Source organism: Alexandromys fortis, unplaced genomic scaffold, assembly GCF_014885135.2.
Source record: "Alexandromys fortis isolate MF-2015 unplaced genomic scaffold, M_Fortis_MF-2015_v1.1 scaffold_64, whole genome shotgun sequence".
Classification (NCBI taxonomy): Eukaryota; Metazoa; Chordata; class Mammalia; order Rodentia; family Cricetidae; genus Alexandromys; species Alexandromys fortis.
In genome coordinates this window covers 2,978,298-3,122,476 of record NW_026067976.1, presented here as the reverse complement: position 1 = coordinate 3,122,476, position 144,179 = coordinate 2,978,298, and the positions used below count along the sequence as shown (strand labels likewise).

Genomic DNA, 144,179 nt, shown 5'->3' with positions numbered 1-144,179 from the left:
AGCCCAGAAAGATCATCCTATCTCTTCCTTAATGTCAAGAGACCTAGAGTTCTGTCCTGGCTCTCTGCCTACAGTCATGAGTTGATTTTATCCAGAAAACTTTAAAAGCTTTGGCTTTGTTTTGAAACCATAACAACAGAGACAGTGCGATCGTTGCAAAGATCTTGAGCTGAAAGAACCTTGAAGAGAGTTTTGGTAACTAGTCTTGTTATTTATTGAGCAGAACTCTGGTTTTTTGGCAAACTATTTATTATTTGGTGTGTGTGTGTGTGTGTGTGTGTGTGTGTGTGTGTGTGTATGCCTGCATGAGTTTCTGTTCACCACAACGCACATGCCAGCTGTGGCCAGGGGCCATTGGATTGCCTGGAAATACAGTTATGGACAATGATGAGTCACCTGACTTGGTATTAACCCTAACCTGGGTCCTCTGGAAGAGCAGTGGGTGCTCTTAACCACCGAGCCATCGCTCCACTCTCTTTGGCAGAGCTGTAATGGAAACAAAAATTTAAGAAAACGAAAGCCAGAGCTGAAGAGATGGCTCAGCAGTTGAGCACTTTCAGAAGACTTGGGTTGGGTTCCCAGAATCCACATTAGGAGTCAACTCCAGTTCTAGAGCATCCGATGCCCTCTGCATCCAAATGGTGTCCACAAACACATTCAGGCGCACAAACACTAAATAAATAATTAAATCCTTTTCTTTCTTTCTTTCTTTCTTTCTTTCTTTCTTTCTTTCTTTCTCTCTCTCTCTCTCTCTCTCTCTCTCTCTCTCTCTCTTTCTTTCTTTCTTTCTTTCTTTAAAAAAAAAGGTCTCTTCTATGTAGCCCTGCCTGTCCTGAAACTCCCTCTATGGACTAGTGTGGCCTCAGACTCAGAGATCCACCTGCCTCTGCCTCCCAAGTGCTGGGATTAAAGGTGTGCAACACCAGGCAAAATGAATTTTAAACAAAATAAGGAAAGGAAATGAGAAGTGCCCAGCTTCCCTTAAAGGAGGGCATGTGTTTAGCCTGACTGGCATACCTCTCATCCTGTTCCTGCACTCCTCTGGGGAACGCTCTGGCTCTGCGGTGTTTCACTGACTTGTTCCAATCTTCTCAGCTCACAGAGTAGTCAAACTGAGAACTGGACCTGTGTCAGAGGCCTGTAATTCTAGCGTCTCAGGCAGAAGGATTGTGTGTTCCAATCCAGATTAGGTAATTCAGTAAAACTCTGCCACGTTGAGAGGAGCTGGGGAGAGGAAAGGAATGAGGGCAGCCGATGACTGACTTGTAGCTCTCGGTTTACCAGCACAGCATGCATGGGGTCCCTTTGTCTGATCCAGCGCAACACAACAGTGAACACTCAGAGATGGCTCAGCAGTTAAGAGCACAGGCTGCTCTTCCAGAGGAAGTGGCAGCTTACAACCACTGTAACTCTATGCCTAAGGCTCCCCAACACCCTCTCCTGGCCTCTGCGGGCACTAACCATACACAAGGTGCATTGACATACAAGCAGGCAAAACACTCATATACATAAAATAATAATAAAATAAAAACAGCGAAAGAGAAAGCTAATAGTCAATTCAGAACCCTTCATCATTTCTTTAAAGCTACCGTGTATTTCCCAGATGACTTCTCTGGGCTAAACTGGGCTCTCTGTTTCACTTGCTTTTTCTCATTTCTTCCTGGCAATACCCCTTGGAGGGGTAGGAAATAGTGAGATCAACTCGAGAGATTAAAAAAGTAAGGAGATAAGAAAATTGCTCAAGGCTGCACAGTCCCAGGGTGGCCTTTTTGCTCAGCGGCTTCCTCTGTCAGCAGTCGCGGGTGAGATCATTTCTAAGGCACATGATAGTGCGCACTGATAAAATTTCCACGCTGTAAGACTGGTTCTTCCACCATGACCGTTTCTGTAGAATCAGGCACACTCCTCTGCAATGGCTTACTGTGAGACATACAGAGGGACATTGGAAAATGTAATTTTTCAAGCTGCCAATCAAGCAAGTTTAATAACCCACTTGAGGGCCAGGCGTGATGGTACTCGGAGGAAAAGGCTGGCAGATTTTTGTGACTTTGGGGAGAATGCGGTCTGCATAGTAAGTTCTAGGCCAGACAGGACTACGGAGTGAGACCCTGCCTCACGTCTCAAGCAGAAACAAACAAAACCACTTGAGAGCAAGAGCGATCATTGGCCCAGTTGCTTGTTGACGCAGTAAGTTGCATCACAGGGGGGGGGCGGGAATTTGCCCCTCTAAATTTGCTATTCTGGAATATGCTCACGCCTTTTATACCAGCACTTGGGAGGTAGAGGCAGGCAATCTCTGTGAGTTCGAGGCCAGCCTGGTCTGCATTGAGTTTCAGAAAAACCAAAGCTACATAATAGAGACCCTTTCTCAAAAAAAAAAAAAAAAAGTTTGCATTTGTAAAAGTGTCTCTCTCTCATCCTAGAAAAGGAGAGAAACTCTTAAGTACTTTAAACTTTTACCAGCCCAAATGCGTTTCCAAACAGAGGAGTCATAATAACAAACCTTACAGAAATGACCCTTCTCTTCTATGAGGCTATTCCCCGTGTGTTTATTTCCCACAATCCGCTGCCACAGGAGTCTGAAGTGGCCTCCTTTGTCCGTCATTTCCCTGAAACTGAATTGCTTTCATGAAGATGCTGTTTAAATCTTAAGTTTAGCTGCCCCTTGCACATGCGAGTAAATTCTATTTTTCTCTTATTAATCTTTGGTCTGTATTTTCAGGTCCAGATAGAGAACTTAGGAGGGCAAAAAGGGTTTGGTTTCATTTTCTCTTTTTCCGCTTTCTTCTGATGGGACCACAGAGTTTTGGTCTGGGTCCTTGTGTTCAGCAAACAGTGAGTAGGTGTGGGGAGAAGATCATTTAGGGGATGAGAAACAGCAAACGAGGGTCCCAAGAAAGTGGAACAGAAGAGCAGACATGCTAGTTCACACTAGCAACGCTGACACTGGGTACACAGAGACGAGGCCGTCAGTGCAAGGCCACTCCTGGCTATACAAGAACTTCAAGGCCTGGACTACATAATACCCTGACTCAAAACAAAAAATAAACAAAACAAAAAAGTGAAGCAGGCAGGTAGCACCAACAGCAAGTACCTATTGTGATATCGTAATAACAGTAAATGTGGGGCCTTCTCTTTTCCTTCCTTCCTTCCTTCCTTCCTTCCTTCCTTCCTTCCTTCCTTCCTTCCTTCCTTCCTTTTCCCCTTCTTTCCTCCTCCTCCTCCTTTTCTTTTCCCTTTTTCAAACACAGGGTCTTGCTATTTACTTTGGCTGGCCTGGAACTCTTCCTGTAGAGGATGCTGGCCTCCAACTCACAGAGGTCTGCCTATCTTTGTCTCATCCTACTTGGCTCAAAGTTCTTAAGTAAATGGGCACAAACACATTTCCAATTTAAAAAGTTGCTTTTAGGCAGGTATAATGCCACACATCTGTAACCTTAGCATCTAAGAGGCTGGGCCAGGAGGACAGCAATCTAGAGGTAGCTCCGCAAAACAGCAAGACCTTGCTGCAGATTGTCTGTAATGAGACCGGATAAAAAGGTAACTTCTGGCATGCAAACGTAAACCTAGGACCCCAATAATTTAAGAGCTCCTGTGAGGAACTTTCAACAGGAGCAGAGTCAGTAAGGTGGCTCAGAGGGTAAAGGTGCTTGGTACCAAGGCTGATGGCCTGAGTCTGATCCCTTACAGTCACTCTGTACAGGAGAGAACTGACTCTCAGAAGTTGTCCTCTGTCAATCAAAACAGTAAAAACAAACAAATAAATAAAAGGTTGTCCTCTGGCCTCCACATTTACTCTGGCATATGAGGGTTGAGCATGTGACACACACACACACACACACACACACACACACACTGTAATAAATAAATGTGATAAAACTTTTAAAATGAGAGCAGTGTTTCTATAAAGATAACCAGTTCTTGCACTTTGGTCAAAGTATTACACAGAGAAATGATTACATCTGACATCAAAGCAGCATGGCTCTTTCTTCTTCCTCATTTTATTGTTGCAAATAACACTTCAACTCTGGACAGTTCTCTGGCTCCCTTGATTTGATTTCCTGAGCACAGAGTTTGATTTCATACTTCTCTGTATACGGCAAGCTTAAGAAACATTTTTCACTGAAAGAACTGAACTACAAAGATGTTAAAAAACTGGCATTAAGCCAGGCGATGGTGGCGCACGCCTTTAATCCCAGCACTCGGGAGGCAGAGGCAGGTGGATCTCTGGGAGTTCGAGACCAGCCTGGTCTACAGCGCTAGTTCCAGGACCGGCTCCAAAGCCACAGAGAAACCCTGTCTTGAAAAAAAAAAAGACAAAAACAAAAACAAACAAACAAACAAACAAAAAAACTGGCATTAAAGCTGGGGAGTGGTCCTCGCTTGTGATCCCAGCATTGAGTCAGTAGAGGCAGAGGGATCAGGTTTTCCAGATCACTGTCTGTCACAGGGAGTTGGAAGCCAGCCTGGGTTACTTGAGATCCTGTCTCACAAAACAATGACAAACAAAATCTCCTCACATTAAAGGGTGTAGCTGAAGGGCCAAGCACTTGCTAAGCAAGTTCAAAGAGTGGGCTTCAACCCCAACCACCCCAAAACAGAACAAACTGACCTTGCAGTTCTGATGCCCACTGGTTTCTCCCCTTTCCCGTGTCTCCCTCTCCCATTCACACCTATCTTATGCTCTAGTATTATTTTTTTTATGGAAGAGTGAATGAAGGCATATTAAAAACAAGTGATAAAAACTCCCGAGATAGGAAAGGGTTCCAAGGAGGAATAACTATGTAATTTCTTCTTAAAAATTGCATGTGTGCACCTGTTTGAGACAGTCTTGTGTAGCCCCTTAAATTGAATATGCGAAGGCGAAATTGAATCCCTAACCCTGCTCGGTGCTATAATCCCTCAGTGCTGGATTTACAGATGTGCACCACTATGCCTGGTTTTACACCCTTCTGGGGGGACAAGCACAACACCTTGTGCTTGCTAGACAAGCTAAATGACCAGCCCCACAGGGTGAGTGAGACAAGCATCTAGTGTCTCTGTGTGGACAGCCACTCTTCTCCAGCAGTTCTTGTCAGTTGCTATAGGTCATCATTACATCATTACATCCCATGGCATCATATGCTTTCTCCCCAGAACAATCTCCTTCCTTCCCGTCCTCTTCCATACTCCTGCTTAGCTCTCTTGTTCACTCTCTAAGACCACATTCAAGTAACTCTTTCTTTCTTTCTTTCTTTCTTTCTTTCTTTCTTTCTTTCTTTCTTTCTTTCCTTTTCTTTTTTCTTTCTCTTTCTTTCCTTCCTTTCTTTCTTTCTTCCTTGCTTGTTTTCTTTATCTCTCTCTTGGCTGTTTTTTTTTTTTTTTTTTGTCTTCAAAACAGTGTCTTGCTGTGTAGTCCTGGATTGTCTGGTACTCAATATGTATCCAAGCTGACCTCAAATTGCTAGAACTATAGGCATTCACCAATGCAATGCAACCGATACCTTTGTCATTGTTTGTTTTGGCTTTTTTTTTTCTTGTGTGATTAAAGTCTCACACAGTGACTCAGGCTGCACCTTTATTCACTGGCCTTGAACTCTAGATAAGGCCTCAGCCTCTGCTGAGTGCTGGGATTATAGGCTTGAGCTACCACACTTTTTTAACCTATTTGATCCTTATCATTGTTTACCTACAACCAAAGTCACTGTGTGGTTGCCTTGTGTGACTGACATACTTAGAGAGGAAAGGAAACTTTGACAAAATTCCTGTTCTTCAGAAGATTTTCCAGTTCATGCAGGACACTAACACTTAACACTACAAAGCAGCTTCAAAGTATTGTGTGTCTTCATCTTAAACAACTGACCAAAAGCCAGGTGTGGCGTGACCTAACGCTCGGGAGGTAGAGACAGGAAGATTAGGTGTTAAAGATCACCCTTGGCTACATTAAGACCCTGTCTCAAAAATAAAAATAATAAACGGCAAAAATTTAGGTAAAATTTATGGCTTGGTTGGGTAGCTAATCTTAACATGGAGGAGTTAGAGGTTGGGGATCACTACAGTTTCTAGGCTAGCCAGTCCAAATAGCAAGTTCCAGACTAGCCAGGGCTACACAGGAAGCCTCTGTTAAGAAAGAAAGAAAGAAAGAAAGAAAGAAAGAAAGAAAGGAAGGAAGGAAGGAAGGAAGGAAGGAAGGAAGGAAGGAAGGAAGGAAGGAAGAAAAGACTGAGGATGTAATTCCATGCTTGTCTGGATGCATGAAACCCTTGGTTTGGTCCCCAGAATTGAGTAAACTGGTATTGAGCAACCTTGAGGGCAGCCTGGGCTACAGCATCAGACTCTCTGAAAGAACAAAAGCAGCTGAATGTGGTGGGCTGCGCCAGGAATCCCAGGATTTGTGGAAGGTGAGGTGGGATAATTGCAGAAAATTTACAGCCAGTCTGGGGTATATAGCAAAACTCTAAACAAACTCCAAGAAACAAAAATAAAATAAAATAAAAAAATATACAAAGCAAATATCTGATAATGGTGGTTTTTATACATTCTAGATATTTGCCAAGAATGTCAATGAAATTGAAAATCTTTTTTTTTTAAATATTTATTATTTAGTATGTATACAATATTCAGTCTGTGTGTATGACTGCAGGCCAGAAGAGGGCACCAGACTTCATTACAGATGGTTGTGAGCCACCATGTGGTTGCTGGGAATTGAACTCAGGACCTTTGGAAGAGCAGGCAATGCTCTTAACCTCTGAGCCATCTCTCCAGCCCCTGAAAATCTTTTTTAAATATGTATTTATTTAGTGTGTGTGTGTGTGTGTGTGTGTTATGTTGGGCCACAGCATGTGTGTGGAGATCAGAATACAACTTGTGGGGATCTGTTCTCCTATCACGTGGGACCTAGAGATTACACTCAGGTTGCCAGGCTTGGTGGCAAGCACCCTTACTCACTGTCTTAGTTAGGGTTTCTATTGCTGTGAAGAGACACCATGACCATGGCAACTCTTATAAAAGATAGCATTTAGTTGATGTTGGCTTACAGTTTCAGAGGTTTAATTCATTAATGTCACATTGGGAAGCAGGCAGATGTGGAGACACACTGGCCAGGCTTGAGCATCTGAGATGGCAAAGCCCCTCCAGGTGACACACTTTTTCCAATAAAGCCACACCTACTCCGACAAGACCACACCTCCCAAGAGTGCTACTCCCTGTGAGCCAATGGGGGGCATTTTCTTTCAAACCACCACACCTGACAAGCCATCTCTCTTGCCCCCAAATCCGGGCTCATTTGCACTGCCGCTACTGTGTAATGTGGTACTACCTCCGGAAGAGTTTCGCGGTTCTCTCAGGAACACAGAGATAATCTAGTACAGAGGCACACATCTGTAATCCTCAGGATATGGAGGCAGGAGAGTGAGAAATCGAAAGTTCAAGGGTAGCTTGAGTTGCAGCAGACTAGGACTCAAAACATAAGTAATAAATAAAAGCATAGAATTAGCCCTAACCGCTCGGTGGGAAGTTCACATGTAATCCCAGCACCGTGCAGTGTAAGCAAGAGAACTGAGAGTTAGAGGCTAGTCTTGGCTTTTTAGGGAGCCTTCAATATTTTTCCTTTTAGAGCAGTTTAAAGGATATGGGTAACTCACCATACCAGAATGGTTCCGTGTAGTCTTTGGCAAGATCCAGAAACTCACTGGACCTGTTTCCTATCGGTCAGATAAAGAGGTTGAACTAAATAAAACTCCTTGAAGCCCCTTAGTACTGTCAAAAAACTACAATTCTGGGAGTCTCGGTAGACGCTAAAGAAAGGCTAGCAGCCAATAGCTTATAAAATGTTTACCGGCCATCCCAGAGTTGAAGACATTGTATCAAAGATCAAACAAGCCCTGGCCTCTCTCCACTTTTCCCTACCTACAAAACAAACAGCAAACTTGGGGAGAAAGTGCAGAGTAAGCTAAGGTTTACATCAAAGCGAAACGAGCTGAACAAAGGCCAGCTGGCTGCACTTAGCCGTCTTATCTCCTAGATAAACGGCTATTAATGAGCCATAAACACAGCGCGTCTAGTTGGAACCCAGAAACAGACGAGCTCCCTGGGAGCTACGGAGAAGTGCACCACTGGGCACTCTGTACTGAAGAGAGACCAGCTGGACCACTGGGATGGCGTGGGAGAGGTGTAGCCCTGCTCTCTTGGTCAGACCAGGGTGCTAGTGAGGTGAGGGGAGCCTGATGCCCTAAGGAGGCCTGAAGCAGGCAGCCTTCACAGAGGAACACCTGAGAAGGAGACGGGTGAGTTGCCTTCTCCGCTAAAGGCATTTTATTTTAGCAGGCGCCATTCTGAAGACACGGTTGAAAGTCAGGCCAGGAGGTTTTGAGTTCACTGGAAAGGCAGACTCTCAGGTTCAAGCAAATCTAACAAATAGAGATCTGCGTATTGGGACAGCATAGGAAATCTGCATCCTTACAAGATCCTCGCAATTGTCTGCTTGCAGGAAAGCTTGGGTCTGACAAGAATGCTAGCTAGCTCCACAGATTTCAGCCATCAATCATGTGAGCTCAACTGATGATGGGAGAAATCCCTGAGCACTCAAGCCATTGCAGATGAAAGTTCCACCCCAAAATCTTAAACAAGAGATCAACTCTTACAAAAATAATTTCATTTAAAGAAAGGAAGGAAGGAAGAAAGAAAAAAAGAAAGAAAGAAAGAAAGAAAGAAAGAAAGAAAGAAAAAGATAGCCTTATTTTTAATCCTGGGAGAAGTCCATATAAGTATAGATTGATTCTAATCAATCTTGGTACATTTCAAGTGAAGATAGCACCAGGTTAGCCCATGGAGATGAAGAAGCTCAGTTCGTCATTCCACTGTCCATAGTAGAGACTGAACCAGAGCACAGGAAACCTCACCCGGCCCAGACATGAACAGGCTTGACAGATTGACAGTTCCTTCTCGATACTGAGCAACCTTCCCAGTACAAGAAGCCGAAATCTAACATTCTTGCTGTGTGATAAATCTCATCCGTAACATTCACTAAGATTGGCTCCATGTCTATTTCATTTATGTAATACAGTGGATTACATATAATCAATACTTGATAAATAGGTGGGGATAGAGAACACAGGCTTAGTATGTTCAAGGCCCTGGGTTTCATCTTTAACACTATAAAAATAAATACATAAAATAAAATAGATTCAAGTCTTCCTTCCTTCTTTCCTTCCTTCCTTCCTTCCTTCCTTCCTTCCTTCCTTCCTTCCTTCCTTCCTTCCTTCCTCACTTCCTTTCTTTGGAAGTATCTAATGTAACATACAACTTGCTATGTTATGGAGCCTGGTCTTGAACTCCTGGTCCTCCTACGTCCATCTCTTGAGTGCTGGGATTACAAGCATACATCATTGAGCCCAACTGGCATGTGAATGGTGCCATTGATTTGTTTGTTTGGATTTTTGGGACAGAGTTTCTTTGTGTAGGCTCGAACTGTCCTGAAGTGTTGAACTCACAGAGATTCTCCTACCTCTGCTTCCTGAGTGTTGGGATTAAAGTCGTGCACCACCACTGCCTATTGATATCTTTTATTTTTAAATCTATTTCTTTCTTCTTCCTTAATTTTTTTTTTTTTTGAGACAGGGTTTCTCTGTGGCTTTGGAGCCTGTTCTGGAACTAGCTCTTGTAGACTAGGCTGGCCTCGAACTCACAGAGATCCACCTGCCTCTGCCTCCTGAGTACTGGAACTAAAGGTGTGTGCCACCACCGCCCGGCTCATCCTGTGTCTTTCACTTCTCTGCATATTCAGTCATTTGCTGTGGGGTGGGATGGGCACATGCTCCTTTGTCATTAGACAAGTTTCTGGAGTTGGATCCAGGGTATGGAATTCAAGTCATCAGCCTTGGAAGCAAATGCCTTTACATGCTAAGAGACCTCAACAGCTCACTGTCTGCCTTTATTACTGTAAAGATAGCAAAACAATTGGCAAGAGGAAAATGCCATATTATGCTAGGTTGTGAGCAACTTCTGGGCCAAGACTACCTCACGTTTAGTTTATTATCAAAATATCCCTTGTGCTTTTGTCAGTGTTCTGTTGCTGTGAAGAGACACCAGGACCACAGCAACTCATACAAAGAGAGCACTTAACTGGGGCTTCTGTACAAATTCAAAGGTTTAGTTCGTTATCATCATGGTGGGAAGCATGGCGGCACACAGGCAAGTCTAGTGCTGGAGAAATAGCTGAGAGTTCTGCATCTGGATATGCAGGCAGCAGGAAGTGAGAGTCTCTGGACTTGGCATGGGCTTTTGAAACCTCAAAGTCCACCCCCCCCCCACACTTCCTCCAGCAAAGTCATACCTCCTAACCCTTTCAAATAGTGTCACTCCCTGGTGACCAAGCATTAAAACTATGAGCCTATGGGGGCCATTCTCATTCAAACCACCACACCCTGATGCTTGCTATGTGGCTCTAGGGATTGACTTTACTGGGGCAGGAAAGGAATGAAGAGAAAATATGGACAAAGAAAAACTGGAATTGACTGGACTAGGGCATCTGATGGAGGACCATAGCATCCCAGAAGCTTAGTGCATTTATTATATGTGTTTGAACAGGATGGCAGGTTACTGCATACAGGTAAATCAAGGAGACAGATTTAGCTAATATCAGCAGGAGTGATTTTTGTAGGGGAACAGTCTTCAGGCTGTAAACATCTGGGGAGGGGGAGAGAAAGCTACAATGGACATTATCTGCACACACTATCAATATCCATACATGAACCAGAGGAAGGCTTTGCCATCGTCTGAGCTTCATTCTGGGAAGGCTATGCCACTTCCATGGGACTGAGGCTCTGTGGGGGTGGGGTAGCTGGCATGGACATGCTCATGTCAACAGCATACTTTCACCGAGGAATTCACTCACTCCCTACAATCCCCAGTTCAAATTTAACAGACACTTAGCATATGGTGTTGGACCCTGAAGAGACCACTCTCACACCGCAGTTGATGTAAAAGCAAGAGGATTTAATTCTGTCGCGACAGGTCTTTCAGCATTCGAGAAGCCAAAAGACCCCGAATGACTGTCACAAGCTACTTTTAAAGTAAAAAGCCATAGAAACAAGGGTGGAGTCTGGGGGTTCTTTTTTCCAACTATTAGGATTGGCTGATTCAAAGGGCTACTAGCAATGATTGGTCTGAGCCACGGCGAGAGAATGGTTGCTAGATCAGGCAGGGTAAGGAGGAAACATCTGTGAGTCATCCTAACTGTACCCGAGGAACTGAGTCAATATCCCCTGACCAAGGCCGAGGAACTGAGTCAACATCTAAGGGTTATCTTGCCCCAATTTCAATAACCGAGTTCTATTTGGAGAACATTCACAAGGACTCAGGGAGATGGAAAATCCCCAACATTCCAGTACGTGCATATGTAGTTGTTAGATCCTTGGTTCCCAGGGGAGGGGAGATCACTACTGCTGAGAGGCCTCAGAAATGGCCTCAGAGTTGTCCTAGAGTTTTTCCATGGCTGGAGGAATGTGTGACATATGATTAGGGGAATATTTAAGTAATGAATGGATTCATAAGCAGTTGAAAGGCAGGTAGTTTTCTATGATCATATTGATAATGGCATGGAGATTGGCTATGAACCTGCCATTCTTTAATCCCTAAATTCTCATGAGCAGAAGGGCAAATTTACTTAACATTAAAATGGAACATAGCTGGATAGAATGTGACAGACTTTAACCTCAGCATTCGGGAGGCAGAGGCTATATTTTGAACTAACTAACACCATGAAACATGATAGTTTTACTGTAACTGAAGGGACTCTACCCAGCCCTTCAGCTGTAGCCCTGCCCTTCCCTCCCATTTTCTCTGCCTTTGCGCTAAAAACAGTTAGATTGCATTCCTAGAGCTAGCACCAAGGTCTATTCCCTTATTTGGCCACTTCTTACTCCTGAGACTGACTATCAAGGTCTGGCTATCAAAGTATTGAAGTCCAGCAATCAATAGCCCCATTGGGCCGGGTGGTGGTGGCACACGCCTTTAATCCCAGCACTCGGGAGGCAGAGGCAGGTGGATGGATCTCTGTGAGTTTGAGGCCAGCCTGGTCTACAAGAGCTAGTTCCAGGACAGTCTCCGAAGCCTGCCTCAAAAAAACAAAACAACAACAATAGCAACAACAACAACAAAGATTAAACATCTCATCCTAACACAGGGGTTTTCCTCCTTTGCCTTCATAAACCACCATTTGCCTATAGGCCACTCTGTCCAGAGGCAGTCTCCTCTATTTTCCTCCCTCGCCCCTGGACAAATACCCCTTCTCCTTTCCCCTTGCCCCCTTTCTCCCCTCTCCATTCCTCCCTTCCCTCTCCCTCTTCATCTATCTCCTGCTTTGGTCTTTATCCCTGCCCTCTGTTCCTCTGGGGCAAATCTCCTTTGTACTGAGAACCTGGTTTTGGGTGGGCATCTTGAGTCAACTTTGAGGTTCCCTACAATTTCCGCTGTTGTCTTGAGATAGGGTCTCTATGTGTAGTCCAGGCTGCCTTCAAACTCACTGTGTAACTCCTACTGGCCTTAAATGCCTGACCATCCTCCGCATCAGCCTCTTCAATGCTGGAATTACAGGCATGAGCCTCCAAGCCCAGCCATTATTAGCTGCTCTGAGTTCTTTGAAGATAGAAAGCTTGGGGTATGAGAGATGGTTCAAAGGCTCAGAGCACTGGCTGCTCCTGTGAGGACTGGAGTTCAGCTCCCAGCACCCATACTGGGCTGGCTCACAAACGCCTGTAGCTCCAGTTCCAGAGGGATCCAACACAGGTACATACACACACATGTACACACACATGCACAAAATTTAAAATCATAAAAATAACTGGGTGTGGTGACCTGCCATACATTTTTAATCACGACACTCAGGAAGTAGAAGCAGGCAGATCTTTGTGAGTTTGAGGCCGGTCTGGTCTACACCGTGAGACCTAGGCCTGCCAGGACTACGCAGTGAAAGCCTGTATCAAATGACAAGTGGGCAGGGAGATAAGTCAGCAGTGTGGAGGACATGCTGCTCTTGCAGAAGACCCAGGTTTCACTCCTAGAACCCACGTGGCTACCTGCAACCATCTCTAACTCTAGTTCTAGAATATCTGACACCCTCTTCTGACCTCCATGGGCATGAGACATGCATGTGGCTTACATATATACACGCAGGGAAAAAAAATATATATATAAAATAAATAAACCTAAAATAATAATAATCTTAAAAATTAAAAAAAAAGAAAATATATGAACCTCCCATGGCAGGAATTTCAGACATCTAGGCAGGCTGTTGCTACATTTAGGATTAAGTCTGTCTCTATTTGCAAGGTTTCTATTTTCCAACAGAAGGCATTAAACTGATGATGCATTAAATTTCTGATTCCCAGAAATTAAGAGGCTCCAACACCTCCACACCACGGCGAGTGTTCACAATTTAACAATATAACGAGAACAAATAGGTACCAAACTCATAGAGTAGATTTGGCCAAATTCATACTAAGCCTGCTCCCGCTGCTCTTGGCGTCCAAACCCTCCTTTGGAAGCCTGTATCTGGACTGACGGGTAGCGACAACATTGGGAAACCTTGGCTCTTGCTACTACACCATTCCTGATCGAGACGAAGCTGTTGAGGCAAGTGAGCCTGCACCTGGTAAGCAAATATGAGGGTGAGTGATAATTGAAAAACAGGTTTCAACTGGGAATCCCATGGATCTTTTCTCAACTCAGCAGTGACAAGTCTAACAGGTTCTTGGTGTCCCTCCGGTGGGGAAAGCCTGTGCAAACCGGTAACTCTTACACAATGACTTTTTAATTTTTTAAAAACTTTCCTGTGTGTGTAGATGTGTGTTTTGGGGCACAGCTGTACCACAGCCCTGTGTGGAGGTTAAAAGACAGCTTTCGGAAGTGGGGTTCTCTCCTTCGCCTGTGGGCTATGGGGATGGAGCCAGGCTATCAGGCTCATGTGACAAGTACCTTGGAGATGAGCCATCTCGCCAGCCTCTCAATGGCTTTTCCATAAATATGTTTAGGGTTTGGTGGTGGTGATTTAAAAAAAAATTGGACTTCCTTATTTTTATTTAACTTGTATGAGTGTTTTGCCTGTGTGTGTGTGTGTGTGTGTGTGTGTGTGTGTGTGTGTAGGTGTGTGTGTATCTCCTGTGTACCTTGTGCCTATGGAGGCCAGAAGAGGGTGTCTGATGGCCTGAAACTGCAGGTGCAGACGGTTGTAAGCAGCTCTGTGGGTGCTGGGGACTGAACCTGGATACTGTGGACGAGCAAGCAAGTGCTTTTGACTCCTGGCCATCTCCAGCCCTGAATTTTAGGGTTTTGTTAAGATGTTCACCTGACCTCCCGCGTGGCTGTGACCCAGGAAAGCGACACCACATCTGCTCCAGACTTAGGATGCTGCAGAACATTTCACCTAGTAAAAGATCTTAGCTGTTTTGTTTGTTTGCTTATTGTTTGGGGGGCACACAGTGAGCTTGTGGAAATTGGAGGACAGCTTGTATGAGAGTTGCTTCTCTTTCTTCACCATGTGGGTCCCAGGGTTCTAATTCAGGTTTTCAGGCTTTGTTGGCAAAATGTCTTTATCACCTGAGCTACCTGGATGGCCCAAAGATCTTACGCAGATATAAAGAATGAAGCTTTAGCCATGGTGGTGATGGCACACTCTTTTGATCTCAGCACCCAGAAGATAGAGGCAGGCAGATTTCTGCGTTTGAGTCCAGACTGGGTCGACAGAGTGAGTTTCAGGACAGTCAGGGCTATGCAAAGAAACCCTGTCTTGAAACAAACAAACAAACACTAAACAAACAAAAAGAATGAAACTTTTCTAGCTATTGATATTTCCTCTATGGTATTAGGCTCTAGATTCGAGTTTAAAAACTATGTAGTGGGGGCGGTGATGGTGTTGGAGTTCGGGCATGTCAAACGCAGGATTTAGTAGTAGATACAAGCCCTGGATGGAACAAAAGTAGAAAAGCATTCCACAAGTAGGTTCTAAAACATGAGGAAACTAATAGATAAACCAGGATCCAAGCCAAAACTCACAAATCAGCAATAAAGCAGGGAAAGTAAAAGATAAGATTCAGAATACGAAGGGAATATGGGAAGGCAGGGGTCAAGTTGTAAAGCTTCTGTATGCTGAGAGAACCAAAAACCATAAACTGCTGCCATATGAATGGTTCTGACAGGCTGGCCGTGAGCTGAGAGCACTGTATCCCTCACTAGACCAGGGGTGTGTGTCTGATACCTGACTGCACTGAGTGCGTGTTAAATCAGCCCATATAGGCATTTAGCCAACAATAGCGAGTAAATAAATTAGTATGCCTTATGGCTGTTTGCACTGTTATATTTAAGAAGAATTTCTGAGAATTAATTTTCAGTTATGAGGTTTGCAGTTAAAAAACACTATGCTGTTTCGTGGAAACATCATCATATACAAATTATCAGATAAAAAAAATCACCATTTGTGGGCTGGAGAGACAGCAAGTTTAAGAGCACTTGCTGGTTTTTTTCTTTCTTTCTTTCTTTTTTTTTTTTTTTTTTTTTTTTTTTTTGAGACAGAGTTTTCTCTGTGTAGCCCTGGCTGTCCTGGAACTCACTTATAGACTAGGCTGGCCTGGAACTCACAGAGATTCACCTGCCTCTGTCTCCTGAGGGCTGGGATTAAAGGCGAGTGCCACCACACCCAGCTGCACTTGCTGTCTTGCAGAGGATCAGGGTTCAGTTTCCAGCACCCACATGTTGTTTCTTTTTTTTGTTTTGTTTTGTTTTGTTTTTGGTTTTTCGAGACAGAGTTTCTCTGTGGCTTTGGAGCCTGTCCTGGAACTAGCTCTTGTAGACCATGCTGGTCTCGAACTCACAGAGATCCTCCTGCCTCTGCCTCCTGAGTGCTGGGATTAAAGGTGTGCGCCACCACCGCCCGGCCCACATATTGTTTCATAACCATCAGTTACTCTGGTTTCAGGGGCTCGGATGCTCTTCTCTGGTCTCCACAGATAGAGTGTGGTACACAGGCATACACACAGATAAAACACTCATATACATAAAATAAAATATATTTTTGAAATTATTATTTGTATGCTACAGAAAGCTATTGCCAAAATCATTTTTGAAATTGAAATTGCAAGCTCCAAAAAGCTATTGCCAAAATCTAACAAGTAGGGCCGGTCACGTAGCTCGGTGGGGAGAAGCATTTATTGAGCAGGACTGACATCCTGAGTCTGATCCCAGGAACCCATGGTGAAAAGAGACCCAGCTTCCCAAAACTGTCGTCCTTTGACTCCCACATAGCTCTGTGGCCCACAAGAGCCCCTGTTGTGGGATGTTTGTGCACTGTGTGAAAATGTATCACTGTGATTGGTGTCATAAAAAGCTGAATAGTCAATAACTAATCAGGAGATATAGGCAGGACTTCTGGGCACAGAGAGGAAGTAGGAGGAGGTAATTGAGGTTCAGGGAAATGATGACAAGACATGGAGGGAGTCAGACACACAGAATGAAAGAAAGGTAAAAGGTCATGAGGCAAAACATAGATGAATAGAAATGGGTTAAGCTGAGCTTTCATGATCAATAATAAGTCATCATTTGGGAACCAATTGGTGGGGCAGAGAAAGACTCCTTACAACACCCCCACATCACATCCATACAGACCCCCATGGGCAGGTACACACACACACACACACACACACACACACACACACGCACGCACACACATAATAATAATAAACTTAAAAATCAGGGTAAAACACCTAATGATAATGATTCCACTTACAAAAGTCACTTGGTCGTTTCCTCTGTGCTTAGCAGTTTTGCTGATTTGAGTTGGTTGTAGCTTTAGACTCCAAGTTCATTCAGGGTTCTGGCGATCCTTTATTCCCTTGAGTTTATAAGTTGTGTTTACTGTTAATAGGACTACATGGTTCAAACAGCTTTACTTTAGGAGTACTAACTTGTTGGTCAAGACCAAGATCCAAACATTCGTGCCTTCCTCTTCTTTCTCTTATGAAAACAGAGGGTGATTGCTTATGACCATTTTATATGGTACTGTAGTCAATGTTCATTGTTGTGAAGAGACACCAAAACCACGGCAACTCTTAGGAAAGGAAAGCATTTAACTGGGGCTGGCTTACAGTTCAGAGGTTTAGTCCCTTATCATCATGGCAGGAAGCATGGCAGCAGGCAGGCAGACGTGGTGCCGGAGAAGGAGCTGAGAGTTCTTCCTCTAGACCTGTAGGCAGCAGGAAGAGAGAGAAAGCGACTCTGGGTCTTGATGTAGGCTTTTAAAACCTCAAAGGACACTTCCTCCAGCAAGGCCACACCTCTTAATCCTTCTAAGTAGTGCCACTCCCTGCCAACTAAGCCTTCAAAAGAAGAGTCTATGGGGGGCATTCTTATTCAAACTACCACACACATGGTGTTTCTACCAGTCTCAATTAGGGCTTCTATCTCTGTGATAACAGCAATTTGAGGGGGAAAGGGTTTATTTCACCTCATAGTTTATGTTCCTCCTCCAGGGAAATGAGGGCAGGAATTCAAGGTCCCCCTCTCCTGAGGTCTGCAACAAACAAACAAAAAACCCGAAAAACTATAAACATAAAAAATATCCCTTTGGTAAGAGGAGCAAAATGAAGTTTTCCTTTCGTCTTAATAAGATTAGACTGTTTTCTGGTTATACACAACTACATCAAGAATTAATTCAGAGCCAGGTGGGAGAGGCAGGCAGATCTCTGTGAGTTCGAGACCAGCCTGATCTACAAGACCTAGTTCCAGGACAGGCTCCAAAGCCACAGAGAAACCCTGTCTTGAAAAACCAAAAAAAAAAAAAAAAAAAAAAAAAAAAAAAAAAGAATTAATTCAGGTTTTGAATTTTTAGTTGACTCCCCAAACAGCTGGGATCCTTGTCAGCTTCTTCTGGCTGCTTTGCTCTTTCCACTTGGCATAAGAATAAAGATATTGTAGTCACAAAATACATCTATGTTGGCAGAGAAAGCTTTGCATTCACAACCTTGTCTTTTCTCCAAAAAAAAAAAAAAAGAAAGAAAAAAAAACCATAAACCTTCCTTATCAACAAACACTAGGCCATCTCTGTTTCTTCCTTGCCTTCAGCCTATTTCTTATAAGCTTCTCCAAAAGGCAGAGTTGGAGTTTATTGAAGGGTGTTTTGAATATGGATTTTAAGGATGAGAATTAAGAAGGGCATTCTGGAAGAAACCGAGACATGCGTGAGAACATAGGTGTGGGATCCTGGAGGGACTTACTTGTTTTTTATTCATTTATTTTTGAGACAGGGTCTTCCCTGTAGTTCAGGTTGGTCAGAAACTCACTAAAGTGACCTTGAACTTGAGGCAGTATTCTTGCTTTAGCCTCAAAAGTGGTAGGGTTACAGGCCAGTGACACCTTGCCCAGCTGATTTATCGTTCTTCTATTTTGGGGCTAGAGACAGGATCTCACTCTGCAGCCCAGACTGACCTGGAACTCACTGTGTCTCCCATGCTGGCTTCCAACTCACAGAACATCTCCTTAGCTTCCTAGGATTGCAGGTGTGAGCCATCACTTCTAGCTTATTCTTCCTTATAGCAGAATAATACTCCATTGATCATATAAACCATATCTCTTCCATCCATTCATCCAGTAACAAGCACTTAAGCTGACTCCATAGCTTGGCCACTGTGAATAGTTCAGCTTTGAGAAACATGGGTGTGCAGAGATTTGTATACTGACTTAGGTTTCTTTGGGTAAATATCAAGGAATGGTAAAATTAGATCATATTTAGTTTTTTTTTTTTTTAAAAAATTGCCCAATGGTGGTGGTGTAATGGTCTGCTCTGTCCCTTTAAGAGACAAGCCATGCCCATTCCCACTCCCTCCCCACCCAAGGGCTAAGTCCTTTCCTTTTTCCTCTCTCTCTCTCTCTCTCTCTCTCTCTCTCTCTCTCTCTCTCTCTCTCTCAGAGGCAGCTTCTGTCTCTCCCTTCTCCCCACTTCTCTCCTTTCCCCCTCTCTGTCTCTCTCTCTCTGCCTCTCTCTACTCTTTCCCCCTTCTACCCTTACCCTCCTCCCCTTCCCTTTCATAACCCACTACATAAATAGCCAACCTCACTCTGCATGGCGTGCCTATCCATGTCTCTGTCTCTCTCCCGCTGCGTGCCTGGGACCAGTCAGTTTCGGAGACCAGTGGCATGGTCTCATGGTGTGCCCATCAGTCTGTCTCTCCTCGTGGGACTCGCTGCCTGCTGCAACCACTCAGGAACCTGCAGCATTTTACTTTTACCATTACACATTGTATTATTTGTTCTTTTGGTGACTGTCACGCACATGTGTGGAGGTCACAGACAGCTTGCTGAAGTCAGATCTCTCCTTCCACTTTGTGGGTCCTGAGGATCAGACTCTGATCCTTAGCATTCATAGCAGGGGCTTTTAGCTATTGAGCTATCTCAAACTCACCCAGTAGCCAAGGATGACCCTGAAGTTCTGAACCTCTTGCCTCCACTTTCCAAGTGTTCTGATAATAGGCACAAACCTTCATGTCTGCCTTGGAAGCCAGGTTGCTCACTCCTTTAATCCCAGCACTCGGGAGGCAGAGGCAGGCAGATCTCTGAATTCGAGGCCAACCTGGTCTGCTGGAGCTAGTTCAAGGACAGGCTCCAAAGCTACAGAGGAACCCTGTCGAGAGAGAGAGAGAGAGAGAGAGAGAGAGAGAGAGAGAGAGAGAGAGAGTTGGGCTTGGTGTTTTAATTTCTGAGTTCATTATACACTCTGGCTATTAATCTCCTGTGGCAGATCAATGTCTTCTCCTGAGGTTTCTCTTCACTGTGTTGATCCTTTGCTGTATAGAAGTTTCACTTCATATACTCTCGTTTGTAAACTCTGGCTGTTATGACCTAAGCAGTTGGAATCCTATTTAGAAAGTCATAGTCCATTTCTGTTTCTTGCAGCATTTTCCCACAGTAGTTTCAAAACCAGATCTTGAAAATCAATTACTCTGCTTTCTTCATTTGCACCAGTGCACAGGTGGAGGTGTGAGGCCAGCTTTCAGGAATTAGTTCTCCTCCCATGTGGACACCAGGGGTAGGCCTGAAGCCATCAGGCTCAACAGCAGATACCTGGACCCACGGAGCCACCTCATTGACCTGAGAGGAGCAAATGAAGTCCTGACTGCATGTATACTGTTGGCGTGGGCACAACCAATGCCTCAGATCCATGAGAATGGCAAGTCCTTCCCCAAATCAGGCTCAGGGGAATAGCAAGTCCTTGCCCAAATCCGGCTCAGGGGGAATGGCAAGTTGAGTCCCCTGGTCTGAGTATTGAATGCTAACAGTGTGTATATAAAGAATCAACCACAGCTTCCTCCTCTTGGATGACTGCAGCCTGAGACTGCAGCCCTGTAGAGACTCCAGCTAAGATCAGCTAAACCCGCAAACCCGCATCCTTGTTCAGATACATACCATAAACCCACCGCCTTGTTCAACTGTCTATAATGAACACACTTCCTTGTTCAGCAGTATATAATCAACTTGCTGGGTTTCCAGGTTGCTGGTGTGTCTCCACCTAGATCCCAGCTTTTCTGTATGTGTGTCTGTCATTTTTTATCCCCTGTTTCTCCCAACCCCCCAGTTAGCCAATTTCACACCAAGCATGTTGTAGCACTGGTCCAAAAATTTCAGACTTTTTGTCCATTTTGAGTTGATCTTTCTACAGGGTGAGATATAGGGATATAGTCTCATTCTTTAACATGAAGATATCCAGTTTGTCCAGTACTACTCGCTAAAGAGGCTACTTTTTCTTCAATGTGTACCTGACCATCTGTACCTGTTGAGAATGAGATGGCTGTCACTGTGTGGGCTGTTTCTGGGTCCTCTATTCCTTTATCTATCTATCTATCTATCTATCTATCTATCTATCTATCTATCTATCTATTTATTTAATTTTCGAGACAGGGTTTCTCCATAGCTTTTTGGTTCCTGTCCTGGAACTAGCTCTTGTAGACCAGGCTGGCCTCGAACTCACAGAGATCCGCCTGCCTCTGCCTCCCAAGTGCTGGGATTAGAGGCGTGCGCCACCACCGCCTGGCTCCTTTATTTTATTATTATTTATTTATTTATTAAAGATTTCTGTCTCTTCCCCGCCAAGGCCTCCCATATCCCTCCCCCTCCCCCAACAACTCCCTCTCATCAGCCCGAAGAGCAGACCAGGTTCCCTGCCCTGTGGGGAGTCCAAGGACCTCCCACCTCCTTCCAGGTCTAGTAAGGTGGACATCCAAACAGCCTAGGCTCCCACAAAGCCAGTACGTGCAGTAGGATCAAAACCCAGTGCCATTGTTCTTGACTTCTCAGCAGTCCTCATTGTCCACTATATTCAACGAGACCGGTTTTATCCCAGGCTTTTTCAGACCCAGGCCAGCTGGCCTTGGTGAGTTCCCGAAAAACATCCCCATTGTCTCAGTGTGTGGGTGCACCCCTCATGGTCCTGAGTTCCTTGCTCGTGTTCTCTCTCCTTCTGCTCCTGATTTGGACCTTGGGGTTGTTGTCCGGTGCTCCAATGTGGGTCTCTGTCTCTGTCTCTGTCTCTGTCTCCTTTCATCGCCTGATGAAAGTTAATATCCAGGAGGATGACTATATGTTTTTCTTTGGGTTCACCTTCTTATTTAGCTTCTCTAAGATCACGAATTATAGGCTCAATGTCCTTTATTTATGGCTAGAAACCAAATATGAGTGAGTACATCCCATGTTCCTCTTTTTGGGTCTGGCTTACCTCACTTAGGATAGTGTTTTCTATTTCCATCCATTTGCCTGAAAAATTCAAGAAGTCATTGTTTTTTGCTGCTGAGTAGTAGTCTAATATGATTATAATTCCATACTTTCTTCATCCATTCTTCCATTGAAGGGCATCTAGGTTGTTTCCAGGTTTTGAATTAGTTAAATGGCTTATGCAGGATAAGAAAACAGGGACTCACAAATATTGAGTAACTACTCCAACAATAACTAAAAACTACCAAGAGATTCAAAAGCTCATTATATTTGTTCCATAAGCAGTAATATTTGTTGTATTGAACTGTAGAAAAAGCCAGTATAAATGAGTAAATACCACAATATACAGATCTGAAGTTTAGGGCCAGAATGGGTTTAGAATGTCTGCAGAAGCTTGTCTTCTTTTAGTTTCTTGGCTAATGTTTTTTTTTAGCTAAATGAGTGTTTAAAATAGCAATTGAATTTGGTGACTAAACAGAAATACAATTTTTCCTTTGACAAGCTCAAAAAATATCCTAATAATACTTAATGTAGGTGGCAAGCAAGAGTCTATAAAAACCACAGAGTTGAAATTGGACAACACTGATTAATTGAACATTAACTGAACAACATTGAAGTTTGATAAGACAGAATTCAGCCACTTATTCTTTTTTAGGTCCTTGTGGTGATTGTCAGCATACAAATGTTCACAGCCGCATTCAATGCTGTGGGGGCCAACTCAAAGAACCTTCAGCCTTTTTTTTTTTTTCTTTTTGGACAGAGGTTCATTTAGCACAAGCTGTTCTCAAACTCACGATGCAGCAAAGACAGGCCTTGAACTTGTGATCCTCCTGCCTCAGTCTCCTGAGTTCTGGGGTTACAGCTATGAACCTCCATGCTGATAAGAACATTCTCCAAGGGGCTGGAGAGATGGCTTAGTGGTTAAGAGCACTGACTGTTCTTCCAGACGACCCGGGTTCAATTCCCAGCACCCACATGGCAGCTCACAACTGTCTCAAGATCCAGTTGCAGGGGATCTGACACCTTCATACCAATGCACATAAAATAAAGTTAAATAAACCATAAAAATATTAAAAAAAGAACATTCTCCAATAGAGAAGAAACTGCTTGGAAGAAATATGGAAATAAGAGACCCAGAGTGAACTAATAGCCAAAGGCAGAGACGGCCACATGCCAGGTCGCCTGCATGAAATACGAGCTGACGCCAGGAATGAACAATGATAAAACATCTGGATCTCCTCCATCCTCCTCCTCCGGCAGCTGCTGAGGTTCTACAGCTTGTCTGTCCTGGGGATCTTCTAATGGAATTGTTCTTGAGCTTAACAAAAAAAAAAAAAAAAAAAAAAAAAGAATGACAGAAATCCGGACGCTAAGTATTTATGGGAATAACAGACCCCTAGAAGTCCCTCTGATTTACTCATTGATGTGATGCAACACTCAATTATTTATTTGTCTGCTTGTTTATTTATTTATTGTATATTTGAGACACGTTCCCAGGATACAGATCATATTGTATTCTAACTTGCAGCAAATTGCCTCTGCCTCCCCAGTGCTGGGGTTAAAGGCTTGTGCTACCACATCCAGCTTGCCTCTGCTTTCTGCATGGGATTACAGGCATACACCACCATATCCAGTTTGGCTTACTTATTTTTAGTTAATCAATTTTGAGACAGACTCTCAACATATAGCCCTGGATGTAAAGTATGAGATCAGACAAGAGAGGCAGTTGGACAATTGACCCTATCGTTGAAGGAAATTTGTAGTTTGAGAAATTCACTTATGAGTGAACAATTCATGGACAGAATTGATACTATTGAGATGAACTCACTCACTCAAAGGTGAAGAAGTTGAGCCTACAACAATAATGAGAGGTTAAAGTGGGCCCTGACAAGATGACTCATTGAGTAAAACTACTTGTTACCAAGATACATGACCTAGTTCAATCCCTGGGATCCATATGGTGGAAGGAGAGAGCTAACTCAGGTAATCAGGCTAGCCCATCTTACCTTCTCTCTCTCTCTCTCTCTCTCTCTCTCTCTCTCTCTCTCTCTCTCTCTCTCTCTCTTCCTCCCTCTCTCGCTCAACTGAAGATGATCTTAAATTTCTTTCTGATCTTCCTGCCTTCTGTTCCTAGGGATTCTGCACATGGTGGGTAAGCATTCTACTCAACTATATTCTGTTGACTGTTCATCCCTAGTCACAGTAGTTCTTTTTTCTACTGACCCATTATATTTAATTTCATTTAATTTTCTTTTAGAAATTCAAGACAGGGTCTCACTGTGTAGACCAGGCTGGCCTCGAACTCACAGAGATCCGCCTGCCTCTGCCTCCTGAGTGCTGGGATTTAAGGCATGTGCTTTCAAGCACGTCAACAGTCATTGTCTTTTAGAGAGACACTGAGATGCTTATGCAGGGAATGATAGGTTATTTGCTTCAAAATACTCAGGAAAGGATGGGAAGTGGGTAGAGACGAACAGAATAATAAGATTAACGTTAGTTAACTGATAAAGCTGGACAGTGGATGCAGAAACTCTTTTATTTCTAGTGCAGGACATCAGGTCAGGGCCTTGTACACACTACACAAGTGTTCCATCACTTCTATCTCTAGAAGATTTCACTGTACAATCTACTTGTACTGCTTGTCCAGTCTAAACTAGTTTTGAACTTGTAACTCCCCTGTCTCTGGTTCCCAAGTGCAAGGGTTATACCACATCTGACTTTTCCCTTACTCTTTAGATTTTATTTTTATTTATGTCTGTGTGTCTGTGTGAGTGTATGACACATGCATATAGGTGCCCAAGGAAGACAATGGGGGGCACCCGATGATACCCTGGAACTGGAGTTACAGAAGGTTGTGAGCCATTCATTGTGGGTTCTAGAAACTGAACTCAGTTCTTTGCAAGAGCAGCAAGTGCTCTTAACCACTGAGTCGTCTCTCTAGCCCTTCCCTTTACTCTTAGTGATGTTAGCACACTATTCTCTGGATCACTTCCTCTCATTTATGCCTAGCCAAACTTGCTGGAGAGGCCTCACACAGGAGGCTGAATAGAGAATGTACTGAGTAACCCCCAGATTCTCACATGAGCCTATCCTGATAATGCAGGGACAGAGTCTGTGCAGATAAGGTGTGGGACGAGAGACGTGGAGCCTGCCAGCCCTCTGGGTCACTTAGGTATTGATGTAGAATATTAGTGAAAGATATTTTACATTCTTTTATGCTGTGGCACATATGTTTAATGATGCAAAGAAGTGTTGCATTCTTTTATGTTGCATTTATTTAACTCTGTGAAGCTGTGTTACTTTGCCTGTCTAAAACACCTGATTGGTCTAATAAAGAGCTTAATGCCCAATAACTAGGCAGGAGAGGGATAGGTGGGGCTGCCAGTCAGAGAGAATAACCAGAAGGAGAAAAAAAAAAAACAAAACAGAAGAGAGTGATGTAGGTGGGTCTTCTTTCTATGTGTTGATTTCATTGGTTAATTAATAAAGAAACTACTTGGCCTGATAGGTCAGAACATAGGTGGGTAGAGTAGACAGAACAGAATGCTGGGAAGAAGGCAGTGAGGCAGTCGCCATGCCTCTCCTCTCTGAGATGGACACAGATTAAGATCTTTCCTGGTAAGCCACCACCTTGTGGTGCTACACAGATGATTAGAAATGGGTTAATCAAGATGTGAGAATTAGCCACACACTCACACAATGTCTGGTTTGGTGGGATGTCTGTTATCCCAGTACTTGGGAGGAGGAGACAGGAAGAATTCAAAGCCATTCTTGGCTCCATAGCAGATCAATGGCCAGCTATACTATCTGAGATGCTGTTTTAAACAGACAAATAGAAAAAAGAGAGAGAAACAGATAGACAGAGAGAGAGAGAGAGAGAGAGAGAGAGAGAGAGAGAGAGAGAGTCTGGCTATAGAAAACCTAATTACTTCATTTTCCAAATAAATTTGTTAGAATATGTATTCTCTAAACATCCCCTTAAGCATTAAACTTAAGGCTCCATGAAATAAGGAAAATATGTTTTTTTTTCAATCATGGAAGACTTTTTTAAGTACTAAAAAAGAATTCTCAAGTACCAACAAAACCACTTCAACACCTTTTTCTTATTTGTTTGTTTTTGGAGACAAAAATCTTTCTAAATTGCCCTGGCTGTCCTCTGTTGAGCAGGTGATCTTGAACTCCAGAGATTCACCTGTCTCTGCCTTCAGTACTTTTTTAAAAATGTGTATGTGTGTGTATATATGTGCAGGTACCTGCAGAAGCCAGAATAATACTCTATGTAACAAGTGCTACCATCAATGTGCTCTTGCTACCTTCCATGCACTGCTGAATTAGATTAGTCAGCTATTGCTGTGTAACAACTGCTTCCAAATTTTGGCCTAGAAAGAAGAAACATTATCTCTGTGAGTAAAACATTCTGGAATGACACAGTTGGGGTTCTTACTCAGGAGCTATGGTAAGGATTCAGGGGGATGAATTCACATAGTAGCTGTTTTTCTTCTCAAGAGCAAGCAACAATTCCAGAAGTTGAGTGTGTCAGTAGAGTTTTCTTCTTTTTATTTTGGGTTTTTGAGATAGGATCTTGCTATGTAGCCCTGGATGACTTGGTACTCACTGTGTAGCCAGGCTGCCTTCAAACCTTTTGGCAATCTTCTTCCTCAGTTTCTTGAGTTCTTGGGGTTATAGGCATGTGTCATCACACCAGACTGAAATTAATTAATTAGTTTGTGATGTGGGAGTGTCATATCAATCTGTTGATTTCATTGGCTGAGCAATAAAGAAACTGCTTGGCTAGCCCTGATAGGTTAAAGCATAGGTAGGAGGAGAAAACAGAATAGGATGCTGGGCGGAAGAGGAAGTGAGGTCAGACCATGCTCAGCTCTCCCGGGTAGACCCAACAGCTCTGCTCTCTGGAGCAGAGACACCAGGATGGATGGAGGCTAGACTCTTCCCGGTAAGCGCACCTTGGGGTGCTTACAAACAATCATTAGAAATGGGCTAGTCCAGGTGCGAGAATTAGCCTGTAAGGGTTAGAGTTCATGGGCCAAGCAGTTCTTAAATGAATACAGTTTGTGTGTTGTTATTTCGGGCATGAGCTAGCCAAGCGGCCGGGGTGTTGGGGACGCAGCCCCGCCGCTTCATATTTCAACAAGTTTGTTAATTAATGAGACTGACGATTGAACCTCTTATATGCTAGGCAAGTGTTCCAGCACTGAGTTACATCCTAGCCCTCAGTCATCTTTTCAGAATATCCCCAAGTACTGTGCCTATCTGAGTACTAAGCCTTCAGCATTGACCTCTTGTATTTAAGCTGTAACACTGAGAAATACAGCCTAAGAGCAAATGCTTTTCCCTAACTTCAGTCTTTTCTCTCTTTCCTCTTCCCTCTTGAAATAGGGTCTCATGAAGCATGCTCCAAACTCGCTATGCAGACCAGGCTGCCCTCACACTTGCTGTGATCCTCCTGCCTCTGGAGTCCTGCATTTTCACGTATGCACCACCTCACCTGGTACATCTCTTTGATTTTTAACATAGTGTCTGTCAAAGCCAGATGGGCTACCATGTGCTTTGTGGTCCTGGGGCTCAGGAGGCTTGCTGCAAGCTTGGACTCAGACTGATCTATATAATGAGTTCCAGGCCAGGCCAGCCAGGACTATACAAGAGTGTCCAAAAAATAAAAAAAAAAAAAAGTTGGCTCAGGCTCAGCTCTTGGGAAACAGAGGCAGAAAAATTAATTCAAGACTATCCTTAGCTACAGAGCAAGTTGGAGAATAGCGTGGGCTACACAAAACCCTGTTTTGAAACAAATCTTTTTCTGTCCCATCAGCCAGCTCCCAAATAATGACACAGAGGCTTATTGTTAATTATGAAAGCTTGTCCCACTAGCTCTTATAACTTAAATCAATCCATTTATCACATTTTGCTTCGTGGCTTTTTATTCTTTGCTTCTGTATGTACAACTCCCTCTGTGTCTTATTGACGTCTCTGCCTTTCTTTTTCCCAGAGTCCTTCTGTGCCCGGGAGTCCCATCTAACCTCTTCCTGCCTAGCTATTTGCCATTTGGCTCTTTATTAAACCGACCACAGTGCCACATCTTCACACAGTGTACAAATATCCCACAACACTGTCTCAAAAAAACATAATATGGGTGGCAGGACAGCTTAGTGGGTAACAGTATTCACCATCAAACTTGCCTTTAATCTCTGGCACTACGTGGTGAAGAGACAGAAACAACTGTGGAAAGTTATTCTCTGATCTCTAACCCCCACTCCCACAAAGTAAGTAAATAAACAAATGTTAAAAAACACCCAAAACCCAAACAAAACAAACAACAAACAAACAAACACTCACAAAAAAAAGTATGGCTGCAACCCTGGAAGCTCCAGTGATCACTAGTATTGATTCAGTGATCACTAGTATTGATTCAGTGATCACTGGTATTGATTCAGCTGATCTGGCTGGCGAGGTGGGCAAGTTCTTCTTCCCTTGCTGTTTCATCTGTGTCCCTCCGGAAGCCGTGCCCTTAACCTTGCTGGATTGATGGGCTCTGTCCTTCTATCAAAGGTATGCAGAGTGACTTTGCTCTCCCGCTAAAACTTGCCAACAGCCTCTCAAGTTCCACTTGTAGGAGGGAGGATATAGGGTTGTCAAGTTAGTCAGGCTTCCAAGACTCCAAACATAGCCGCAGAAGACACTGCTCCAGCCCATGGCCGCAGTCCTGCTCTGCTTCCTCTCCTCCCTGTCCCTGTTACCTCCCTTCCCCTCGCTTTCTCTTCCCTCCGCTCTCTTCTTTTCCATTCTCTTTCCTGAGACAGGGTCTCATGAATCCAAGGCTGGCCTAGAACAAGGTATGTAGCAAAGGTCGTCTTTGAGTTTCTGATCCTTCTGCCTTTACCTCTGAGCACTGGAGGTGTATGCACCACCATCCTGACAGTGTGTGCATTCTTTTAAAAGAAAAAAAAAAACCAAGAAGCCAACCAGTAATTCTACCCTACACACAAAGGCAAGGAACTACCTGGAAGGCAGGGCCTGTTGGAGAGAAGAGAGCCTGCTTGTATACATCTGCATAGAGTTTACCCAGCTGGTCCTCGGCCTCTGCATCAGCCCCAGCCTCCAGGCTCCTGTCCTGTTTGAGTTCCTGTTTCGGCTTCCTTCAGTGAACAGCAATGTGGAAGAGTAAGTCAAACCAACCCTTTCCTCACCAGCTTTTTAGTTATGGTGTTTCATCAGAGCAATAGAAACCCTAACTAAGACAATATTACAAATTAATATATTATTTTATTTCATTAGGAAAACCATTCTGCTCACTTAATGGGTGAGGAAAAGTTAAGCGAATAGTCCACAGAGGGAGAGAATGTGAGGGAAGCATAGGCTTACTTGTGTAAGTCATTCATCAATGTTTTTCTTTTTCCTTCTCAACCTCCATCTATCCTTTTTACACTCCCCTCTCCTTCCTTCTTTTCTGTTTTTGCTGTGTTTGTGGCCCTGGGGAGTGAACCCCGGGCTAAGGCATTCCTCTTTACCTCGAAACTACATCCTCACCCCTCATCCACATTCGCTAGTTTTTAAGACTGCTATCCCTGGGCTACTATGATAAGCTCTGTGCACCTGGGAAAGAAAACGGTCAGAGGAGCACCATGTGACCTTGTCCCCACAAGGCAGAGGCTCAGAAGATTTTGAAGAGAATAAGTAGAATGAGGAAAATGACACCTTTGAGATGTAGCAGTAAAGAGGGCCACCGAAACCTCCTGCCCACTTGAAGAGAAGAAGGAACATTTCCTTTGCATTGCAAATCCACAGGAATGCACAATGGCCATGATCACATAGAGTGAGAAGGAGCTTTCTGCTGGAAAGTCATTTCCCTTTGCAAATGGTTGGCCTGATTGTTCCTATGCATTCCTGCCCCTCCTGTTTTAGGAAAGTTGGGTATGATCACACCTGGCTTCTCACACATGCGAGGCTAGAGGCAGCTGATATACACTCTTATCCATGATGTATGCATTTATTGAAAGACAGAGTCGTACTATGTAGTCCTGGCTGGCCTGGAACCCACGGTGATCCACCTGCCTCTGCCTCCAGAGTGCTTAAATGCATATGCCTCCACACACGGCCTGTATGTATTCTTGTATCTATAAGCTCAGATGAAACTGGGGTGCTACAGAGATCACAGCAGTTAAGTGGTTGCTGGGCCCTCCAGGCCTCTTTCAGCTTTTTAGACGGATTATTGATTTTGTAAAGATTTATTGAATTTTATGTGTATGTTTGCATGCATTTGAGCATATACTATGTTTGTGTAGGTGATGCCAGATGCCAGAAGAGGGTATTGGGTCCCCCAGAACTGGAGTTGCAGGTGGTTGTGAGACACCTGATGTAGGTGCTGGGAACTGGACTCAGGCTTTCTGTAAGAAAGTATTTAATAAGTACTCTTAATCTTGGACCCATTTGTTCAGCCCTCTTTATTTGTTTGCTTGTTTGTTTGTTTATTTTGGTTTTTCAAGACAGGGTTTCTGCTGTGTGTAACTTTGGAGACTGTCCTGGCACTCACTCTGTAGACCCTTGAACTCCCAGAGATCCACCTGCCTTTGCCTACCAAGTGCTGGAATTAAAGGTGTACCATCACTGCCTGCTATTTTTTTTTTAAATTGAGGTTAAATTTTAACTTTATTATTGAGAGTGTCATACATGTACACAATGACATATGATCCTATCTACCCCTCATCCCTTCTCACTCTGGCCATATCCCCTCCCCAACTTCATGATCATTATTATTTATTTATATGCATATATTTAATAACCCTTTAAATCCAGATAGTGCTTCCCATATGGCCATGGGTGAGGGACCATCCACTACAGCATGGGACTCCTACAAGAAGCCAGATCATCAAAACAGATTTCTCATTCCCTGAGCAACTATTAGCTGCAAATAGTTCCTCGGTCAAGGTAGACAGACATTTCCGTATTAAACATCAAAGTGAATTTATTTATTCTGGATGTGCAAGAGTGATCAAGAACACACAAAGTAAAGAATGGCTGGCTTGGATGAAAAGTTAGACTTGCGAGTTCATTCTGGGAGACACTGTGCAGGAAACGGAGACGAAAATTTTATGGTAAAACTTTGGCATGAAGAAAATAATAAAAATTACAGATTTTCTCAAGTCTTGTAATCCATTGCATGGAGAAATATAGGGGCATTTCATTTGTATTTAATAAATAAAACTTGCCTGAAACTCAGAGGGGGAAAACAGCTCTACTGGTCAGCCTTAGAGACCAGGCAGTCTTAACACCTTTAATCCCAGTAGTCACACTAGTTGCTATAGAAATTGAGTGATGTATGCCTTTAATCCCAGACCTAGAGAGAATTATAAAACGGGAGGAGACAGCTCTCAGACAGTCTCATTCTGAGATTCCTGGAGGCAGGATCGCCATTTCTCAGACTGAGGTGGAAGTAAGAGCCAGTGACTGGCTGCTTTGCTTTTTGGGTCTTCAGGTTGAACCTCAAGTTTTCTCTCTGGGTTTTTATTAATATGCCTCAGAAAAATTTGGCTTTTCCAATTTTCATATTTTTTTAAAGTAGGAAATGCTTTTGGCATTTTTTACTATTTTAGTTAAGGTCACTATTGCTGTGATGAAACACTATGACCAAAAGCAAACCGGGTAGGTAGGGGTTTATTTGGCTTACACTTCTACATCACTGGTGGTCACTGGAGGAAGTCAAGACAGGAACTCAAGCAGGGAAGGAACCTGAGGCAGGAACTGATGCAGAGGCAATGGAGGAATGGCTTGCTCCTCATGGCTTGCTCAGCCTGTGTGCTGGCTAGTTTCAGGTCACCCTGACACAAGCTAGAGTCATCAGAGAGGAGAGAGCCTCAGTTGAGAACATGTATCTATAAGACTGAGCTGTAGGCAGGTCTGTAGGGCATTTTCTTAATCAATGATTGAGTGGGAGGACTCAGCCCATTGTGGGTAGTGCCATCCCTGGGCTGGTGGTCCTGGGTTCTATAAGAAAAGAAGCCGAGCCGGGCGGTGGTGGCGCACGCCTTTAATCCCAGCACTTGGGAGGCAGAGGTAGGCGGATCTCTATGAGTTCGAGACCAGCCTGGTCTAGAAGAGCTAGTTCCAGGATAGGCTCCAAAGCCATAGAAAAACCCTGTCTCGAAAAACCAAAAAAAAAAAAAAAAAAAAAAAAAGAAGCCTAACAAGCCATGTTAGCAAGCTAGTAAGCAGTACCCCTCCTTGGCTTCTGCATCAGCTCTGCCTCCAGGTTCTTGCCCTGTTTGAGTTTCTGTCCTGACTTCCTTCAATGATGAACAGTGATGTGGAAGTGTTAGTCAAATAAACCCTTTTCTCCTCAAGATGGCGTCTCATCACAGCGATAACTCTAAGGCAGCCTGCTTTCTAGAACGGAGGACCACCAGCCTTGGGGTGGCCCTACCTCCATTGGCTGAGCCCTCCCCTATCAATCCCTATTTAAGAAAATTTTCCACAGGCATTTTGCAGACAGCTGGATCTTTTGGAGGCATTTTCTCAATTGAAACTCTCTCTTTGCGTGTTCTTGCTCGTGTCAAGTGGACATAAAACTAGCTAGCACACTGACTTTATTGCTTTTTGATGGTTTCTTAGTTTATAACTTTTGTTTTATTTTTAAGTATAGTGTGTTTCTGTGTGAGTATAAACATGTACATATGGGTAACATTGGGGGGCCAGGAGAGGGTATTGGATCCCCTGAAACTGGAGTTGTAGGTGGTTGTGAGTCTCTGAACAGGGTGCTGGGAATTAATTCTGGTCCTTTAGAAGAGCAGCAAGTACTGTTAAATACAGAGACATCTCTCCAGTACACTTTGTTTCCTCCCATTCTTGCGAGTAGCAAAGAACAGGATTGGGAAAGAAGGGGAGGCCCTTGCTGTGCCTAAGGGCTAATGATGTGTACCCAGAAACATTTTTTTTCAGAGCTAGAGATCCAACCTAGGGCCTCATGTGGGCTAAATAAGTTCTCTCCTGTTAAGTTAAACCCATAACGCCATTGAAATATTTTGAAAATATAAATTTTCACATTTGTAAGGAAGGACAAGAAGTCCACAAGCTAGGTTTTAAAAAATGATCGTGTCCTTAGAATTTCTGCTGTCTGGATTGTAAGTGTTAGGGTGTTTCCAGGGCCCCAGACTAACGCCTAACTATTGTTAATGGAGCCGTATTTATATTGCTAAGTGTTTCTTCTTGAATCAATTTCGACTAATAATGTGCTTAGGAAAACAATGTCTGCTACCGAAGTCAAAACCAAAAAAATTTCAAACCTGCAGTAAACCTCAGAGATAAATTGACAACCAGGCCAATCAGACTTAATATTCCACTTGTTAGCAAGAATAGTGAACAAGGAGTAATTGGCGGAAAAATGATCATTATGAATCCGAGTACTCACCAGATGTGTACAAATCTTTAAAATAATTTAGTGAATTTTTAACTGCATACAAAGAAACCGGTTTCCTTAAGGCGTGTCCACACACGTCATTTATTATGCGCTGTCTCCCTTTCCCTCCAAAATCCTATCAGTTGTAATTTCAATCAACTGCGGGGTCACTGGCCAAACCTGTTTTGCCAGGAGGAAATAAGTTGTAACTTATTTTAAGCCATTTGTTCCTTGAAAAGTCTATACCTTAAATTGTTGTTACCGAGTGGTGGCGCACGTCTTCAATTCCAGCCACGGTGGCTCTCTGAGTGTTAAAAGGCCAGCCTGGTCTACAAACAGACTTGCAGGACAGCCAGGGCTAGACAGTGGAACCCTGCCCCCGCGCTCCCCCCACCTCGCGCGCTTCAACAAAACAAGTTAGAAACATTTTGCCAAAATTGTGTTACAAGAAAGACTCAGAAGGCGTACCTGAAAATCTAGGCTACCTTTGGGAGGCAGTAGGGTACTGATTGTTTTTATAAAGAGTTCTACGCGAAATTCTGCGCAGCTAAAGTCTCTCTAGATGTCTGTGGCCCGCTTGGAAAGGAACAGCCCTCCAGTGTCACTCGGACTTTGAAGTTACCCAGTTATGAATGCCACTTCCAGCCTCTACTAACTGCGCGCCTCGCTCTCTTTTCATTGACCTTGAACTATTCAGAGTCGCTGTTCCAGTCTCGGAAAGCCCCAGCTGGGAGAGGGAGCGGTCACCTGCTCCAGGCCACCACAATAAACATAGAGCGTATAGGAAGGCTGCAAGCAGCGCCCGGAACGCTAGTCATCTCTCGCTTCGGGGTCTCCGAGGCCAGCGTCAGGACTCTTAGAGTGCGCCCAGAGGTCGGCCAGGATGGGTCCCTCTGCCTGGAGGAGGAATAGGGCACCCAAACCCGGCCGGCGCAGCCAGGGAGCTCGTCTCCGGGCTCTGCACAGGCTGCAGGGGCGTGGCCTGAGCGCAAGGCTTGGTTCAAGTCTGGGGGCGTGGGTCAGCCACTGGGCGGAGCCTAACCATAGGGGCGTGGCTCTAGCGGGGCGGGACCGCCCTCAGACCCCGCCCTCCCCGCGCCCTTTCCACCGCCCCCGCAGAAGGAAAGGGAGAGGGAAGAAGGGAGGGAAAGTGGTGTTCTGTGGAAAGGGGCGGAAGGAGGGGAAGGCAAAAAGAAAAGGGAACAGAAACATGGCGGTCTGCGGTCGGGACGGGCTCGTCGCGGGCAGCGCCTAGACATCGGTCCTCCCGCAGCGCCCGCGGCCCGCGAGCCCCTCGGCCGGCAGTTGCCCTCGCTGCAGGCGGTGCCCCTCGAGACCCGGCCGCGCGGAGGCGCAGGCGCAGAGGGGCCGCCGGAGTCCCGGCCCTGCCTGCTGAGGGTGCCCAGGCCGCGTCGCCGGCGCCTTCTCGCCCCAGGAAGCCGCTTGTAGTGTCGGGCCGTCGCTGACGGGACTGGCGCAGGTGAGTCCGCACCGCCGCCCTGCCTACTTCTCCCGCGCCGCCGGGCCGCGCAGGTAGCGTGCGGGACCGGAGTCTGAGGTGGGGAGCGGCGGGCTGGCCGGCCTAGGCGCTCAGCGGGCGGGAGGTCCCCGGAGCCTGCTGGCTGCGGCCGGAGGGCCTCGTGAGGATCGCGTCGGTGCTGGGCCAGGGCCTGGCCTCTGCCGCCGGGGTGGGGCGGGAGCCGGACTCCGGGGCCCTTGGCCCGGCCGGCGGGTCGCTGCTGGTGGCGGTGCCTCCAGGGAGCCGGGGTCGTGTGACGCCGCGGAGGTGGAGGCAGCCCGGGCGCAGGCAGGTGCCGCAGGTGAATTCAGGACATTTCCTCCTCTGCCGGACGGTGGCCGATGCCTAGGGGTGCTTTGTTGGGGATAACTTATAGGAAGACTCCTTTCAGTCCGGAGTGACTAAACGCAAATAAAGCCAACTAATGAGCCCCTAGTGCCGACTCTTGGAAGAACTGTATAACTTTAAAGCGTTGGAGATGCTGTCACGTCTTCCCCCTCCCCTTTCTGTGCTTCGAAGGCCGTTTCCCTCCCGAAGAATGCGCTGGGAGAGAACAAATAAGGAATGACCCAGTTTTTAAAATGTCCCTCTCCCTTTCTTCCCCCACATTTTGTGGGTTTCACACGGGAAAATTTACGGCAGTTACCGTAGTTACTTGAGCAAATGCGAGGGAAGGTGTCATCCCCCGTACTGAAAGCTCAACTTGGGCGATTGTGCTTAGCTGAGGTTGTCATGCACCGTAGCCTGACGAGTTGACCAACTGAGTCGGCTTAATTGTGTGCAACTGGAGTTAAGATGTTCTCACACTCCAGCTAACCCTAGGAGTAGGTCTTCCATTTCTGTCTCTGTTTCCAAGGAGAAGTAAGATAGAAGAGATCCTTAGGTGTAATGTGCTGTTGCCAAGTTTTCAGTAAACATTTGATTTGAGGAAACCATGTATATTACCTCAAATCTGGAACGCTTTCTGTGACTTTTTGTAAGAAAAAAAATTGCGAAAGGAAAATCTTTTTTTTCTGTCTCATTATAACCATAAAAACCTGCTGTATTTTCTTCTCTGTCCTTCATATTAATGTTAAAAAGTTGGCAAGCTGCCTTCTTGACGTACGACTGGGAACGCAAAAATCTCAGAAATAAACTTAGATTTGTGTTCCTGACATGACCTGCCTCTTACTGGATTGCGTTCAAACGTTTTTTTAGTTACTGCTATTCAGTCCACTTCCTACCACACGGTGGGTGACTCCTTTGACTATTTATAAAGTAATTGATTGAGATTAAGGGGTCTAATCGTCTCTATTACCTGTTTTAGTGAAGTAATCCAGTGTCATTTGATTTTTGGCTCATGATACTTTGCCTGAGGTATAATTATTTGGCTTTTTGAATAATAGAAAAGATGTGTTAGAAATGTTGATTTTTTTTATTTTAATACTTTACTCCTGTGTAATTTGTAAATGCGTTCTGGGAATAAGTACAGATTTTCATAGTATAAACTTTGGCTTGTAGTTGAAGAAATTGGTGGAAAAGTTGTAGGCGGAGACTGTTCTTAAAAGCAAATGTTTGAAGTTACAAGGAACTGCCGTGTTGTGCAGGCTATAACAATTCACGGGGCCAGGTTCGGGTGGTTATTTGGGCAGGTTAGCTTTCTAAAGGAGCACATGTTAGGCGTCTGTAGTGAAATGCAGTGTGTAACTTATGCATGGAGGATTTTGCATGGTGAATAATGACAAGGCACCCTTGCTTTTGTCTATCTGCCTGCCAAGACTGAAGCATCTCCTATTTTCATTGGTGCTTCCTGCCAAGACAAATACCATAATGGCTTTGCTGCTCACGTTAAAGTGGTGTTTTCGTCTTGTTCTTGCACCTCGAGTGCAGGTTGTAAGGTGAAAAAGAAAGCAGCTGAGTCAGTGGCAGGTTGTCTCGGCTGGCTGTTGTGATTTGAAAACGGAATGTCTGTTACAGTTACGACACAAGTTTTCATAGTACACGAATTTGAATGCCACCTTTTTGGGGGATGGTGCCTCACAAATGGTACCTTCTTTCAGGCTGTCAGTCTTATAGACAGGAGCAACGGGACGGGACGTCTTAGTGGAATGGGAAGTTGTGCGGTTTGGGAAGCCAGGGGTAGTGATGCACAGCTCTAATGCTCTCCACTTGGAAGGTGGAGGAGGCAGGAGGATTGTGTGAGGCCAGCTCCACGACTCAGCAAACAAGTTTCATGCCAGCTTGGGTTGAATGGTGAGACCGTGTTTAGGAAAAACAAAACAGAGCACCAAAAAAATAGTTGAAAATTGAGAAAAGAATGTTGTATTATAGCATAGTAAAAGAAGTTTTTTTTAGCATCATCGTGTAAGGAATTCCAAACTTAGATACTTTATTATTTGAAATTGATGATAGTATTTGTGGGAGTTTTTTATAATTGTCTTTTTTTTTTTTTTATTACAAGTCCTGCTGTAAGTATAGTCTAGGCATGCCTGGAACTTGCTGTGCCTTCCTGCCTGGGCCTCTTAAATCCTGGGAAAGGTAAACGTACACAGCTGAGGACACCCTTAAACGCTCCTGCCTCCTCAGGTGCAGGGATTGCAGGTCTTCATCACTGCTCAGACTCACACTTGACTTCCAGTTGCTCTTGGATGTCTTTTTTCTTTATTTCCCCGTCACATTCGTAGTGTTTGCTAAGAAAGCTGGTAATACTTCCTCCTTTCAGATTGGTATGGCTTTTTCCTACTGCTGGTTAGATCATTGCTGTGGAGGAAATAAGTATAATTCTCATGCATGGCTTATTTGTGCTACTGTGGTTTTTAGGTGGAACCAGAAACTTAGGCATACTGAACACTTCCTCTACCACCAAATCACACCTCCAGCTCACATACGTAGTTTAGACATTTTTGTGGCCCTACAGTAAAGCATGTAACAATAAAGGGGGTGATGGCACATGCTTGTAATCCCAGTAGTAGGGAGATGGAAGCAGGAGGATCAAGAGTAGCCTCAGTTTCAGAATGAGGTTGCAGACAGCCTGGCTATTCAAGATCCTGTCTCACCACACAATCAGGGCCAGTGAGATGGCCGAGAAAGTAAGGCACTTGTCACCTGACCCAGGTTTGATCCCTAGGCCCCACTTGATAGAAGAGCAAAGTGACTCCTGCAAGTTCTCCGATCTTTATGCATGTGCGGAACTACGCACATCTACCCACATTCACAAAGAAGTCAATAAAAATTAGACAAATACCAAAAAAAATTAGAGAAATGGAAAAAAAAAAGTCAAAACCTCAGTAATGGCAAAAAAGCTGGGCATGCCAGTAATCCTAGTATTTGGGAGACTGAAGTGGGAGGATTATGAGTTCAAAGCCAGCCTGGGCTATGAGACCCAGTATCAAAAAAGCAGTAAGGAAAAGAAAAAAATAACAATTGGGGGAGGGGGAAGGCAAAGCATAGAACAATTTTAAGGCACTAAAATTAAATGTGAAGCTATAGTAGTAGATGTATACACTATTCATTTGTTCAAAGCCGTAGACTATTTACCACCCAAAGGGGGCCCTAATATAAACTAGAGCCTCTAGGCGATGACTGTGTGTGAATGCAGCAGATTGATCAGTTATGAATTAATACAAATGTGCTCTGAAGGGGCTGTTGACAGTGGAGGTGGCCATGCACGCCATGCACTGGTGAGATTAGGTGGGGCTATAGTGTGTATGGCTGTGCTCATTATTATCAGTCTAGTCTGGGATTTGAGGTCTTCCTGCCTCTGACTCCAGAGTTGTAGGATTACAGGTGTGTGCCACCATATTGGCTCTTGATTTTTTATTGATCTAGATTGTTCTCTGTTGCAAGTGCTTATATATTTAGTAGTGCATGGGAGGTTGAAAGATGAGACCTCCTTAAGCTGTAATCACCAATGGTTGTAACTGAAGGATGTGATGCTGGAAACTGAACTTGGGTCCTTTGGAAAGTGGCACGTTTTAACTGCTGAGCCACCTCTCCAGCCTCTTTAGGTCACTTCCTTTCCTGCTTCCTAATGGTTAAACTTGCTTTTCTTTTCTTTTTTTTAAAGATTTATTGTGCTGGGCAGTGATGGCACACACCTTTAATCCCAGCACTCGGGAGGCAGAGGCAGGTGGATCTCTGTGAGTTTGAGACCAGCCTGGTCTACAGAGCTAGTTCCAGGACAGGCTCCAGGCTCCAAAGCCACAAAGAAACCCTGTCTCGAAAAACAAAAAAAAAAGATTTATTATTTGTTTTTTTTTCTTTTTTTTTTTGAGACAGGATTTTTCTGTGTAACAGCTCTGACTGACTGTCCTGGAACTTGCTTTGTAGACCAGGCTGACCTCAAATTTGTGGAGATCCACCTGCCTCTGCTTCCAAGTGCTGGGATTATAGTTGTGTGCCACCACTGCCTGGATGTTTTTATTATTTTTGATCATGTATATGTGTGCCTGTGTGTAGGTATGTGCATGTGAGTGCAGGTACCTGCAGAGGCCAGAGGAGTGTCCTCCTCCCTAATCAGTCCTCACACTCATGTCCTAGCTGTCCTGCTTGTGATTCCCAAGTGATGGATCTGTATGCCTCTTATTCCTAACATCGTGAACAAAGTTTGCCAGTAAGCTTCTTTATCTGCGGCATCGCCTCCTCATGCCCCTGTGCTGTGCTTTAAAGTAGTTCTGAGGCTTGGGAAGTAGCTCAGCAGATAAGAACACTTGTTGTTCTTGCAAAGGACCTGAGTTCAACTCCCGTACCCATATGGTGGTTCACAGACATCTGTAACTCTAGTCCAGCTCTTCTGACTTCTCTGACCTCCACAGGCATTGAATGCCTGTGGTACCTGTACATATACACATTACATAAAGGAAAGCTTTAAAAAAGTAACTAGGTACAAAAAAATCTCCATTTGCCTCTCTCTAAAACCTTTTGTTCTTGTTATTCGTTTATTGAATGAGATTTTTATCCCAAGCTGGCTTGCAATTCACAGTATGACATGGATGGGCCTCAAACTCAGGCAATTCTCTTTCTTTAGCCTTTTGAGTGCCATGATTGCATGAAGTATGTATTACATGAGTACATGAAGTGTGTCCCACTATGCAAGCCCTACTTTCCACTGGAAACTTAGATGCCTGAAAGAATAAACTTGAAAAGGTTTTTTGTTTGTTTGTTTTTGGTATTTTGGGGGGGGTAAGAGTGAAGAGAGGGAATTTAGATCAAACATAGACCCATGACAATTAACTGGATGTTGCTTGGGAATTGGCTAATGGAACAAAACAGAAGGTAGACCCCCCCCCCCAAGATTATATGTGATTTTTTTTGTTTTAAAGGGTGCTGTACATTGAATTTTGGAGCCAGCTTTTACATGATAATCATGTATTTCAGCATTTAGCTAGATTCCCAGCTCTATGTAGGAGATTTTAATATACAGAAAGGTGAATTATTCAGAGGCTGGTTAGATGGCTCAGTGGATAAAGTTACTTGCTGCCAAGCCTGCCAACCTGCCTTTGATCCCTGGTTCCCTCATGGTAGGAGAGATCATCTGAAAAGTTGTCATCTGACCTCCACATGGATGCTGCGGCAAGCTTGTGCTTCCCTTCCCAAACAAAATAAATAAGTGCTAATTTTTTAAAAAGAATTATTCAGTAATTTAGTCTTTCTATAATTAATGGAATGACATGGTTGCACTCTTTATTTATTTATTTATTTATTTATTTATTTATTTATTTGATTTTCTCCGTAACTTTTGGTTCCTGTCCTGGAACTAGCTCTTCTAGACCAGGCTGGCCTCGAACTTACAGGGATTCGCCTGCCTCTGCATCCCGAATGCTGGGATTAAAGGTGTGCGCCACCACCGCCCGGCTGGTTGCACTCTTTATTCAGTAGACTATAACACAGTGGTAACCGTAAGTCATATTTGAGGTGTGTGGGGCTCTTTTCAGGCAGAGACTTAGTTATCTTGGTCTTAGACTTTATTTTCTTTTCTCTTTTTGGTTTTTCAAGACAGGATTTCTCTGTAGCTTTGGAGCCTGTCCTGGAACTAGCTCTTGTAGACCAGGCTGGCCTCGAACTCACAGAGATCCGCCTGCCTCTGCCTCCCGAGTGCTGGGATTAAAGCCATGCGCCACCACCACCCTGCGGCTTTCTTTTCTTATTATATGACCTTTTTTTTTTTTTTGTCCTGAAAGACTATATTCTCACCTATAATCCTCAGCATTTTCTTTAATTTTTTTTAATTTTATGTGCATGGGTCTTTTGCCTGAATGTATATTTCCTGAGCTGTAATTACAGGTGGTTGTGAGCTGCCATGTGGTACTGGGAATTGAACACAGGTCCTCTGGAAGAGCAGTTGGTGCTCTTAAACTTTTAAGCACAGAGCCCTCTCTTCAGTTCCTATGTTTTTCTTTTCTTTTTGAAACAGGGTCTTGCTTTGAAATCTAGACTAGTCTTAAACTTGCAAAAATCCCCCTGCCTTAGCCAGATACCTGACTATCATTTATTTGGAGATTTCCTTCTTCCCTCAGACAGGGTCTCACTCTAGATCTGACTAGGTGGGAACTCAATAGACCAGGCTGTCCTTGAATTTATTTATAGAGATCAATATCATATATCCCCCCCCCCCCCCCCCGCTTTGGAGGGCTGAGATTAAAGATATATACCACCAAGCCTGACTCTTTTTTTGTTTGTTTTGTTTTATTTATTGATGTCGTTATTTTAAAATAATGGGGGGGGGGTATGTGTTTACTTGTGTGTAGCACATGTGTGTACAGGTGTGAGTTCAAGTGTGTGAGTGAGTGTGAATATAGAGGGCTGAGGCTGATATTTGGGATCTTCCTCGGTCACTCTTCCACAGCTAGTCTCAGTAGCCAGCTTACTGTGGGGATCCCATCTCTGCCTTCAGAAGTTGGAATTACAGGAAAACTGCCAAGCCTACTCAGAATTTACATGGGCTCTGGGGATCAGACTCTTGCCTGTGGGATAAGAACTTTATTAATCACTGACCCCCCCTTTTCTTTCCCCTAACATTTTAACATTTTAGAGAAAGGTGTGTGTGTGTGTGTGTGTGTATGTGTGTGTGTGTGTGATTGTCAGAAGACAACTTGCCAGAATTAGTTCTCTCTTTAGACCACCTGAGAACTGGAGACCTTGCTTGTAGGGTATCCTGATAAGTGCCGTTATCTGCTGAGCCATCTCACTGGCCCATCGGTTTTGATTTTTGAGACCTGATCTTTCTTTATAATCCAGCAGTTTGGCCTGGAGCTCCATATCTAGTCCAAGCCAGCCTCAAACTCAAGATCCTCCTGTCTCAGCATTTTGAGTTCCAGGTGCAGCTAGGAGGTCCAAAAGAGAAGGGGTCAAAATAGCTGGATTATATAGGGAACGGCAATTGGGGTAAGGGAGTCCCAGGGTTGGAGAAGTTTAGGGTAGCGGGTGAGGTATGCCAGCCAGGAGGACCCTGTAACAGGTAGGGACGGAGAAAAACATAGTTATTTTCTACTATTCCTTCTTCTCAAAGTATCTGTTGTCATTCTTTTGTAAAAGTTTTCTTGCCCTTCATTTTGTAGGACCAGAATGCACTCAAGGCTCAAAATTATATTGTATATATTGAGAAGTAGCTCAGCAGATAAGAACACTTGTTCTTGCAAAGGACCTGAGTTCAACTCCCAGCACCCACATGGTGGTTCACAGACATCTGTAACTCTAGTCCAGCTCTTCTGACTTCTCTGACCTCCACAGGCACTGAATGCCTGTGGTACATGTACATATTAAATTGTATTATAATCCGTTGCTACCATTCTGTCTTTTTGTATGCTCAGCATGCATTTTACTCTGGAGTCATATTCCCAGTTCCTGCTACTTGTTATGACTATGACTTAGAGCTCACCCACAGTTTGACCTATGGGGGACTCTTTAAGCTAGTCCCTGTGACTGTTAATCTTAGACGTGCCTTTTGTCCTTTGCACATGGCATTCTAGGTGTAGCGTATATTTTTCTTGATTCACTTCAGCCTCATCATTTCTCCAGGGGACCCTGCTCTGGTGTGTTACTGAAGGGGTGGATTAGGTATTGTTTGTTGTTTTGGTGACACTGCTTCTGGATGTGTTTTTAAGCAATCAGAACTAGGAGGGAAACCCATATCATTTTTTTATTTCTTTTTTCTTATGTGTACCTGCATTTGGTTATGTGGGTGAATGCAGGTACCCACAGAGGCCATGAGAGGATGTTGGATCCCTTGGAGCTGGAGTTACAAATGGTTGTGAATCTCCCCATGAGGGCTCTGGAAATTGGGTTCAGTTCTCAGGAAGAGTTGATAGCACTTTGAACTGCTGAGCCATCTCTAGCACAGCGTTCCTAATGCTGCAACGCTTTAATACAGTTCCTCATGTTGTGCTGACCCCAACCATAAAATTATTTTTGCTACTTCATAGCTAATTTTGAATACAGTTATGAATCATAATGTAAATACCTGGGTTTTCTGATGTTCTCAAGAGACCCCCATGAAAGAGCCAGTTGACCCCAGTGGTCTCGACCCACATGTTATAACCCCTGCTCTAGCACCTGTTATTTGGAGACAGGATCTCTTTTTACCCAGGCTGGCCTCTACATCTCCAACCATCCTCTCTTTTTCTCTCTTCTCTGTGCTCCCAGGCCTGGCTCTTGTGGAAGCATTTTGAACAGGAACCTCCTGTCCATTAGCAGTCCTTCTGCAGTTTTCTTGAATCCTTGCCTGCCTGAGTCTGCTGTTTATCTTCTCCTGTTTCTCTAGATTTGCTGTTCTGAGCATTTTAATGAAGTGGAACCGATCTGCATATGGTGTCTGTGACTAGCTTCTTCCATTTAGTGAAGTGTTTTCAAGGTTCATCTTTGTGGTACCAATGTGTTGGTACTTCATTTCTTTTTTATTGTTGAGTGACACTCCATTGTATAAATAATTATGTGTAGGTACCACTTTTTGACTGTCCATCAATTGATGGACACGTGTGTTGTTTCCTTGACTTGCTTTTTTATATTACTGCTGTCAGTTTTGTTGACTTGCATATATAATAAATTAATAAAATTTACATATGCTTAAATTATTGGGACAGGGAAAACCTTAAAGTTGTTAAAGTTTACAGTTGTTAAAGTATTTGCTGTACAAATAAGAGGACGTGAGTACCTAGTACCCAGTACCCAGTACCCAGATTAATAAGCCAGGTGTGGCATTGTGCTCCCATAACCCCCAAACTGAGAAAGAAGGTAAATCAGGAGGATCCCTGTGGGGTCTTGCTGCCAGTCTACTCAGTTGGTGAGCTCTACGTTCAGTGACCGATCTTTTCTCAAGAATAAGGCAAAAAACACTTGAGGAAGAAACCCAAGATCCACCTCTGGTCTCCACAAACGTGTTTACATTCTCACGGACACTCTTTCCTGCATTAAAGAATAAAATCAAGCTCTAGTGATGCTGTAGATTGAACTCAGGACTTCTCTCATGCTAGGGAAGTGATCTTTCATTGAGATATGTTTCCACCCTTAAAATGTTAATTTCTGAATAATTTTAGATTTATCAAAGTTGAAAAGATAGTGTTTCTCTCCTTCCTGTTACCATTTTATGTTTCGAGTTGGGCATAGTAGCTCCCAGCACTCATGAGGCTGAGGCAGGAGGATTGCCGTGCTTTCCATACCAGATTGGGCAACATAGTAAATTAAAAAATGAGACCCTGTCTCAAAAAAGTCACATAATTCCAAAATAAAACATTTTATATTACTATGGCATAATTGTCCTACTAATGACATTGGCATTTACCAAAGCCCGGACTTTGGTTTTACATGAATACGCATTTATTTATTTGGTTTTAATGTTTTTATTGACATATATTATTTATACATAATATGTTTCATTATGACATCCTCATATCTGTATATAGTGTATTATAATCCTATTCAACCCCATTACTTTCTCGTTCCCCTACTATTCCCATGATCTTCTTCTTCCTCCTAGTTCTGCATCTGCTCCTATCTGTTTAGTGACCTAATGAGTTTACTTAGGGTTGTTTACAGGAACATAGGTGCTACAGGTTAATTTAGGAACAACACTGAAGAAAATGTCTTTCCCCAGCAACTGTCTATAGCTCCCATAGAGTGTGTTGGCCCTTCATACAGGATGAAGGTCATCCCTTCTTACAGGTTGTTGGTAGGTCTGCTATTCTGGGAATCCCATCTTCTGAGGCTTCAGGCATAACTGGGTGATAGCCTTCACAACATCCCACCCCAATGCTGCCTCACAGTGTCTTTCTGCCCCCTCTTTCCTGGTTCCTAGCCAGGGAGTGGTTGGTGTAGGTAGCCTGTTTCTAAATGCCTGAGCACTCTGCAGTTGCTTTATTTTGACTTGCTTGGATTTCTTGAGCCAAAACCTGGCTGCTTAACTCAGGCTGGCCTGGAGTTGGAAATCCCCCTGCCTCAGCTTCCTGAGTGCTGGGATTACAGGCTAGACTAGTGCCACCACATCTAGTTTAATATGCTTTTCCTGTTCTAGGAGTCGCTGAAGGGCACAGAATTGCCTTAGCATACATGTGCTAAGGTTATGTATTCACACCGATGCTTCTAATTCCATTCTAGTACACTGACTCTTTTCTTCACATTCTCCAGATTTGTATCTATTTTCTTACAGCAGGAATTCTGACTTCCAGCAATTGTTCACTTACAGAGTAGGTACAGATAAATGCAAAATTGTTATACCAAGACCACCATGAAAAATCCTTCTAAAAACAAAACAAGGGTCAAAATTTCTTTTTTAGTTCTTTTTTTCAAAATACTATGTTTAAATGCTAGTGGAATTCAGTCATTTTTTAAAAGAATAAGCTTTTTATATATTAAAAAACTTGCAAATAAAAAAAATCATACACCAAAATTAAGCAGACCCAGAGTTGTCCCTTTTAAAATTCCCAGACATGTTATATTATCAATTTGATACATAGGTCCATTGCCTTATAAATCTTGGTGGTAAAGCTAATTGCCTCCCTCTCTTTTACCCCTTTTCCCTTGCCTTGATGGGGTCTCCTGAAGCCCTAGTTGGCCTCTGAATCCCTCTGTGAGATTGGCCATGAACTCCTCATCTTTCTGCTGCTACCTCCTAAATTCTGGATTTACAGGTAGTGCCACCAAGCTCAGGCTCCCTGCCCCCTTCTTTCTTTGAGACAAGATCTCACTAAGCAGTCCTGGATGATTTAGAACTCACTGTGTAGACCAGGCCAACCTCAGACTCCTGGTGCTCCTTCTGCCCTTGCCACCACACCTGGCCATCTTAACTTTGCATAACATTCAAAAAGGGAAGTTCTAGTTTTTCCAAGGGGATTTGGTGGATAACAACTGGATTTATTTAATTAGTAGTGGCTGCTGCATTCTCTACTTTCCAGGGCTCTTTTATCCTGTCTGTCTGTCTGTCTGTCTGTCTGTCTGTCTGTCTGTCTGTCTTTCTTTCTTTCTTTCTTTCTTTCTTTCTTTCTTTCTTTCTTTCTTTCTTTCTTTCTTTCTTTCTTTTNTTCTTTCTTTCTTTCTTTCTTTCTTTCTTTCTTTCTTTCTTTCTTTCTTTCTTTCTTTCTTTCTTTCTTTTCCCTCCCTCCCTCCCTCCCTCCCTGTTTCTCTCCTCCTCCCTCTAGCTCTTTTGAGATAGGACCTCAGCTTTTAGCCTTGGCTGACCTGGATGAAACTCACAATCTAGCCCAAGCCCTCTCTTTACATTACTTTTGTATAAAACTCGGAGCCACAAATACAACAGTGGAGAATATCATTGTTTTGTCAGCTGATTTTATTTGAAAGGACTTCAGTTTTATAGTTCTCTGACATAGGAGGCATAACTGGTCTTGATAGAGCTGTCTGAAGAAAACCACTAAGTCCCTGTTTTACGTTGCTTAAATGTAGCCAATAACTGATAAAATAGTCTTTCCTTGTTTTCTTTGATTTAGAAAACTTATCATTCATTTTGCATGGTGTGGGAACATACAGATAAATTTTGAAACTCTGGAAGAAACCTTTTTATTTCAGTGAGAAAAATTGTGTGGATGATATTTAGTTGTGTAGGTTGAAGCTAATGGTGTTTTGTTTACATTAATGAATGTTTTGGGCACGTGCGGTGGTACCTGCCTTTAATTCCATCACTAGGATGGCTAAAGCACAGGAGGGTCTCTGATTTCAAGGCCAAAGGGAGTTTCAGGACAGCCAGGGCAACACAGGGGGGGGGGATGCTAGTCAGTAAGAAGTATGAAATTAAGTTATAAAAGGTTATCATTGTTGTATTGGAGAATGAATATTAAGCCTTATAAATTGATTTTTGCACTTTTTAAAAAAGCTTTGTTAAACTGAGTGGTGGTGGCGCACACCTTTAATCCCAGCACTCCGGGAGGCAGAGACAGGCAGATCTCTGTGATTTGGAGGTTATCCTGGACTACAGAGAAACCCTCCCCCAAAATAAAGCTTTGTTGAAGCTAAGTGGCATGGGAGGCTGAAGCAGGAGGATGAATTTGAGGCTTGCCTGGGCCACAGTGAGTTCTAGATAACCTGGGTTTCAGAGTGAGACCCTGTCTCTTAAAACCAATCAGAAAAGCTTTGCTACACAGCCGTAGCAGGGTTAAAGCAAAGGGAATCAACACTATCTACAAACGTGGGAGATTACTAAAAAATTATGTTAAAAATAGAATCACTGTATGGACTGGCAATCAAACTGGTAGTTATTTAGCCAGAATTGCTCTCTTGAGGCCATACCTGGACCCACTCCACACCCCAGGCTCATTTTAGCATTATGATAGCAGGAGGATGTGGAGACAACTCAGTGTCCTTAAGTAGATGAAGGAATAAAAATGTGAGGTGCACATACAGAGAAATAATGTTCAACTGGAAAGTAGGAGTAGTCTGAAGTGGCCGTGGTAGAGAGAGTTAAGTGTCTAGTATTTGGGCTTTTCAGAGGACCAGGCAAAGGATAAAAGGACTCCTGTGACTGAGTCCCACTCCTCAACACAAAACAAAACCAAAAATATATAAAAATAAAGTATAGACCTGGAGAGGTGGCTCAGCAGTTAAGAGCACTGATGGTACTTCAGAAGACCTGAGTTCAATTCCCAGCACCCACACCAGGCATCTCAAAACAGCCCATAACTCCAGCTCCAGGGGAATCCAAATACCTGGGTATTTGGCTTTTCATGTGCACATATCCATACACACACACACACACACACACACACACACACACACACACACATAATGTGATTTTTAAATTTTTACTTATTTTCATATGTATGGATAATACGCCTGCTTGTATATTTGTGCTCTACATACATGCAGTGCCTCTGGAGGCCAGAAGAAGATGTCAGATTTTTTTTTTTTTTTGAACTCTACGTTTTTCTCTGCTCCCCTTGCTGCCTCTCCCCTCCCCTTCAGCCCTCTCCCATGGTCCCCATGCTTCCAATTTACTCAGGAGTTCTTGTCCTTTTCTATTTCCCATGTAGATTAGATTCATGTATTAAGGTCCTCACTGTTGTCTAGGTCCTCTGGGATTGTGATTTGTACGCTGGTTTTCTTTGCTTTATGTTTAATAACCATTTATGACTGAGTACATATGATAATTGTCTTTCTGGGTCTGGGTTACCTCACTCAATATGATGTTTTCTAGATCCATCCATTTTCTTGCAAATTTCAAGATTATTTTTTTCTGCTGTGTAGTACTCCATTGTGTAAATGAACCACATATTCCTTATCCATTCTTCGGTCAAGGGGCATTTAGGTTGTTTCCAGGTTCTGGCCATGCTACTTTGAACAGAGTTGAGCACATGTCCTTGTGGCACGATTGAACATCCTTTGGATATATACCCAAAAGTGGTATTACTGGGTCTTGACGAAGGTTGTTTCCTAATTTTCTGAGAAATCACCACACTGACATCCAAAGGGACTGTACCAGTTTGCACTCCCACCAGCAATGCAGGGGTATTCCCTTTACCCCATAACCTCTCCAGCATAAGTTGTAATCAGTGTTTTTGATCTTAGCCATTCTTACAGGTGTAAGATAGAATCTCAGGGTTGTTTTGATTTGCTTTCTCTGATGACTATGGATGTTGAACATTTCCTTAAGTGTCTTTCAGCCATTTTAGGTTCCTCTGTTGAGAGTTCTCTATTTAGGTCTGTACTTTTTTTTTTTAAATTGGATTATGTGATCTTTTGGTGTCGAATTTCTTGAGTTCTTTGTATATTTTGGAGATGAAACCTCTGTCTGATGTGGGGTTAGTGAAGATCTTTTCCCATTCTGTAGACTGCCGTTTTGTCTTGTTGACTGTGTCCTTTGCTTTACAGAAGCTTTTCAGTTTCAGGAGGTCCCATTTATTGTGTCTCTCAGTATCTGTGATACTGGGGTTATATTTAGGAAGTGGTCTCCTGTGCCAATGCATTCAAGTGTACTTCCCACTTTTCTTCTGTGAGGCTCATTGTGGTTGGTTTTATGTTGAGGTCTTTGATCCATTTGGATTTGAGTTTTGTGCAGGTGATAAATATGGATCTATTTTCATTCTTTTACATGTTGATATCCAGTTATGCCAGCACCATTTGTTAAATATGCTTTCTTTTTTCCATTTGATATTTTCTTTCTTCTTTATCAAAGATCAGGTGTTCAAAGATGTGTGGATTGATAACTGGGTCTTCTATTTGGTTCCATTGGTCTTCCTGTCTGTTCTTATGCCAATACCAGGCTGTTTTCAGTACTGTAGCTCTGTAGTAGAGTTTGAAGTCAGGAATTGTGATGCCTCCAGAAGTTCTTTTATTGTTCAGGATTGTTTTGGCTATCCTAGGTTTTTTGCTTTTCCATATGAAGTTGAGTACCATTCTTTTGAGGTCTTTGAAGAATTTTGCTGGGATTTTGATGGGCATTGTGTTGATTGCTTTTGGTAAGATTGCCATTTTTACTATGTTAATTCTGCCTACCCAGGAGCATGGGAGATCTCCCCACTTTCTGGTGTCTTCAATTTCTTTCTTCAAACATTTAAAGTTCTTGTTATACAAGTCTTCCACTTGTTTGGTTAGATGCTATTTGTGGCTATTGTGAAGGGTGTTGATTCTCTCTGATTTCTTCCCCAGCCCTTTTAATCATGTGTGTACAGGAGGGCTACTGATTTTTCTGAGTTAATCTTGTATCTTGCTACATTACTGAAGGTGTTTATGAGTTATAGAAGTTCCTTGGTAGAATTTTTGGGGTCGCTTATGTAAACTATCATATCATCAGTGATCAGTGAGAGTTTGACTTTTTCTTTTTCGATTTGTATCCCCTTGATCTCCTTTTGTTGTCTTATTACTCTAGCTAGAACCTCAAGAATTATATTGAACAGATATGGAAAGAGTGGACAGGCTTGTCTTGTTCCTGATTTCAGTGGGATCACTGGAAGTTTCCATTTAGTTTGATGTTGGCTGTTGGCTTGCTCTTTATTGCTTTTATTATGTTTAGATATGTTCCTTGTATCCCTGCTCTCTCCAAGATCTTTATCATGAAGGGATGTTGTATTTTGTCGAAAACATTTTTGGCATCTAATGAGATGATCATGTGGTTTTTAATTTTTCAGTTTGTTTATATATGGTGGATTACGTTGACAGATTTTTGTATGTTGAACCATCCCTGCATCTCTGGGATGAAGCTGACTTGATCATGGTGGATGATGGTTCTGATGTGTTCTTGGATTCGATTTGCCAGTATTTTATTTACTATTTTTGCATCAATGTTCATGAGTGCGATTGATCTGTAATTCTCTTTTTTAGTAATGTCTTTATGTGGTTTGGGTATCAGGGTAATTGTAGCCTCATAAAAAGAATTTGAAAATGTTCCTTCTGTTTCTATTGTGTGGAGCTATTTGAGGAGTATTGGTATTAGTTCTTCCTTGAAAATCTTATAGAATTCTGAGCTGAAACCATCTGGTTTTGGGCTGTTTTTGGTTGGGAGACTTTTGGTGACTGTTTCTATTTTTTTTTTTTAGCAATTATAGCTCTGTTTAATTTGTTATCTGGTCTTGATTTAATTTTGGTAAGTGATATTTATCCAAAAAGTTGTCCATTTCTTTAAAGTTTTCTAATTTTGTGAAGTACAGGTTTTTCAAATATGACCTGATGATCTCTCGATTTTCTCTGTATCTGTTGTTATATTCTCCTTTTCATTTCTGATTTTGATTTTGTTAATGTGGATATTCTCTCTCTGCCTTTTGGTTAGTTTGGATAGAGGTTTGTCTTGGTTGTTGATTTTTTTTTTCTCAGAAGAACCAACTCTTTGTCTCATTGATTTTTTTTTTTTGGTATTGTTTTCTTTGTTTCTATTTTGTTGATTTCAGCTCTCACTTTATTTCCTGCCATCTAGTTCTCTTAGGTGAGTTTGCTTCTTTTTGTTCTAAGTTTTCAAATGTTCTGTTAATTCACCAGTGTGGAATTTTTTCAGCTTCTTTATGTAGGCATTTAGTGCTATGAACTTTCCTAAGAGGAAAGTTTTTTCATTGTGCCCCATAAATTTGGGTATGTTGTGTGGTCATTTTCATTGAAGTTTAGGAATTCTTTAATTTCTCCCTTGCCCCATTGATGATTCAGGTGAGTATGTCAGATTTTTTTTTTTTTTTTTTTGATTTTCGAGACAGAGCTTCTCTGTAGCTTTTGGTTCCTGTCCTGGAACTAGCTCTTGTAGACCAGGCTGGCCTCGAACTCCCAGAGATCCGCCTGCCTCTGCCTCCCAAGTGCTGGGATTAAAGGAATGCGCCATCACCGCCCAGCCGTATGTCAGATTTTTTGAAGCTGGAACTACAGACAGTTCTAAGTTGCCCTGTGTATGCTAGGAATGAACCCAGGTCCTCTGCAAGAGCAGCCAGTGCTCTTAACCTCTGAGCTATCACACCAGCCCCCCAATAAATCTTTAAAAAATAAAAGAGGCAGAGGCAAGTCAACCTCCAGCTAGTCAGCTTGGTCTGCTACAAAGTTCTGTGCAGCTAGGGTTACATAATAGCACTCTGTTTCAAACAACAACAACACAACTTCTTTAACCTTTCATTTTCCTCTCCTGTCTCCCTCCCACTCCTACTGATCCCTTTTGTTTATTGCTCTAGTTGGCAGGTGAACCTGGGAGAGAGGGCCTAAAATGGGGCTGACTCAAGTCTCTTGCAATAGCCAGCTTTATTCAGAGCATCAGACAATTTATGCTCAGAGAGTTAAGAAGAATCACCCGAATAAAGCATATAATCAGAAGGACAAGCTGTATATGTTTTTCAGGAGAGGCATATGAATAGTAACAGGTGAAGTAAACTCACTCCTATCCCTCATACTTGGGAGGAACACGAAAACACATTCCAAGAATAATTCTGTGTTTTAAAGAAATTGAGATCACAAGACTCTTGTCTTGTTTTTTTTTTTTTTTTTTTTGGACTTTTCTCACAAGTGCTCAGAATTCTCACATGACTCTATTCTTGGACTGTGTTCTGACACCCTTCTTCCAAATTAGCAACTCTTTTATTTTGTCTTTTTGTTTGTTTTTGTTTTTCAAGACAGAGTTTCCCTTTGTAGCTTTGGAGCCTGTTCTGGAACTAGCTCTTGTAGACCAGACTGGCCTCAAACTCACAGAGATCCACCTGAGTGCTGGGATTAAAGACAGGTGCTATCACCTCCAGTCTTATTTTGTCTTTCTTAAAGACCTATTTATTTTGTGTATTTGAGTGCCTGTATTAATATGCACCATATGTGTGCCTGGTCCCTGCAGAGGTCAGAAGGTATCAGGTCTCCTGGAACTGGGAACCAAATCCTGGTCCTTGGTAAGAACAGTAAGTGCTCTTAACCACTGAGCTATTGTTCCAACCGCCCCTGCTCCTTATGCTGCTGTCATGCTAAAGTGATCCCTTGGGGTTTAGGGCAATCATCACAAGATAGCAGTCTTACTCTGGCTAGTTGATTAGGAGTAGAACTTGTTATTTTTAATATGTTATTATATGTTTGGTATTGAATGCAAAATATTTGTAATTTGAAGAAATTCCATTATGCAAGAATATTTGTCTTAAAATAAATTGGACATAAAAGTGAGATGGCATATATAAAAGACGTACATGATTAGAAATAAGGAATTTTTAAACAAAGTGGGGTTCATTGTGAGGATCAAAAAGTAATTTAGAAGACATTTGGGATAGTCCAAAAATGAAGATAAAACATGATAGACTCTAAATGCACGTAAAACAGCAGAGAAATGGAGTATCTGTCATTAAATTACTCCATTAAAAAGTTCTGTACCCTTATGCCCAGCAAGGTGTTTTGAATATAATCAAAATATGCTATACACATGTATGAAAATGTCATAATGAAACCTATTTTGTGAATAATTGATACATGCTAATTAAAACTTAGAAAAGACAATAATACAGATGAAATGTACAGCTCCTACTTAAAATGTATAAATCTTGGAGGGGGACAGGGGCTCAAGAGTCCTTACCCTTAACTGAGTAGCTATTGACAACTGATGACCACTGGCGGACAGAGAGTTAATTTTCTTCTAAGGGTTGTAGCTCCTGGCCTCACATCCCTGAGTATGTGGGCAGCGCAAATTGGAGAAGACACCAAGTCAGGTGGTGGGAAGGAAATTCAGGGTAGATCTGGGAGGAGTCAAATCAACAGCTGGGATTAAATATTGTGAGTGTGGAGACCAGAGGACAGCTTGCAGGGGAGTTGACTTTCTCCCGCTGTGGATTTCAGGTATCCAGCTGAGGTCGTTAGGATTTTGAGGCAGATGTTTTACTTCTTGAGCCATCTCGATGGCGCCTTTTCCGGGTTTTGGAACAGGGTCTTATTGTGTAGTGCTAGCCTTAAAGTCCTCCTGCTTTAGCCTTCCAAGTGCTAGTATTACAGATTGAGCCACCACACCTAGCTTTTGTAGTAAATAAGAGCTATAGGTGCATAAAATGACTGTAGTTGTTTTGCCAATGTACCAGACCTACTTTTTTTTTTTAATTTAGGTAAAAGCTGATAAGATGATAAAAACTTTACAGATTGAAGTTTGATTGTAAATCTCACTGAGAAGTATGGTAGTTGGTTATTCCTAATTTAAGGATGCCTTAGTTTTGATCAGTATAAAGTATTTCCAACCATTGATATCATTTCTTTTCTGTTTTAGGAGACAGACAGCAGTCATGATAGAAGACAAAGGACCAAGAGTGACAGACTACTTTGTTGTGGCAGGTCTCACGGATACATCAACTCTTCTAGATCAAGAAGTAAACCGTATAGATACTAAATCAACTGGCCCTAAAGCTCCAATCACAGACATTGCAGTTATTATCAAGTCAGCTGGGGAAGCTGTACCCGAAGGGTACACCTGTGTTGAAGCCACTCCGTCAGCACTCCAAGCAAACTTGAACTATGGAAGTCTGAAAAGCCCAGAGCTTTTCCTGTGTTATAAGAGAGGGAGAGATAAACCTCCCCTTACAGATATTGGGTATGATCACTTTCTTTTGCAATGGTAAAGGGAACTAAATTTGTTTAAAAATAAGAAGGTATATAGTAGTAGAAATTTGAACTTTCTGGTAGTTTTGTTATTTTTTATTTCAAGATTAAGTTCAAGGATATATTGCATGTCTATACTACTCTTGATTAGATATAGAAATGTGAAGTGCTATGATAAAAGACACTGTATATATATTTGGAAGTCAAGTGTGGTGACCTGTACATGTACTCCAAAGCACTTAGAAGGTAGAGACAAGATTAGAAATCGGAGTCCATCCTTGTCTGTATACTAGGTTCAAGGCCAGTCTGGGCTACAAGAGATCCTGTCTCAAATATTGCTGTTAGGGAAACTCATTTCTCCTCTCTTCCTTTCTAAATTGGGAACTGGAGATGGGCCTGGTTTGCCCAATGCATATGAGTTTGTAGGTTCAAGTCTCAGGACTGCTTTAAAAGAAAGAAAGAAAAAAGTGAAAAAATGGTCCCCTCCCTCAAAGCTATTAGGGGGCTGGAGAGAGAGCTCTACTCTTCCAGAGGTCCTGGCTTATACCCAGCACTCACATGGCCACTCACACCTGTCAGTAACAGGGGATTCTGATACCCTCATACAGACATAAGTAAAAATAAATACATCACAGTTGTGAAGTATTTTGTCAATGAAGTCAGTGAAGATTTCTTTGTTACTTTTACTGCTAAAAAGACTTTATTTCAGAAATTTGTGTTGATACTTTCCTATGAAAATTATGCTGCTTTATAATTCCCTAGTGATTTATCATGTGTGGGTATTATATTGAAGTGTTGTGTTTATTATAAAACTACCCCTAGTAAAAACTGATGGTAGAGCCAGGTGGCCTTAGAGGTACTCGCGTGTGATTCTGGTAGGCACAGGACTCATGGCTACATATCTGGTTTGATGGATTACATGAAGGCCTGTCTCAGAACCACCCCCCACCCCCAACACCATACATAAAAGGATTATAGATATTTAGCTATTTGAGAGCACCCTGACAAGTATTTTTAGGTTCAGTTTGTCTCTTATACAAAACATGCAATTTTCACGGAGATATACATTAAACAGTTTTAGGGCACATATGTAAGTAGTGTACTCCTCCGCTTCTGTGGGTTGGTTCATTAGCCTTCTGCTTGTTTGGGCTTTGTTAATGCTTTATTGGAAAATACAAGGTGATGTCACCTGGAAATGTACATAGTTTCACCTTCCTGTACAGTTTGGATAGTTTTATTTCTTGTTCAGTCGCTGTGGCTAGACCTTCTGCTGCAGTGCTGCGCAGCACTAGTCATAGTAGCCATTTGGTCTCAATCCTGATTCTAAGGGAAAAGTTTTAAGGTTTTATCATTGAAAATATTAACTCTAAGTTTTTCACAAATGCCATTTTGGTCTTTTTGTTTGCATTTATGACATTTCTATGCTTGTATATAGTGTACTTGGCTCATTTGCCTCTGTACCCCTCCCCAGTGATCCTGCTGTTATTCACAAATAGTCTGTCTTCTTTCATGTCATTGTTCTGTTCTGTCCTAGTGTATCCAAGGTGTGTATGTGTGTGTGCGCGCGCGCACGAGTGCACGCGCATGCATGTGTTTTATGTGTGTGTTAACATACATGGTGTGCACGTGGGGTCATGATGGGGTCATGGAGCAACTTCTTCCACCATTGTAGGTTCCAGGGATCAAACTCAAGTTGTTGGACTTGCTAGCAGATATACATATCACTGGCTCTCATGATTCTCCTGCTCCTCCCCCCAAGTCAGGATTTCAGTATGATTGGCCTGGAATATGGTTTATAGACCAGGCTGACCTCAAACTCATAAAGATTTGCTGCCTCTGCCTCCTGAGCTCTGGGATGTACTACTATATGCCATTTTGTTTTGTATTATGTGTTTGTTCATTTTGTGTGCATGTACATACACACAGAAGTAAAAAAATAACGAGAGAGTCAGCTTTCTCTTTCTGTCATGACTTAATGATTGAACTCAGTTTGTTAGGATTAATGGCAGGGGTCTCTACCTGCTGAGACTTAAGTTTTGAGACAGGATCTTGTGTATACCAGGCTGACTTCAAACTTGCTGTATAGCTGAAGATGGTCTTACACGCGATCCTTTTGCCTCCACCTTCCCAGTGTTAAGAATGAACTTGTGTGTGACTTGCACACACACACTTCTGCATATAAATTTAGATTATGCATGTGTGAGAAAATGAGTGACATTTGTTTTTCTGATTCTGGCTCCAATTCTGGTAGATAATGGCCACTTGTATGCAATACTCTACAAATGAGATAATTTCATTCATCATGGCAGAATAAAATTGCATTGTGTTTCTGTACTGCATTTTTTTCGTTTTATCCATGCATCTGTTGATGGGCACCTAGCCTTTTGTCACCTGTTGTGAGTAGTGCTGTGATAAGCACGAGTATGCAGCGTGTCGCTGTAGTATGCCTGCTTTGATTCCTTTGGGTGTACACCCAAGAGGGGGCTAACTAGGTAGTGTACTAGTTCTGTTTTTAATTTTTTGAGCAACTTCCATATTGATTTCCATGGTGGCAGGAATAACTTATATTACCACTAACAGCTTAAGAAGATTTCTTTCCCCCTTATTCTTTCATTATTTAAGTTTTCTTGACTATAGTCATTTTTACTGGCGTGAAATGGAAACTTTAAAAAAGATTATTAGATTTTACTTGTGTTTGTGTATGTGTGTTGGGGGGGTGCCACAGTGTACACGCAGAGGTGAGAGGATGTGTGTAAGTCAGTTCTCTTCTTCCATGTAGATCCTGGCTATCAAGCTTAGGTCATCAGGCGTGGTGGCATGTACTGGGCCATTAATTGACTCTTGGTTCATTACACCAAGCATTTTCTTTGTTATATCGCTTTTAATTTCATGCAGTCATGGTTGTCAATTCTTACTATTATTTCTTGAGCTATTGGGTCTTACTGAGAAGATCATTAACTGTGTGTCCCCAAGTGGTTTCATTTAGTACTTTCAGTGTTTAATATCTTATATTTTAACATGTAATATATTTTAAATTGACTTTTGCACAGGGTAAGAAATTTCGTTCCTCTGTGTATGGTTTTGAGTTTTATTGGTAGCATTTATTGAAGAAGTTTTCTTTTTTCCTGGTGTGTGTTTTTGACATCTTTGTCAGGCATCAGGGAGTTGAAGCTGCATGGGTTCATTTCTAGGTCCTGTATTTTCTTTTCTTAAATTACTTATTTTTATGTTCATTGGTATTTTGCCTGTGCAAGGGTGTTGGGAACTGTAGTTAGAGACAGTTGTGAATTTTCATGAGGGTGCTGGAAATTGAGCTTGGGTTCGCTGGAAGAACTGTCAGTGCTCCTAACTGCTGAGCCATCTCTCCATCCCTGTATTCCACTATTCTAGTATCTGCTTTTGTGGCAAAGTATAAGCACAGATCATATGGTCTGCAAATAGGGGTAATTTGAATTCTTTCTTTTCTATTTGTATCCCTTTTATTTACATTATTTTCTTACATTATTGCTTTGGGTAATAATAAGTTTAGCACTTAACTGTATGATTGAGAAAAAAGTTGACATTCATATCCATTGTCTGGTGTTGTAATAGGAGCGGCGGGGCTGCGTCCTCAGCACCCCGGCCGCCTGGCTAGCTTATGCCCCAAAATAACAACACACAAACTGTATCTTTTAAACACTGCTTGGCCCATTTCTATCTAGCCTCTTCTAGGCTAATTCTCACATATTAATTTAGCCCATTTCTAATCATCTGTGTAGCACTGCTAGGTGCGCTTACCGGGAAGATTCTAGCCTACGTCCTTCCTGGGTCGGAGCTGCCTGGGAGAGAGGAGCCTGGCATCTCTGCTCCAGAGAGCAGAGCTGTCAAGTCTGAGCTCACTTCCTCTTCCTCCCAGCATTTTGTTCTGTTTACTCCACCCACCTATGTTCTAACCAATCAGGGCCGAGGCAGTTTCTTTATTTGATCAATGACCTTCCTCCATCAGTTTGGCTTTACAGGAAAGTCTTCTCGTATTTTTCCCCAATGTAATATTAGCTTTTGGTTTATATAAAGAGTACCTGCTATTATTTATTCTTAGATTTTTGCTATTACAATTTTTTCTTTTTATTTCTTTCATTAATTTATTAATCCATCCACCCATTTATTTGTTTATTTTTTGAGATAGGGTCTTACTAGGTTACCTTGTCTGACCTGGAATTCACAATGATCCACTTGCCTCTGCTTCAGGAGTGCTAGAATTAAAGGAGCATGTCACTATGCCCAGCTTCTTCAGGGCTTTTATTATGAAGGGATGTTGAGTTTTTTTTTTTAATCCATTGTGATGATCATTTGATTTTGTGCTTTATTTATGTCCTACATCATGTTTATTGACTTGCATATGTTGAATCATCCATTCCTTTCTGTAATGAAATCAAGTTGATTGTGTTTTTTTGTTGTTGTTACTTTTGTGTGTATATTGTATGCTTGTCCATATGCAAGCACTGCTCATGTGCTGCAGTGAGCTTGTGGGTGGCCACACAACATTCCAGAGTTGGTCCTCTCCTTCCACCATGGATTACAGAGATTCAACTGGTTTTAATTGGTAGCTCAGGTTTGAAACCCACTCTGTGGCCCAGGTTGGCCTTGAACTCATGATACTGCTTCTGACATTTAAAATTGTGATTACAGTGTGCACCACCATATCTGTCTTATTCTTGCTTATCTAAGACTGGGGCGTACCATTTATTTGAGATCTTGCTCTGACTCTGGTTTTTAACTTCATCCATACGTCCATCTGTCTGTCTGTCCATCTGTCCATCTATCCAGTGCTGTGTATATGTGTGTGTGAGAGAGTGGACACATATTAGTGGTATGTGAGTGAAAAAAAGAAATAAAAAGGAAAGGGCATGACTGCTCCTAGGAGTGGTGGAGGAGAAAGTTTATTACAGATATGTGGGAGAGCACAGTCAGAGGCAGGGATACCTGGGGGAGTCTGGAATGGACATGACCAGACTGAGCTGGGCCATGTGAGGAGAGGGAGGGGAACCAGGTGCAGCAGCCAGGAGGCCAAAGGTACAAAAAGGGGCAGGAAACCAAAATGTCCGGATTATATAGGGAAGAGCCTCTGGGCTGGAGAAGTTCAGGGTAGAGGCTGGGGTATCCTCCCATCTATACCCTGTAACAGGTAGGGACTGATGGCTGCTGGGAGAAGCTGACTGCCAGGTCCGCCTTGATATGTTAAATAAGCACCCTAGTCATTTGTTCTGGGTTTGAAACTTAACAATGTGCATCTGGAGATCACTGAACTATGTTGCTATGTTGCTACCCTTGATTTGTTTTATTATTATTTTTCTTTTAGACCTACCTTTGCTATATTCCAAAGGTCTGGTAAATTATATGTACTACTTCCTACCCCCATCCCCACACAAGACTTACATTAATTATAAACTGTTGGTCTATTAGCTCAATCTTATTATTAACTAGCTCTTAGAATTTAAATTAACCCATAATTCTTGTCTATGTTTAACCACGTGACTTGGTACCTTTTTTCAGTCAGGCATTCTCATCTTGCTTCCTCTGTGTCTGGCTGGTAACTGACTCTCCACCTTTCCTCTTCCCAGAATTTGCTTAGTCTGATTGCCCCCGCTTATACTTCCTGCTTATCTACTGGCCAATCTGTGTTTTATTAAGTCAGTATGAGTGACAAATCTTTACAGTGTACAAGAGCATTATCCCTTTGTTTGTAGTTTATATTGCTATTGATATTTCCTTTTTGCTTCATTTTCTGGGTTGCTGAGGATTAAATCCAAAGCAATATACATGATGACATGTGCTCTAATACTGAGTGAGCAACATATACAGCCCCTGTTCTTTTGAGACAGGGCCTCACTATGTAGATCAAGCTGGTCTGGAACTTGCTGTGATGACCCAATCCCTCTTACTTTGGCCTCCTGAATTCTTGAATTACTGCCAGTCTATTGGTATTAATTTTTCCCTTTTTTTTTCTGGTATAGTCTGATAATATACTAGAAAATTATTTCAATTTTTGTTTTGTTAAAACTTGGCTAAAAAAATAAAATTAGGTATTGTGGTGCATGCCTGTAGGTGGACTTTTCTGTCCCACTTGCCAACTCCCAAATAACTACACGGTGTAGTCGGAGACTGCTCTTTTGTTTCCCAGCTGCCCAGACCCAAAATAACCATACAGAAACTGTATTAATTAAAACATATTTCTAGCTTATGCATATTTCTAGCTAACACTTACATCTTAAATTAACCCATTTCTATTAATCTGTATATTTCCACATGGTTGTGGCCTACCAGTAAGGTTCCATCTGGCATCTGCCTACTGTGGAGGCTAAATGGCTTCTCCTGACTCCGCCTACTCTGTCCTCTATCTGCTTGGAATTCCCGCCTTGCCCTATTCTGTGCTGCAGTAGGTCCAAAGTAGCTTCTTTATTAACCAGTGGCATTCACTGCATATAGAGGGGAATCCCACATCAACGTGGAGACTTCTTATTTATTAATTATGAAAGCTTGACTGACAGCTTAGGCTTGTTTTTAACTAGCTCTTATAACTTAAATTAACTTATTTCTATTAATTTGCTTTCTGCCTCGTGGTTTTATTATCTTTATGCTGTACTATCCATGCTGCTTCCTCCATGCCTGACTGGCAGCTCTGCCCTCTTTCCGGTGTTCTCTCTGCTCCGAAAACCCTGCCTAGCTGTTGACAACTTATTAAACCAGTCTGGATGACACATATTCACAGTGTATAAAAAGATTATTCCACAACATATGCCTTTAATCCCACTTGCAGAGGCAGGTGAAGGGTGGATTTCTGTGAGTCTGAGGCCAGCCTGGTCTACAGAGTAAGTTTCAGGGCAGCCAGAGATACATAATAGAGACAAAGTTCACAGGATGCTGAGGTGAATATTATACAGCTGTTAGATGACATTCTACAGAATTTTTCTGTTTGATTTATGGCACAGTTTAAATCTGAAGTTTGTTGATTTGGTGTATCTGCTGATGAAAGAACAGTATTTCAGTACCCCATATTATCGTATCTGGTCTTATCTATCCCTTGTGTTCAGTAGTGTTTGGGTATTTATGACTATTTCATTTATTCGTTTTTCTGTTTCTCTCTGTGTGTACAATGTGTCTGTGTTTGTTGGATACTTGTGTGCTCTTGTTCACATAATGGAGGCCAGAATGGGGTGTAGGGTAACTTACTCAGTTTCCTCCGATTCCTTTGAGAAGCAGGGTCTCTCCCTGAACCTGGAACTTGTGTTTTCTCAGCTGGATGGACCCAGGAAGCCCTGATGATCTTTCATTCTATCTACCTCTGGCTCTTGCATTGATACTGGGATCGGAACTCTAGTCCTCAGGATTGTTATGGAGGAAGCACTCTTAGCCACTATGCTGTCTCTCCAGCCCCCAACTGTAATTGTAATTTGGTAGCTTGTTCTTTCTGATAGCATGTAAGGACTTGATATTTTCTAAATAATTTCGACTTGAAGTCTGAATGAATATAGGTAGTCCTGCTTGCTTTCAGATTCTCTTTTCTTGGAGTATTGCTTTATATCATTCCACGTTCCATCTGTGTGTTTTTGAGTGTTCTGCATACAACAAACAGTTGACTCTTATTTTTAATGCCCTCAGCCATTGTAGACCAGTATGGCCTTGAACGCAGAGATCTGCCTGCCTCCCAAGTTCTGGAAGTAAAGACATGCACCATCACTACCTGGCTGTTTTCTTAATTCTCATGTTTTTTTTTTTTTTTTTTTTTTTTTTTTTTTTTTTTTTGCTTAAGGCCTTGTGAATGCAGGAATAGTGAATTAATTGCCTTACTCTGAACAGCTGTTTGTAACTCCAGTCCCAAGGGATCTGATGCCCTCTTCTGGCTTCCGAGGGTACCGAATATGCATGGTGCACAGACATACTTGCAGGCAAAACATTCATCCACATAAAGTGAAAATAAGTAAATCAGAAAAATGGGTAGACTTACAGCCCTACACGGCTGTGATCCATAAGCTTCTGCATACTTATTTTGAGTTTTAAATTTAAGGCTTATCTTTTTTAATCTGTCTGCGTCTGCCATGTGCATGTAGGTGCCTGACGGGGCTAGAAGAAAGTGTTGGAAATCCTGGAGTTGGGTTTCAGGTGGTTGTGATCTGATGTAGATCTGGGAACCTAATGGGTCCTATGAAAGAGCAGTACATGCTTTAACCTCTGAGCCTGCTCTCCAGCCCCTCATTGTTGTTTCTGTTCACTTAGTTGCTGATAGAGTCTTGATTTAAATTGCTAGGCCTTTAGAATAGATGTTAAAATTTGGTTGACCTTTTAAGAGCTTTGTGTAACTAATGTTGACAGATTACTCACACATTTACTCAGTTTTTTTAAGTCACTATAATCCATTTTAGAATATTTTTATCTCCCCCAAAAGAAACCCTGTACCTAATTGGCAGGCACTTGCTAATGTTCTGGTTCCCATCTACTCTTAGGAAGTTACTATTCTGCTTTCTGTCTCTGAACACCTGCCTCTTCTGGGCACATCGTATAAATGCAGTCCTACTAGGCATGCTTTTCTAAATTGCCTTCCTTCACTTGACAAGGGTGGAATTTTCCATATAGTCCATTGTTTTAATTGCTGGACAGTAGTAGTTTCTTGTGAATGTTCATATTTTGTCTTCAATAGTTAGTGGGCATTTGATTTCCCCCTCCACATTTTGGCTACTGTAATGATTTTATGAGCATTTGTGTTTTTATTTGTCTTGGTTGTATACCCATAGTAGACTGCTTGCTTCTTTGGAAGTTTTTGAAGATGCATCAAACTGTTTTCTAAATCAAGTACTTTTCATCAGTAGTATATGAGGATTCATTTTTTTCTACATCCTCACCAATACTTATTTGTCTTTAAAAAAATGTGTATTTCTCTCTCTCTCTCTCTCTCTCTCTCTCTCTCTCTCTCTCTCTCTCTCTCTCTCTCTGTGTGTGTGTGTATGTATGTATATTTATATATATACATACACACACATATCTGTATGTGTTCTGATGCTCTTGGGGGCCAGGAGGAGGCATCAGATCTGGAGCTTGAGTTTTAGTGGCAGTGAATTATCTGACATGATTGCTGGGATCTGAGTAGCAAGTACTCTTACCTGCAGAGCATCTCTCTAGCCCTCTTATTTGTCTTTCTGTTTTGTTCTTGAGACAGACTCTCTCTGTTCCTGGCTGTCTAGGACTTACTGTGTAAATCAGATTGGCCCAAATTCACAAGACTCTACCTGCCCCTGCCTCCTGAGTGCTGTGACAAAAGGCGAGTGCTACCATACCCTGACCTCTTACCTTTCTGATGATTTTCTTCTCATAGAACATGAAATAATAGCTCATCATTTCTATTTTTGCTATCTGACATACTCAGCAACTTCATGTGTTTTGGCCACTTGCATGTTTTTGCCTACTTGAAAAAAATAGGGACATTTCATTTTAAGCATTTTAAAAAAATAGTGTTTGTTTCTGGAGACATGGCCTAGCTGCACAGTCCGGTCTGATCTAGAGCTTTTAGTTCTGCCTAGTTGTTCCAAGTCCTGGCAAAAAAGTTTAGTTTAAAATAGTTTTAACCTGACTCAGAAACTATAAGGGTAACAGAGTTCTCATACACCCTTCACCTATCTTTGTGCCATTTTGTTTATATGTTTTATTTAAAATTTTACTTATTTTTTCTTCTTATTTGTGTGTTTGTTTATTTTATGTGTGGGGTGCTTTGTGTCATGTGTGTCTGGGCACTATATATGTGCTTAGTGCCCTTTGAGACCAGAAGAGGGCATCAGATCTCCCAGAGCTAGAGTTACAGGTGATTGTGATCCACCTTGTAGGTGCTCTATTGGAAGAGTAGCAGAGCTCTAACCACTGACCCAATCTCTCCGGCCCCACTTACTTTTTTTTTTTTTTTTTTTGAGACAGGGTCTCACTATGTAGCTTTGACTGGCCTGGAATTCATGTACATTACTTAGAGATCTGTTTGCCTCTGCTCCCTTAGTGCTGGGATTAAAGGTATGCATCACCACACCTGCCCCATTTTATTTTCCTGAGAAAGTCTAATTATCTATTTCTGTGACCTCAGCCTTATAAATGCTGGGAATAAAAAGTGTGTGCCTCTGTGTCCTGTTGTGTGATCATTTAAAAATTGTGTTATCTTATGTGACTTGCAGTTTTTTTCACATTTCATATATACTTTTTACTTCTTTTGAAATTATATTTTAAAAAATATTTTGTGTATGTGTGCACACGCGCGCAAATATGTGTGTGTGGGTACATGTGGAGTTCATCCTACAGGACTCAGTTTCCACCATGTGGGTCTCTCAGCGATGAGAGCTGAGGTTGAGCTTGACAGTAAGTGCTCTTGCCCACTGGGCCACCTCTCAAGCTAGAGTGTTTTGGTTTTTTGAGATAGGATCTTGCTTTGTTACCCAGGCAGTGTGTCCGAGGCAGGTCTTTGACTTTGTCAGTCTTGTGCATCAGTGGGAATACTTGGCACATTTTACATACTTGATGGTAGGAATCATTTATGAATGGATGGATTTGTGACTTGCTTTATTTCCCTGGCCTGGAACTAGCTCTGTAGAACAGACTGACTTTGAACTCACAGAGGTCCTCCTGCCTCTGCCTCCCTAGTGAGTGGGACTCACTTGGTCTCAGGACTTTTAAAAATAAAAGTTTGACAGGAATTGGGAAGGACATTTTTCAGAAACCATCTGGATTGAGAACTCCATAGAATTTCTGAAGCCTGACCAGAGGATGTCTGTGGTGTTCCATTGTCTTGCTTAGGTTTCTTGTCATAAAAAATTGAATTGCTCAGTCCAGTTTTGTTTCTTAAATCGTGTTCTAGCTTTTGAAAAACAATCCAGGATTTATAATTCCTAAAGTAGTAATTTTAGTTTTCGTTTCTGGTTGAAGTTTGGAGAGGGACAGGAATGACCAAAGTTTTCTTTGCTCATTTCAAGAAGAAAACAGCATTAATCTTAAACCCTTTCTCTCCCTTTCCCCCTGCCATGCAGAGTGCTATACGAAGGGAAAGAAAGGCTTATTCCAGGATGTGAAGTGATCCAAGCCACGCCCTATGGTCGCTGTGCCAACGTCAACAATAGTTCAACTACTTCACAGAGAATTTTTATCACCTATCGCAGGGCTCCCCCAGCTCGGTCCCAGAATTCCTTGGCTGTAACTGACATCTGTGTTATAATCACCAGTAAAGGGGAAACCCCTCCTCATACTTTCTGCAAAGTCGATAAGAATTTAAACTGTGGCATGGTAAGACAGAGTTGCTTCCTTTTCAAACTTCTGTTTGGGAATAATCCAAAAATGTTAATATTGGTTCTATAGTTTATTTTCACATTTTTATGATTCTTGATTATGTTTTTCTCTATTTCTTTAATTTGAAAAAGACCTGTGATTCTGGTGATCAAGCCAGGGGTTTGTGCATGCTAGACTAACTCCTTTGTTAAGGAGTCCTAGCTGTTTCTTCCTAATGTGCATAAATCATCATTTTTAATATTCTGATACACATAGACAAAGTGTAATTTATGCTTGGAATTTTATGTATGTCTGTGTATATCTTAATATTGTCTGTTATATCAACACAGAGATTTAACTTCTGGATTTCAATAGTAGCGCTAAAGACAGTTGCAGATAGATTGGGTGGAAACTCTCCTTAGAGTTATTTATTTTACCTAATGTGGTTTTATATGCTTACTTTTTGAAAGGGTTAATAAAACTCAGTCATGACTGTAATCCCAGGACTCAGGAGTTCAAAACCAATTTTGGCTGAATAGGGTTTTCCCAGGCCAGTATAAGCCACAAATCAGACCCTTCTTCAAATAAGCACACAGAGTTGTGGAGAAGGAAATTGGGCATACACATTTGGTTTATAGTTTTATAAGACTAACGCTTATTTTTGGGTCAGGTTTATCTTGAAGATAGGCAGAGATGTATGTATTTGTAACTGTTGGTGGGAGTGATGGCTTCATTGTCTCCTGGAGACTCAGCCTTTCCTGCTTTGGGCCCCAATATTTGTTCTTTCAAACACTAGTAGTATCTGAATGACCACAGAACTGTAAGCTTTTGAAAACCATATTTTACTGTGTGCGTGCATGAGTATGCAGCCATCCATTTGTGCACACATGGAAGACAGAAGATCACTTTTGGGAATTAAGTCTCTTTTCAACATGAGGATCCCAATGATTGAACTCAGTTTGTCAGGATTAACAGTGAGCATCTTTGCCTGCTGAGCCATCATCCCACTGGCCTCATCAACTCTAAAGTTTTTGAAACTGTCTTAAAAAAACAAAAACAGACTTGTTTCTTTTCTTTTTCTCTTTTCTTTTTTTGTTTTTGTTTTTCGAGACGGTTTTTCTGTAGCTTTGGAGCCTGTCCAAGAACTAGCTCTTGTAGACCAGGCTGGCTTCGAACTTACAGAGATCCATTTGCCTCTACCTCCTGAGTGTTGGGATTAAAGTTGTGCATCACCACTGCCCGGCTTTGTTTCTTTTTTCTTTTTCTTTTTTTTTTTTTTTTTTTGCGTTGTCAACTGTATTTTTACTTTATTCCATAGCAACTCTTTAACAGAGTGTTTTGATTTTCTTATGGGTACTGGAATTGGACTCTACCACTGAGATACATTCCTACCCTTATAAATATAGAGACAGGGTCTCATGTATCCATTCCAGTCTGGTCTGGAAATGGCTGTGTAGGTGACCTTGAACTACAATGTCCTGACTTCTCCCTAGTGCCAAGTTAACAGTGTGCACCACCTTGCCTAGTTTTATGTGGCACTGGGGATCATGCCCAGGTTTCACAAATACCAGACAGGTACTAACTAAGACACCTAGCTCTTTTTGTTTTTAAAGACATGGTTTTGTAACCCAGAGTGGCTTCAGATTCACTACCCTCTGCTTCCTCATCCTGAATGTGGCAGATATTACAACTCCTGGCTAACTCGGAGTTTTAAATGACTTGTTTGGATAAATAGTCTCTAGATTACATTCAAAATCATCAGTTTCTTCTTTTCACTTTGTTTTTGAAAACTCAATTTATCTTTTACAGTGGGGTTCCAATGTGTTTCTGTGTTATAAGAAGTCTGTGCCTGCTTCAAATGCAATAGCATATAAGGCTGGTAAGTGAAGTGAAGATCTGTCCCAGTTGACAAACTAGTGGATGCTATCATTGGGCTGGCTAGAAAAGACAATATGTGTTCCCTTATATATTTGTGGAATTGGTTTATTTGTTAATTATTTATAAGTTTTAGCATGTAAAGGCTAAAGTTTTCTTAAATGCATTATATGCTGTAAGATTTACTAAAACCACCCTCTATATGTTATTAAATTTAAATTTTTGTCCAAGCAAGCATATGAGGCATAAGCCTCCGAGCTTTGGTTTACACTAATAAAATAGATTTAATAATTCAATGGAAATTTCTTTCTTTGATCTTTGTGTTTGGACAATCATAAAGGTGTCAAACTGCATCTTTACTTCTTATATTTCCTTCTCTTATCTTTGTGTGTCTGATTTGAACCACATGTTACTTGCCATGAAAGGTGGACTTGCTTCCTTTCTCTCTTGTTGCAAAGAATCAGCTATGTGGAGGAGAGGAGGGCCTGAGAAACTTTTCTGCCATGAAGTTTTTGGGAAATCTCTCGCCATACTCTAACTGCACACTAAAGTGTCAAGGGCTGTAAAGATTTAAGTGTGACTTCTTCATCCCACTGGTATGGTGGGATAAAATCTGGCAATACAGGTATGCTCCAGCTGTAAATAAAAGATACTGGAATGCTTCTTTGTGAAGAGAAGCAGTGCCAATTACTTTTTGCTTATGCAGTTTTCGAATTCAAATTTTATTTTAGGGAAATTAGGCAAATGCATATCTGAAAACTCTTTGATTGCCCTCATAAAACCACTCATACTAATGAATTAAACCATTTACTTTATATAAAACAAAGCAACAACTAATAAGAGATTCCGAATTATTTTAGAATATGACATTGCTGTAATATGTCCTTAATACAGAATACAAGTCTTTTCTTTGGAAGGGAGAAGGAATGGACAAAAAGTGCTCAAACTTAAAACATTTGCAGAAAGATTGCTAAAGTATTTATTTATTTAATTTTTTTTTTTTGCTAAAGTATTTAAATCTAAATTTTAGATTCTTATGAGATATTTTAGAATGCAGTGCTTTGGAGACTGAACTTGATTAAAATCTTACTTTCAAGTTCTTAGCTTGGAAGTGGGCTGTATATTGGTGACAGTACAGGCTAATTAATTGATGGTGTACAGCTCCTTTGTTCTGAAGGGCTCCATCAGGGCCCTCAGTGCTGCTGTCTGCCCCTCCTTCCTGGGTCTCACATATTCTGTCTTGGGCTCACGTTGAGTGCCGTTTACACTGCAGCTTTCAGCATTGGTATAGGGACTAGGATCACTTCTCTTGTCTTGCACTTTTAAATAACATTTATCACTTCTCTGAATTTTTTTCTAAAGACTAACTGAAATAATTAGTAAATTTTCCTTCTAACTTTCTTACCATTCTTCACAAGGTGCTAGGGTGATGACATATGTAGGTTAAAAAAATGTGTTGATTGGTGATCAAGATTGGCTGACTTCAGTCTTTACTAATATTCTTAATACATTTTCATGTTATAATTAAATATAAGTTCAGGGATAACATATAAAGGATAGATTGGGGATCTCAGTTTCTGTAAAATAAAACTAATTTTGAAATTTTACACATATTTCTAAGCAATTTGATATTATAATGTGCTATTAAGTATGTATTATGAATAATTTATATAAAATTTTTTTAAATGAACCTTATCCTTTTTCTGAAAGGTTTGATTTTTCGATATCCAGAAGAAGATTATGAGTCTTTTCCGCTCTCAGAATCTGTGCCTCTCTTCTGCCTTCCTATGGGAGCCACTATTGAATGCTGGGATCCTCAAACCAAATACCCACTTCCTGTTTTCTCAACATTTGTCTTGACAGGTTCTTCAGCTGAAAAGGTATATTTTGTACCTTATTGATGAAGCCTGTTTTGTCCATATTTTAATGTTGTAAAGTGGTTACTCTATGTTTTATTTGAATGCTAGGATAATTTGGATAAAAGACATTTCCATTCATACTATAACACCCATCATAAGAAGTGAGAAGTAACCAGACCCAAAGTCTGTACAACTCAGTGAACTTCTGTACAGTTAGAATTGGCAGACTTTGGGTCTGGTTAATTTTAGTATGTGTTTTTTATTTATTTCCAAGTTTTTTTTTTTTTTTTAAGATTTATTTATTTATTATGGATGCAATATTCTGTCTGTGTGTATGCCTGAAGGCCAGAAGAGGGCACCAGACCTCATTACAGATGGTTGTGAGCCACCATGTGGTTGCTGGGAATTGATCTCAGGACCTCTGGAAGAGCAGTCAGTGCTCTTAACCTCTGAGCCATCTCTCCAGCCCCATATTTCCAAGTTTTTTAAAACAATAAATAATGCATAAAAATTTTCAAAGTCAACATGATACTTGCAATTATATAATATGCTGATATTCCTGAGTGTTTTGAGAGAGCTATCTCCAAACACAGGTCTCAAAATAAGATTATGGTAATGATTTAAAGATATAGGTTTGGGAAGAGTCAGGATTTCATAAAACAACTGGATAACAAGACATTGAAATGATTGAAGGAAAATATTAAAGCCATTATGAATTAAATATGTAATTTAGCTGGGCCTCTTATCCCAGCACTTGGGAGGCTAGAGAGGCAAGCTGAGAGAGATCTGTGAGTTTGAGGCCAGCCTGGTCTACCTAGTGACTTCCAGGATATTCAGAGCTACATAGAGAGATCTTATCTCAAAAGAAACAAAGCAAATAGATAAAAATTTCAGATGACTAGAAATTAGAAATATGATCTTTAAAGTTAAATTATATAAATAAATACAATTAAAATTCCGTGACTTTGTTTGTTTTCTTGGAGATAGGGACTCTCTATGTGACCCAGGCTGATCTCATTTGCATGAATCTTCTTGCTTCAGCCTCTTGTGTTGAATTATAGGCATGTTCCACATGCCCAGCCTTCAACGAATGGTTTCAACAACACATAAGTCAATACCCAAAGGAAGAATTAATGAAGAGAAAGGTAGATTTTCTAAATTGTAGCACAGAAAAGGATAAAACGTGAAATTTTAAAATATAGCAAATAGCTGAGCATGGTGGCGCGAACTTTTTAATTCCTGTACTTGGGAGGTAGGTGGATCTCTGGGTTTAACTGAGGCCAGTCTGGTTCTAGTCCATCCAGTGAGACCCTATTTTAAACAGAGAAACAAACAAAAAACAGCAGATAAAAATATAACACATTTAGTAAATGAATTCCTAAAGGGCAGACTAGCAAAAACAGAAGGCCATGTTTTTAATGCCCAGTACTTACTTGGGTGCTGGGGATCTGAGCTTGGTTCCTCATGCTGTGGGACAAGTGCTTAACTCGCTGAGCCATCCCTCAGTTTCTATTTACCTTTGAAAGTAATGGCTTATGATGTCTATCTAGACAGAGATGTTGCCAAGTCATCTGGAAATAGGAATTGAGTTCTGGGAAGAGGTCACATAAAGATTGGTGTTCTGCTATTGAGATGATTATAGTTCAAACATTAGAGAATAAAATTTTCCCAATTGAATTAGACAAGAAGCTTTAGAAATGGCAGTATTTAAATGATGGTCAGAATTGGATCTTGTGTGGGAAAGAAAGAAGTTATCAGAATAAAGACAAGTGTTTACTGTCAAACATACCAAAGGAATAAAGATTTTGAAGCTAAAAGAAGATAGGATTATCAGTTGTATTTTTGTTACCCAGAGAAAAAAGGAATTAAGCCCTGAAAGTATTTCAACTAGATTATTATTGGTAGTCTTTTGTTGTTGTTTTGTTTTTTGTTAATGTTTTTTGAGACAATATTTGAGTTAATGTTGCTCTGTATAACAGCCTTAGCTGGTCCTGGAACTCACATTGTAGACTAGGCTGGTCTCAAGCTCACAGAGATCCACCTGCTTCTTCTGCCTCCCTAGTGTTGGGATTGAAGGCGTGCGCCACCATGCCCAGCTATTAACTTGTAATCTTGATTTTAGAATTGTTGTAATGGATTGAGGTGAAAAATAGTTACCTAATGTGAGCAAGGCTTTTAGCTTGCTACAGGTGCTTCACTAGGAGGACGAGGAATAGCAGATAACTTAGGCCACATAGTGACCCATAACTGCAAATAACTGGAGAGAAAAGGACACTAGAGAGTTTAGATGTGAACCAGATGGTGATGACACACACCTTTAATCCCAGCACTCTAGAGGCAGAGGCAAGTAGATCTCTGTGAGTTTGAGGCCAGCCTGGTCTACAAAGCAAGTTCCAGGACAGCCAAGACTGTTCGTTATACAATGAAACTCTGTCTCAAACAAAATAAAACAAACACACAAAGCAAAGAAGAAAAAAGAATTTAGATGTGAAAATCAGCTATACTTCAGTGATGTAGAGTTTGCTGTGCACAGCCTTGTGTTGTATTCCCACCACCAGACAAACAATAACCACATAATAAACTCAGATTCAGCCTCAGGCTTAAGGGCTGAAAATTCCTCTTAGAGGACTGACCAGACAGCTCAGCAGGTAAAGGCACTTGCTTCATGACCCCTGAGGCCCAGATAAAGGTAGATGGAGAGAGCCGACTCCATGGATGTGTCCTCTGATCTCCTGTGGTCATAGCATTTGGAAAACTCGCATCTCAGGTTTGAAGCTAGCCAGGGCTCCATGAGACCATCTCAAAACAAACAAACAAAAAACCCCAACAATTTAAGAGAGTGAAAGATACAAATGACAAGAAGGGAAAATATATTTGCAAAATAAATATCTTAAAAGATTTTTATTTTTCCTAATGGGGGTTGAAATTAGACCTTTGTATGATAGGCAAAGTGTTCTGTTTAAATCTATTTATACTCCTCACTCATAAGTGCTTATATATAGATCCTTCTCCAGTAGTGCTATTCCCTGATGACTAAGTATTCAGATCTTTGAGCCTATAGGGCCATTCTTATTCAAACCACCACATAGACTTAAGTAGACATTTCTCTAAAGACATATAAATGACCAGCTAGCTTGTAAAAGATGCTCAGCTTCATGTAGTTTGGAGATACAAAGTTATGGTAAGGTAGCATTTCACATTTATTAAGTTGACTACTAAGTAACAGCAAAAATCAGAAAGTCAATATTATTAAGGATATAGAGAAAGTAGAACCCTTTAACCCTGCTTCTGTGGACAACAGATTGGCAGCTTCTTCAAAAGGAAAACAGAAGCAGTTTCATTCTGAGATCTGTACCCAGAGAACTGAACTTACGGACTCTGTTGAAAAGAACTTGGATGGCAGTATGCTTGTAGTATTACCAGACATCCCAGGTATCCACTGGAGAGTGAGAGGAAAGTGGAATTTGGTGTGTATACACTATAGAACATTACTCAGCTTTAAAAAATATAAAATTCAAATACATTCTGTAACATGGATGAACTTTGAAAACATGCTAAGTAAAATAAGCAAGACACAAAAAGAATAAATGCTGATTCTATATGTAGTAAGTATCATTAGAATAGGCAACTTCATTGAGACAGAAAGTAGAATTAAAAACTACCCTATCTGAAGGTAGGCCCAGTGCATAAAGTGCTTACCGTGCAGGCGTGAGGACCTAAGTTTGACTCACTAGAACCCATGTAAAAGTCAGATAAGGGAGCATGTGCCAGTAACTCTCTTGTCCAGTGGCAAGATGGGTAGCAGAGACGGCAGAGTCCCTGAAGCTCACAGGCCAGCTAGCTTGGCACATGGAGTGCAAAAAACAGAGACCCAGTCAAGTGGAAGGTGAGGGTTGATATGTGTGCACATGTACTTTCTCATGGATATACATACAAAAATGACAGATGGGATCAATGTTATGTTTCTGTATATTCCATGTTCTAAAAAATGTCGTTCAAGCAAGTACAAGTTGAGTGAGGTTATTAGAGTACTCAACAGAGTAGGTAAAAAATACACTGGATAAAAGTGAGAACAAGTAAAAAAAAAATCGTTCCCCCTTTTTAAAATGCATGTGTGAGTGTAGGAACACATGTGTTGCACGTTTAAAGAGGTCAGAGGACAGCTTTTAGGAGACAGTTCTCTCCTACTGTGGAATCTGTAATTTGGACTCGGATTGTCAGGCATGCAAGGTTAAATGCTTTGCCTATTAAATCACCCCAGCTGCATGAAGTTGCCCTTTTTCTTTTCTCTCCTTCTCTCTCTCTCTCTCTCCCTCCCTCCCTCCCTCCCTCCCTCCCTCCCTCCCTCCCTCCCTCCCTCCCTTCCATTCTTTTATTATTTTTTTAAATAAATGCTTACATGTATAATCACAATGTGTGTGGGGATCTAGATGGATTTGCATCAACATCTGGTTGAGTTTGAGGTGAGATATTTCATTTATCTGTTTGGTATGTAGTCACAGAATATTTGTTTAAAGAGAAAAAGAACATTGGGCATATAGATATCCTGGTAGAATGCTTGCCTAGGATGCTTGAGGTTTGGATTTTAATATCTAGCATGAAATGTAAATCTCACAACAATTCTTTGACTGTAGGTCTATGGAGCTGCCATCCAGTTTTATGAGCCTTACCCTCGAGAACGTCTAACAGAGAAGCAACTTATGCAGCTGGGCCTGTTGACCCCCGTGGAGAGAAAAGTGGTCTCCAAACCCATCAATTCAAACAAGTGCATTTGTTTGCTTTCACACTGGCCTTTTTTTGATGCTTTTAAGAAATTTCTTATGTTTATCTACAAAGTTTCTGTGTCTGGACCACATCCTCTTCCCATTGAAAAGTATGTATAATGATGCGGTGTCGTGTCTGTGGAAATAAGATACATAATGGTCATTTCACTGTCATCTAACTTAGCCACAGAATTGGAAGGGAAGGAGAATCATAGTCACCATATTTTTACTTGTTCCCTCTCCACTGAGTCATTGATTGTGAACTTGAAATTGGAGTCTTGGTAAACATGGCCTTATGATTGTTTTGATAATTCAGATTAGACAATAACTTGTATAGATGTATGTGTTCTTCTTCCTATTTATTCTTCAGAAACCAAGACAGTGAATGTATACACATACTTTGTGTAAGTGGCCAGTACAAGAATTAGGTATAATGAATATTCATCTGTAAACTAATATGGAAATTACAAAAGTAAATTAACTGATGTTAACTGTGTGATTTTGGTTTTAGCACGAGGCAGAATGTTCCATATTTCTTTTTGTCATGGAAATGTTTTATAATCAAGAAAAATAGATGTAGAGCCATGAATGAAGTCTTTGTGCTGTATTTTATTTTGTTTTGTTTTTCAGACAGGGTTCCTAGACTAGTAGCCTAGACTTAGACTGACTGCAAACTCCTGAGCCTCTTAGTTTTTGAACAGGAACTTTATAGGTATTTACAGCCTCCATCCTGTCATTTTAAGCTTATTTATTGGGGCTGGAGGAATGGCTTGTCAGGTAAAAGCAGAAGACTTGGGTTCGATTTCCAGCATCCTCATGACAGCTAGCTCTAGATCCAGGGTAGCCAGTACCATCTGACCTTCACATGTCGAGTACTAATATACACACAACACAACACTCAGAATACATAGAAAGTAAGTAAATCAAAGTTAATGAATAAATAAAGCTTGCTGTCTGTGTGCATTTCTGTATGTGCACAAATCCTTGTACACACATACCACCAAGGCACACGAGTAGAGGTCAGAGGATAACTTGTGGGAGTCAGTTCTCTCCTTACACCATGTGTGCTCTGGGTGATCAAACTCAGGTTGTTAGGCTTACTCAGTGAGCCATCTCTCTGGCCCCAAGCCTGCCATTTATAAACTGTTTTGATTTATAGTGGGACATGGCTTTTGTTTGTTATTGTGTATAATACTCGACTTTAGTAACAAAACAAGAAGGGTAGAAGGGTCAAGAACTTTGTAAAGTCTTCACAGTATCAGCATTCGGTGTAAAATGTAGGGTTTTCACTTTGTTCCCAGAATGCAAGTTGGTGGTTTATAGTTTTACATTTGAGTTTCAGTTGTCAGATTAACTAAATTGAGGTAAAATTTAACTGATGTCAAGTTAGCAAGTTTGTGGGCAATTGAGATTCTATGATTTGTGCAGTAGACTCAAGATCAATGATGCAATCATTGTTCTTCTGTTACGGTAAATTGTACATTTTATCTCTCCCAAGAACATAAAACTCTGGAGAAACTTGAAAAAACATTATTTCTAAGTAGAGAAACAGCATTTAGGTTGTTTGTCTAGAGTTCTAGTAATAAATCTAGGTTTAAATTCCTTATTTATACTTCCTTATAATGTCACTGATAACCAAGGTTGTAAAAATTGTTTGTTTTTTCCTTTTTTTTCCTTCTGAGGCCCTGGCTGTCCTGGAACTAGCTCTCTAAACAGGACTGGCCTTGAACTCACAGAGATTCTTCCGCCTCTGCCTCCTGAGTACTTGGATTAAAGGTGTGCACCATCACTGTCTGACACAAATAGCTTTAAAAAAAGATTTATTTTTGTGTGTGTGCTTGTGCATACATGTGTGTACCACATGTGTGTGGTTGCTGTGGAGGTCAGACGCTGTACATTGAACCTCCTGGAGCTAGCTAGAATTCCAGGTGTTTGTGAGCCACCAGGTGGCTATGAACTGAACTTGGGCTCTCTGAGGAGTGGTAGCCATTCTTAGCTGCTGAGCAATCTCTGTAGTCCCTAAATTAGCTTGTTTACTTTATGAGAGCTGTTTTTATGTTACTGATTTCCTGATGAAAATAGTGGTTTTTGTTCTATTAGACATGGACTCACTCTGTAGTGCAAGCTGGCCTAGAACTCACTCTGTAGCCCAGGGTAGTTTTCAACTTGTAGTAATCCTTCTGCTTCAACCTTTTAAATACCAGAATTATAAGAATGCACCACCATGCTTGGCAGATGTTTATTTCTTTAGCTCAGTTTTAATAAATACTTTTTCCATTGGGTTCTATATAGTAGAATGAAAAGGCTTGTTAAAATCTATGATGCATTAAAGAAAGTAACTGTGGGTATTCATCTCGCCATCTTTTATAGACACATCTCACATTTTATGCAAAACATCCCTTTTCCTTCACCACAAAGACCAAGAATCCTTGTACAGGTAACGAAAAAGAAGTCTTCTCATGTTAGTTTGTGCCAGGTTCTTTGAGTTTGAAATGAAGCAGTATGTCTTATGAAATTCTGACTATCTCATTATTTAGTAGCTTTACTGAACATTTCTTTCCTAATTGGGTTTTAGATTCCAGGTGAATTAGAACTGGAGTATTACTTATCATTCATGGCATCATAAATTACAATTTTTCATTGGTCCATGTATGGTCTTTGCACAGCTAAATTTAATAATGTAAACTTCAAAATTATGTTGTGGCCATGTTCTTAGTTTCAGAGTAACTGATAATATTTAGTATTTTAATATTTAAATGCTGAGTATTTGGGGGGACAATGCTTTCAGACTGTGCTGAACAACCTGCTTCTTTCCCAGGCCTAGGTAGTGACAGGCCTTGGTAGGAATACAGCTTATGACATTTCCTGTGTAGAATCAGTAAAAACAAGATTGCACAGATTGACTGCTTGACTACAGGAACGAGAGTAGGTTGTTACCAAAGTTGCTGAATATTTAGCTTTCTATTTATGTACTGTCTCTTCCTGAATCATAACAGTTTACAGACTGACACTGAGTAGCACTAGTTAATGGAGTGATCCATTTAATATTTCTTCTAAGACGTTATTAACATTATATAACAGGATTAAGCCAGACACTGTTGGTCTTGAATGTATTCAGTTCAGCAAGTATTAATTTGTACTAAACAATTACAAATGCTTAACTAGTGTGGTGAGTAAATAAATTTGAGGTTCTTATAAAAAATTATTCCAGATTTTTATGTACTTGCATTTAATCCACTAACTAGGTCAAAATTCAGCAATTTAAGAGCTAATACAAATATCTCTGAGTGGTTGTAGCTATCATTTATATCTCAATGTGATTAAAATTATATACCTTTCTGCATATTAAGTAATTTTCAATTTTACCCTTATCTAAATATTGAGACTAAAAAATTGGTTTGACTAATTTATGCTTTTGTTTGTTTTAAGCTATCAGTCCACGATGCGTTAATATTATCACAACCAGTTTCCACACCTTTACCATTAAGGTAATGATGCTTTGCTTATTTGCTTGCTTTGTTTGCTTGTTGTTTGTTTGTTGTGGATAGAAACCAAGACCTTATGTATGTTGGACCTTACAAGCCACACCCCCATTTGATAGTATTTTTTTTAAGATTTTTTTTTTATTTATTATGTATACAGTGTTCTACCTGCATGTGTGCTAGGACACCAGATCTTGTTATAGATGGTTGTGAACCACCATGTGGTTGCTGGGAATTCAACTCAAGACCTCTGGAAGAGCAACCAGTGCTATTAATCTCTGAGCCATCTCTCCAGCCCCATTGATAGTATTTTAAATGCTATATTTATTTGCTTAAAACAGAATACTTTAAAATACTTCTCTGAGCCAGGCATGGTGGCATAAGCTTATAATCCTAGCACCTTGGTGAGACCTGTCTTAAAATAAAAAGCTATGAGTACCTGTATAGCTTGGTGGTAGAGCACTTGCTTAGCTTACACAAGCCCTGAGTTCAGTCTCCAGTAAAGAAAAAATGCAAAAGGGATAGAGTACTTTAGAGGCAGGATGACCAACTAGGTAAGGATAGGGCATCCCTTTGTCTTGCCATCCTTGGTACCTGGGTGGGTAATGCAGCACTTGAGAGAATTGCAAGACCCGGAAATGACTCAGTATGTGAAACACTTGGCATGCAAGCGTGAGGATATGAATTTTGGTCCACAGAACCCACATGGAAAGCATGCATGAAAGATAAGTGAATTTTAGAAGCTTGCTGACCAGCCAGGTAGCCCACTTGGTGAAGTTCTAGGCCAAGGATAGACCTTTTTGCAAAGAAAAGATGGAAGGTACTGAGGACTAGCGCCTGAGGCTGTCTTCTGACCACTGCATGCATCCCTACGTACTGCATGTGCCCAGGTGCATGTACACACATTCTACAAAACCAGAATTATCCTTCCTTCCCATGTGCAGTCAGTAATGTTCATGGTGAGCTGGTGCTATCTTCTATTCTATTTGCGTCTTTTCATCTGTGTCGCTAGTCCAGGGTACTATCTGGACTATTTCATTAGTAGCCTCTTAATTAATCCTTGCTCTTCTTCCTCCAGTTTCTTTTTCAATCTACCCTGCAGCCAGTGCATCCACTTATGAATACAAGTATAAATGAGTCAGTCATTCCTCTTTAGCCTAACCTCTTGTCATTTTTCCCATGCTCGCTTGTTTGCAGTTCTTGGATTATGGCGTTAGCTTTTTCCTGAGTCTTCACATATGCTGTCTCCCAGCCCCATCACACCCTTGCCTCTGTTCCTTTGAACTCAGCTCAAATGTCTGGGCTTCAGAAAATCTTTCTTAATACGTGTTCATTTGAATCTCACCATATACTACCTCATTGTTTAGCTACATTTTATTTCTCATTGCTAAATTATAAATTGAAATTAACATTCGATTAGTATCCTGTTTAGTAAGCAAATCTTGATGATAATATTTTAGCAAAGTAGTTTGTAAACCTTTCTTTTTCTGTTTTCTAGTGGAGCCAACTTTAGTACCTTACTGATGAATTTGGGTCCTGAGAATTGTGCAACATTGCTGCTGCTGGTTCTACTTGAGAGTAAGATTCTGCTGCATTCTCTTAGGCCAGCTGTCCTGACTGGGGTAGCTGAAGCTGTTGTTGCTGTGAGTATAAACTTTTTCTTTTAGAACAAAATTGCTACTAGAGGATTTGTATTCTTCTTTAAAGAAAGCAGCTTTTAAATTGCAGCCCAGTCAGTTTAATATGAATATAATTTGTATGTATGAAGAAAACAAAAGTGACTTTTGTTTGAGGGAAAAAAAGTCAGTTTCTAATTTTTCGTATTTTAGTGTTCTCCACAGAGTAAATATTTATTATATTATGTAACATTAAAACATATAAGTGGAGTCTGGTGCTATCTACCTATAGTCCCATGCTTCCTGGGGAAACACAAATAAAGGTCTTGTCGTTCTAGGAGGGAACCAAGAAGACACTAAAGTAACGAACCTACCAAAGTCCAACTTGGAAAGCCAGTCAGGTTATTGGGACTACTCAGAGGAGTGTGGGTGAGAGGTTACTCACAGGAGCAGGGACAGTTCAAATGTAGCTGCATTGTGGAAATCCCATAGCCTAAATGACAGCTCATGAATCAGGCTGGAATCCTAGCCATCTTCAGGACTAGCAGGCACTGCAGAAGAATCTCTTCAGATTACAGGGCTGGTGCAGTTGTTTACTGTTCCTGTGACCTAGGAGAGGGAGAGTTCTTGTGAGGCTGAGCAGGTTTTCCAGGCCTGTTAATCTTTTGACTCTGCTTTCTCAAGGGGGATTGTTTCAATTCAAAGAAAGTTGCTATACAGTATAGTGGCACTTGGGAGGCTGAGACAGAAATACTTATATATCAAAACCTTGCCTCAAATAAAGAATAAAGCAGAACACCAAAGAAACTCTAGTTGATTTTGCTTTAAATTTTGCAAATTTATTACATGGTTAATTTCTTATTTTAATTGTTAACTGTTTTCTCTAATTATACATATGGCTTTATTTTGAATAGGATAATATAAAACACTAAGCTCTTGGGTACATCACAAATAAAGTTAAGTTCTACTTAAAACACCGTCATGAAGTCAGCTTTCTTACTGCATTTAGAAATCAGATTGTGCTGAATTTTTTGTTGCTGTGTGTGCATGCACATGCGCATTCATGAAATACCAGACTTACTGTGTAGTTGCTGGGATTTGAACTACAAATCTCATGATTGTACAAGTGCTCTAACTGCTGAGCTGTCTTTCTAGTTCTTGTTTATTTTATTGTACTATTTTTAATTTTGTGGTGTGTGTGTGTGTGTGTGTGTGTGTGTCCACACATATGAGTGTGGGTGCCTGGGGAGGCCAGAAGAGGGCATTGGATCCCCTGGAGCTGGAGTTACAGGTGGTTGTGAGCCATTTCATATGGGTGCTTGAAACCAAACTCAGGTTGTCTGCAAGAAGATACTCACTCTTAAATGCCAAGCCTTCCTTCCCACTGGTCTTGCTTTTTTTAAAAGACAGGCTCACACTCAGCTGAAGTTGACCTGGAATGTACCAGGCTGATGACCTTACTTTAGCAGTTCTCCTGCCTCAGCCTCCTGTGTTGGAATTAGAATTTAGAGCTGCCATGCCCAGCCACCCTGCTTTCTTGCTTTATTCTGGAACACGTAGGTTTGTGTTTCAAGTAGCTGTCTTTTTCATATTGAGGCTCATCTGTACTAGTATAACCTTCTCTGAACTCTTAACCATGTTCATGAGGGTCCTTTTCTTTTTCCATAGTATTACTCACTTTCTACTAGAGTAAATATTGAATTATATCTTCTTTTTATTTTCTATCTCTTTCTGTCAGAGTAGGTATCAACAGACTGGGCAAGTTTGACCTGCCAGTTTATGTCTACCAGGAATTATGCGAATAATAAAGTTTTATTGAAACATAGGCTACCTATTGGCTAACGACCCGTTACTGTTTTCTTGTACAATAGCAGAATTAAGTAGTTGTTACAAAGGTTGTGAGGCCTAAATTACTCTGCATTTTATAGAAAAAAGTAGACTTAATATTCTAGACTGAAGATAGGGTCTGTTTTCTTGATACGGTGTTCTCATTGTCTAAGAGTGCTTGGCATCTAATAAATACTCATGTATCTGTTAAGTGTATGATTCTTGAGTACAGAAACCCCAGTCTTGAATCTGTAATGTCTGGCAGGGGTGGCGGTATAGCATTTTTTTTTGGGATGGGTGAAGGTGAAAATTGAACCAGGCATAGATGAGTCTTGCCTTGGAGTAAAAGCTCATCACGTTACAGTGTTATTGAGCATTCAGGTGGCAGAGGCAGGAAGACTAGAAATTCATGGTCATTCTCCACAAAGTAGTGAGTTTGAAGTCAGCAAACTGTGCAGTGCTCTGTCCCATAGAAAAGTATGTTTTTGAATGAGTCCCTGTAGTCCCTGCAGTACAGTTTGTTGTTTTATGTGTTTGTGTCTATGTATATATGTATGTATGTGTGTCTATGTATATATGTATATATGGACTCATGAAGGCCAGAGGAGGGTGTCAGATCCCCTGGAGCTGGAGTTACAGAAGGTTGTGAGCCTCTCAGTATAGGTTCTAGGAACTGAACCCAGGTATTCTGCAAGAGCAGCAGATGCTCTTAGGCATCGAGCCATCTCTCCAGACCCTAAGCCTGTTTTTTCAACCTATCAGAAGCTGTTCTTAAAAACAGAAACAAATGAATTGGAGTAGGTGTTTAAAAAAAAAACAAACCAGAAACGAAACAAACAAAACCCCAACACACACATACCAATTAAGGTAGCAGTTTGTAAATTAAAACTCCTATTAATTTTTTGTGTGTGCATATGTTTGTGTGTGTTCATGTGTTTATGAGGATGAGGGTGTGTGTATGTATGGAGATCAGAGACTTCGTATATTCCACATTCCACTTTTTTTTTTAAATATTTATTTATTTATTTTGCCTACAATATTCTGTCTGTGTATATGCCTGCAGGCCGGAAGAGGGCACCAGACCTCATTACAGATGGTTGTGAGCCACCATGTGGTTGCTGGGAATTGAACTCAGGACCTTTGGAAGAGCAGGCAGTGCTCTTAACCTCTGAGCCATCTCTCCAGCCCCCCATTCCACTTTTTTTCTTTTTTTTTTTTTTTGAGATTGATTTTTCTCACTGGCTATGCTGGATGGCTAGCTAGTCATACAGATCTACCTGCATCTGCTCTGGAATTAAACAAGTTCATTATGCCTGGCTCTTTATTTGTTTGAGATTCTCAGAATGTTTTATATCTTCTTTATTTTAAAGAGGTCAAGCTTCACTGAAGTTGAATTATTTTAAATGTTTATTTGAAGTGTAGAAAATGTTTTGTTAGATCTTGAAGTGATTCTCAAGAGATTTCTTAATTTTTAATTATTTGTTATACTTAAAATTTTAGTGTGGTGCTTGAACTCTAACCCAAGGATGCTAAGTATGCTAAGCAAACACTCTACCGCCAAGTTTAAGCCTAGCCCCATGTTAGTTTGTCTCTCCCAGACTCTACCCACCTTCTTGTGCGCTGAGTTTGATTTTGGTCAGAGCTCATTAGTGGGTAAAATGCCTAAGTTTATTGTATGATTTGGGAGGCAGTTTCATCTCTTTGCTTCGGTTCTCCATAAAATATGCATGTGGGATTTGTCTAGATAATCAGAATTAACTTGCAGAGAGCTGTTAGGATTTTAAGTGTGCCGTGATCATTATTATTCTTGAATTTTAATCCAGTAGTATTTGTAGCCACTTTATTTTGGAATAAAATTTAAAATTAAAACATAGATTTATTGTTTTTCAGTGGTCCCTTTTGATAATAGTTAATTGTGTAATTGTCATTGCAAATTTGAATTTGGTTAATTTTTAAAAAACTTTTCCCCTAGATGATCTTTCCATTTCAGTGGCAGTGCCCATATATTCCCCTTTGTCCTCTTTCACTGGCTGGAGTGCTTAGTGCACCTTTACCATTTATAGTTGGAGTGGACTCAAGGTACTTTGATCTTCATGACCCACCACAAGATGTTGTTTGCATTGACTTGGATACGAATATGATATATGTGTAAGTGATCCATCTTTATTATCTCACATGTGTAGTTTCCACCATATATAATTAGAGCTATTTAGAAACATCTAGAAATAAGATGTATTGGCAGGAAATGGTATAGATAAAAAAAATTGGGGGCTGGGGATGTAGGTTGGTTGATAGAGGGCTTGCTTAGCATTCTTGAAGCCCTGTTTTCCATCTCTAGTACTGAATACATGCTACAGTGGCATATCCCTGTATTCTCTGCACTTGAGTGGCAGAGGTAGCAGGATCAGAAATTCATAGACCCTCTACTGTATGGTCTGTTTGGAGCCAGCCTATGCTATTTGAGACCCTTTCTCTCCAGGCCATCATGGTCACTGCAGTGCATCTGTTTGAGAAGATACCTGCATGTGAACTGAAAGAATAGTTGATGAAAGGAAGGAAGAAAACATTTGCTTAGAAAATAATACTGAAGCTAAGTAGGGTAGCTTATGCTTGTAAACTTACTTGGGAGATTAAAGAGAAAGATCACCGGGAGTTGGGGAAGACCCTGGGCTACATGATAAGATCCAGATCAGCCTTAGCTACAGAGTGAGACATTGCCTCAAATAACCCCACAAAAATTTAAGTTAAAATGTGCTGAAATGGATACACTACTGTATTTTAAAACTGTATAGCTATGGTGGCTCATTATTGTGTATATCTAGATTTGTAGACAACTTGGAAGTAATGAATCACTTCATGAATTTACACTTCCCTCCCTCATTTCCTACACTTCTTCCCTCCTTTCCTGGGAACTGAACCCAGGGTCTGGTGTGAGTTAGGCCTGATCTCTACCACTCGGTCTCATAGGTAGCTCTAAAATTTTGTTTGTAAAAGTATCACATATCCCAGACTGGCCCTTGAATTTGAGCTAGCTGTGGTAGCCAAGGGTGCTCTTGAACTGATCTTTGTGCCTTCCTCAAGTGCTAGGGTTATGGATGTGTGCCATACATTCAACCCAGCAGACTTTCTTTTTCTCTCTCTCTCTCGGTTTTTCAAGACAGGATTTCTTTGTGTAGCTTTGGAGCCTGCTGGAACTCACTCTCTAAACCAGGCTGGCCTCAAACTCATAGAGATCTGCCTGTTTCTGTCTCCTAAGTGCTGGAATTAAAGGCATGCGCCACCGCCACCCAGTGCTTCATATCACTTATGACTATAAAAGTAAAAGTTTTATAGTTGATGATCCCTTGGATTAGACAGAATATAGAATGTGAACATGTGGCAATTTCTGTACATTAGGTATATTATCATTGTCATTTTAGAAGAAATTTGAGTAACAGACTTTCAAAATGACTTTGTTTCCAAAGTCTGATAGTAAATGTTAGAACCAGATTACAAACTGGTAATAGTAATCCAAATAGGCATGACAGTGTGGATTTGGGGATTTAAAAGGTAGCGTTATAGGTACTATGTGATTACATCAAGTAAAAATACTTGATCAGAGTTAAATGTGACATGCTGTTAGTTTTAAAAACATGACAATTTCATAGTTGATTTGACATTTTATCTACTTATTTATAAGAAAGATCTTGCACAGGTTGGTAATGGCACATGCCTTTAGACTCAGCACCCAGGAGGCAAAGGCGGGCAGATCTCTGTGAGTTTGAGGCCAACCTGGTCTACAAAACAACTTCCAGGATGGCCAGGACTGTTAACACAGAGAAACCGTGTCTCAAAAAACAAAACAAAAAAAGGAAGCCCTTGTTTTGTGTCCCTGACCGGCCTGGAACTTGCTATAGAGCAGGCTATCCTTACCAAACTGGGGCGGTTCTCCTTGCTTTGTTCCCTGCTGCCATCATGCTCAGCTAAAGTAGGTGTCTTCTAGCAATCCTGGAGCATGGGATTGCTACCGTGCCTTCAGTCAATTATCTTTGCAGGGAGGACACGATATTTGCCTCTGTGCTGGTGGTATTACCACCCAGGGAGTATTAGAAGTTAATTTCTACTTGGAGATTCTTGGACCATGCTGGTAATACTTGGTTGGACCTGTAGTAATTGAAGGGGAAACACCTTCTTTCCATTGAGATCTAAGCTCAGCCAACACTAGTGAGTCTTAGTTTTCACACCCTACTTGGTTGTGATCAAAACAGAGGCCTTTAGAACCCAATGCTGTCTTAGAGGTCAGGTGAAGCTTTGGTGTGTCTGTAGGTTTCCAGTCACTGAAGACTAAGCTATAGCATTAAAAGAAAACCTGGCACATACATGCTAAGTTGTAGAAGAGCATTTCCCAAAGCCATTGTCTCTGCTGTATTTTATGTTTCCGAAGTATAAAATTTTGGAAATTTTAGCTTTTATTTAGCTTCTATCTGCATCTTTATTTTTTTTAATGCTTTTATGGTCATCGACTATGTTAAATAATGTGTTTGATTTCTTCTTACACCTCTGTGAGGAATACTACAAACTAAGTGTACTTTACTTCTTTGTTAATTTCCAGCTCTTGGTTTGGGCATATAGTATTTTAGAGTTCTGTGAGTAGGCTAATGTCTCAAGTCAGTTAATTCAACCCTTAAAATATAATATTTAAACATACCTTCGGAAGTCAGAGTGTTGTACTGTTTACTATGGTGGTAAAGGCTGTTGGAGGCTTAGATGGAGGCAACCATCTTCAGTGCGAAAAAATGCCCCTTTTAACTTTGACATAGAGTTTAGTACAAATGAATTATAAATAACAGATTTTTAAAATTCTGGTTTAATAGATCTGATGAAAAGAAGAACATAAACTGGAAACAGCTTCCCAAAAAGCCATGCAAGAGTCTGCTTGGGACCTTGAAGAGGCTGTATCCCCAGCTCTGCTCAGGTGGGTACGATGAGGGAGTAGGACATTGGCTGCAAACACAGATGTCTCTCTTTCTTCCTTACGTTTAGTATCTTATTTCTAATAGTGTTTGTGTGTGCACGCATGTGTATGAGATGTGCATGCACAGGTGGGTACCTGTGGAACCTGGAATAGGGTGTCAGGTTCCTTTGATACGTAAGCTTCCCAGCATGGGTGGTTGGTTCCAGTAAGAACAGTGTGCATTCTTAACCACTGACCCATCCATCTCGCTAGTCCCTGCGACCTAGCCCAAGTTGGCCTGGAACTTGTGATCTTGTGATTCTTTTGTTTCTGCCTCTCCCCTACAGTATTTTAAATGGGAGACTAAGATAAGATAATAGTAAGATAATTGTTCATTTAAATATTGTGTGCTGCTTAATTAGTTATTACATAACAGATAATGTTTAGTTTTGTTTTTTTTTCTAAGCATTTTCTTTGTACACTGCCCTCCTTGCTACCACCCTCGGTTCTGAGAGCGAAAAGTGACTTCAAACTCCCAATCCTTTTGTCTCTCAAATGTTAGGGTTGCAGATGAGGTACAGGGCCAGTTTGTGGAGTTCTGGGGAGTGGACCCAGGGCTAGGTAAGCACTCTACTGTCTGAGCTATATCCCTAGCCTAGTTGTTTGTTTGTTTAGGGTTTTTTGAGACTGAATCTCAATGTTTATATGTGCTGGTTCCAGCTTGTTGTGTAGTTGAGTTACCCCAGCACTTAGGGATGGTGAGGCAGCAAGATGTTGAGTGCGAAGCCAGATACATAGCTACATAGCTAAAATACAGAAAGACTATCTCGAAGAAGAAAAGAAAAAGGAAGTTGTGGGCCTTATTTTGACTATTATCATTCAGTCATTATACAAATAGATATCATATATGAATGCCTTGTTTTGTTTCTACTTCTGTTGTCAGTTCACCGAAAGACTCAGGAAAGTTCAGCAATTGAGATGACTCCAATTGAAGCAGATTTCTCTTGGCAAAAAAAGATGACACAACTCGAGATGGAAATCCAAGAGACATTTTTGCGATTTATGGCATCTGTTTTAAAAGGGTATAGGTCGTATCTCAGACCAATCACAGAAGCTCCTTCAAATAAAGCCACAGCTGTGGATTCATTGTTTGATCGACAGGGTAAGTGTCAGATCACATTTGACTTCACTGAAGTCAAAGGTATTTCAGACGATGTACTACATCCTTAGAAATTAATATTCAACTGTAAGGAATTTCCATAATCTGTAACCTACATCTGTTAGTAGAGAATTTTTTAAATTTATACTCATTGGTTTCCCTTAAAAATAACCCGAGGTCAGCCAGACGATGGTGGCGCACGCCTTTAATCCCAGCACTCGGGAGGCAGAGGCAGGCGGATCTCTGTGAGTTCGAGACCAGCCTGGTCTACAGAGCTAGTTCCAGGACAGGCTCCAAAGCCACAGAGAAACCCTGTCTCGGAAAAAAAATAAATAACCCGAGGTGTTTAATTTGAAGAGCCTAATGTGTTATGTGGATTCACAATCCCAAATAGTCCATTGTCTCAGGAAGACACATCTGGGACTTGTCTTTCTTTCTTCCCTCAGTTTTGCAGTTTGTGCCGTTAAAAGACTCCTCAACAGTTATTGTACAGACTGAAGCCACCAGTTTTTATTTTTTGAAAACTGTGACTTTGTTCCTGGAGGAAACATATAATTTTCTTAGTGATTGTATTTTTTGTTTTGTTTTTGTTTTTTTGAGACAGGGTTTCTCTGTGTGGCTCTGACTGTCCTAGAACTCACTCTATAAAACAGGCTGGTCTCAAACTCAAAAGATCTGCCTGCCTCTGCCTCCTGAATGCTGTAATTAAAGGTGTGCTCCACCATGCCAAGATGGAAGCATTCTTTCAAGTGAGTAATTTGGAGGACTCATTATAAAATGGAAAATAACTGATAGTTATTTATTTATTTATTTATTTATTTATTTATTTGTTTGTTTATTTATTTTTGAAGCTGTATCTCTATAACTTTGGAGCCTGTCCTGGAACTCACTCTATAGACCAGGCTGGATTCGAACTCATAGAGATCCACCTACATCTGCCTCCCAAATGCTGGAATTAAAGGGGTACACCACTACTGCCCAGCTACAGGCTGGTTTACAGTTTGGAAGCTAGGCTGAGATCAAGGTTTCTTCTGAGGCCTCTCTTCTTGGCCTATAGATGGGCTGTTTATTACCACTTTGTGTCTAAATTTCCTTCCGTAGGACACCAATAATATCAGAGCAAGGTCCGTCCAGTGACTCCATTTTAAATCTGTAATTGTTTTAAATGACTCTGTTTCCAAATATTGTCATATTTGAAGTAATAGGAGTTAAGACATTAGCATATGAGCAGTTTTTTGTTTGTTTGTTTTTTAGGCCATCTCATAAAGTATGCTTGTATACCCCACCCCCAGAAAATTAAATGTTAAAAGATTAAATGGAAGATCAAATTTAAGATTATATTCAGGCTGCTGGTAGCCTTAAGTAATAGAATATTGACTTCTATGGACAGTAGTGGGCCATTAACTAATACAGTCTCTCCTGTCTTTCTCTCTGAGAATGACCTTGATCTGAGGTTGTATATAAACAACACAGCATTTTTGTTCTAGGGAAAGCAGACATTAAACAACAAAGGACTACAAATACTGATTACAGTGTTGATTACATGAGAGTGCTAACTTGGTTAGAGATCTTTCCTGCAGACATAACAAGAATCGTTAGGAATTGGATAGTAGCTTTAGCTTAACTTTTTATGCAAACAAAATCTATATGTGTGTGGGTGTTCTGTGTCATGTGGGTGGGTTGAAGAAAGAGGTCACTACCAGATGAAAGGTTTAGGCCTGTGTGGCAGCAGGAAGGTTCAGCTCTGATAGACCGAACATCGAGCAGCCGTACATAGCATATTGATTGTCACACAAAGTTGTTTTTGGGGTAAATTATTCTCACATACCAAAGCCCCTAATGTAATCTAGGTGTTTCTCTAAAGGAAGGCATAATGCCCTGCTACTTCAGTTCTTATTGTATATAGTTTGCAGTAGGCAATAATCCAAGAGCTTTAGGTGCACCAGGAACATGTTGTGACCAAAGTCATGCGAAGCCTCTAACACCCCCTCAGAAAAACAGTTCTACAAGTCACAGAAAATGATCACTGTTTTCCACAATTCTTCAGGTCAAAGTACTTCTAGAAAACAACTATTCATTCTGATGTTTACCCCAGATACAGTGAAAACTACTTATTCTAATGTTTGCCCCAGACACAGCGACTCTGTTAGATTCATACAGTACCTTCACATAGGTGTTACTTAAGTTCAATAATTTTGTCTGCCCCATCCATTTCCTTCCACTCCATTTCATTTAATGTGCAATGCAAACAGGCTATCATTTCTTCTATAACTGTTGGTACCTTTAGAATTTCCTAGATTTACGTGTATGAACTGCTATATCATTGTGTTGTTATTCAACATTTCCATCTATTTTAATTGTATCAAGAGCTACTCTGCCTAGTAGAAATACCATTTGAGCTACAATGTAGTTTTAAATGGCTAGTAGCCACAATGAAAGTGTAACAACTAAGAAAAAGTAATTATAACTACATTTCCTCCAGTCTGTCCAAAACAGAAATATCATTTCAACATATAATCAAATATTTTAAATTATTAGTGAAACAGCCTAACATTCTTTTTTAAAAATATTTATTTATTTATTATGTATACAATATTCTGTCTATGTATATGCCTTCAGGCCATAAGAAGGCACTAGACCCCATTGCAGATGGTTGTGAGCCACCATGTGGTTGCTGGGAATTGAACTCAGGACCTTTGGAAGAGCAGGCAGTGTCATCTCTCCAGCCCCCTAACATTCTTTATTTCCATCTTGTCTTTGAAATGCAGTGTGTCTGTTATAATTGGCAGTGCAGTTCCATTAGTTGCATTTAAGGTGATGTGTTACCGTGTTAGTTACTGGAACAAACATATGGACCTTAATTGTTAAAGATTTAAAAATATGGCCTGTTCTAATCTCTCCTTCCTCCTTCTCACCCTTCCCCCTTTCCCTCTATTTCTTTTTCCTCTCCGTTCTTTTTCCTTTCCCCCTTCCCTTCTCTTCCCTCTCTCCCCACTTCCCCTGTAATTTACTTATATTTTATTTAATAATTTATTTGTTGATAAGTACCTCAAGAGGGTGGAGATGAATGAGTAATACAGCATGCCAAATGCCCTAAGGCATCAAAAAAAGGCACAGAAAAAGCGACATTTTAAATATTGTCAGATTATGGAGGATTATTTAAGATAGTTACAATTTCAGTCTTTAAGAATAAATTGGCTGGGCTTAGTAGTGCTCACCTTTAATCCCAGCATTAAAGAGGTAGAAGAAAGCAAATCTGTCAGTTCAAGGGCAGCCAGTGCTGCATAGTGAGACCCTGTCTCAAAAACAGAGATGTTTAGCAGTTAAGAGAGCAAACTGCTTTTGTAGAAAACCTTTGAGTTTGGTTTCCAGCACCCATGTTAGAGAATTCCAGTTCCGGGAAATACAGCACCTTCTTATGGACTCCTGGGATGCCTGCACAAATGGTGTATACACACACACACACACACACACACACTTCAAATAAATATATCTTAAAAACTTTTCAGAAAAATTGGTACATTGGTGATTTCAGTTTTCAGCCAATTTTCTCACCTTCTTTACTTTGCCACCCTCACCAAAACCAAAACCAAACCAAAGACTCGTAGTAAGTAGTAATTTAATTTTTTAAAAAGTAAACCTAACAGATATCTGTGAGCTGAGTGTTGTGGAAATTAGAGATTTAGTAATAATATTGAAAACCAGGAAGGAAAGTTTGATGAGTATAATGACTGTGAAGAAATGGAAAATTGAAATAAAAAAAATGGGATCACTGAGAACCATGGTATGTAGAGCCCTGACTATTTTGTGGTTTGTGCGTGTTAGTTACCTTTTCATCACTGTGACCACAGCCTCAGGAAAAACAACATATGGGCCTCTGCTAAGGCAGAACTGCAGCAGAAGAACACAGCTGAGGGAAGCTATGCTCTTGACAATCAGAGAGCACTGGGGGACGGAGGCAGGAAGGGGCCCTTGGGCAAGATCTTTCCAGAACTGCCCCAGTCACCTGCTTCCTCCCGTGGGCCTACCTGCTAACATATTGCTTACTGTAAACTACATGGGTTAACCCATTGGGGAATGATCCGGTCACCTCTCAGTAATGCCACCAGCTGTGGACTAGGCCTCAAAACATGAGATAGTAGTACATGTGAGACTTGGTGTCCAGACCACAATAGTGATGATGAACGAGGATGTTAGGAATAAAGAGACTTTGATAAGACCTCCTGATCTTCAGTCATTGAACGAAAGAGAGACCCCTGACTTCATTAAAACAGTGGGCTACTAGCCAGTGGGTTGGACTGTAACTGCACAGAAATTTTCATCACGTGCAGGAATGATGGTCTGGTGGCAGAGGAAGACAACTGACCCTTTAAATGTCTATTAACCCTTGGTTTAAGGGTTGTAGAGTCTCAGAGGAATTTTTGTTTGTTTGTTTTGCTTTGTTTTAGAGATAAGGTTTCTCTCTGGAGATCTGACTGTCTAGGAACTTGCTCTGTAGACCTGAACTCAGAATTTAGAGATCCACCTGCCTTTGCTTCAGGAGTGCTGGGACTCAAAGGCATGCCCCACCACACCGCATCTGAGAATGAGGACATGGGACTGAGGTTCCTTAGAAGATTCATAATTCAGTGAGATTAGTATCAGTGGTCTTCATAGTTGGATCAGGCAGGAAGAGCTTTACATGATTATTAGAAATTTCCATAAACGTGGATGTGTATAAAGGGAATATAATATAGATGAGTATAAAGTAGTATTTGATATATTGATTCCTCTTTAAAATTTGTTACAATTCTGTTTTTTCAGGTTTTTTAAAAAGTCGGGATCGCGCCTATACAAAATTCTATACCCTTTTATCTAAAACTCAGATCTTTATTCGTTTCATTGAAGAATGCAGTTTTGTAAGTGATAAAGATACTGGATTGGCATTTTTTGATGATTGCATTGAGAAGGTAATTTTTTTGATATGCTAACTTTAAGAAAAACCACTTTGGTTTAACTTTATAATAATTGGGGTTTTTAGCTCAAAGTAATCTGATGAAGACAGATGTATGTATGTTATGTGTAACAGAACTTTTCTCTGTGGTATCTACTTGCTACTATACTTGATTTACTTTTCTCTTTGAGCTTGTTCAGTGTTAAGAATGTATCCTCACCTTTCTAACTCTTGCTGGTTTTTTTTTTTTTTGTTTATTATAGATGGATTTTTCTGTGGGCCACCAGCTCATGAAAAATGACACAGAGACTTATTAATTATGAAAGCTTGGTCTATAGCTTAGGTTTGTTCCCAAGCTCTTATAACTTAAATTAGCCCATTTCTATTCATCTACACGTTGCCAAGTGACTCATGGCTTTACCTCTCCCGAATGTCTGTTCACTCTGTGACTGGCTGGCAATTTCTTCTTCCCCAAAGCTCTCTCTGTCCAGAAGTCCTGCCTATACCTCATTCCTAGCTATTGTCCATTTAGCTTTTTATTAAGCCTATCACAGTGACACATCTTCACACAGTGTAAAGAACAGTTCCACAACAGCTAAAACATTTAGTTTTAGCTAAATGAACAGGAAGCGATGAGTTTTAAAAAGCTATGGATTCATGCATAATGGTGCACTGTGCCTTCTTTACTGTCTTTCTGAACACTTGCTAACATCTGTAGAGCTTTCTGTTATTGTTGATGGTTTCTTTTGAGCCAGTCTCTTGTGACTGGATTAGCTTTGAATTTACTGCATAACTAAGAATGACTTGAACTCCTTATCTTCCTGCCTCCACATTCCAAGTGATTTCACAGTTTTTCTAAATAGATTTAGGAGCTTATTTGTTTAAACAAATCATATAAGATTTGAGATTGTATCCATAAATGGTTGAATATTATGTTTTAATTTTTATTGACCTTCAGTGACTCATATGCCTTAGAAACCATGTTTGCTAAGGTTTATTTGTGAAATAATCTATTAAAGTCAAGTATGATGACACATACCTGCAATCCCACTGCTAGAGGCTAAGGAAGGAAGATGGAAAGTTCAGAGGCAGCCTACACTATACTATACAGGAAGTTCTGTGTACTTAGTGTACAAGACCAGCTGTGGCTACAGCTGTCTCAAAGAGTGAAAGAGAGGAAGGAAACAAAGGAAAGAAAACTAATGAAAAGGAATAACCTGTTGTGTAAGCCACAAGACAAATATGCTTTAATCTAAGCATATGGGACGTAAAATACATTCTGAAATGTCTTTGTGTACCCCTGATATTGGGAAAAAAAGGTTTATGTTTGTATTTGTCAGTTGTATGCACACATGTGGTAGTGCACATGTGCAGAGGCCAGAGAGGGATGTTGGGTGTCCTGTACCACTCTACCATGTTCCTTTGACATAGGGTCCCTCGCTGAACCTGGTGCTGGGCTGGTGTCTCTGCTATCCTCCTCCCCCACTGCACTGGGGTAACGGGCATGTGTAGCTGCCCTGCTTCTTATATGGGTGCTGGGATCCGAACTCAGGTCTTTGTGCTTGTCTAACCAGTGTTCTTAACCATTGAATCCCTGCTCCAGCCCTGAGTTTCTTCTTTTTTTTTTTTTTCAGTCGAGTATTCCTAACAAGTGAACCATTTCTTCAGCCCTGAATTATTATTATTATTATTATTTCTTCTATCAGGATAAAACATTTTTAAAAACTATTGAATTCAGGGCTGGAGAGATGGCTCAGAAGTTAAGAGCACTGGCTCCTCTTTCAGAGGATTTGGGTTCAATTCCCAGCACCTATATAGCAGCTCACAACTGTCTGTAACTCCAGTCACAGGGAATCTGACACCTTCATACCAATGCACATGAAATAAAGTTAAATAAATTATTAAAAAAAAACTATTGAATTCAGTAGAGGTTTTTACTAAGAATTTTTCTTTTCCTCTTTCAGTTGTTTCCAGATAAAGGTGTAGAGAAAACAGACAAGGTATGATTTTTTTTTCTTATATTGAAATGTCAAGTTTCAGAATTAGATATTGCTTATATGCACATTAATTGGAGAACATGCTTATTTTCAGGTTGATTTGGATTCAGCAGAAGACACCAGATTGATAGAGCTAGATGATTCACAGAAAAGTGAACACACTGTATTTATAATGCCCCCGGAGCCACCTCCTGATGATGGAAGTCACTTGTCACCTCAGTACAGGTAGCATGAACTTTTTAAGAGCTACTTGGACATAGGTAATTTTAGTTTTTGCCATTACTAAGAGATGCACTTAGTAATGTGTGTAGGGAATTTCTATGTGGATACTCTAACATTCTATGGAGTTGCCACCAGGCATTACAGCATAGGACAAGTGTCCTCTCGGAAGGGAAGTCAGACGTTAATATCATTCACTTAAGTGTTTCACCATATTTTAGTCTTTAGAGTTTCTGAAGAAAAAGTTTTGGTTTAGTTTGGGTTTTTTGTTTGGATTTGTTTGTTTTTGAGATTCCTCTACTAACTTTAGTTATAAACCTGTAAAATTTTTGAGGTAGTGAGATAAAGAAAACATGAAAGTAGAGGGCTAGGGATCATTCTGTGTTTAAGGAAAACCTAACAGATAGGATTTAGATGAGAATCTCTTCAGAAATTACAATGAATTTGTTTTCATTTTATAATCATCATGGTACATAGTTTAATAAACTTAAATGATATGAGAAATCTAACATGGTTTTTGTAATAATCTTTGTTTTATTACTAACTTCAGATATGTGTGTATATTATAAAGATGAGTTCCTTTTCTTTGTAACCTGTTTGCCTTTAATGACAGGTCTGAACATTATTCTGTGCTATCAAATTTTTTCCTCCTTTATGATTTTAATGACCACATTGTATGCAGTTACTGTAATGAATTTACCTTGTTTCCTGTGGATTTGTTCATAGTTCTTTGTATCTTTGCAGACATGTTTTTTTGTTTGTTTGAGGCTATATTTCTATAATGATTCTCTAAAGAAAAGTCAGGGACCTTTGTAAATAGACTGTAATCTCAATAGGGCTAAGTGAGACTGAGTTATACCTGTAATTGAGTGTCTTAATCAAATGCTAGTTTGATTTGATGCCAAAAAAGAATTCATTTTTATTTTGACTTGTGTGGTTGAGGCTTTTAGTTCTGACACATAAGGCACAATCAAGTAGGGAAAGGTAATCTTTCCTAGAAGAAAATTTGCCAAAGTAAATCAAACAGTTTCCAAGGAGATTCAGTCATACAAGAAAAAACAAAAAACAAACAAACAAACAAACAAACAAAAAAACCACTTAGCTTTTTTAGCATTCAGAAAACCGCACACCATAGTGTTGAACAGAAGCATTTTAACTTACCCACTGGAGGCTGAGCTGCACTGCTGGAGTATTTGTTAGTATACCCATTTTGATGACATTTGCTAGTGATTAGAATAAGTTCATTTTTTCCGGGCGTGGTAGCGCACACCTTTAACCCCAGCACTCAGGATGCAGAGGCAGGCAGATCTCGGGAGTTTGAGGCCAGCCTGGTCTACAGTGTGAGTTCCATAGCAGCCAGAGCAACACATTAAAAACCCTTACTTGGGGCCTGGGAGTGAGAGGGTAGAGGGGGGAATGAATTGAATGAATTGGGGGTGGACAGAATTGGACAGATAAGTCCAGTTCTCTTGAGAAATACTGATTCAATTTAGTATTCATTTTAAGGAATTAAGCAAAAGTATTATCAAAGATACACATACAAAGGAAATTAATTGATGATATTCTAAAATAACTGAATAATATCCAGCAGTGTAAAGAACTGGTTAAATCATAATAAAAAATAAAAAGACTAATTTTTAAAATACTTACATAAGGCCGGGCAATGGTGGCGCACGCCTTTAATCCCAGCACTCGGGAGGCAGAGGCAGGCGGATCTCTGTGAGTTCGAGACCAGCCTGGTCTACAAGAGCTAGTTCCAGGACAGGCTCCAAAGCCACGGAGAAACCCTGTCTCGAAAAAAAAACCAAAAAAAAAAAAAAAAAGACAACCTTGATTATAAAATATACTAGCTGGTATTTCAAATTAATTAAACTTGAGCATATGGATTTTATTTAAAGAGTTATGAATTTCTCTTTTTAAGTAAGAAGTCAGAGATATTTCTTTTCAGAAACTGGTTGAAAATAACAAACAGGTGGGAGCAGTTAGAGTTCCATATAGAACATTCTGTAGCTTCTAGCTGTCGTTTCTCATATTTTGAAACAAATTGTAAGGAGTTTTCAAGAATATTTATTGGATATTTGAGGTTTAGAAAATCTTACCCGAATACTGAGTGGTTGAAGAAATTGGTGGATTTTAAATCAGCAGTTCTGCTTTTGATTTTTATTTTAGTTACACATGCTTTCCAATATTGGATCGTAAGCTTTTTGACAGCCCACAAGAGCTGAAACTGTGCTTCAGTAGACATCCTCCTGGGAGCAGCATCACAAACAGTCCTGCTCTTATGGCTAAAAGAACCAAACAGGTCAGATCCTCCCTACCCACCCTTTCCTTGTTCAGTGAAAATGTAAAACGTGTGTGTGACATGCAGCTTGTGGTATAGAATCCTCAGCAGCCCTTGGAAGGCTCCCTGTGGCTGTCATGAGTTAAAATCTATTTCTTGTATTCTACTTGAAATTAAAGCTGAAGTTTAAAGCACTCATTTATATTTAAGAGTAGTCTTGGGAACCAAACTTGACTTAAGAAAACAATATAACTTTTCTGGACATGGTAGCACACACTTTGAATCCCAGTACTCAGGAAGCAAAGACTGGAGGGTCACTATGAGTTTGAGGTCAGCCCGATCTATACAGTGAGTTCCAGGCCAGCCAGCACTACATAGTGAGACCCTGTCTCAAAAATTAAAAGAAATAAAATAGAAGATATATAACAGCCTGACAGTGGTGGCACATGCCTTCCTTTAATCCCAGTTCTGGGAGGCAGAGACAGACAGATATCTGAGTTCCAGGTCTCCCCACACACACCTTTATTGTGATATAATCCATATACCTCACAATTTACCCACTTAAAGGTAGCTTCTCTTCCACTCTGGGACTCAAGGTTGTGCAGCCACCACATCAGTTAATTTTAGAGATGCAAATAACTCATAACTCCAGAAGAAAAGTTCACATCCTTTAGCCATTAGCCACTGCAACCTTTCTCGTAAAACCCTCTGTAATCATTAGTCTGTTTTCTGCCCCTACAGGTGCAATTTATTTATTCTAGGCATTTCATAAAGTAGAATAATGCAGTATTTCATTGTGATTGTCTTCTTTAACTTAGTATCATCTTTTCATCCTCCAACATGCATTAGTGTTTCATTTTGACTGAATAATATTCCATTGCATGCATATAGTAGTTTTTCTGTTCATATGCATGCAACAGTTCTTTTTGTTGGCTACTGTGAATAATGTTGATGTAAGTATATGTATGTGGTTACCAAGTTGATGTTTGTTTTCTTGTCTTTCTAGTCTATCTAATAGTAGAGCTGCTATATTTATTAAATGATAATTCTCTGTTGAATCTTTTAAGGAAATGCTAAGTTGTTTTCCAGAATGACTACACTATTTTACATTTTCATTAACATTGTGCAAGGGTTCTGATGTAACATGGAGGGGGGGCCTGCTTGTTGTTTCTGTCCTCCCACCAGGTACCCCACAACTGTTTAGCCCCAAAGAAAAATCACAAATAGGTCTCTATAAGTTATAAAGCTGATTCTCTATAAGTTATAAAGCTGATTGGCCCATTAGCTCTAGCCTCTCACTGGCTAACTCTCACATCTTGATTAACCCATTTTTCTGATCTATCTTAGCCATGTGGCTCAGTACCTTTTTTCAGTGGGGCAGCTCACATCCTGCTGCTTCCATGGTCTGGGCAGCAGTGGCAGGAATCAGCTTCCTCCTTCCCAGAATTCTCCTGTTCTTGTTACATCATTTCTACTTCCTGTCTGGTTTTCCCACCTATATTTCCTGCCTGGCCAATCAGCGTTTATTTATAACATGGTTGACAGAATACAGACAATTCTCCCATACCATTCTGATATTACCATTTCATTTTTAGTTCTTATTTTCTGCCTTTTAACAATTACTGCTATCTGGTGAATATGAAGTGATACTTCACTGTAGCTTTGATTTGTATTTCCTTTGTGTTTTATGTACAGTACAGCAAATACTACATAAAGGGGAGTTAAACACAGGACAGCCTAGATAGATATCTTACTTTACTGCAGCATCTGATATAGAAATAAGGGATTAAGCTATGATGAGATGTATTAAAATAATGTCCTTTATACACTGATATTTTGAGGTTCTTCAGAATAAGTTGAAATTATGATAATTCTTCTGCTGCAGCCTCCTGAGTATTGGGACTACAGGTATAAACCACAGTGTCTAGCCTTGGACCAGTTATTTTTAAACCTAAGAGAATCACTGTAGACAATAAACTCAGAAGGGAGAATTAAGTGGAAATCCGACAAGAAATACTCTAGGACATCTTAATTGTTAGTAGTGAGAAGAATGAGAAAAATACTGCTTCAGACTCAAGGAGGCCTGAGAAATGGAAGGTACCTGCTGTGCAAGCCTGAGGGCCTGAGCTTGTTACATAGGCCATCAAAGGCAGAAAGAAGGAATGGTTCTACAGCATTGTTCTCTGACCCCTGCATGTGAGCATAGCCCGTGTACATACATATGCCCATTTTACACACACACACACACACACACACACACACACACACACACACACGCATGCACGCATGGTGTGCACTAAAAAGTTAGGAGTATAGAACCAGACACCATGGTGCATGCCTGTAATCCCAGCATTTGGAAGCAGGAAGATAAGGAGTTAAAATGGATATCATACACTTGCCAACAGATAGTGTAGAATAGTGTAAAATGTTACTGTAAACTCAAGTTTCTTAAACTTTTTTCACTTATGATCCCTTTTTACCTGAGAATTTTTTATGTGATTCCAGGCAGCATAAATTTTTTTAAAATAATAATATAATTATATATGTAATTTTACTTTATGTTAGCAACCAGAACAAATTTGCATGCGAATGAGACGAATGTCCGTGTTCATTTTGACATGCAGAATCAAATCTAGACAGAATACACAGCATGTTCAGTGTTTTTCAAGGTTGACCAGGACTTTGATTTTATACTTCAGTGCTGAAAATGCCACTTTACATAAATATATAGTACAAAATAACAAAGATATGTTTAGGACCAGTTACTGGAAATTCTGTCTTAATCCTAAGCCAAGTCAAGCAGTGACTTTTTGTTTTTAAAATAAAACTCAGATCAGCAGCCCATACAACAGTTTTTAAAAGTAAAACATTCTGATGCAATACAGTCCAAAAGTAAAATTGGATGTAGCTCAGTAGGTGAAGCGCTCAGTCTGCAAGCATGAGGACCCGAGTTCTGGCCTCAAAGCCCACGTAAAGAGCCAGATGGGGTGGTGCACCCTTGTAATGTCATTACTGGGGAGGTAAAGTCAAGAGAATCCCTGGAGCTTACTGGTCAGCCATCCTTGTCTAATCAGAGAGGCCCAGGTTAATGGGAAAACGTACCAAAAAATAAAAAGCAGGGTGGATAATACATGAGAAGTGATACCAGAGGTTGACCTCTGACCTTCACAGACATGTGCACACAAATATGAACATGTGTCAAAAAAAAAATCCTTGCTTGATGTTTACGTACTGAGGAATTGTCATAGGGAAATAGTAATTTTTTTTTCTTTCTGCAATTGGGCCATTGTGTTTTTATAAGAACAAGGAACTACATGTGTTATAAAAATACTAGATTCCTTACATTACACTGTACTGAATAAACAGTACCTGTTGGCATTTTTGATGTGATAGCATGTCTGATGCAGACACATGATGGAGACATGGAATCTTTATAATCTGATTTTGAATTACTCTTTGGTCATTGTGTACCCAGATAGTTTACCATTGCCATAGTTTTCATGTCTCTCAGATTTACTTATACAACTCCCATTTAGGGTTATGTCCTCAGTTTAAGAAGCTCAAGTTTAAGTTCATGGAATCATATGGTACAGAACTAAAACTATAAAGTGTTTCATTTTTAAAATCTAAGTTTACAAACAATGCTGCTATGAACATAGTAGAGCATATACTTTTGTTGTATGATAAGGCCTTTCTTGGGTATATTCCCAAGAGTGGTATTGCTGGGTCCTTTGGGCTGACGAGGGAGGGGGACTTGATTGGGGGAGGTGGAGGGAAATGGGAGGTGGCGGTGGGGAAGAGACAGAAATCTCAAATAAATAAATAAATAAATAAATAGAATGTTAAAAATAAATAAATATGAAACGTTAAAAAATCTAAGTTTACATTAAAATTTTCCCTTTTTTTCTTCTTCATTCATATAATGGGTTTTGATGAATACAGTGATATTATTCTCTTTATAGGAGATAAAAACAGCTCATAAGTTGGCGAAGAGATGTTATATGAATCCACCGCAATGGGCCAAGTGTCTTTTCAGTCACTGTTACAGCTTGTGGTTTATCTGTCTCCCTGCCTATGTTAGAGTTTCTCACCCTAAGGTCAGAGCGCTCCAGCAGGCATACGATGTGCTTATAAAGATGAGGAAGACAGACGTGGATCCACTAGATGAGGCAAGTACAAGACAAGCTGTTACCCTTTTTCTTTTTTTGCAATGTAGTGGATGAATTGAGGGCCTTGCTTGTGCTTGACAAGTGTGATATATCCCTCGCCCATGCTGATACATGTTGTTTTGTAATTTTAAGTATTTGAGTCTACCAGTTATGGTGATACACGATTATAATCCTAGCACCTGCGAGGCTGAGGCAAGAGATTGTCCCAGCTGTCAGGCTGGCATATCCTGGACTATGGAGCAACATCCAATCTTAAAAATAAAAAACATAAAGGAAGGTAGGAAAGTTAGTTAATTTAGCTCTTAGTCAGCCAGGCATGGTGACACACGCTTTTAATCCCAGCACTTGGGAGGCAGAGCAGATGGATCTCTGTGAGTTCCAGGCCAGCCAGGACTGTTACACAGAGAAACCCTGACTTGAAAAGTGAGAAAACAAAGAAAAAATTAGCTCTTAGTCATTTTAAGACATGCCCAGGGGCTGGAGAGATGGTTCAGTGGATAAGAGCACTGCCTGCTCTTCCAAAAGTCCTGAGTTCAATTCCCGGCAACCACATGGTGGCTCACAACCATCTGTAATGATGTATGGTGCCCTCTTCTGGCCTGCAGACATACACACAGACAGAATATTGTATGCATAATAAATAAATTAAAAAAAAAAAGACATGCCCAATCATTTTCATGAAGCAGTTATGATAAAACTATCATTCTGTTTCATGGTGCTAATACATATTGTTTGTTCAGAATATTTGTTACTGAAATCCTTTCCTATGCCTCTGTCAGTCTTTTGACATTAGTTTACAAATCCCACCTGCTAAACAGCCATCCTGAAACTCCTGTTCCTTTAGCATAGAACATAAAGGATACTGATTGGGGCAAAGGATATTTTAACCATATATTTGGTTTTAGAAATGAATTTTTTTTTACACTATGGAGAATAGTAATCATTTTTTTCATAGATTTATTTTCTCCAAAAGATGAGATGTGCCTGAAATAGTTAATACTGTTAATTATTATCTATTAGGTTGAATAGGATTTGTTATTTTATTTTATTTGTTTATTTGTTTTCTAAGACAGGAGTATTTTGTAACCCAGGCTATCCTAGAAGTCCCTATGGGAGAATGGTCCTGAACTCCTCCCACATAACCACCACTCCTGGTTACATAGTGTCTTTAAATTCTCTGTAAGTCTACGTAAACAAATAATGCTAAAGACTAATGCTTTGCTGTTCCTTTTGGTAGGTGTGCTATCGAGTGGTGATGCAGCTTTGCGGACTTTGGGTTCATCCTGTGTTAGCAGTGAGAGTCTTATTCGAAATGAAAACTGCTAGAATAAAACCAAATGCTATTACTTATGGCTATTATAATAAGGTAAGTTGTAGTAATGCTAGGCAGGGCACTATATTTTATTTATTTTTTTTAATTTTTATTTTTCCATTGAAAAATTTACACTTCCTCCCCTCCTCCCATTCCCCTCCTGCTCTCTCCCTCCCCCTCCCTACTTAAGAGAGGGCAGGAACCCCTGCCCTGTGTGCATCACTACTTGTGAGTTCACCTCTTTGATTCTGTGTGAAAGGCAAGATCCTGTTTTACCTAACATAATGTCCTCAGGGTTTCTCTGGTTTATTGTGAAAAGATTTAGGTTTTTTCTTTTTCTTTTTTTTAAGCTTAGTGTTTAATTGCATATATATGCCCCATTCTCTTTATCCATTCCTGGACATTAGGTTGGTTCCATATCTTGGCTACAGTGAACTTGGGAGTACGGCTGCCTATGTGAAATACTGATTTCACTTCCTGTGGATATATACTCAGTAGCTTAAGGGGTTTGTTGTTGTTGTTGTTTGGTTTGGTGTTTTTCAAGAAAGGGTTTCTCTGTGTAGGTTTGGAGCCTGTCCTGGAACTAGCTCTTGTAGACCAGGCTGGCCTCACACTCACGGAGATCCGCCTGCCTCTGCCTGTCAAGTGCTGGGATTAAAGGCATGCGCCACCACCACTTGGCCAGTTTTTAGCTTTTAAGGAACTCTCATATTGTTTTCCTTTCTGGGTTTACTAATTGATACTCCCATGGTGCAACATTTTCTCCACATAGTCATTCTCTTAAACTTAATTTTTTTTAAAAATTTTAATTTATTTTAAATTTTTACTATTTATTTGTGTTGTGGTCAGAAGACAACTTTTGGTTCTTTCCTCCGACTTAGGGTTCTGGGGTATCAGGCATGAGGCACGTACAGAGTATGCTTGTGCCCACTGTGGCAGCTTACTGGCCCTAAATAACTTTTGTTTTTTAATTTTAACTTTTCTTTTACCTTTAGGTAGTTTTGGAGAGCCCATGGCCCAGCAGTACTCGCAGTGGTATTTTCTTATGGACGAAAGTACGGAATGTTGTACATGGTTTGGCCCAATTTAGGCAGCCACTTAAAAAGACTGGGCAAAAATCACAGGTCTTTTCAGTATCAGGTAACACATGTGATTGGAAAGATGTTTTTAACTATAGGTTTACAGACATGAAGTTTTAATTTTATGAAGTAGAAAGCTCAATTCTGTTTGATATTTTCATTTATAACTAAACATAGATTTCCTTATGTTTTGGTCACAGAAATCTGCAAAGTGTTGTGTAATTATAAATTAACTTGGGCCATTCGTGTGTAGTTTCAGCAGTACCAGTACATGAATTATTGAACTACATTGTCCTTATCTTTAGCTCCCCAGAATGCTGCAGGTGGAAGTGATGGGGACACAGTGAGCCATGGCAGTGTGGATAGTTGTAACGATGCTAACAGTGGGGAGCACACAGTCTTTGTCAAAGACTTAATCAGCCTTGATTCCATTGACAATCACTCTAGCACAGGTACTAAAATCTGTATTTACTAACCTTTCATTTACTACTGTGTAAATGTTTCTTTTTCAAAAAAAAAAAAACCAAAACAAAACCCAAAACTATTTTCATAAAGGGAATGCTTTGAAAGTAGTATATATTGCTGAGAGGCTTACCCTTCTGCACTTAGTTCCTGCAGTTTCAAACTGACTTTGGGGTGCAGTGTACATTGCACTAACATGGTATGCTCATATTTGTTCACCCTAAGTTTATGAAATTGTCTGAGACAGTTGACAGGGACACAACTTAGTAAATGTGAACATTACTGACAAAATTTATAAATCTTTTTCATTAAGTTGAAATTTTAACTTATAATTTTGAAATTATGGGTGCCTGAAAAGGGAAGAAAATAAGTCATTTTGAAAAAGGATGTGTGCATTTAGGACTTGTGTTTGTAGAAGTAGAAGCAGCTTACATGTGTGTAGCCACAGGCACAACCTCTGTTGAAGTCAGAGTGGCTAGATTGAGAGCCCCCTGGGCGGTGTGTGTGCTACAGATCCTCCTGTGTGTGTTGTCTGGTTGCTGGTATCCCAGGCCTCCTTAAGAGTCCAGTCTAGTTCCTGTGCTCCCTCTGATGACCTTGTCTCAATGACTGAAGTTTCCTTTTCTCTGCTCTTTGTTGCTCTGCTTTTTATTCTGTGCTGTTTCTTGGTGCTGCATTTGTCCTGGGCTGTCAAGGTGTGGGGCAAACAGACTTTTGTGAACTGAAGCTATGGATACACGTGTGCTTTAATTCTACCCTTGAATGTTAACCACTTCAGGTAATTTCCCATTTATTAGGTTAAAGTTTGCTGACATTCAAGGGTGGGGGAAAGATACTTGATTGTATTTTTTAAGTTTATATTTTAAGGGACAGTTTTCAGTTTCTTGGCTTTTCTTTAGATAAGGGTAGCCATATATAGGCTTTCAAAAATCTCCATGTAATAATTTTTGACCAGTTTACAAACATTTGTTATCTTATTTGGAAATAAAGTATGTTTTGCTGTAATGATAATTTTAAGATTTGTTTAAGTATTGTTACATGAAATGGTATCATGGGTTTGAAAGAATCCATTTTTCAGTTGTTTGAGGCACTTACTTCTTTCCACAAGTCTACTTAGCTTTTGTGCCTGCAACTGCCTTGCTACAATTACAGAAGTGCATGTGCACCACTGAAGACAACATGCGTCTGGACATTGCCGTCCTGTTAGTAATTCACCTTTTCAACCCTGCTGTAACTTAACAAGAAACTTTTATAGGACTTTTTTTTTTAAAAGATTTTGTTTTATTTTATGTACATGGGTGTTTGTCTGCGTGTTTTATGTGCGCACTGTGTGTGCCTGGTGTCTTGAGGAGGCAGAAGAGAGTCTGGAGTTACTGAGCTACTGTCTAGGTGCTGGATCTTCAGCAAGAGCAGGAAGTGCTCTCAACTGCTGATCCTCCTTCTTGCCTACCTCCCCCTGTGACTTTTGTTTTAAAGCTATCTTGTTTCATCTTTTATTTTTCCTGATACTTTGTTATATTAAATTTTCATTTATTGTGTATATTATTTGAACAAAATAATGTTTCTCATGATATTTTCATATGAATATATAAAGTTATTTTAAAGTTAGCTTTATTTATAAAGAAGGCTAAGTATGTAATTTTGTTATAAATTCAGTTTATGAGGAATACTAATGAAAGGATATACATCTTCATCTTTCCTAATTCCTCAGGTTTTTAAAATTATAAAGGCAACTTAATCTTTTACTGAAAACAGAAACAAAAACAATATCCTAGTATTTTCTCTAGCAATTACGGTAGTTAGGATGGTACTATAAAACCTTTTCATACATTTTTAGCTTTGTTGTTTTATTTTGTATGTGTAGATGTTTTCTGCATGTTTGTCTGTGCATCACATGTATGCCTGCACCCCCCGAGGCCAAAAGAGAGCATCAAATTTCCTGACACTGGCCATGTGGGTGCTGGGAATTAAAACTGGGTCTTGTGAAAGAACAACAGTGCTCTTTACTGCCAAGCTGTCTCTCTCAGCCCGTTAGCTGAATTTCTAATGACTAAACAGTAGATACTAAATGGCCAGTGGCCGTGTGTCCTAGGGTTTCTAGTGGAGCCATATAACACTTGTAGTCTTCAGCAGCCTGTTGCCTGCACTCATTTCTTTAAGCATTATCTTGTGGAATCGTTCCACTTTGTGCCCACACAGAGGCACTGAGCTTCTCAGGACTCCTGGTTTTACTCTTTCCTAGTCTGTTCAATTCATGACACCATATTTCAACAACAGACTTTCTAAGGAAACCAACCAAAAAAAATATTATTTGTTTGGTCTGGGGTTGGGTGGGGATGGGTGGATATAGGCAGTGTGCCATCGCACTAGTGTGGAGGTTAGAGGACAACTTGTGTGTGTTGATTCTCTCCTTCCACCATGTGAGTCCCGTAGTTGACAGACTTGGGGCATGAGCCATTACCTGCTGAACTCTTTTATCAGCTCTGAAGTTAGTGATTCTCAATAGCAGTGATTCAGGACTCCAGTACCCAGTCCCTTCTCCTTAGTCACCTTTTACCTGACACAGTTTCTCGGTGTTTCTTTCTGACAATCTCATGTAGTTCCGGCTAGCCTGGAACTCATAGAGATCTACCTGTCTCTGCCCCCTAATGCTGGGATTAAAAGTGATCACCATACTTGGATGATCAGTATTTATTGGTTGTGACTTGTTAACCTTGTTGGAAGATCCATTTTGTTTTGTAGAATGTTCTATAGTTGGTGTTTTATATTTCCTTTTGGTTAGCTTAGGTTCTCAGTATCCATTCGTGTGCTGCATATGTGAGGTTTTGTGCCTATCTGCCCTTCATAAGTAGTATTAATTTTGGTCCCTTGATATCCGTGTGGTCTGGTTTCTCAGTGTGTAAATATCTTACCTCATTTAGATCATAAGCTATTTTAAGGGGACTGGGTAAACTATGAGACCATGTAGTAATATCTTATTTTTTTAATTATACTTTTTTAAATTAGCATCCATTGATGATGTTCTCTGAACCAGTCTTTACTACGGTAGTTACAACTTGGTGATTTTAGTCCTGTGTTTAGAAGATGGCATTCTAATATTTTCAGGACAGTCTGTTCTCTTTTTTTCTTATCATCAGCCTGGGTTTATTGATTGCTGTATTACCCATTCTCAGGTCACCTCAGGGTTGGCCCAGTGAGTGTTCCTTTAGATTTGGTTATTATGCCTATTAGGTGTGTGTTATAGTTCTTTCTGGGGCAACAAACCCCCTGCCTCATTTTTGTACCTCCCTTGCTCAGCTCAGGAATTATTCTTCGCTCCCTTGCCCCAGCAACCCCCAAGTTGTGTTTAATGGAGACTAGATTTTAGAAATCCAAGTCCAGATCTCAATGTGCTTGCTGCTGCACCAGGTATTATGGCACTGCTTTTAGACTTTCCAGCCCAGGACTGCAAACATCATATGCAGATGTTTTCAAATGTCTCTGATTCCAAATCAGTGCCACAGGATTTTTTTTTTAACCTTTGGTTATTTCTTTTCTTTCTTTTTATTTATTTATTTATTTTGTCGAAAAAAATTTCTGCCTCCTCCCAAATTGCTTTTAATTTTTAGGTGAGGAAGAGAAGGTCTGGTACTTTCAACTGTGGAACTGTCTTCAGTATGTCCTGCTCTTCTCAGCATTGTTTATCATTATTTTTGAAATGTGTCTTGTGAGAGTTATTTTTATTTTATTTATTTATTTTTTCTGTTGAGTTTAATTGTATAGATCTGTGCCATTTTCTGTTTATAGCTGTCTTTTAAACATCTTTTAAACAGGTGGTCAATCTGACCAAGGCTATGGGTCCAAGGATGAGCTAGTAAAGGAAGATGCAGAGGCTCATGCACCCGAAGAGCATGTGCCACAAGAACTGGCTGCCACAGAGCTGCACATCGAAGGCACGTGCTGATGCTTGTGAGCTTTGTATAGAAGCACGCTCAGATTGTTTTATCATACTTGATCATTTCAGCAGTAATTAAGAACTTAAGACCTACTTCCTAAAGTAGACTCTGATAATCTCTAAGGTTTAGATTTTAGCAGACTTCAGAAAGTTTGTAGATCATCCTTAATTTTGCAAAAAGTGCCATCTGTTGGGTAATTTTTGGCAAAACTAGGACTAAATTTTGTCCTATTTTGATCTTGAGCTGCTGTTTCTCCTTCCTCTGTCTTCAGAGTGCTGAGACAACATGCATATGCCAGTCACTGTGCCCAGCAAGCAGTAAGACCAAACTTCTGAGCTATCAAAACTGACGCTTCCTGTTCTTTTCCCTCCCAACTCTGGAACTGAGGGTTATTCCTTCCCAGTCTTAGAAGGCAAACCCTTTGCGTTCTCAGGTCATGGGTTCCTTTGAATTCCGCATCCCTGCTACCTCCCCACCCCAGACAGAGTTTCTCTGTGTAACAGCCCTGGCTTTCCTAGAACTCACTTTATAGACCAGGCTGGCCTTGAACTCACAGAGATCCACCTGCCTCAGCCTCCCAAGTGATGGGATTAAAGACATGTGCCACTGCACCCAGCTGTAGCAGTTATTTTGTGCTCTACAGTTATAAATAAGCTACTTGACAACGGAAGAAAGAGAAGTCAAGGCCAAGGGCGTACTTTATTTACTTAGAAATGTTCAAGTCCCTATTATTGAGTAAATGGTCGGTCAGTACTCTTAGTATTTATGGCATAAAATAAGCCAGATAGAGTAAGTCAGTGAAGAATAGTGATGTATTCATCCTACTTGAAGAGAGACTACATCCATTTATAAAAATCTCTGGTTTCTGATAATTATTGTCAGAGTAGGCATGGTAACATTGAAAATTTTTTTTTCCAGAGGCGTGTGATGTGTCTGACATTGTCTCAAAACAATCACAGCCTAGTCCAGAACCTCAGAGTCCTACTGAGCCTCCTGCATGGGGCAGCAGTATTGTGAAAGTTCCATCTGGGTTATTTGACACCAACATCAGGACAAGTAGTAATGGTAAGTAGAAAGTGACCTCCACCACTTGGGAGACAGAGTCTCATCTTGCAGTCAAGATGGGTTTCTCCACCATGCTCAGCTACAGTGTCTTTAATGATACTAATTTTGCTTGTTTATTATAATGGGCACACTAGGAAGCCATTATTGAGCCTGAATTCTGTAAGTGGGCTAAAATTAAAGTTAAAATCTGTGACTCAAAGGAACAATTGAGAGCCTTGCATGGTGGCACACATGCACAAAAGTAATATGGAGTGATAATTTAAAGTAGATCTGAGAAAATATGTAAGTTATATGAAAATGTTATATAGGGGAATTGAGCCTTGGTGTGTTTTAGTTGTCTCCTGTTTTAACTTTGAAGGATAGGTATGAAGTATGTTTGTTAACTCAGTGTGCTTTTCTTGCTGTATTGCCTGGTCTTTTTGGTCATTCTTTTTCATTATAGATAATGGGATTGCTATAAAGTCTCCTGTGCTTGTCAAGAACAGAGGCAGTGATGTGAACAGACTCCAGCACTGGGGAGGCAGAGGCAGGCAGAGCTCTTAATTTGAGGCCAGTTTGGTCTACATAGTGAGTTCCAACATAGCTAGGACTATACAGAGAGACCCTGTCTCGAATGAATGAATGAATGAATGAATGAATGAATGGGATTGAGGCAGAGTCTTGGTATAAGTAAATAAACAAACAGGTAAGTAAATGAAGAGATTGAGGCAGAGGCAGAGTCTTGATACAGAGTCCAGGCTGGCGTTGAACTGGCAGTGATCCTTTAGCTTTCATCCTTTGCCACAGTAATTTACAAGCATGGACCAACTACCATGCCTGACTTGATATGCTGTATCTTGTTCTTATAAGATCTATTCCATAAAGAAAGGAAGAGGTGGTAATGGGACTTTTGATACTGTATCAGTTTCATTTTAAAATGAAAATAAACTGTGCTAATAAGCTGTGGAACTACAATGAGAGCCTGAATACATTTTTTATTCTTACACATGACATCCCTACTGTAGTTTCCTTCCCTCCATCCTCATTCTCCCTTCCTTTGCATCTCCCCACTCCCCCAATCCATTCCTTATCAGTTTCCCTTAAAGAAAAAAAGTGGGCCTTCCAGGGATATCAACCAAACATGGCACAACAGGTAAGACTAGAGAGCCTGAGTAATTGTGAAGACCTGTTCCTCGTGTATTGAGAAAGGCGTCAAAGCAGTATAATTTTAGTGTAGCAGGTTACTTTAATTCCCCTAAAACCTTTTGAAACTTTTCTCAGTGCTTGTGGCTAACTAATCAACATGTTATTTTATTTTATTTTTTTTAGTTTTTAAAGAACAATTTAGTATAAATTACTTTTAAAAAGAAACAGTTCACAATTGATAGTTAATAAAGCCAGTTTGAAAGAGTAAAACTTAAGCGAAACACTCAAAGACACAAAATGAACCTAATAACTTTTTTGCTTTTTCTGGGGCGGGGGAGGTTATTTGAGACAGAGTTTCTCTGTGGCTTTGGAGCCTGTCCTGGAACTAGCTCTTGTAGACCAGGCTGGCCTCAAATTCACAGAGATTCACCTGCCTCAGGCTTCTGAGTGCTGGGATTAAAGGCGTGTGCCACCACTGCCCAGCTTTTGTTGTTTTTGTTTTTTGGTTTTTCGAGACAGGATTTCTCTGTAGCTTTTTGGAGCCTGTCCAGAACTCGCTCTGTAGAGCAGGCTGGCCTCGAACTCAGAGAGATCCACCTGCCTCTGCCTCTCAAGTGCTGGGAGTAAAGTGTGCATCACCACTACCTGGCACACACACAAAAAAAAAGACCATTTGCTTTCATAAAGCAATCGTTGGTTTTTCAGACGTCCGGCATGTTTTTGTTTATCTGCTCTAATGACTCAGTCTCTTTTGTATGCCATTGTTTTCAGCACCTCATATAGTTAATAACTAGTAGGCATTCACATTTGTTGAAGAATCAAATATAAAATTCACTCAAGATTTTACCAGCCTTCTTAGAATTTTCTGATTTTTAACTTTAAAGCAGTTCTTTTTACTTTGATATAGTAATGCTTTGGCTGTAACAAATATGTGATTTCTCCATAATTACAAACTTGTTTTGTATAGAATAAATCCCCCTACCCCTGTGTGTGTGCATGAGCACATGCGTGTTATTAAGCCCAATCCTTTTTTTATGCTGAGTAAATGTTCTACCACTCAGCTATATCCCAAGCTTCCTGGCAAGTATTTGCTGACTTGGATATATGAAAGTTAAATTAGAAGAGATTATTTCTTTTGGAGCCTGCTATTTAACTCAGAATATTTTTCCTAAATTGACTCTTTAAAAAGCAGAGGCGTATGTTTGTTGATAAGGGTGAGCAATGCAGGTATATATATAGACTGCATGTTTTCACAGATATGTCTGTACATAGAGGAGGGTTACCTGTGAGAGTCAGGCTTGGATAGGTTTGGGGTGTACTTTTCCTGCACACCTTTTCATAGCTTCTTAATGAAACCAGGCATCCTAACTGCTAGACCCCACGGGAGATGCTGCTGCTTAACACTTTCCAGGTTCTCTGTAGCTTTACTCTGGGCATAATCAGAACAGTAATCATTCTATTTGTTACTTTAGAAAATACTGATATTTCACCTTACTATATTACTGCCCCCTTTAGGTAGTACATCAAATGTGCTATTTTCTGCTCAAGCTCCAGTTGAAGATGCCGTCTTTGGTGAGGTTACTAACTTTAAGAAGAACGGTGATAGAGGAGAAAAAAGACAGAAGCATTTCCCGGAGAGGAGCTGTAGCTTTAGTTCTGAAAGTCGGGCAGGGATGCTGCTTAAGAAGAGCAGTTTGGATCTGAATTCAAGTGAAATGGCTGTCATGATGGGAGCAGATGCCAAGATCCTCACAGCAGCACTGACATGTCCTAAGACTTCTCCACTTCATGTCTCAAGAACTCATAGCTTTGACAATGTTAATTGTCATCCAACTGATACGAGGACTCGCATGTCGGAGGGCACTTGGGATGTTGAGCACAAAGCATCTCCTGTGCTGGAGATGTTGGAGGAAAGCCAAGAACTCCTGGAATCTGTGGTTGATGATACTGCTGCAGAGACTACAGCAAAGGTTATATGTGACAGTCTGCAGAATGAGAGTAATAGCAGCCAGTCCAGAGACAGGAAAGCGGGATCCAAAGATACCGTGAATAAGAGAAGTAGTTCATATGCTGTTGGAAAAACCAGTGAGAGGAAAGGTGTTGAAACTGGACTAGATCCTTTGTCTCTTTTAGCCACGGAATGTGTAGAAAAAACTTCTGATTCTGAAGAGAAGTTTTCTCCAGTAATTTCACGTAATTTGGCTGATGAAATTGAAAGTTACATGAAGCTAAAAAGTCCTCTGGGTAGTAAATCTTCTAGTATGGAATTGCATGGAGCGGGAAACCAAGAGCCTGGCTCCCCTGCTTCATTTGCTCACCGTTTAGAAAGGAGATCGAGTCTACCTTTAGACCGCGGTCCACCAGCCCAAGACGGTCCAGACACTGAGAAAAGCTCCCCTGCAGCGTCCAGGTCTAAGACATTGACTGGGCGTTTCAAGCCACCAACTCCTTACCGTGCTCACAAAGACCGGTCTACTTCCTTATCAGCGTTAGTGCGTTCTTCACCAAATAGCTCTCTGGGTTCTGTAGTAAATTCTTTATCAGGTCTAAAGTTGGACAATATACTCTCAGGGCCCAAGATAGATGTCCTAAAATCTAGTATGAAACAAGCAGCAACAGTAGCCAGTAAGATGTGGGTGGCTGTTGCATCTGCCTACAGCTACTCAGACGATGAGGTAAGAATATACTACTGCATAGTCTGATGTAGGAATGCTTGTAGTGCCTTTACTTAATGTACAAATTTGTGTTTGTATAATCTAGAGATTTCTGCTAACAGTATTTTTATATCTTAAAACTTTATACATGTTCTGTTTTATAAGTGACTTAAGACAATTAATGATGTAAAAATACAATGTCAGAATTGCCAGACATGTTGGCACTTACTGTAACGGCGTAAATGAATGCAGACAGATTGTAAAAATATATACAGCTTTAATGGGGAAATAGACTTACAGAACCACCGTTCAGCGGAGACCAGGAAAGCAGAAGGGGCGGCTGGGAGCACAGGCGCCAGATTTATAGGTAAACATTAGCCCGAGGCGAACATGCCCCCTAAGGGGCTGGACTTATCCCTACAATTTACCTATAATCTCAGCACTTGGGAGATAGAGGCATGAAGATCAGGAGCGCAGGGTCATCTTTGGATATGTAGTTACTTAAGACCAGTCTGGACTACATGAGATCCTGTCTTAAAAAGGGGAAATGGGAGGTTGGAGAGGTGGCTCAATGATGAAGAGTACTGGCTGCTCTTCCGGAGAACCTGGATTCAATTCCTGGTACCACATGGTAGCTCACAGCTGTCTGTAACTTCAGTTCCGGAGGATCTTATACCATCTTCTGATCGCCACATTTATTGTACACAAGTAGTACAGACATACATGGAAGCAAAATACCCATGCACATGAAATTTTTAAAAATTTAAAAACTAACAAAAATAACATTAGAATCGCTTTATAACTCCATAAAGAAGTCTAAATTAAAACTTTTGAAAGCACTTATAGTGTTTGAAATTATAATAGCATCATTGTTATATTTGCATAACATTTTACTTTGTTTCTCTTTGGGTTTTAGAGATGGGAGCATCACTGTGCAGGCCAGGCAGACTCCAGACTTATTCTCCTCCTGACTCAGCCTCTTCAGTGTTACTTTTGCTTGTATTTACCACCCCACTTTCAGCGGGCACTTTCATCTTTACATGGCTTTTACATGTGTTACCCCCTTAATATACATGAAATCACCCTGTAGCTTATTCCATAGATATCGTACAGCATGATTGTCCTTAAAACATTGTTGTGGATAAACTTAATCATTAGATTTTCTTTTTGTAAAAATGGAAATAGAAAAAAAACTACTTATAGAAAAAAAAAGCTGTAGTTTCTCCTTCATGTGCACAGAATTGTATGATACTTGAGTACTTTAAGATAATTCCAGGTTGCTAAAGCTTTAGGCAGTAACAAAGAAAGAAGCGAGGAAAGGAACTGGACAAAGAAGGCTATTGAGGGAAAGCATCTAGGAAAAGTGCTAACTGAATAAAAACTACAGGATTAGGACAACAAACTCCTTTTTGTCTGTGTGGTACCAGAGCCTTTGTACATGCAAGCCTAGCATTAAAGCATCTAGCTTCATTCTCAGCCTTTGGTTTTGGAGAACTTCACAAGATCGGTCCACACAATACCAAATGACTTTAAAAGGGTGTTAACCTGGTTGACTTGGTAGAGTGCCAACCTAGAACATAGAGCTAGCCCTTGGTTTATCCTTTGGGGTGTGTGTGGTTTTTTGGGGGGGGGGGCAGGTGTTAGCTGAGCATTATGAGAAAGAACAGAATGAACCATTTTATTTCTGAAATGTTCTCTGAAATTATTTAGAAAAGATTTTTACATGGTCATTTAGACTCGGACTCTGTTAGTGTAGATTCTAGTAGAGTCACAGCGCTGGAGAGTTACTCATTAGGTTATAGGACATAAGTGAATAATTAGTTCACCTAGGGTACAACTCAGTCTTTTTTTTTTTAAACAAAATATTTATTTATTTATTATGTATACAGTATTCTGTCTGCTTGTATGCCTGCAGGCCAGAAGAGGGCACCATACATCATTACAGATGGTTGTGAGCCACCATGTGGTTGCTGGGAATTGAACTCAGGACCTCTGGAAGAGCAGTCAGTGCTCTTAACCTCTGAGCCATCTCTCCAGCCCCAACCCAGTCTTTTTTGAAGTATGTCACTTGGTGAGGGGACAGTTTTTGGACACCCCATCTGGGGTAGGTCATTTTTTTTTAATATCTTAAACTGTGTAAGTTTTAAACGTCAGTGAGATGACTTTAAAGTTTTGGAAAAAAAAAATAGAGGTTATTTGCTTTAAGATGTGAAGTTTGATTCTAAAAGGAGTAAAAGTGAGTATATTTCCATTGCAGAAGATATTTATGTATGTGGGTTTTTATTCTTTTTGAAGGAAGAAACTAATAAAGATTATAGTTTCCCAGCCGGCCTAGAAGATCATATACTGGGAGAGAATGTATCGCCTAATACAAGTATCTCAGGGCTGGTTCCCAGTGAACTTACCCAGAGCAACACAAGCCTCGGCAGTAGTAGCAGCAGTGGAGATGTTGGGAAACTTCAGTGTCCAACAGGTATGGGGAAAAGTGTCCTTCGTGTCTTGTCTTTTGCTTGCTTTTGCTTATTTGTGGTGCTGAAGATTGAATCAGGGCCTCTGCATACTGGGCAGCAGTTTTACCACTCGAATTCAGTTTTAATTTAAATGCCTGTAACCCTTGATCCCCACATATCCATTCTGCTCTGATTTTATGTATCTCAAGTACTGTTACCATGTATTGTCTACCGAATCAGTCAGGGAATAGCTCCCCCTCTCTTTCCCTCTCCTCCGCCTTTAGCTAAAGCCTTTATGACTGAATTTATGAAATGGGGTCTTGGAAATATGTATTTCTTTAACTAGTTCTGTGGGTAAATCAGTGATTGAAGGATTTTAAGGAATACAATTGCAATTTCAAGAGAGGGAAAATTTTTACCTTTTTAATTAAAAACAACTGTTCTTTTTTCTGATTCTTTGAGACAGAACCTCATCACATAGCGCAGGCTTGCACCCATAATTCCCCTCTCCATGTACTGGCTTTATAGGTATACACCTTTAATCATCTAAGTTGTCATTTGGAAAAGTTGAGAGAATTATATAATAAGCAATTATATATTGTCTACCTAGATGTAATCAACTTTTATTAATTTTATCCATGTTTATATTCACACACACATTTATATAGTGAACTGTCTGTAAATACCAGATTTCATGGTACTGCCCTCCTTAATACTTCAGTATATATTTCCAAAGCATCAAGAACATTCTTCTACATTATGTGTTCTATTTAGGTGAAATTCCATTTTCAAGAAACATCAAAGGGCAAGACTTTGAAAAATCAGACCATGGTTCTTCGCAGAATACCAGTATGTCCAGCATCTATCAAAACTGTGCGATGGAGGTAAAGATTCTGCACTCACTGTACCTGTGGTAAAGTGACTAGACATATCCTTATCTCATGCGAGCACTTAACAGGACTCAGTGGGACCCATGTGGATACTCATATGAGTGCTTGAGACCTTTGAGGCAATGAACTGGTAGCTTTGTCCTTAATATACAAAAGCTGCTAACTCCAGTTGAAACCAATAGAATAAAAATTTCATTTTATTTCAGTAGAGTGGACCATTCAGGTTCATTTCCACCATAGAGACTCTCAGTGTTCTATTCTCCCTTTAGGTTTTGATGTCAAGTTGCTCACAGTGTAGAGCTTGTGGAGCTCTGGTTTATGATGAAGAAATAATGGCTGGATGGACTGCAGATGATTCAAATTTGAATACAACCTGCCCATTCTGTAAAAGCAACTTCTTGCCTCTTCTCAATGTAGAATTTAAAGACCTAAGAGGCTCTGCCAGGTTAGTATTGTGTGAGCTCCCTCAGGTGGTAAGTGCCCCGAAGCCATGGCTCTTTGGGCAAGGGTAAAGCATTCACAGCTGGGTCCAAGCACATCTTGTTTCTTTGGGCTGCTTTTCTGTTTTATTTAACGTATGGTTACCAGGAGTAGATTCTTGAAATTAGACTCTGCTTATAGATGATTCAATACTAATGTTTGGGCTGGGGAGATGTGACTTGGTTTTGAAAGTGCTTCCTGAGCAAACATGATTCCTAGCACCCAGGGAAAAGCTGAGCACCCATCTGAAATCCCAGCACTGGGGAGGTAAGGACAGGTAGTTCCCAGAAACTCACTGGCCAGTGAACCTCACCAAATCAGTGAGCTCCAGGGTCAGTGAGTGACACTGTGGGGAAAAAAAAAAAAAAAAAAGAAAAGGAAGTGGGGGAGAGAGCGAGAGAATACAGGTATGGCGAGTAATTGAAGTAAACATGGAACGTTGACCTCTGGCTTCCACATCCTGCATCTACTACACTCTTATATACACATGTGCACATAGCTACACAAACTTATGCCTTGGTGACCTAAATTAAGTCTTTAACACATCTTGTTGCCTCTGTCTGGTAAAGGGAGATGAACAAATTCTAGGTAATAGAAATACCACTAATTAAGAGGCTGGGGTATGACTCAGTGGTAGATCGCTTGGCCTTGTAAACTTAAGAAATGGGCTGATCAGTTTGTAATCAATTGAATTGGTAAGTAATTAAGAAGTATGCGGACCTAATCAATGGCCTTAATATTTTATTTGCTTTGGTGTTGTTTATATTGTTTTGATTGTTGTGAATTTAACCCAGGCATTCATGCACATGATATTAACATGTGCTCTGAGCTGCACTCTTAGCTCCCTTAGAGTCTGTTTTGTTGTTGATGATGATGATGTTTGTTTAATCCCGAGTTTAGAAGTGTTTCCTCTCTACTTTTCCTATTATCTTCAGGCATGATACTGGATCATACTCCTGACATAATATCCTCATTGGCCTGGCAAAGGCCCTCTTTTCTTTATTTTTTAATATTATATGTGTATGAGTATGGGTACATGTATGCCATGGTGCACATATCGAGGTCACAGGACATCTTTCTTTCTTTCTTTCTTTCTTTCTTTCTTTCTTTCTTTCTTTCTTTCTTTCTTTTTTTTTTTTTTTTTTTGAGCCTGTCCTGGAACTAGCTCTGTAGACCAGGCTGGTCTCGAACTCACAGAGATCTGCCTGCCTCTGCCTCCCGAGTGCTCGGATTAAAGGCGTGCGCCACCACCGCCCGGCCTACAGGACATCTTATAGGAAGGAGTTTGTTGTTACCTTCTACCTTGTTGAGGCAGTTTCTGTTGCTTAATTGAGTACTCCAGGCTAGCTGACTTCTGGGCGATTCCTCCTACCTTCACCTCCCTTCCTGCCTTAGGAGTAGGGTTACAAATATCTCTTTATGTGGGTTCCTGGATTCAGACTCAGATTGTTTAGACCTGTACAGCTATCATTTTTTCCCACTGAGGCATCTCACTGGCTCTGGATCATGGTTTTTACTCAGTCTGTTAGTCTGTGTCTTTTAATTGGTGACTTATGGACATTTGCACTCAAGGTTATATTTGAGAAGGGCTTGTTGCTCTTTATGGTTATGTTTGTTGTTCATTCTTCCACTTCTGTTAGTGTTGGATGTTTGCTATGCTGGACATGATTGATTGATTCCTTTCCTGTTCTCTTCTGTTGTGTTGCATTCATGGAGTGTGTTCTATCCTGTATTCTTGTGTGTGAAACTGTCTTCCTTTACTACCTTAATTTTCTGCAGTGCTGGCTTAATTGTCATAAATTGCCTTGACTTGTGTTTGTCTTGTGATACTCTCTTTTTTAATTAATTAATTTTTATGTATATGAATGTTTTGGTTGTATATATGTCTGTGCATACATGTGTGCCTGGTGCCCTCCAATGCTGGAAGAGGGCATTGGATCCTCTGGAACTGGAGTTATGGTTGTCAAGCCACCATATGGATGCTGGGAATCAAACCTGGGTCTTCTGGAAGAGCATCCAGTGCTCTTAACTACTGAGCCAGCTCCATCTTGAAATGTTGTTACTTCTCCATGTTGTTGTTGGCTTTATTGTTTGTTTGGCTGGTTTAGGGCATGGAAAAGAACCCTTGGTTGACAAGTATTTACTTCCAAGGTTTGGAATATATTTTTCCTTGTTTTCCTGACTTTTAGGGTGCTGGTGACAAATTTGTTATTCTGATGCTTCTGCCTGTAGCTATTAACTAATGATTTTTCTTTACAGCTTTTAGTATTGTTACTTTGCTTTGTGTTTTTTTTTTTTTTTTTTAAGTTGTGTCTGTGTGCGCATGTGTACTCAAGGCAAAAGAGAATGTTGGATCCCATAGTGCTGGCATGAGAGTGAATATAGATAGCATCCCTTGCCAGGGACTTCAGATGTTGGCAGGATGAATGTGGAAATTGTCAACGAGTGAAGTAAACCCCCAAAACTAAAGTGATAAAGTTGCATCTTGGCTTCATCTCAGTAGGACTGTTGGAGGTAGCTTTATTAGCATCCTCTCCTTCAGCATTCTTGTTGTCTGGACCTTGACCATCTTCCCTCATAAATTAAAAGGGATACCTTCTGAGACCCTGATCAGTGAAAACTTGGATTTAGACAGGTTGAGAGTAGTTACTCCCCCGACTTTTCCTGGAATTTCCTTGGTGTCTGCTGTTGTATTATGCCTACTGGCCAGCTTCTACACTAAGTACGATGCTGCTTATTCCTCAATACTGCCTTGCTACTCAGAGTGCTGTTGCCCAAGCCTGCCTAGTTCAATAGGGCTTGTCTCTTTGGAATCAAATACTAAGGGATGGACTTAGAAGGGTTCTGCAAGCATTGAAAGCCACTTGTACAAAGAGTTATCATGTTTATATTTTCTCCACACTGTATTTTGTATCTGGAAAGCCTGGGCGACTAATGTTTTTGAAGCCCCAAGTGTAGGTGTCTCTGTGACCACCAAAGCTAGCAGAGTTCTAAGTAGCCAGTGTTGAGTCAGACTTTGGGACTCTAACCCAAAGTAGGGTTTTTTTTATGTATATATAAGCAAAACATAATTTGTTGAAATTTTTCCTGGTGATAAATAACTCAGTCCTGTGTATACAATAAAGCTTAAGACATGAGTATATTCAAACTCTGTAAAGTACATGTGACATATTCGATAAAGATGGGTTCTATAGATTGACAAGCTTACTCTAAGGGTCTGAATCTGGTATGGCCTGACAAATAGCACAGAGGTCACCAGACTGTTGACTACATACATCTACTCCCAGCCTTCTGGATGGAAACAGGTTATATTTCTCTCTGAAGGGACAAAACCTGAGTGTTTGACGTTTCTAGTACCCATAGTGTTTATTTGTGAGCACAATGACCTTCATGTTTCACATCTGATGACCTAGCTTTGATCTCCAAGATCACACATCACATTCATAAACACATTAGTAATAAGTAAAATTAAAATATTTTGAATCGAATAACAAGGTGGAGATGTTAATGTACTTCTTAATTTAAATGTGAATATCATTAACTACAATTCAGCATTACATACAATAAACTGGGCAAATTTAAAATATATCATTCGAAGAAAAATGTTTATATTAGTGGGAATCAAATCCTTACCTAGAGTAAAACAGTATTACCTCAGATAATAATATTCTTTGCATGGCATTACCATCACCAAGTTCCTAACCAGAGAAAGAAGGAAAGAGAAAATGAAAATAAGGACAGATATGGAGGTCTATAAAAGGGGTATTGTGAGCAATTAAAGATGAACATAGATTAGCTCCTGGTATTAGAAGTGTGTAGCACCTTGCTCCACAGGGTCAGCATGAAACATGATGCTACTGGAGCCAGCTTTCAAGCCTGCCTGCCTGCTTGCTTCTGCCAACCATCCTAAGTTTGGTTTGGAAGTTTGTTTGTTTTATATATATAATTTATTATGAATACAGAGATCTGTATACATGTATGCAGATCTTATTATAGATGATTATGCGATCTATAATAAGCTACCATGTGGTTCCTGGGGAGTTGAACTCAGGACCTCTGGAAGAGCAGCCAGTGCTCTTAACCTCTGAGCCGTCTCTCCAGTCCCCTGGTTTGGGAGTTTTAAAAGTCAGATCCAGGTAGCACAAGTTGAACTTGAACTCAGGTCTCCCTGGCTCAGCCTCCACTTTCTCAGATTAACCTAGGCTTAAGAATTTTCCTTTTTTACAGTTCAGTGAAGATCTTTCAATTGTCATTATTCAAAAACAGTTCAAAGTTCCATAAACCAACAGAAAAATATTGAAATATTTACCACATTCAAAAATTATGTGTATAAATCATTTATGGAGAAAGGGATTTTTTAACGGCTTTTTCTTTCTTTCCTTCTTCCTCTTTCTTTCTTTTTTGTTTCTTATTTAGCTTTTTCCTGAAACCAAGTACATCTGGTGACAGTTTGCAAAGTGGCAGCATTCCATCGGCAAATGAGCCCTCAGAGCACAAACCTGTGTCCAGTTCAGCAGAACCTGACTTAATCAGCTTTATGGATTTCTCAAAACACAGCCAGACCATAATAGAAGAAGCAAGCTATACAGTCGAATCAAGGTACCACAGGGTGCACAGAGTTCACTGTAGGAAATGAGGTATTCCTGTAAACAGTCTATATTAAAGACAGTCTGGCTGGGCTAGCTGTTTGAGGGCAGGAGATTTCAAGTTTAAGGCCAATCTGTGCTCATCAATGAGACCCTGTCCTATCCCTGCCCCTTGCCAATGTTAGTCAGATCCTGTCTCTGTTCGCAGATCGTGGCCTGGTAGAAATTAAATGCCTCTCAGCAAACTTGTATTTGCATACATTGATGAGTACTTATTTGAGATTTTCTTTAATAAAGATGAGATGATGTTTGAATAAAGCAACCAAAGGCACCTTATTTTTTTTTTAATTTATATCATGTCCTCTTACACTCTTCTCCAGTTAATTACCTGACCAGCATTTGAAATGCTTGGAAAATGTTTATTCGTTGTATGGGGAGAGGCATGGTAGAAACTGAATGACAGTGCTCACATGGCTGGCAAGTGCTCTACCACTGAGCCACACCTCCAGCTTCCCATTTAATTCTTTTTTTAATATTTATTTATGTATGAGTGCTCTATCTGCATGTATGCCTTTATGCCAGAAGAGGGCATAAGACACCACTGTAGATGGCTGTGAGTTACCTTATGGTTGCTGAGAATTGAACTCAGGACCTCTGAAAGAATAGCCAGTGCTCTTAACTGCTGAGCCATCTCTCCAGCCCCACATTTAATTCTTAACGGATACCAATTCTCAGGTGATTCAGGACATTTAAATTCACTGTAGAAAATACTGTAGATTTCAGCTGTTTTTCATGACTTAACTGCATTGTTTCATTTTTTTTAAGTGATGAAATAAAGAAAACCAGTGTTGATGTCCAAAGTGTGAAAATTTCATCTGTGCCTAATAGTTTATCTAAACGAAATGTGTCTTTGACTCGAAGTCATAGCGTTGGAGGTCCTTTGCAAAATATTGACTTCTCCCAGCGACCATTTCATGGTATTTCAACAGTTAGTCTTCCAAATAGTCTGCAAGAAGATGTGGTATGTATCATTGTAATCATACTGTATACTCTTGTAATTAAGGAACACTCCATAATTTCATGATATCACGTGAAAAGTGATAGGTACAATTTTTTTTGGTGTCTCACACCTGTATTTCCAGCATTCAAGAGACTGAGACAGATTAAGGTAAGCTACACAGGGAGTTTCAAGGCCAGCAGAACTACATACAAGACCCTGGCTTGCTGGGGAGATGATGGCTCAGCCATTCAAGTGCTGTTGCACAAGCGTGAGAACTTGAGTTCAGATCTCCTGTACTTACCGATGGAAAAAGCCACGTATGATGGTACATGCCTAGTAATCCAAACACCGTGTAGATGGAGGCAAGACGATCCCTGGGCCTGTGAGAGACTTTGTCTCACAAATAAGGTCGAGAGTGTCAAACTTTGGTCTCCATGTGCACACATACACACATAGGAACATAAACCTTTGCCAGGTATGATGCTGCATAATTGTATTCAGAGATGGCAGGTTCAAGGTCATCTTGTCCCAAAAAGTCCATAAAGAAACCAAAAACTTTTAAAACTTAAAATTACATGTGTATGTGTGTGCACTTTGACTTTTTGAGACATAGTCTTGCTTTGTAGCTCCAACTGCCCTAGTCACTATGAGATGAGGTGGCCTTCAAACTTGTGGGTATCCTCATGCTTCTATCTCCCAAATGCTGGGATTACAAGCATGTGCTACCATACCTAGCTTCAACTATTTTTTTAATATGGAAAGTTTTTAAAAATGTACGAGGTCTCAACAATGTGGTGGTGTGAATACTACCATACCCAGCTCCGCTCAGGTCCTGTTTCCAGCTGGCGACCATTCTTCGATGCACGTCTTTGTTGTAATGAGGAGCAGCAGGCTGCATCCCCGCCACCCGGCTAGCTTATGCCCGAAATAATCACATGGAGATCTGTATTAATTGCTTCCTGGCCCATTAGTTCTAACCTCTTATTGGCTAACTCTCACATATTAGTTTAACCCATCTCCATTAATGTGTATTGACACTTGACTGTGGCTTACCTGCAAGAGTCTAACCAGCGTCCATCTCAGAGAGGAGAGCCATGGCATCTGCCACATTGCCTTCTTCCTCCCAGAATTCTGTTCTGTATTCTCCGCCCATCTAAGGGCTGCCCTATCAAAGGCCAAGGCAGTTTTCTTTATTCAACCAGTGAAAGCAACACATAGAAAGAAGACCCTCCTACACCATGTCTTCATTCACTTTTCTATGCCCAGATTATTTTGAAGGTAGTTTCAACATTATGCTATGTGTGATTATTTCAGCAAATATCTGTAAATGATTTTAACAGACATAATCACAAACCAGGTAGTCATCAGTCTTTGTTCTGACTTTCTGTCGTTATAGTAGGGTCAAAGGGGGGGGGTAGAGTGTGATTTTAGGCATCAGGGTGAAGTAAAGTTGTAAAGTTTATGCCTTTCAATTGGTTGGTAAACCTTAGTTTTTAAATTGTAGACTCCTTTTTTCTTCTCATAATTTGTTTGTTGATAAAACTAGATCCATTGGGGACTGAAGAGATGGCTCAGGCTGTTTTTTCAGAGGACCTGGGTTCAATTAATAGCACCCACACGGCAGCTCAGAACTGCCTGTAACTCCACCTCCAGGGGATCCAAAACCCTCACACAGACAAACATACCTGCAGGCAAAACACCAGTGCACGTCAAATAAATAAACAAACAAACAAATAAATAAATCATTTTTTAAAAACAGCTGAAAAGCCAGATGGTGGTGACCCAGGCCTTTAATCCTAGCACTCAAAAGGCGGATCTCTGAGAGTTCAAGGCCAGCCTGGTCTATAAGAGCTATTTCCAGGACAGACTCCAAAGCTACAGAGAAATGCTGTTTTGGGGGAAAAAAAAAAAAACAAAATAGACAACAACAACAAAAAAACCCAAACTGCTGTACCCTTTGTCTTAACTACTAGGGGTTCTCACAGTCTGGAGCTTTACAGTCTAGAAGCTTCGTTAGGTGTAGGGTATGTTTTGTTTGGTTTTGATTTTTTTTCTTAAATTAACTTTATTTTAAAAACTTGGAAATAAAAAATATCAGACACCAAAATTAACCAGATCCAGTCTAACATCTCAGTGAACTTACTTCTCAGTGTTTGGAATAGCATCTTGAAGTTGTAGGGCTTCATGTTGGATTTTTTTTTTAAAACAACTTTTCATTATATATCCTAACCTGACCCTGAGTTCAATATATTGATTGCATTGGCCTCAAACTTGAAGAAATACTTCCGTCTTTGTCAGCCACCACTCCTAGCTAACAAAGAAAAAACCAATTATTCCATCTTTTAGAGTTGTCATAGTCACAACAATAACTGTCACAGTTTTGTTTTGTTTTTTAAGTCTTTAAAGTCTTTTTTGGGGCTGGAGAGATGCTCAGCAGTTAAGAGCACTGGCTGCTCTTCCAGAGGTCCTAAGCTCAATTCTCAGCATCCACATGATAGCTCACAGCTGTCTGTAATTCCAGTACACCTTCACACAGACAAATGTGCACATAGAATAAAAATAAATAAATAAGACATTTGCAGGGAAGTGGTGGTGCATGCCTTGAATCCCAATCTTGGAAGACAGAGGCAGGCAGATCTCTGAGTTTGAGGCCAGCCTAGTCTACAAAGCTAGTTCCAAGACAGCCAGGGCTACACAGAGAAACCCTATCTTGAAAAAACAAAGCAAAACTATTTTGTTATATTTATTTAAAGAGTTTACTGATGTTGATTATTAATTTTTTCTGGTAATGATTTAGCTTAAGCATAATCTAGTGACATTGTTTGCTTTCATTCATTAGCATATTACAGATAGTAATCATCCTGAAATACAATTTAAACAGCATAGAAAAGATAATCTCACTGCAGAGTACTGGCAAACATCCAGAATTAAATAATGTCCACTTTTTATATATTCTTAAAGGACCATCTAGGAAAAAGGCCCAATCCTCCTCCTGTGTCTGTGCCCTATTTGAGTCCTCTAGTACTTCGGAAGGAACTTGAATCTTTGCTAGAAAATGAAGGTGATCAGGTCATTCATACATCCTCTTTCATCAATCAACATCCAATCATTTTCTGGAACCTGGTTTGGTATTTCAGACGTTTGGACCTTCCTAGCAACTTGCCAGGACTTATCCTCACATCTGAACATTGTAATGAAGGTGTGCAGGTGAGGTACCACCTTCTATATACTTGGACTGCATAATGTAGTTTAAATGAGTAAGATAAGGCGAGATGGGATGGTACAGTGTTGGGATCTGAGCCTTCTGGTTTCGGTGTGTGTGTGTGTGTGTGTGTGTGTGTGTGTGTGTGTGTGTGTGTTTTAAGCTGTATAGGATCTCCATTTTTAAGACTTTATGCTTCAGGATGACTGACTTCTGTGTTCAGGCTATCAATCACATCCCAGCCAGCAGTGAAGAGAAAATTGATATCCAAGAGATTATCTTCTCTTTTAGAGCTCCTGGAGCTGTACCTAGTGTTCCCATGTGTATATCTATACGGCCTGGACTCAGGATTCTCTGTCTAGCTGCACAGTTGTCTAGACAGAAGCTTTAATCATCAGGTATCACCGTCTCTCCTGGAATATGCACGCCTGTCTTGTTTGAAAAGTCCCGTCCATAACTTTCAGAGAATTAGTTAACAGTTAGGGAAGTTATGTAATTTATGTAAAGTAAATGCCTCACTAGTGATCACACTCGGGCCACCTCCAGGACCTGCCTCCTAAAGCCCTTATTGGGATCACTGTTGACAGGGAGCTGTATTTTATACATACTTTTATGATACTGCACATTGGGAGACACCAGGCCCCAAACACACTTGGCGCATAGCACAGTCTTTCTTAAATATTATAAATTTTAGTTTGACTTGATTAGCAGGTAGTGATTGAAAAAAGTTACCTTGTAAAGTTATAGACACTCTCATACTGTGTTTTACTAGACTTCGTTGTAATGATGGCTAACTTCTCCTATGCCTTTGTACTATTTATAATGTCAGAAAAACTAAACTTATATGCCAGAAAACAAGGCAGTTTATCATCAGGTATTAATAAAAATTAAAACTTTTGCTCAGAATTTTGGGTCTACAGTTAAAAAGAAAACTCATGTTCGAGGCCAGCCTGGTCTACAAGAGCTAGTTCTGGGACAGGCACCAAAGCTACAGAGAAACCCTGTCTCAAAAAACCAAAAAAAAAAAAAAAAAGAAAGAAAGAAAGAAAGAAAGAAAGAAAGAAAGAAAGGAAGAAAGAAAGGAAAGAGAGAAAGAAAAACTCATTAGATTTTATTACTGGTAAAATTTTATTTGAGAGGCTAATTTTATTAATCTCTTTTAGCTTCCTCTATCATCTTTGTCCCAGGACAGCAAACTTGTGTATATACAACTGTTATGGGATAATATCAACCTTCATCAGGAACCAGGAGAACCTCTATATGTCTCATGGAGGAACTTGAGTAAGTAAAAGAGAATCTAAGACACAACAGGGTTGGGCTTGGTATATTCCTTAAATCTCAGGACTCAGGAGGCAGAGATAGGTGGATTTCTGTGAGTTCAGGACAGTCAAGGCTAGATAACAGGTTTTCTATACCCCCAATAATAGATTTCTCTACCTATGCAGTAAGCCAGATCAAGCCAAATTAAAAAGACTAGGTTTGTTGGGCAAAGCATTCTTGTGGACCTTTCCAGTCCCCCGGAGGTGAGGCAGGGGAAGGAAGCAGGTCTAGAGGAGGGGGCAGCTTAAATACCCTGTAGTTGAGGTCTTTCTGCAAGGGCAGGGTTTAGAGTGGGACTGCAGATTCCAGCTAAACATCCCGACTTTCTTGGATATATGGGCTACTTCCAGTTGGTATGGGACAACATAGGGAGGGGGAATTGAGAATCTGTGGGCTCATACTCAATGGGAGTTATGGCTGAAGAAGCATTTGGCTAACTGCCGTCCTGAAGACCTCAGGAATCTGTTTCTTGAGGAAGCAGAGAAGGCAAGTTGCTAGGAGAAAAAAAAATAGGTGTGTATATTATATATATAAAATGTCACTATGAGCAGGGCTAGCCATGGAAAGAATGGAGATTGCCAGTAAGAATGGAATGGATATGCGCTCTGGTTGTACAAAAGAGACAGAGCAGATATGCCTTTCATTGGAACATACTAGAAAACTTGTAAGATGGAGGGTTCCATTTGCTGGACAAACCATTTATCCCGGGTAGGTGCTTGCTTGAGCCTGGAGAGTGGTACCAGCCCTGATGTTCCTGGATCTTGGAAGGATACAGAGTTTCTTTTTCCTTTTTTTTTTTTTCTGTTTTTTGTTTTTGTTTTTCAAGACAGGGTTACTCTGTGTAATAATTCTATAATTCTGGCTGTCCTGGAACAATCTTCATAGACTACAGACTGGCCTTGAACTCACAGAGATCTGCCTGCCTCTGTCTCCTGAGTGCTGGGATTAAAGGCATGCACCACCACCGCCCAGCTCTGAGTTTCCTTTTGATTTTTTGAGACAGATTTTCTCTGTATAGTCCTGGCTCTCCTGGAACTCACTCTGTAGACCAGGCTGGTCTTAAACTCAGAGATCTACTAGACTCTGCCTCCAGAGTGCTGTGATTAAAGGTGTGTACCACCACTGCCCAGTCTCTGATTTTTATTTTTTTCTCTTCCGGTTCCCTTCTGGTGTACTCACAGTCAATAAAGGTTGTTCCTTCCCTACTAGTTTCTAGAATATAGTGGAGCATACTCCAGCCCCAGGGAAGAAGCTTTAAGTTTGAGAAAAGGGAAGAGAGTTACATGTTTTAGTAAGCACATTATCACTGCTTTTACTGGCAAAAAGGAGGTGATTTTTGAAGACCTCAAGATGACATAGCTCTGGAAACCTTGTTACTGCTTGGGAAACCTGCTCTCCATGTCTTGTTCTTTAGATTCTGAGAAGAAACCATCAGAGGAGCAGCAGGCAGCCAGCGCTTTAGTTGAGACTATCAGGCAGAGTATTCAGCAGAATGACGTTCTGAAGCCCATCAATCTGCTTTCCCAGCAAATGAAGCCGGATGTGAAAAGACAAAGGTAATGATCTCAGTATCTTTTTCTTTTTTCTTTTTTTTTTTTTTTTGGTTTTTCGAGACAGGGTTTCTCTGTGGTTTTGGAGCCTGTCCTGGAACTAGCTCTTGTAGACCAGGCTGGTCTCGAACTCACAGAGATCCGCCTGCCTCTGCCTCCCGAGTGCTGGGATTAGAGGCGTGCGCCACCACCGCCCGGCAGTATCTTTTTCTTGATGCCACTCAATTTAACATTTTATGGTGTGTAATTGTAAAAGAAATGACTATATTCAAATATATGCATTCATGTCTGACAGTGAGTCAGTCAAAGAGAATAGGTTAAATCTTAGCAAGGTAAGTCCTCGATGAAGGTGTATGGTATATTTTGGAAATGTTTCTCCTCTTCATTGGAAATCTTTGATGCACACCATTAATCCCAGCACTCGGGGCACAGAGGCAGTGAATTTTTAAACTTTGACACATGTAAGTACAACTTGTGCCATCCTGTGATGACCTCACCATTTTTTTCTTGTTGGATACTATGAGATTAGAAATAGGATCAGTTTAGGAAAGTGTGGAACTACTTTCCTCATCCTTGTTATTGGGATCTGTACACATTCACATCTTGAGTAACTGCATTTTGTTGTGGAAGCTTTGTAAGGGGAGGGGTGCATAATTATATCAAACGCTATGAATACCCCAGCATCCTCTCCTTTGTTTGGATGTAAGTCCCTATATAATCTTGACTGGCCTGGAACTCAGTATGTAGACCAGGTTGACCTTGAACTCACAGTGCTTGTTCTACCATGATAAAAAGTTTATCTCACAGGTCCACCTCATTTGTTTAATGTTTGCCATGCTAGGTAAGAGTTAGACTTTGGCTCTCATGTATGCTGGGCAAACACAGTGCCACTTGGCCACAGCCCTAGAGCAGTGGTACTGGTGTTCAAACCCAGGGAGTCTTGTGCATGTTCAGCCAGTGCTGTGTGATTGAGCCACACCTCCCAACCCCCATTAACTCTTTTTAAAAGTTTAAAATTGGAATTAGTGGCTCATAGGATATTTTTTACATACAGAGTTTAGCATACCCTTCAACCAGCTTCCTCAAAGATGCCACACATACCCAAGGTGTTACGTGAAAGCAGGAATTACAGAGCTGCTAACCCAGTATGGAATTGATATGCTTTCACTGTATACTGCCAGATGTGCTGGTTTGTATCTGTAATCTCAGCACTTTGAAGTTTGAGGCCAGTCTCCACTGCAAAGTGAGCTATACACCCTGGGCTATAGTGAAACTCTAGTCACAAAGAAATCACCAAGGGCTGGAGAGATGGTGAGCATTGCCTGCTATTCCAAAGGTGCTGAGTTCAATTCCCAGCAACCACACGGTGGCTCACAACCATCTGTAATGAGGTCTGGTGCCCTCTTCTGGCCTGCAGGCATACATGTAGACAGAATATTGTATACATAATAAATATTTTAAAAAATCACTAAAAATCTCCATCTGCACATTTTGTTTGCTATTTGTTGTTGTTTACCACTTCAGAAAATTTCTTTCTTTTTATAGGAGTTTATACAGAGAAATCCTTTTCTTATCATTAGTGTCTCTTGGAAGAGAAAATATTGATATTGGTAAGTTGATTAATGGGGAATTATTTAAAAGACTTCAGTTTTATTTTCTAAATTGAAGTGGGGTTTTGTTTTCTAATGGAGCTGGTAGAAGTGTTAGGCCATATTCCTAGCATACAGGGACAAGAAAAATGAAGCTGGTATGAGTAAATAGTTGCCTTTAGAACGGCTGAAATGTGATCAGCTTCCGACCCTGCCATCATGCCATGCCTTCTGCACCATTGTGGACTTTCCCTCTGGAATAAGCTAAACTACAGCCTTTCTTTAAAAGCAAAAGAGATTACTCTCTCTAGCTGGGCCTGGTGCATTTGCGGACTAAGATTGGAGGATCACAAGTTGGAGGGCAGTGTGGGCTGTAAGACTGTTTTAAAACAACAGCAGGTGAGATGGCTCAGTGGATAGAGGCCGCCTGCCACCAGGCCTGATAACCAAGTTTATCCCCAGGACCCACATGATAGAGAAAACTTGAGTCCCTCAACTTTTCCTCTGACCTCCACACATACACTGTGACATGTATTCCCTACTCCATTCCACCCCAAAAAAATCAATTTAAAAATGTGTCACATGACTCATGTTTTTAAGTACATAGCTTTTGATTAAAAAAAATTACAATTGCATTTTTGAAAATGTTTTTCAGAGGCTTTTGACAATGAATATGGACTTGCATACAGAAGTCTATCTTCAGAGATTCTTGAAAAGTTACAGAAAATCGATGCCCCGCCAAGTATGAGTGTGGAGTGGTGCAGGAAATGTTTTGGAGCGCCTCTCATTTAAATAAGATACATTCGAATTTTGGTAGAGTAGTGGGGAAATAGATCCTGCCTGGAAACTTTTCTAGTTTTTCCCCAAATCATGACTTGGTGAAAGCTGCAATGAAGTAACTCTTGGGGATAAAAATACAAAGAAACTGTAATTCATACTGAATCATCTCAGAATGTAAAATATCACTCAACTCCCTGAGGTTTATTGATGTTGGAAATTTTCAGTTCCTGACCTATTTCTCTGCCTCTGCTGAAAACAACCAAAACTATTTTTGGATTTCACAGTATGTGTATAAGAAATAGTCATCTTTCTAGATACTTGGTTTTATTGAAGCTGCTGAGCTGGAAAATGGCAAATTAAATTTGCCTAACCCCAAAACAAGTGAAATATTTCAATTATAAGAGTAACTGTGTATGATTGTATATGTGTGGGGCTATGTGGTAGGTATGTGTGTGTCTATTTATTAAAATACTTAGATTGCATGTTGCAATAGTTTCTGGAAGGAGGCCTCAGCAGTTCCAAAAGCATCTGTAAGTCCTAACTGCCTTCCCTGTGACTTAAATTTCTATTTTACCTTTTAAATTATGTATTATCCTGTTAGTAGGTTGTATCTTGTATATCCAGGTGCTCCTTTCCATCTTCTTCCAATACCAAATTAATCTATGATGCTTCCATTGGAATCCAATAGGTAAAATGAAATTAAACTTTGTAACCTACTGAAATTATCCAGAACATACTTAAAATGCTAAGGTATGTGTAGTCTTTGACCCTGAAATCTTTATTCAGGCAGGCCAAATGTTGGCATTGATTACATTTTATAATCCTGATTTCTTGGGAGGCGGAGGTAGAGGCAGGAGGATAAGTTCAAGGCCAGCCTGAACAACTCCTATCTCAAAATAAGTTGTAAGGAAGTTTGGAAATGCAGTTCAGTGGTTAAGAGCATTTGGCTTATGTAAGGCCCTAGGTTTAGTTCCTAGTACCACAAAAAAAAAAAAAAAAAAAAAAAAAAAAAAAAAAAAAAAAACCACCCTGTGGCACAGAGAATTTGCACTGCACATAAAAGTTTTATTCTTGTACAATATTTTGATTTATATGCTTGTGAATAAGTGTGTATTTGTAAATACTGGTTTTTTTAGGTTGAATCAATTAAGTCTTAAAACCTTAAAGCTTATTGAGCTTATTGCCAGTAAGTTTAAGAAAATCATGACCTCACAAGCCCTACCTTGACATTTATTGTGCTTTTTGTTTAAAACATCCATTAACATAAGAACAGCAAATTTGCCTTAGCTGTCTGCATGGTTTAGAAAGCCAGTGGTTATTTGTGCACTTACAGTAATAGTGCAGGTGACTAAACCAGTCGACACATAAACTTACCTCAATATGGTATACATTAATAGCATAAATTTTTTCTGCGTGGTGGGAACTTTTTAAAATTATGTACCAGCATTTCAACGTTAAAAGTTGTCCATCTGACTTTGGAGAATTCTAAATTTTGAGTGTTAAGTAAAAATTTTATCAGAAAGTTTGTAAAATCTTCAAATTGGATCTTTTACAGTTTCAAATATATATATTTTTACAGCTTATACCTTAACACTTATTGACCCAATAAATTTATTATCTTGCATATATAAAATTAAAGTTGAATAAAAAGAAAAATCTTAAACTTTGTGTCTGTTGAATTTCTGTGATTGGGTGTTCCATTCTGTTTTGGGATTTTTTTTTCTGGTCTTTATAACCTGAATTGCTACTAGCCAAAGTATTTTATGTCAAGGTTATCAAACTTATAACTAGTAACTGCTAGTTACTTAGTACCTTTTGGTATAACTTTTCATTTTGGCTTGTGCTTTTGGGACAGGGTCTCCCTGGCTGTCCCGAAATTCACTGAGACCAGACTGGACTCAAACTCAAGAGATCCCCAACTCTGCCTAACAAGTGCTGGGATTAAATGTGTGCACCCCCAGCAACTGGCTTGACACAGCTTTCTAGAAATTTACAAGTCTTTGCTACCATCCACGAGAACTGTTGGAGCCCTGCCTGTCACAGCCTTTCTCTCTGGCCTTGAATTTGAGAGATCTACCTGCCTCTCTGCTGGGATTAAAGGGGCGTGCCACCACCATCTAGCTAAATCTACCAGGCTGGTCTCGAACTCACATGAACTCACAGAGATCAGCCTGTCTCTGCCTCCCGAGTGCTGGGATTAGAGGCCTGTGCCACCATCGCCCGGCCATCTAGCTAAATCTTAACCCCCTTTTTTTCCTTTCTTTGGGGGGAGGGTTTTTCCAAAACAGAGTTTCTCTGTTTAACAGCCCTGTTCTAGAACTAGTTCTGATAGACCACCAGGCTGGCTTTGAACTCGTAGATGAGAGATCCACCTGTCCTGTCTCCTGAATGATGGAATTAAAGGTGTGCACCAGTCTGGCACATCTTAATTTTACAGGCTTTCTCTAGCACCTTTCTCACATTCAAGGGACAATCCCAGATTTTGAAAAGTTGAGGATCAGCAATCTTCAAAATTTAAATTTTGTTTAACATTAGTTCTAGTACTGCAATTTTTTTATGCTGACCCCAGCAACCTAAAAGGTCAACGACTTAAGTTTATAGAACTTAATTTAACTAAGTAACACTTCATGGTAACTTCACTGATGAGCAAAAAGTACCCAGTTTAAGGTTATACATACACTTCTATAGTGACCAAGTCATCTAATCATGTCTGAAATTTCCCAATCATAAGACTTAAAGCTTTAAAAATGTTTTCATTTCTTTTAAAGACTACATACCCCTGTCCGTCGTGGACTCCACTGACAAGCAGGCTGGCTACCTCCTCCCATAAGCAGCAGTCACTTAAAGTATTGGCTTTATATCTGAGCTCATCACTACACAGGTTATAGGCAGTGCTTTGTGCTTTACTATTTGCAATGCATGTAACACACCTTAAGATACTATTCTTTCCAGTCATGCTGGCACATAGACTAGCCTGGTGCCAGGCCAGCCAGGCCTTGCCTTACTTAGGTAAAAATTAGTTTTGCCTCCAAGCCCAGCCTAGACCACAGGAAAACAGTAAGATATGTGTCATCTAAAGATGCCTTGGCAGGAACAAAGACTGGTTAGCTTTAGCCTGAGCACAGGATGAAATATCAACTGCTGGGAAGAGAGGTCTAAGATGTGATGTCATAAGCTAAGCACTACAAAGACCAAGGAGTGTATAATGTTCACAGCCAGTATGAACTTCCAGAATCTCTTCAATATTAAAGTCACCATTTAGTAGGACTTGATAGTGGTTTTAGTAGCCTTACAATTAAGTCTGACTTAAGAACAGCTGAGAGCTACATGACCAACCAGTTAAAGTGACACCATTTACCTAGTGTTCCACAAATAAAAAGGTTCCCAAGTTTTCATTTGAGGTGGCTTTGCTCTGTGTAGTCTGTTCACCCTCTTCTTTTGGCTATACCTGTGAATGGTGCCCTAGCAGCCAGAGAGAAGAACCTTAAATGACTGGATCAGAATTTCTAAGCCTGTCCTCTGAAGGACATTTCCCATTTTACTTGTGCTTGCAAAACACCTTTGGTCTAAATGACAGAAAGTTATGCCTAACAAAAAGAACCAGTTACATGGGTTCTGCCTTGTGGAACAGCTGTTTTAGACTGGATGCCAATCAGCAGTAGTTCAGCATGCTTGAGGCCTAGGTTTAACCCTAGCACAACTGATAGCCTTGCCCTTCACCAAGAATGCAACCAAGTAGGCTATATTCACTGTAGAAATTATGGTATACTACGGGGCTAGGGAGAGGTAGTAGTGGATAACACCTTTTTGGGGCAAAATGGCTTCTTTGTCAAACAGCCCTGGCTATCCTAGAATTCGCTTTGTAGAGCAGACTGGCCTTGAACTTGAGATCCACCTGCTTGGGATGTCCTCCAAGAGCTGAGACTAAAGGTGTGTGACACCAGCAAGGCTGTTATTTCCAGAACTAAAACTATTAATCTTATGTACTGAGTCATTTATTGCCTCATCTATACTTAAGAAAAATCCCTAGTCCTAGCACTCCAAGACAGGCAGATCTTTGTTAGTTCAAGGCCAGCCTAGTCTGCCAAGAGCTAGTTCCAGGATAAAAGCACCTAATTTAAATAGGAACACTTTCCCCTTATTTCTAGCACAACCCAGTGAGTTCATTTCTGACTCGCTCCTTTTCAACTTCACTTATCCAGTTACACAACTAATAAAAAAAACCAATAAGGGAGACTCAAGGTCTGATCATTTATTTGTTACCCTTACAGACTTATTTTTGACTGGACTCAGACTTAGAAGTAGAAGCTCTCAGCGAGGACAGCCTTCGCCTCTTGGCAATCTGTTCCTGGCGCTTTTCTTTGGCTTCCTAAACAAGAAAAAAAAAAAAGTAACAGTTAAGGATTTCTCGGGGAAAAAAGTGCAAACCCAGTGGCAGTTCTGCATTGTTACATGTCTTACCTTCATTCTCTTGGCCAAAAGTTTAGCATATTCTGCAGCCTCCTCCTTGTTTTTCTTTGTTCGTTGCTTCTTCAGAGCAATACGCCGGCGTTTGTGTTGCAGAACACGTGGAGTCACAAGACGCTGAATCTTGGGTGCCTTGGTCCTGGGCTTCTTACCTNTGATGCCATTTTGTATCTAGCAGCTGAGACATACTGCATTATGTAAATAAATGACATTTTCTTTATCGATTCTTTGTTTGAGGGATATCTGGGTTGTTGCTCTAGGTGAAACTATCATTTCACCAACATGACACCTATGGCCCAGAAAAGAAAGAAGACCATTCTCATGGTCATAGTAAATCCAAGATAAACTGGAAGCTGGAACCAGTGCTTCCTCTGTAGCAAAACATTCTCTCTAGTGACACAATCACCAGTGATGTTTTTAATTCTTCATTGGTGTGTGTACATGTGTGTGTGTGTAGCATGTGTGGAGGTCAGAAGAAACATTTTTTTTTCCTGTAACCTTTGCATAGATTCTGGGTATTGAATTCAGGTCTCCAAGTTTATGTGACAAGGATGTCTGCCCATCAATCTGCCTCACTGGCTCTGATGTCTTTTATTGAGATTTGTTAGTATACTTGTAATGTTAGCCAAGATGGTAGAGATCTATGTTTATTACTGCAGACATTGAAAAATAGTTTCTTGAATAGCTTCTAGCCCATGAATATATGTGGTTCTGTAAAGAGGCTAAAGGAATGGAGAACAGACTTCTTTCCAGCAAGAAAAGATTGATTTTTTTTTCAAGGTCTGATCATTTATTTGTTACCCTTACAGACTTATTTTTGACTGGACTCAGACTTAGAAGTAGAAGCTCTCAGCGAGGACAGCCTTCGCCTCTTGGCAATCTGTTCCTGGCGCTTTTCTTTGGCTTCCTTCATTCTCTTGGCCAAAAGTTTAGCATATTCTGCAGCCTCCTCCTTGTTTTTCTTTGTTCGTTGCTTCTTCAGAGCAATACGCCGGCGTTTGTGTTGCAGAACACGTAGAGTCACAAGACGCTGAATCTTGGGTGCCTTGGTCCTGGGCTTCTTACCTTCTTTGTTTAAAGGCTTTCTGACAACGTACTGGCGGACATCATCTTCTTTAGAAAGATTAAAAAGCTTCCGGATTCTACTAGCTCTTTTAGGTCCCAACCGACGAGGCACAGTAGTATCTGTCAGTCCAGGAATATCCTTCTCTCCTTTTTTTACAATAACCAAGTTGAGAACACTCAGATTGGCATCCACAATGCAACCTCGGACAGATTTGCGCTTTCTCTCTCCGGTTCTCCTTGGTCTATAACAAGAATGCCCCTTACTCAACAGCAGGCGCACTCTGCCATGGGTCAGGACACCTTGTTTCATGGGAAAACCTTGTTTGTCATTGCCGCCACTGATTCGGACCACGTAACCCTGAGTTGAAAAAAAAAAAAAAACGGTACATTTACCAGTTCTGTTCCAATCTATAAAATGTAGGATCTTGACCTCTAATGAGCCACACCTCAGCAGAAAATAACCTCAAGTTCTCTACATTTCCAAATTAAGTTCAACGAGCAAATTCTCCACTACGAACCAACCAGGTTTTAAGAGTCATCATGAAGGGCTTCCAAAGGCCTGAATTACAACTCCTCTTGGCACTTCTCCCCAGCAGAAAGCTACGACCTAACTCCAAAGCAACCCTATTAGCCCAGCTCTGTCAAACGCCGACAGTCCTCACAACCACTGCGAAAAGCTGGGAAATCCTGCCAGTACCATTACCTTCCACTCTTCACCCAGGGCATCGGCAGCCACTTCCGTGGCCATGCGCTTCTCATAGAAGGTTCGAAGCTTGCGTTCATCGTCCACTTCGATGAGTTTTTGGCAGCCGGTGGCTGGGAAGGAGATATTCAGCTAGGAATTTAAAGGGGGGTAAAAAGGAAACCTTAGAAAACACGCAGCAACGTCAACAGTACGGTCCCATAACGTTTTGTGGCAGAAAACTCGAGACACGAACTCTTCCTCCCTGCAAGCCCGAGCACGGGTTAAGTACCACATTAGTGGGATACGGATTCCTCCAGCTCTGTGAAATGCGATGAGGCCGCCAGAGCGCCCCTCACGATCCCGGAACGCAGAGCACGCGGTGACGCGGGGCCACGAGCAGCCGGGCCGCCCGCCGCACCGCGGGCTGAGCCTCAGACCCGGCTGTGCAGGGTTGGGAGCCGGGCGCCGCCATGGAGCCACGTCCGCCGTTCCATCCAACGCCGCAATCGGCCGCCATCCGCGCTCCCGGGGAGCCCCAAGCCCACGAGAGAGAGCATCCTCCTGCCTCAGCCCCTTCTCCACCTGCGGCGGAGCCAATGCTGCGCTCTGGTGCTCGCACTAAGCCTCCCCGCTCTCACTGAGGCCCGGCCACCACCTCCTACCTTCATCTTCGCACAGCCGACCGCCTAGGAGGCGCCACGAAAAAGAGACCTAACTTCCGCTTAACCCAGGTCACATAGCGCTCTCAAGTCTCGCGAGACTGGCCTGCGCCGGAGCCGGCGGAAGCGAGTCCAGAGGGGCGGTACTTCCGGGGGTGGATTACTAGCGTGCCGAGAGGCGTCCTCTTTGCGGAGTGGTGCTTGGGCTTCCTGGTTTTTCCGGTGAGGGCACTGGTCATTTGTGTTGCGGGTTCGCCGCTTCCTCGGTGCTGTTTCCCGCCTCGGCGTGAGTCTGGTCTACGCCGCGGAGCCGAATCTCGGTTCCCGACCCTGGCGTCCTAAGTGGGAAAGCGCGCTTGGGCTAGCCTGTCTCTCATCTCGGCGAAAGATTTCCAGTGCAGGATTGTTGTCTTGATCCCAGCGATCGGCAGCAAGAAATCCTGAACGCCGTGCTTTGTCCTGCATCTATCAGAGTGACTTCTCTAGTCGCTGGGTCGCAGAAGCTAAGTAGTCACATTTTCCCAGCACAGACAACCGTCAGATGCCTCGGAGTCTTGAGTTTTCCTTTTTTTTTTTTTTTTTTTTTTTGGTTTTTCGAGACAGGGTTTCTCTGTGGTTTTGGAGCCTGTCCTGGAACTAGCTCTTGTAGACCAGGCTGGTCTCGAACTCACAGAGATCCGCCTGCCTCTGCCTCCCGAGTGCTGGGATTAAAGGCGTGCGCCACCACCGCCCGGCTTTCCTACTTTTTCTTACGCCATCTTTTTCCCTTTTGCGAGTTGGTTGGGGGCTGCCTCTGCCTCCAGAGTGACCCGCCTGCTTCTACCCCTCTTGGTTTTTTTTTTTTTTTTTTTTGGTTTTTCGAGACAGGGTTTCTCTGTGGTTTTGGAGCCTATCCTGGAACTAGCTCTTGTAGACCAGGCTGGTCTCGAACTCACAGAGATCCGCCTGCCTCTGCCTCCCAAGTGCTGGGATTAGAGGCGTGCGCCACCACCGCCCGGCTCTTATACCCCTCTTGTGCTGGGACTAAAGAAGTGTCAGCTATCAGCGCTAAACCTTCCCTCAATCATACTACCTAAAGTAGGATCCCGCCTTCCTCTAGTGTAGCACTGGTTTCATATTGATTGTTCGTTACACATAAATGATTGAAAGGTCTGCCCCTGTACTAGATGGTCAACGCTCAGGTTTTTAGTTCAGGCATCCCCAGGATGCGGCTAAGTACATGCCATGAAATATGAATGTGTTCACTTAAGCCCTAGATGTGTTAGTTTAGACTGTAGTAGTATGGAACCAACCAGCAGAGGGATCTCCAAACAGTATTTTTGTAGCTCTTAGTAGTACAAAAAGATGGAGGTGGTGGCAGACTAGATCATGTTTTGACTAGTCCCCCAAAACATTCCTGGGATAACCAGGAGACTCTACTTACAATCGATATCCAGAAGTAACATTTTTGTTTTGTTTTGTTTTGGTTTTGGTTTTTCGAGACAGGGTTTCTCTGTGGGTTTTTTTTTAATATTTATTTATTTATTATGTATACAATATTCTGTCTGTGTGTATGTCTGTTGGCCAGAAGAGGGCACCAGACCTCATTACAGATGGTTGTGAGCCACCACGTGCTTGCTGGGAATTGAACTCAGAACCTTTGGAAGAGCAGGCAATGCTCTTAACCACTGAGCCATCTCTCCAGCCCAATGTGTAGCCCAGGCTGGCCTCGAACTCGTGATCCTCCTGCCTCTGCCTCCTTCAGCAAATCCTACCGGCGTGCGCCACCACTACTGGCTCTCTGTGGTTTTGGAGTCTGTCCTGGAACTAGCTCTTGTAGACCAGGCTGGTCTCGAACTCACAGAGATCCACCTGCCTCTGCCCCCCAAGTGCTGGGATTAAAGGCGAGCACCACCACCGCCCGGCTTGTTTATTTATTTATTTTTTTTAAGGTCTCACTGTGTAGCCCTGATTGGCCGAGAATCTGATATATAGTCTGGCCAGGAAACCATAGAGTTCCTGCCTCTTGTCTCCTGAATGCTGCGATTATAGGAGTGGGCCAACACACCAGATTATTGTCTATTATGTTTTTAATGCTTATTCTTTTCACTTCAAGAAAACAAATTATTAGGGCTGGAGAGATGGCTCAGAGGTTAAGAGCACTGACTGCTCTTCCAGAGGTCCTGAGTTCAATTCCCAGCAACCACATGGTGGCTCACAGCAATCTGTAATGAGATCTGGTCCCCTCTTCTGGCATGCAAGCGTACATGGAAGGAATGCAGTCTTTAAAAATAAAAGAAAGAAAACAAACTATCCTGTGTTTAAAAAAACTTAGTAATTCTAGCTTCCTGGGCTCCATTAATACCTGGACATGTATGTACATATCCTGTCAATGTGCATAATACACAGAACTACAAATGAATTGTAGAAATATGTAAAATTTAGGGGGCTAGAGAGCTGGCTCATGGATTAAGAGTATTGACTGCTCTTCCCCAGGACCTGGGTTCTCAGCACCCATACAGCCAGGATCTGATATATTTTTCTAGCTTCCGCACACAGCGTGAAAGTGCTGCACAGACATACGTGCAGGCAAAACACTAATGCACAAAATAATAAAAGGTTTTAAAGAACAAGTTTTCAGTGTACATTTCAGGAATGTTAAATGTACTTAACTTTGTTGTCCATCATCTCTCAGTCATTTTCATCTTGTAAAAGGTGAACTTCATCTGTTTTCTTAAATAAAGACTTGTTTTTTGAGACGTCTCTGTATAGCTCTTTCTGTCCTGGAAATTGCTCTGTAGTCCAGGCAGGCCTTGAACTCAGAGATCTGCCTGCCAAGGGCTGGGATTAAAGGCGTGTGCCACCACCACCCTGTGAAAAAGAATATTTTAAATTATGTATATGTGGGTGTGGGTGTTCATGTGCGTGCAAGTGCTGGAGGAGGACAGAGGTATTGGGTCCCCCTAGAGCTGGAGTTAATAGGCAGTTGTGAGCTACCCACACATGTGCTTGCTGGATTATAGAGCAGCTTCTCCCTTGTTTTAATTTTTTGAGACAGGATTATACTATGTCACCCATGTTAGGAACTCACAATTCTGCCTATTCCTCCCAAGAGTAAAGTAGTTCTGTTTTTAATTTTTGAGGAATTAAAAATGTATTTTATGGTGGCTGGAGAGATGGCTCAGTGGTTAAGAGCATTGCCTGCTCTTCCAAAGGTCCTGAGTTCAATTCCCAGCAACCACATGGTGGCTCACAACCATCTGTAAAGAGGTCTGGCGCCCTCTTCTGGCCTTCAGGCATACAGACAGAATATTGTATACATAATAAATAAATAAATAACGTTTAAAAAATGTATTTTATGTAATGACATCACAATTATAGAAAGACTTGTTGCCTGATTTTTATTTTGAGTATGGGTATTTTGCATGTATGTCTGTACACCACTTGCAGGCCTGAAACCCTCAGTTATCAGAAGGTGTCTGGTCAGATTGTTAGGCCTGCCATTGGTGGTGTGTGCCTTTAACCCCAGCACTATGTGTGGAGCCCAGACAGGACTGTTGCCACAAATTCCTGGCCAGCTTGGTCTACATAATATATTCCAGGACGGGCAGGAGTACATAGTGAGAACCTGTCTCCAGTAACAAGCAAACAGACGATTGGGGGTGGGGAGTGATACTGAGGCTCTTCCTGGAGGCTTTCACTAGCACATGCTGTGTCAAACTTGGTACTGTCGCCCAGGGTGGCTCCTGATCCTCAGGCTGCTTCCTCTCAAGTGCTGGTATTATTGTAGACCTGGGCTACCGCTAATCTGATCATAAAGATTGGTCTTTAATTTTAATTACTTTAGTTCTTATATTAGTTCATTGATTCACTGTGAGGTTTGTTTGTTTTTGAAACCGAGTCTTACTGTGTTTCCCAGGCTGGCCTCTTAGTCTCTGAATTCAAGCAGTCCTATCCCCAGCCTTCCAGGAGGTTGGAATTACAAGGCACACACCATTGCAAAACATGGAGCTGTTATCCTAATGTGCCTCTCCAGAGGTGGAATCGGCCTCTTCTGTGTGTGGGTATCCAGTTGTTCTAGCACTACACGGGATGGGGGGCTCTACCTCACAGATTCGCACTCACGGTATGGGTTCATTTCTACGCACTTGACCTGTTTCTTTGGTCTGGATGCCAGTTCACGTTGTTTTGATTACCATAATTTTGTAAGATTCCTAGAGTCAGGCCTGTAACACTAACACTCAGGAAGTAGAGCGGGGAGAGTCACGAACTCTAGGCCAGCCTCCACTACCTAGCAAGACCTCCTCATCTCAAATACAAAACATGCACATGAAATTACCTATGAGCGGGCTGGAGAGATGGCTCAGAGGTTAAGAGAATTGATTGTTGTTCCAGAGGTCCTGAGTTCAATTCCCAGCAACCACATGATGGCTCAGACCCATCTATAATGAGATCTGGTGCCCAGAACACTATATACATAATAAATAAATTTAAAAATAAATCTTAAAAAAAAAGAAATTACCTATGAGCAACTGTCTGGGGCACATAGGGAGACCTTGTCTTAAAACAAGTGAGATGAACGCAGTGGCGCACGCCTTTAATCATAGGACTCTGCAAGCAGAGGCAGATGGATCTCTGTGAGTTTGAGACCAACCTGGTCTATAGAGAGTTCCAGGACAGCCAAAGCTATGTAGAGAGAACCTGTCTCAAAACAAGCAAACAAAAGTGAGGGAGAGAGAGAGGCAGAGATGGTGGAGCTGCTGTGGGATAGAGAAGACATGGGGCTGAATCCTTTGAACTGGGTGTAAAGTGTTAGTATGTACTCATCTGTTTCGAATTGGGTACTGCTTGGTGGTTAGATAGGATCTGGAAGTTGGGGGCACACCTATCCCCCAGAGCTTGGTCTCTAAAATCTATGGCCTACCCAGAAAATCATGCATTCTCTAGCAAATTCCACTGACTTCAGATCTGGGGCAGATAAACAATAAAATAAATCTAGAATATCTGTGCTAGAAAGAAAGTAATATTTCACCGGGCAGTAGTGGCGCCTTTAATCCCAGCACTCGGGAGGCAGAGGCAGGCGGATCTCTGTGAGTTCGAGGCCAGCCTGGTCTACAAGAGCTAGTTCCAGGACAGGCTCCAAAGCCACAGAGAAAGCCTGTCTTGAAAAACAAAAAACAAACAAACAAAAAAAACACCAACTGTGCAGAGGACATGGGTTCAAGTCCCAGCACCCACATGACAACAACTGTCTGTAACTCCAAGATCTGACACTCTCACACAGGCATTCATGTGTGAGATAAAAATAAAAATAAATGATTTTTTTTTAAAAAAAAGGGGGGGGGGCAAAGGGGTAAGGATTTCTGACTCTGGGTATGAAGAAAGCCATAGGGCAAATTCAGAATGTGTGATGTGCTGTTCCACATACCAGCTGGCTTGAAGTTTTAGATAGCGGCATCGTATGTCTGTCTGTCTTGGTAGTACAAATCTGCCATAATTTAGCCCTCTGGGTGAGGCAAGAAGATCCCAAGTGTAAGGTCAGCCTTAGGTGTATAACAAATGTTTCTGTGAGTTGTTGGTTTCTGGAGCACCTGTGGATACCAAAGGCCACGGATGCTCCAGTTCCTTGTGTAAAATAGCGACACACTGAGTGCTGCACACATCCAGCTTCCCGTGCTCTTTAAACCCAGATCACTTATGACACCTAAGACAGAACAAACGCTGTGTGAATAGCTGCCTTACTGTATGTTTAGAGGAGCAATGCAAGAAGAGGGCTCCAAATGTCCGCTATGTGTGCAGTTTCTTCTTTTCCTTTGGGAAACACAGCTTCCATGAATGCAGAGTGATCCCTGTGAGAGGAAGAGGAAACACCAGCCAGGCAGGGTGGTGTGTACCTGGACTCCAGGACTCTGGAGGGGTCAGCAGGAGGGTCAGTACTTGAAGGCCAGCCTCAACTATAATGCAGAGGCCATCCTAGACCAGCTGCGGATCCAACCAACCAGTCAGCTGTGGGTGCATGTTTCTAATTCCAGTGTCAGCATGTTAAGAAAGGAACATCCAGAGTTTGAAAACCAGCCTGGGGCTAAGCAGTGAGTTGCAGAGTAGCCCGGGCTAACTACTGAGACCCTTTCCCAAACCAAACAATAAATGCAGGAAGAGAAGTTGTAGGGGAGGAGATGGGTTCTAGTGTTTCAGAGAGCTCTTTCTAGCCCAGTCTGGGGTGGGGGAGAGATTAGATACACAAAGTGCATTTTTTAAAAATATTTTTTGGTTTATTTAACTTTATTTTATGTGCATTGGCGTCAGATCCCCTGGAACTAGATCTTCAGACGGTTGTGAGCTGCCATGTGGTTGCTGGGAATTGAACCCGGGTCCTCTAGAAGAACAGTTAGTGCTCTTAACCACTGAGCCATCTCTCCAGCCCCCACAAAGTGCATTTTTTTAATTTATTTATTTCTTTATTAATTAATTAAAGATTTCTGTCTCTTCCCCACCGCCGCACAAAGTATATTTTTAAGGCCGATTTCTAACTATAAGGAAGAAAGTAAAAGGATGGCTCACTTCATCATACACACGAAAGGAAGGTTGGGAACCCCTGGAATTACTGCTGTAACTGTCCCCGGGAGCAGGAGTGACATGGTTCTATCACCCTTTGAGTCCAGAACTAACATATTTTTACAGAAGTGTGGAATATAAGATCAGGCATATTGTTTGTGTATCTCTGTGTCCGTGTTTCTGTCCTTTGAGGCAAGGTTTCATATAGCCCAAGCTGCTCTCAAACTTGCTGTAGAGATGAGGGTGGTTTGAACCTCTGATCCTCCTGCCTCTGGCTTCTGAGCACTGGGATTACAGACATGTAGCACCATGTCTGGTAGATCTGGCATTTGTTTGTTTTATGCATAATAACATTTTATCTGCATGTATGTTAGTAATCCCAAAGGCGAGAATAAGACCACTGTTTGGTTTGAAAGTCCCCACTTGATCCAGAAAGCCCCATTCCTGTCTCTCTCTCCAAATCCTGGCCACTCAAAGAGCCTCTGAAGCCAAGAAGCCCAGTTCTGCATTCTTGGTGGTTGGGGTTAGGGCAGCTTCCTCCTCTGAAGTTGCCAGCCACCCAAGTCCCCATCTAAAGTGGCCATCAGCTTTTGACCACACTTGGGCACAAACCCAGCTTGTGGCGGACACATCATCACTCCTTGCCTCCAACCTATATGACCTCCCTGCTTGACTTCAGGTTCTCCGATTCCTGTCTCTGAGACTAGAGAACCCACCTGCGAATGGCTTTGCTCAAATAAACCTGTTCTTATACTTTTTCAGTTCGGCTTGATCTGGCTTACTGCATTAGCAGAGAAACCTATTAACCACTATCACAGTTTGAGCC

The 144,179-nt window shown here is 41.0% G+C and overlaps 2 protein-coding genes across 5 annotated transcripts; one reads left to right on the top strand and one right to left on the bottom strand.

The window, feature by feature from the left end:
• The first annotated feature begins 34,302 nt into the window (after positions 1 to 34,302).
• Positions 34,303 to 131,606, top strand: Dennd4c (DENN domain containing 4C). Of its 3 annotated transcripts, XM_050157360.1 has the most exons (33): positions 34,304 to 34,613; positions 53,755 to 54,075; positions 65,117 to 65,369; positions 67,161 to 67,230; positions 68,937 to 69,106; positions 73,720 to 73,958; positions 76,219 to 76,285; positions 77,278 to 77,336; positions 78,829 to 78,973; positions 82,746 to 82,921; positions 85,627 to 85,727; positions 86,650 to 86,868; positions 91,669 to 91,814; positions 93,763 to 93,798; positions 93,890 to 94,020; positions 96,184 to 96,316; positions 100,258 to 100,464; positions 101,702 to 101,830; positions 102,772 to 102,916; positions 103,161 to 103,307; positions 107,130 to 107,249; positions 108,171 to 108,317; positions 110,958 to 112,117; positions 114,392 to 114,569; positions 115,321 to 115,430; positions 115,706 to 115,881; positions 120,333 to 120,515; positions 121,328 to 121,523; positions 124,464 to 124,709; positions 125,868 to 125,985; positions 127,439 to 127,580; positions 129,120 to 129,184; positions 129,819 to 131,606. In XM_050157360.1, the coding sequence occupies exons 2-33, from the start codon at positions 53,771 to 53,773 to the stop codon at positions 129,953 to 129,955; spliced, it is 5,856 nt and encodes a 1,951-aa protein (XP_050013317.1). In that variant the 5' UTR covers positions 34,304 to 34,613; positions 53,755 to 53,770; the 3' UTR covers positions 129,956 to 131,606. The 3 variants fall into 3 exon arrangements, with proteins under 3 accessions (XP_050013318.1, XP_050013317.1, XP_050013319.1); XM_050157361.1 differs by lacking the exon at positions 103,161 to 103,307 and having other exon boundaries at positions 34,303 to 34,613; XM_050157362.1 differs by lacking the exons at positions 34,304 to 34,613; positions 53,755 to 54,075; positions 65,117 to 65,369; ... (1 more) ...; positions 68,937 to 69,106; positions 73,720 to 73,958 and adding an exon at positions 74,765 to 75,624.
• A 2,569-nt stretch (positions 131,607 to 134,175) lies between these two features.
• Positions 134,176 to 136,950, bottom strand: Rps6 (ribosomal protein S6). Of its 2 annotated transcripts, XM_050157381.1 has the most exons (5): positions 136,823 to 136,950; positions 136,179 to 136,310; positions 135,476 to 135,833; positions 134,405 to 134,562; positions 134,176 to 134,312 (listed from the first exon to the last, which is right to left on the bottom strand). In XM_050157381.1, the coding sequence occupies exons 1-5, from the start codon at positions 136,826 to 136,828 to the stop codon at positions 134,217 to 134,219; spliced, it is 750 nt and encodes a 249-aa protein (XP_050013338.1). In that variant the 5' UTR covers positions 136,829 to 136,950; the 3' UTR covers positions 134,176 to 134,216. The 2 variants fall into 2 exon arrangements, with proteins under 2 accessions (XP_050013338.1, XP_050013339.1); XM_050157382.1 differs by lacking the exons at positions 134,176 to 134,312; positions 134,405 to 134,562 and having other exon boundaries at positions 135,178 to 135,833; positions 136,823 to 136,947.
• Between the last annotated feature and the right edge of the window lie 7,229 nt (positions 136,951 to 144,179).

What these genes read in the sequence shown, in the direction of transcription:
- Dennd4c (XM_050157360.1), top strand. Translation starts at nt 53,771, where the DNA reads ATGATAGAAGACAAAGGACCAAGAGTGACAGACTACTTTGTTGTGGCA. An exon ending in CACTTGTCACCTCAGTACAG is followed by an intron (nt 94,021 to 96,183) that starts GTAGCATGAACT and finishes TTTTTATTTTAG; the next exon opens with TTACACATGCTTTCCAATAT. An exon ending in CTTATGGCTATTATAATAAG is followed by an intron (nt 101,831 to 102,771) that starts GTAAGTTGTAGT and finishes TTTTACCTTTAG; the next exon opens with GTAGTTTTGGAGAGCCCATG.
- Rps6 (XM_050157381.1), bottom strand. An exon ending in CCCTGGGTGAAGAGTGGAAG is followed by an intron (nt 135,834 to 136,178) that starts GTAATGGTACTG and finishes TTTTCAACTCAG; the next exon opens with GGTTACGTGGTCCGAATCAG. An exon ending in TTTTGGCCAAGAGAATGAAG is followed by an intron (nt 134,313 to 134,404) that starts GTAAGACATGTA and finishes TTTCTTGTTTAG; the next exon opens with GAAGCCAAAGAAAAGCGCCA.